General features: G+C 38.0%; 1 protein-coding gene across 6 annotated transcripts; it reads left to right on the top strand.

Moving 5' to 3' along the window:
- Positions 1 to 27,300: 27,300 nt before the first annotated feature.
- CEP135 (centrosomal protein 135) lies at positions 27,301 to 103,809 on the top strand. 6 transcript variants are annotated; one of them, XM_036854027.1, is made up of 27 exons: positions 27,301 to 27,528; positions 29,287 to 29,443; positions 29,587 to 29,689; positions 31,336 to 31,526; positions 32,754 to 32,921; positions 35,065 to 35,206; positions 37,104 to 37,188; positions 47,108 to 47,236; positions 49,152 to 49,367; positions 52,300 to 52,365; positions 54,895 to 55,033; positions 57,732 to 57,955; positions 62,125 to 62,277; positions 63,166 to 63,318; positions 68,337 to 68,414; positions 75,123 to 75,274; positions 81,567 to 81,682; positions 81,757 to 81,911; positions 82,340 to 82,395; positions 84,543 to 84,711; positions 85,560 to 85,670; positions 85,956 to 86,141; positions 91,800 to 92,009; positions 93,142 to 93,344; positions 94,262 to 94,366; positions 96,667 to 96,777; positions 102,082 to 103,809. In XM_036854027.1, exons 4-26 carry the CDS (start codon positions 31,490 to 31,492, stop codon positions 96,764 to 96,766), a joined length of 3,153 nt encoding a protein of 1,050 aa, XP_036709922.1. In that variant the 5' UTR covers positions 27,301 to 27,528; positions 29,287 to 29,443; positions 29,587 to 29,689; positions 31,336 to 31,489; the 3' UTR covers positions 96,767 to 96,777; positions 102,082 to 103,809. The 6 variants fall into 6 exon arrangements, with proteins under 6 accessions (XP_036709922.1, XP_036709916.1, XP_036709917.1 ...); XM_036854021.1 differs by lacking the exon at positions 29,587 to 29,689; XM_036854022.1 differs by lacking the exons at positions 29,587 to 29,689; positions 47,108 to 47,236.
- Positions 103,810 to 104,189: the final 380 nt, after the last annotated feature.

Below are 104,189 nucleotides of genomic sequence, written 5' to 3'. Positions count from 1 at the left end.
GGTCTAAATGGATAAAGTAGAAAGCATGCAAGAACAGATGGGCAATGTAAGCAGAGAGATGGAAATCCAAAGAACCAAAAGAAAATGCTATAGATAAACCTCTATAACAGAAATGAAGAAGGCCTTTGATAGGCTTAGTGGCAGACTGGACACAGCTGAGAAAAGAATCTCTGATCTTAAGGATATCACAATAGATACCTCCAAAACTGAAAAGCAAAGAGAACAAAGATTTTTTTAAAAAAACAAACAAACAATGTCCAAGGACTATGGGACAAAGGGTATAACGTGCATGTAATGGGAATGCCAGAAGGACAAGAAAGAAAGGAACAGAAGAAATCTTTGAAACAATCATGACTGAGAATTAACCCCAAATCAATGTTTGACACCAAATCACAGATCCAGGAAGCTCAGAGAACTACAAGCAGGATGAATGCCAGAAAAACTATACCTATGCATATCATTTTCAAGCTACAGAAAAATCAAACATAAAGATTAAAAAACTCCTGAAAGAAGCCAGAGGGGAAATAAACATCTTAGCTATAGAGGAACAAAGATAATTACATCCCACTTCTCAGAAACCATGCAAGCAAGAAGAAAGTGGAGTGAAATACTTAAAGTGTTGAGAGAAAAAACCAACCTAGAATTCTGTAACCTGTGAAATTATTCTTCAAAAGTGAAGGAGAGAGAAAGACTTTTTCAGATAAACAAAAATTGAGGGAATTTGCTGCCAGTAGAACTGCCTTGCAAGAAATGTTAAAAGAACTTCTTTAGAGAGAAGGAAAATGACACAGTTCAGAAACTCAGATCTGCATGAAGAAAGGAAGGGCATCAGAGAAGGAATAAGTGAAGGGAAAATTAAAACTTATTTTTCTTATTCTTAATTGATCTAACATAACAGTTTGTTCAAAATAGCAACAATGTATTCAATTATTTATGCATATATAAATATGCTTATGTATAAGTGAAATGAATGATAACAGTGATAAAAAAGGATGAGAGGGAGGAATTAGGATTATTTTATTACTATAAGCTACTCTTACTATCCATGACACATTGTAGGGTTATTTGAAAGACTTGGATTAGTTGTATATTGCAAACTCTAGGGCAAACAATAAAAAAAAAAGGTTTAAAAGAAGTATAACTGATATGCTAAGAAAGGAGAGAAAATGGAATCATATAAAATGCTCAGTTAAAACTACAAAAGACAGAAAAAGAAAGAATGACAAAGCTAGGAACAAAGAACAAGGGCAACAAATAGAAAACAGTAACATATATGGGTAGCTATTAATCCAACTATATCAAAAATCATTTTGAAAGTCAATGGTCTAAGTGCACCAATTGAAAGACAGAGATTGTCAGAGTGGATCAAAAAATAAGACCCAACCGTATGTTGTCTACAAGAAATCTACTTTAAATATAAAGACATATACAAAATAAAAGCAAATGAATGGGAAAAAATATACCATGCTAACACTAATCAAAAGAAAGCAGGGGTTGATATATTAATTTCCGACAGAGCAGACTGCAGAGTAAGGAAAGTTGTCAGGGATAAAGAAGGGCATTACATAATGATAAAGAGGCCAATTCTCCAGCAAGACCTAATAATCCTTAATGTGTATATGCCTAACAACAGAGCATTGAAATATGTGAGGCGAATACTAATAGAATTGCAAGGAGAAATAAATGAATCCACTATTATAGTTGGAGATTTCAGTATACCTTTATCAGAAATGGACAGATCCAACAGGCAGAAAATCAGTAAGGACATAACTGAACTCAACAGTACCATCAATCAAATGGAGATAATGGACATCAATAGACAACTTCATCCACAAGAGCAGAGTACACATTCTTCTCCTGATCATATGGAACATTCACCAAGATAGACCACATTCTGGACCATAAAAAATGGTTCAGAATAAATTTAAAGAATAGAAATTATCTAATGTCTGCTTTCAGATCACAGTGGAATTAAACTAGAAACCAAAAACAGAAAGATAACAGGAAAATCCCAAAATATTTGGAGATAAAAGACTCAGTGCAATTCCAGTCAAAGTTACAACTGTTTTGGTTTGGTTGGTTTTCGTGGGACCCGACAAGCTGTTTCTAAAATGTATATGGAAAAAAAATAAATAAAAAAATAAAAAAATTTAAAAAAAAATAAATAAATAAAATGTATATGGAGAAACAAAAGACTAATAGCCAAAACACTCCTGAAGAATGAGGTAGAAGGAATTTCCTTATCAAGAGTTATAATTAAAGCAGCATTGTATTGGTGCAAAGATAAATAAATAAATAAACAAGTGGAACAAAACCAGGAGTCCAGAAACAGACCCATACAAATAGAAACCCTTGCTTTATTACAGATGTGGCACGGCAAATCAGTGGGGGAAAGATAGACTTGGAATAAATAGTGCTGGAACAGGTTGTCCATAAGAGAAAAGGTAAAAATCGAGCCCTTATCTCACACCATGTACAAAATGAATTCCACATGGATTGGATTCCTAATTGTGAAATGTAAAACTATAGAACTTAAGAGAGTATCTTTTTACCTCAGGAATGGGAAGGATTTTGTTAAACAAGATGCAAAAATGCAAATCATAAAGGAAAAAAGTTGATAGATTTGACTATGTCCAAATTAGGAACTTGTGTTCATCTTTCATGAAAATGAAACAACAGACCACAAACTGAGAAATGATAACTGCAACACATATGACAATCAGCATCCAAAACTTATAAGGTACTCCTAAAAATCAGTTTAAAACAAAAAAGACAAACCAGGGAATTCCATGTCAGTCTACTGGTTAGGACTCCGAGCTTCCACTGCAGGGGGGAAGGGTTCCATCCCTGGTCGGGGAACTAAGATCCTGCAAGCCACACGGTGCAGCCAAAATAGAAAAAGACAAACCAATAGGTAAAAAGGACAAAAAAAAAAAAAGTACAGGCATTTCACAGAAGAAAGTGACAGTACGACTAATAAGCACATGAAGTGTTCACTTGACATCAGGGAAATGTTTTCCCTGATTGAATTTAAATTAAATTTAAAAGGATGTGAGGTCAACAGAACACAAATGCTTCTGGAGGAAGCATAAGTTGGTATAATCACTTAAACAATTTAACACTGTCTAGTAAAGTTAAAGATGAGTGTAACCTATGACTCAGCAATTCCACCCCTAAGTCTGTGCTCCAACGCAGTCAATCTGAATCCAAACTACACGTTAGAATCACCTGGTGTGCTTGTGTAATACGGATGCCTGGGACATTAAATTTCAGCTGAGCCAGGGTGGAGGGCAGGCATCTATAGTTTTTCAAAGCTCCCCAGTGATTCTGGTACTCAGTGTGGATTGAGAATCACTGCCATAAAGAGACTCGTGTACTTAGGCATTAGCACAAAGTCTTAACAAAGACCCTATCAGTACAGTTTGTAATAGCAAAAAATTGCAACTATCCCAAATGTCCATTAACAGTAGATGGATAAATTAAGGTATATTCATTATATGCCAATACAGTAGTGAAAATTAGTGAATTTTATCTACATACAACAGTGCAGATAAATGCCAGAAAAATAATGTCAGGTAAAAAAAATCACAGAGTACATACTGTATGATTCTATTATTATAAAAGTTCAAAACCCAAAATTAAACTATATGTTGTTTAGAGTTGCAAATGTGGTAAAACTGAAGAAAAGCAAGGAAATGATCATAAAATCCTGGAGAGTGATTAGGGAGCAAGAAGGGAAGTTTATGGTACCTGGCAGGGACAGGATTTTAAAGGCATATTGTCATGTTCTTTTACTTAACTGGGTAGTGGCTACATGGATTTCATTGTACCATGACACTTTATACCTTACATATACCTTATAAATCTTATTTTATTTTAGTTCAACATTTAATTTAAAAACATAAAATCAAACTCACATATATGTGTGTATATATCTTATTGATATATAATAAAACTTGAACATTTATAGATGGTGATCTGGAGCAAAAGAAGATCGAGTGACTTGCTCAAGGTCTAAGCCAAATATTAACAGAGCTGATATTCCACACAACAATAACCTTCCTCTCAAAGTGCTGGCCTTTCTTTTACCCTGTTGATAGCAGGAATGATACAAATATAAATATACTTACATCTAAGGACCAAACACTGTCTGATATCTCCATTAACAGGCAAAGGTTAATTTTACCTGAGGTGGTATGGCAGGTAAAAGAAAGAAAAGGCAGTGGATGACTCCCATCAGCTATAGTTTTCTGGATCTTAAAGATCTATACTATTGTATGCTAGATGGGATAGGGAAGGAGAAACATAGAACTTTTAAACAAACTACAGAAAATGATAACTTAGAGCAGGGATCCCCAACGCCCAGGCTGTGGACCGGTACCAGCCCGCGGCCTGTTAGGAACCAGGCCGCACAGCAGGAGGTGAGCGGCGGGCCAGCAAGTGAAGCTTCATCTGCCGCTCCCCATCGCTCAAATGACTGCCTGAACCATCACTAGCATTACCACCTGCACCATCCCCCCACACCCCAGTCCATGGAAGAATTGTTTTCCACGAAACTGGTCCCTGGTGCCAAAAATGTTGGAGACCGCTGACTTAGAGAATATAAATAAATGAAAAAGTGCTGAGAAAGTAAAAATGGCTATGCCAGGAAGGTTAAATATGCAATATTAGAGTGGTGTCAAAGAAGTAAGATTATTTTCTCATAACTGTCTGCTTTGGGATCCTCTACATTGGCACTTCTCAAATGTTAATGTACATAGGGAACAACCAGGAATCTTGTTGAAATGTAGTTTCTGATCCAGCAGGTTTTGTGTGGTCCAAGATTCTGCATTTCTAGCAAGATCCCAGGTAATATCAATGCTGCTGGTCTATAGTCCACAGTTTGTGTTGCAAAGCTTAACAGTGATGTAGAGTTACATCATTCATACCTCTGAACAAATCAGGATAATTTGGTTTTTTTCTCCTTTGGGAGATAGCTGACATTTATGCTTGTGGGGTTTTTTTGTTTGTTTGTTTGTTTTTATTTATTTATTTATGGCTGTGTTGGGTCTTTGTTTCTGTGCGAGGGCTTTCTCTAGTTGCAGCAAGTGGGGGCCACTCTTCATCGCGGTGCGTGGGCCTCTCACTATCGCGGCCTGTCTTGTTGCGGAGCACAGGCTCCAGACGCGCAGGCTCAGCAATTGTGGCTCACGGGCCTAGTCGCTCCGCAGCATGTGGGATCCTCCCAGACCAGGGCTCGAACCCGTGTCCCCTGCATTGGCAGGCAGATTCTCAACCACTGCGCCACCAGGGAAGCCCTGTATGCTTGTGGTTTTTAAAGAGTTCTCAGTTTGTAATATTTGGTGGCACCATGATACCGTGGTATAATGCTCACTTAATCCCTGACTGAGTATATAGTACTAAATGCATTTAGGAGTAATTCATATTTTCAAAAGAGGATGGGGGGAGCATTCAAAAGACAGTGGGGTAGATGGAAACGGGGAGAGGTATATATGAAAAAAGACAGAGAAAGCAGGTGCTAACAATGGAAAATACAGCAAGCAGACAAAGCAACATCGATCTATGAGCAAATCACTTGCCCAGCAATCTTGAGAAAGCAGCTTCTGTGAGATTAGCATCTCAATCAATTTCACTTGCAACATGGTGAGTCCTTCAAGAAGTTCCAGCCTAGTTAGCTAGAGGAGAAGGCAGTGGAAAAGAAATTAAGAAATTGAAGGAATGTGCTCTAATCTGAATTTTATACTTGTCTCCATTTAATTTTAAACAGTTAGCCTTTCCGAATCGCCTTTAAATTACATTACCCTGTAATACTCTCATAAGAGCCTATTCTTTTACTTCATGGCACTTACCATAATATGAAATATGTTTGTCTTTCTACTTCTTCAGTGTCTTATCTCCCCTACTTAGCCTGCAGTCTTTATGACTAGAATCAAGACTGTTCTGTTTACCAGTATCTATCTAGCACATGTAAGTACTTAATAAATGTTGAATTTAAAAAGTAAAAAGTGGGACTTCCCTGGTGGTCCAGTGGCTAAGACTCCGAGCTCCCAATGCAGGGGGCCCGGGTTTGATCTCTGATCAGGGAACTAGATCTCGCATACCGCAACTATGCCACAACTAAAAAAAGAGCCGGCACACCACAACTAAAAAGATCCCACAGGCCGCAAGGAAGATCCCGCATGCGGCAACGAAGATCCCATGTGCCACAACTAAGACCCCATGCAGCCAAATAAAAAATATTTTTAAAATAATAAATAAATAAATAAATAAAAATAAAAAGTAAAAAGTGAACAGGGAGACCTGAATCGTTAATGCATGGAAGGAGGAAACCTCCTCCATGAGGTTTCTTTACACGCGTATTTCTTTACAATTCTCTTCCATGTCTACAGCACGACCATATTCTTGAAAGTAAGTTGCATTAGGGCAGAGGCTCTGCCTGCTTTGTTCAGTGCTTGATCCCAGCGCTTAATGTGCCACCTTGCTTTAAGTGCTCGGTAACTAGATGTGGAAGATAATGTTCATTCTAGGTGCTGAGTGAAGGAACTGTTATAAGGAAATTGAGCCACAAGATAAAGCAAAAAGAAAAACTGCTCTACTCCCTGTTTTTATACAGAGTCTTGCACAGTGATATAAATTCAACAAAGACTTGATGAATTAAATTCATGGAGGACCTAAATAAACAATGTCTTCTGTAGATTTCCGATATGCTCTTTTTGGGAGGAGGGTTTTCTAGATCTACTGTCATTTCCTCTGATAGACACTGTGGGCTGTGGCATCCGCCTACTCTTCCTTGCTAACAGAGCTCTGCTTTTTACAGAGTAGGAACATGCCAGACAAAAGTGAAAAATCAAGGTTGGCATAAACCCTTGGATCTCAACCTGCTGCATATTACAGTTGTTGGGGAAATGTTTAAAAATACTGATATCTGCACCCCACCCCGGCCAAATAAATAAGAATCTTTGAAGGGGGGGCCCAAGTTTTTACAAACCTCCCGGGTGATTATAATGGGCAGCATGTTTGCTCTGGTCTAAGCCCGCCATGACAATCCAGCTCTCCTTTGCCTGTAGTTAATTTAGGAATATGCATCCGTGCGACCCAGTTCTGGTCAGTGAGATGTAAGAGAAAAATCTGCTAAGGGGTCCTAGAAAAGATTTTCCACCCTGATACAAGAGGAAGTTCATAAGATATGCAGGGTCTTAATCCTCTATGTCTTCTTCCTTCTTGGTATGTTGTGATATGAAGAGATCATGAGGTAGGATCATGAAGGTAGGGGGATTACCTGAGCCATCAAAGAAAATGTAAATCATGGAATGATACATGTCAAAAAATAATATGTATGTAAACAGTAGAGAGAGTAGGTACAATTATTTGAAATTTTAGGGTATTGAATTTAATTTCTTTAATGATTATCCAAATGTTACTATTAATCATTAGAGGTTTCTATTTAATTTTCATTGCACAATCATGATCCTTTTAGCTTTGTAGATGATTTAAATAGTAGTATTGCAAACAGGTCTGAGAGTTCTTTGGAAGAAATTTTATGTTGTTTTATTAGAATTTAATATTTCTTTCATTTGCTATAGTTTAAAAGAGCCCTTTATCTTTGGATATTTTTCTGGACCAACAGCTCTTATTTTACTCCCCCAGACTTTGCCAAGCTGTAACTAAGCCAATATCGATTCTCTGCAACTACTTTGAGGTCAGGTTGACCAGTCAATATTGTAGCACTTAGGGAAAGAGAACTTTCTAAAAGGATTTCTAAGGAGTGGAATAATACAACATTTAATCCAAAACACCACATGCTTTTCTAAGACAGTCTGTAGGCCCTAAATTTAATTTGAAAAAACAAAAAATCTTGAAGTGGTTTGTATTAAAATTTACTCATTAAAATTTTACTTACTTTTTTTAAGCCAAGTTTACTTTAAATTAACTACAGCTATAAATGTACTATATCTAACTTGTGCTCATAAAAAGTCATTTCCATATTTGTTTATTCAGGAGGAGTAATCTGCTGTAAGATTGCTCAAACCATAACATTTATCACAGTGAACAGTTCTCTAAGTAGAAGAGAGAGGAGGAACAGTTAATGAGAGTGTAATAGATGAATACTTTAACCTTTACTGATGTAGCCTGAAATTATGCACCTCTCCCTAGGGCATCACCTTAAGAATTGTGATTTCTCTTCTTATTCTCAGGGTCCCTTGTCTTTAAAATAATTTCCTGCCTCTTAGCCTTGTCTTTGGACCACAGATTTTTTTTTTTCTGCCTGAAAAATTATAGTATTGCTGTTCATCAGGGGGTATAAAATTTATCAAAATAATCTAGAAATGAATTGAACTGTTTCTCCTTCTATCTCCTTCTCTATATCATAGTAGAATCATTCTGGATCCTGGTAAGACTATCCATCACAGTCTCCATGCTCTACAAAGATTAGGCAGATGACTATATTAGCTGGACCAATCAGACTCTCTTTCTCTGCCAGGAATCTGAATCTTGGGCAGAGTGACGCTGAGTGGAATGAAGGCACTTAGAGTTAAATCATTCCAATGGTCACACCAAAAGAGACCACCCATAAATGTCTTCTATAAAGATCTCCAAAGTTGCCCTGGTTTCTATTGCTCCCAAAATCAAGTGGTTCTGTTTTCCTCTGATTCTGTGAATCACCCAATATTCTTCCCATATTGCAGTCAGGGAGTGGTAGGGAGCCCTTATGTTAGCTGAAGTTAGTTTCTGTAGCTTGCAACCAAAGATCCCCAATGAATGCAGACTGAAACATGTATGTACACAAAATCAAACGAACTATATAAGACAATAAATGATAGATGCCAAATGAACGATACAGACAGTAAGTGTTGTAATAGCTCAGAGGAGTTAGATATATCTGTGGTCTGATAAAGTCAAGAAAGACTTTATAAAGGAATTGGGATATGCATCACTGAGTTACTGCCACCCACCCATTGGGCAGCACCCATGAAGATAAATAGCAGTGTAACACTGAGCTAAGAGCTCAGGCTCTGAAGTCAGAGAGAACTGGGCTCAAACACTCCTCTCTCTGGCTGTATGATCTTGTTCAAGTAAGTCAGCCTTTGTGCCTCAGTATCCCTATTTGTAAAATGGAAAGAGAAGTACTCCTCTCATAGGTTCATTGTAAGGATTAAACCAGATAATGTTTGTAAAATGTTTAGCACAGTACTAATAAGCATTCAATTTTAAAAAGAAACAAATCAATCATGCACTTCTTTGCAATGGTTGAGAAATCAGACTCATCTCTCCAGGGTGATTGGATGAAATGAGCAACATCCTTGGGTCAAAAAAATGACAACACCTAACAGGGATCCACTCCTCACCCCAACCCAACCCCCCAACACACACACACACACACACACGCACGCACGCACGCGCACGCACGTTCTCAGGACAGAGGGAGTCTCATCAAGGCTTTTGTCTGTGAAGCCATTACCCACAAAGTCTTTAGTAACTTGCTAATGTTATTTCATTAGCCTTTTGCAAACCTGTGAGACAAAGCACAGAAGAAAGTTTCTAGCTTCAACCAGACTTCCAAGAAATTGGTTTCGAATTCCCCCAAATGACATGGGAAAGAAGCTCATTCACGGATTCTGGAAACTAGATATGAACTGGGTCCTGTTTCTTACCCAGACCGCCAAAGTTACGTCCTTTTTAATTTAAAAAAGAATTATATTACTACCTTTTAAAACACTGATGAATCCAATTGATCAGTCGCCACAGTTCATTTTACTTGAGCACATTAGATAGCAGAGTATGTATTGGCTATACTTTATAACACATCAAAAATAAAATAAACCATGAAGCTCTGGACATTACTGCTATGGTATCAGGTATTCACACAAAAACCCAAAAGCCTTGATGAATTGCCTTGTCATCATCCAAACTCCTCATTCTATTACTCAGTATAAGGTTCCTTAAGTATAATGGGAAGCATTTAAAAGAAAACTGTAAATGAAGCCTCATAATTTAATTGCTGTTCTATTTTAATCAGATGTAATCCTATGAAGAAAGCCCAGAAAGTAACTAAACTAGCATCTTAACAAGTTTACATAACAGCAAATTTTTAAGACATTTCATTTACTTATATTATTTGATAATTCATTATTCAATCATTTATTCATTCATCAAACACTTACTAATGGCCTGTGGGGCTACAGAGACAAGATCAAAAAGCACATAGTGTAATGGTAGAGATGGGCAAGTAAAAATATCCAACCCAAATGCTTACAGTCATTATCTTTAGAGAAAAGAGTAAAATGGGGGACCAGAACAGGGAAAATATTAGAAGTTTCTTGTGACTTTCGATTTGTAATCTCCTATATGGTTTGAATTCCTCTACAAGCATATACTAGTTGATAAATTTGAAACATGGTAAAATGAAATGTTAATAAGGTTAATATCTTAGACATCATCAACATAATTGCTCTCTTTTGCTTTTCCTAGCACATATTTTTCTAGCTGGCCCAAGACATCAACCAGTCTCAGAAGGAGACAAAGAGATCTGTTACAGAATGAGAACACTGATTGCTTACTGGGCTCCAGGCACTGCTCTAAGCAATTTACATGTAATGCAAGGAGAAAGAATTAATACTCAGCTTCTGGCCTTCAAAATAAGATTGTGCAGCCAAACAATAGTCCAAAAGCCAGGCTATTGTATTGGGAGGGGATTTTCTAAATTCTTTTATTCACCTTCAGACCCCATCCATTAGGTACTAAGCCTGGATGCCTTGGCTCAGAGAGTTCTCACCTAGGGTAGAGAAGACACCCCCTTAGAGAGGGTCTAATTACTCTGTGGTGGAAGGAAAGTGTGATACAGAGGAAGGGGAAGGGGAGCCAGTCCTCTTCAGCCCCAGGGTTGTGGGAAGGAAAGAGCAAGAGAGGAACAGAGTGGTCAGACACGCATCCTGGCATGTAGTATTAGCTGGGGAAGACGTCAAAGGCGGAAGGGGGCGCTTATCTCCACTCCCCATTTGAGACTCGGAGAAGAGGCCTCATTCAAGCCTGCTTCATATCAACCCTAGTGGGACCAGCATGACCAGGCAGAGGGAGGTCATGAGGTTTAACTTCAGAGTTAGCTATACTCTCTTCATGGCGACCCTGTGACCAAGACTCTCCAAGAATCTGGCTGGGGACTCATAGTGCCAGTGAGGTGGGTGAGGGCCTGCGAGATGGGCTGGGACGAGTCACAGCCAGAAGTCAGAGGAATAAGTTGTGTTGGGAGGAGCCCCAGGGAGGCAGAGAGAGAGCACCACTAGGGAGAGAAAGAGAGGCCCATGCCTCACACCAGCCACAGGCAGCTGCAATGCCGGCGACGGTAAGAGCAACCAGGTAGACAAGGGTAGAAGAGGTTCCCAAGGCCCACAGTCTGCCCTCAGCTACAAGGTGAGGCAACTCCACACCTCCCCATATGCATACACCCAGTTCACGTCTTGGAGCCCAAAGGGTGAGAAACCTGACAGACTGAGCTTTTATTTTCCTAGACATACTAACAACCCCCTTTAAAGAGAGTGTTTAAATTACTGGGTCAGATCTAAACATTAATTGTTTTTACTCCTTACCAGCAGGTGGGGACTGGGGAAGAAGGCTGGATCAGTTAACAAAGGGACCACAGTTTCTCCAAACTTCCGAGATGTGGTGTGAGTTAAATACACAATCCTGCTAAGTCAGTCTAAAAATCAATTACAATTCAGGGTATTAAATGCTATGAAAAGAAGCTGCTATGGGAGCTCTATGCAGCAGAAGTAATTAATGTATTAGATCAGACCCATAGAGCATCCCACCCAGGATTTGGTCCTCCCAGGGAAACCAGCGCACATGTGCTGAGGGGCCGAGCAAGGGAGCATGGTTGATTTTGGCTCGGCATTTCATTAACTGGAAACTTAAGGGTATTCCTTAAAATATCACCAGTTTGGCATCCAGTGATTTCTACAACTCTCCTTGAACATTTTTATACATCTGCACCATTTCTTGGAGGCTTTAAATCTCTGTTTAGAGGCTATTTCGGAAAGTTCTGTTCGTCATCACCCAATTTTGGTGAGTTAGGAAGAGTGAGGCAAGGCAGGTTCTCTGTGTATCAGCATCTTCCTCTTCAGATGGTTTTTCCCCTACTTTGAGAAAAAAGGAAGCCACCATGTTTATTTATGTTTGAGGTTTAGATAGTAAGCATAGTTTGCTCAGAATGGCTCAAAACATAAGTTTTATTTCCTCACATCCAGTTCTTCCTCTTGCCCCTGGATAATAACTCAGGCAGAACCCATGACTTTTTTGGTGTCTCTGAAGAAGAAGAAGTCCTTGGTTAGTAATTAAAATACCTACAGCAGTTCCCTGTCATAAGCAGAACACTAAACGTGGCTCGGTGGTCAATGTTCTCACCCTTTGCCAACTTGGGTCCGCTGCTGGCAGAGAAACAAAGGGAAGTGGCCCCTTGTTTTCCTCTTTTCCCATTCCCACTTCAATTCCTCCTCTACCCAAATTGCTACAGGAGGGAGAGGAGGGAAGAGGCAGGAAAGTTGTTACTTGACCAGTGTTTCTGTGCTCCAACGTCTGCTCTCAGGTGTTTAAACCTGACTCTTTCTTTGTTGTTGCAGATGCTTTGGAGACCCTCCTCCCCGCTCTGTGGGTTTCTCACCTACAGCTCATTTGCCAAGAGTCAGTGCATCTCAATTCCCAGTGGGCTCTTACTCCTTCTCTGCCTCCCGAACTGGCACCAGCCCCAGCTTCCCTCAGCAGAAGACTCCTCGTCTTCCTGCCGGCCTTCCTAGACAGGACCTTCTTCTGTTAGGGTTTAGTTGCAGACCAGAGAAACCCCTCTAGATTGTTTCAGTGGAAATGGACTTACAACCAGGTTTGCAGGAGGCTTACAAAATTGTTTGGAAGGGATAGAGGAACAGGCTCTAGGCAAAGCTTCTAGAAACAGCTCCCACTCCCAAGATCACATCTCCTTTGTGGTCAGGAAAGCTTCCACCAATGCTGCCGGCAGCTCCTGAAGCTACCTGCTCCACCACCCATCCCAGCCAAGTGGATGCCTCCCGTCCCGCACTCTCCTTCCTTCATCCCATTCCTAATGTGTCTCACATGAGTGCAGATGATGGTGGAACTTCAGCTGCAGGCAATCCAGGAAAAACAACACCCAGCTTTCCAGCCTCTCAGACAGGAAGGCATGCCAGGAGCCTGGAGTTGATGCCAAGGGACCCAATTCACAGGATCTGGTACAGGAACAAAGATCTCTCACATGAGGCTCATACCTGATTGTGGAAAAGATACGACAAAGTCTAAGAGGGTGCCCTTAACTCAGGATTCTCTCCTTTGTTCAGGGGACACGAATTAAGTGGTCTCTTTAAGTGCTCTCTCTCTTGATTTGAGATGAAGAGAGAAGTCCTCCAAAAATTCCTGGATCACTTATAACATTTGGTCACACTTGTTAATAGAACCCTAATTTGGTATGAGAATAGGTCATAACGGATTCAGGCCTTCTTGCCAGTGACTGCTCTAGGAGTGGACCTGGAACCCAGTTCTGGCCAATTAAGGGAACTTTACCAGTGGATTCTGGGAGACGTTTCTCTTTGATGAGAAAAAGGCCTGTGAGGAAAAACCTTTTATTTTCTTGTCATGAAATCTCTGCTCCCCGCCCTCGCTTCTTGTTTTGGGTGCTGATGCATGTGGACCTGTTACTTAGACTTGTGGCAGCCATCCTGTGACCATGGGGCAAAAGGTCTGAGGATGAAAGTCACCCACTGAGGAGAGAGAGTGGAAGCATGGGAAGTGGTCAGGTCCTTGATGGCGCCATTGAACGACAAACCAGAACAGGACTCGCTTTTGTCAGGTATTTTGTCAAGTGAGACCACGAAATGCTTTTATTACTCAACCAGTTCTTAGTCAGGCATTCTGATACTTGCAGCCAAGTGCATGTTGACTGACACTCAGGATGAATCACTGGAACCCATGATAAGTGAGAGAGAGAGATTTGGAGCCCAAGTCAGCAAGTGAGTATTTTCATGTTTCTGCACAGTTAGGACTTTCTGAGTAAGATTTACCAGAACCCGGGTTAAAGAACAAGGCTTGGAAGTTTAATTATGACTATGACAGAATAGATAGTGAGAAAACTCTGGAAAGAGTTACCTCCCTGGAGGTATGTGTTTACATTTCAAATGGGGGCAAAACCTGGAACTAAGGAGACCTCCCAGGAGATGTAAACCAGGAGAGGCTTCACTTGTCTTCCCCCCCACCCCAGATATCTATTTATATTCCAGAAGGTCAGAGCCCAGGACCTTTCCCTTATCTTCCCAAGGAAAATTAGTGTTAACTAGGCAGCAAAGCTTTCTCTCCCTTTCTCAAGAGAGGAAGGAAGAGAGCTATTCCTCTCATACATAAACTCTCAGATTCTTATTTGCGGGGGTAGTTCCTCTCCTGCAGTACAGAACCCGGTACATATAGGGCAGCATCTGACTCTCTTCACCTCACCCTGGGGGGTTGGGCAAGGATAGTTATTGATGTAAGTAATAAAAACTGACCTCTGAGCCAGAAACCTCATATTTGCCTTCAGGATAATATACATAAATATAGATATTAAAAACCAGTCAGCTGTAGAAAGAGGCTCGGGCATGGTTCTTCACTGGAGAATGTGACTCAGTTGCTAAAAAGACTAATGTGATACTAGACGGTATTAGGATACGTTGAAAGTACTGTGCAGATATCGCAAGGGAAACAAATATATCCCAAGCTTCAGTCCTAATCTGATGCAACAATTTCTGGGTATAAATCTCAATAAGAAAACTGAGAAACTACAGTGTTTCTACTCCAGAGGAAGTAGCCAGATAAGTGATGGGCTTGGAGACCCTATCATGTGAACAAAGGTGGAAGGATCTGAGTATTCTGAAAGGTCATCCCATGTATGAGGGAAAAGGTTCACTTTCTTTTGATTGCTCAGAACAAATGACTCACACACAAGGAGAGGCAGATTTTGGCATCATATAAAGAAGAATTTTTCTAACAAAGATTTCAGCAATAAAATGAGCTGCTTTGAAAAGTAGTGAGTCCTCTTGTCATTGTCAGGTGGCAGCTGGGATGGCCATCTGTTGGAGGGGTTGAGGAAGAAATCTGTGTTTGATGTGGGAGGTTGGTCTAATTGACATTTTAGGACCCTGACAACTCTATGTCTCCACCAAGTTTAATTGATCATCATCTGAATATTCTCCTTTTAGCCGTTGTCCTATACCATTCCCTTCCTTGATAGTCTGCCAAATTCAGAGTTGTTTTAACTTCCAGAGTTAAAGTCAAGGCTCTATCACTTAACTTTGTGACTCTTGGTAAATTACTTAATCTCATCTGTAAAATGGGGATACCAATACTTCCTACTTCATAGGGTTAGTATGGTGATTAAATGAAATAGTACCGTAAAGCATGCACAGCACTTAAAATAGAACCTAACAAGCACTCAGTACCCAATGGTTGTTATTAGTTTTTTAGCATCTTCACTTATTGTCTTTCTCCACCTTTCACTTGGCTACCTACTCATCCTTCAAGTCTCTGTTGGTTTTAATGTATATGTCTCTTATTTTCAGTGAGTTTGAGTCTCTTGTCACATGATAAAGAGCTATTTGAGCAATTACATTTTCATACCTTTTTCATTTAAAAATTAATTTCCTGATATATTCTATCATGTGTTAGTCATTTTACTAGCAATTTGTAGGAGCTTTTTATATATTAGGTCTATGATAATAGTTGTAACATTTTCCCCAGCTTATCCTTTGTCTTTTGGCCATAGAACTCTTGAAGGTTCCTTTGAAGGTTAGAGCATGTAGAAGGTTTTTAATATATATATTAGTGTTTATTAATCTTTTTATTCATGCAGAGCCCCTGCTCTTATCTCTATGCTTACTGACTCCAAAAGGTGATTAAAGGTGTAGTTCCTTGCATTAAAATTATGAAATGAACATTCTGATGTCTTTGTAGACACACAAAATAAACTACTCCATCATCAAGATGCTTCAGCACTGTGCTTTTAAAAGGGACTCGCCCTTTCTTGCCAATAATTTTCCAGTGTCTCTGCTGCTAAAGAATAGCTTTTCATAGCACCTGATTATTTTGTAGCCAACTCACTACAGAGGCTCCACTGCAAGGCTCCAGACAGACTGGAACTATCATAACCATTATCCTTATCTGCCGGTAAATAATGAACTTGCCAGCCAAACTATACACCTCTGGCAATAGGGAAATTGAGTCCCTGCTGTTTAAATAAAAGGACCTGAATTCGTTGACGGTAATGTCGATATTTCAGCCCCATCTTTAGGCCAGTCACTGAAAGGAGGCAGCTCTGCTATACTGGACTTGTATCAGAAGGCCTGGTTCATTCAGTTCAGTTCTGTTCAATTCAATTCAGTTCATACATCCTGATCTTTTGTTAAGTGCCAGACACTCTGCCTGGGTTATAGGCACAAAGAAGAACACATTAGTCTTCTGTGTACTGTCAGGAGCTCACAGTCTAAAAGGGGAAACAGGATAATCTGTGACTACAGTAGAGTGAGTTAGCAACATCCAGATACACAGAATACGTTTTGAATATACAGAGCAGAAACCTGAAAAAGGAACCTCAAGTTATCTCTCAGTTTCTCCTAGATGTTATCTGCATACACCCAGCTGTTTCCTGGTGAATTTTCTTTACTCACAACACTTTAAACACCAAATGAGAGGATTTTTTCCTCCTGACACCCAAATACGTGGTGTCTTTTCCAAAACCACTTCTCCAACTCTCTTGGACACCAACTGGTCCAGAATTCAATTCATTTCCTTTTCTAAAAATATTTATTTATTTTTTATTTTCCTTATTTTTTTGGCTGACTCAGGTCTTAGTTGCGGCATGCGGGATCTTCATTGAGGCATACAGGATCTCCCATTACGGCACGTGGTCTCTTCACCGTGGCCCTTGGGCTGTGGCTTCTCCCTAGTTGTAGCGTGTGGGTTTTCTCTTCTCTAGTTGTGGCACGCGGGCTCCAGGGCACACAAGCTCAATAGTTGTGCCGTGCAGGCTTAGTTGCCCCGCAGCATGTGGGATCTTAGTTCCCCGACCAGGGATTGAACCCGTGTCCCCTGTATTGGAAGGCAGATGCTTTACCACTGGACCACCAGGGAAGTCTCCAGAATTCAATTCATTTCTGACACTAACTACTTACTACTGTGTTAGTAGAGACCCCAGAGGTTAAGGGCTCAGTCCCACAAGACTGTCCCTATTTCAGATGCCAGTCACAAGTCCCAGGCCTCCCATATTTCTGACTGACCAGCTATACATTGGATGTTCCCATAACCCCCTCTCAGGTTAGATAATTTACTAGAACAGAACCCAGGAAGACACTTTACTTACTATTACCAGTTTATTAAAAAGGATACAATTCAGGAACAGCCAAATGGAAGAGATGCCCAGGGCAAGGAAGCGGAGAAGGGACACAGAGCTTCCGTGTCCTCTCCAGGTACTCCACCTTCCAAGCACCTGATGTGTTTACCCACCTGGAAGCTTTCTGATTCCCGTAGCTTAGGGTTTTTACAGAGTTCCGGTAGGTAGGCATGATTGTTTAAGTCATTGGCCATTGGTGATTAACTCAAGCTCCAGTCCCTCTGTCCTCTTTAGAGATTGTGGGTGGGGCTGAAAATTCCAAGCTTCTAATCAAGGCTTGGTCTTTCTGGTGACCAGCCCCATCCTGAAGCTATCCAGGGCCCTGTTGAGAGTCATCACATTAGAACAAAAGATGTACCTCTCCCCCTTGTCACTGAGGAAGTTCCAAGGACTTTAGATGCTCTGTTCCAGGACTGAGGAAAAAGACTAAAAACATCTTTCTTTCTTTTTTTTTTTTTTTAATTTTATTTATTTATTTATTTATTTATTTATTTTATTTTTGGCTGTGTTGGGTCTTCGTTTCTGTGCGAGGACTTTCTCTGGTTGTGGCGAGCGGGGGCTACTCTGCATCGCGGTGCGCGGGCCTCTCACTATCGCGGCCTCTCTTGTTGCGGAGCACAGGCTCCAGACGCGCAGACTCAGTAGTTGTGGCTCATGGGCCCAGTTGCTCCGCGGCATGTGGGATCTTCCCAGACCAGGGCTCGAACCCGTGTCCCCTGCATTGGCAGGCAGATTCTCAACCACTGCGCCACCAGGGAAGCCCCCCATATTTCTTATAATGCCACCCCAAGACACTTTGCAATATCACCTCAAGCCCCTTATCTTACAGGCCACCCCTTGTCCCCTTCCTGCCCCAGCACACTTCAAGATGGCCTCCTGATTATGTACCCAAGGGTCTGCACGACAGCACATTCTTCAGTCTCTGAAACTCAAAACCTTGACATTTACCTGGATTCCTTCCACTCCTTCTCTTCTAGAGGCTAGCCCCTCACTATGCCCTGCCCATTCTTCCTTTGTAGTAGTTCTCACATTTCCCTCAGGACTTTATCCCATCGTTAAAATAATCTCTTGTCCTAGATAATATTGCTTTCTGCACCATTCACCATTCCACCCTTCTACTACCCAAATTAACCTTCCCCAAACTAATTTCATCGTGCAATTTTCCAGTTTAAAAGATGTTCCGGGGGCTTCCTTGGTGGCGCAGTGGTTGAGAATCTACCTGCCGATGCAGGGGACACGGGTTCGAGTCCTGGTCTGGGATGATCCCACATGCCGCGGAGCAACTAGGCCCGTGAGCCACAACTACTGAGCCTGCGCGTCTGGAGCCTGTGCTCCGCAACAAGAGAGGCCGCAACAGTGAGAGGCCTGCGCACCGCGATGAAGAGTGGCCCCCACTTGCCGCAACTAGAGAAAGCCCTCACACAGAAACGAAGACCCAACACAGCCAAAAATAAATAAATAAATAAAAATTAAAAAAAAAAAAAAAAAAAGATGTTCCGCAGTTCTCCATTATATATTGGATAAAATTCAAGCTCTGAAATCTAACATTTGGTGACTGTTTTAGTCATTTGATATCACTTTTTATTTTATTCAGTGCTCATTTTCATGTTTTTTTACATTTTTTAAATTTTATTTTATTTTATTTTTTATACAGCAGGCTCTTATTAGTCATCCATTTTATACACATCAGTGTATACATGTCAATCCCAATCTCCCAATTCATCCCACCACCACCACCACCCCCCGATATCACTTTTCGTTTCCAGTGTTGTCATCTATGCCACTCTGCTCGTCCTTGTCCCCATCAGTTTGCTGCCTTTGTTATTCCTGAAGCAATCGTCTTCCCCATAAGTACCTTTCTCATCATGTTATCTCCTCTCCTCCTTTCCTCCCCTCTCCAAATCTCTCTCTCCCGCTCTTCTTTTTTTAATACTCAAGATCTTTATTGATTCAACTATAACAGCAACCACTGGTGAGAATTTAATTTTTTCCCTAGTTTCCAAACACCTGCTGGTTCGGAAGGACAGTTACAAAAACAAGACACAAAAGACCGATCATGGAGGAGTCACACAGGACCTGCCTGGTGCCTTCTGCTATCCGTCCACAACAGAGAGATGAATGGGACGGGTAGGGGAACTTCCAGATCAACAGAGATGAAGAGAAGACCAAGGAAAGTACTGGCAGTCTCTGCTTTTCCTTTCAGAATGGATGGAACTGAGCCAGTCGTGGCACTAAGACAGGAAAGGGTGTTTAAAAATATATAAAATACTTAAAAGATGCTTTAAATGGGCGCCTGCAAATGAGAGTGTCCTCTAGGCTCTGCAGGACACCTTTCGGGTTGATCCCTGGGGAAGCAGAGGGTCTCCTCACCCAGGTGGGAAGAGATGGGCCCCATCTTCAGGTGAAGGAGAGGCTCTGGCTCCCAGTCCTCGGTGACTTGGATATAGACAATGGGTGCAGGTTGGCTCACCACCCTGCTTGCCCCGTATCTCGACAGCGTCCCTCCCCAGCTCTCCTGGTTTCCTGTAAAATTACCCTTGGTCTGGGCTAGCGGTTTCGCTTTGTTTTGTTTTGTTTTAACATTAAGATAGAGAGTAAGCGGGTACATTGGAGCAAGAATGGATATTCTGTGCTAGATTCATGGGATTCTCTAAGTTTGAAGTGTCCAGGGATTTTGGTTTCAAGCACTGGCAAGTGCTCCCTTTGGAAATTTCAGTGTGGCCAAATGACGATCGAGCATTTCAGCCCCTCTCTGCCAGCCTCCCACTCTTAGAAAGATGGCAGGGTGAGAGTTTTTGTTTTGTTTTGTTTTTTAATTGAAATATGGTTGATTTACAGTATTGTGTTAGTTTCAGGTGTACAGCAAAGTGATACAGTTATACATATATATACATCTATATTTTTTGATTCTTTTCCATTATAGTTTATTACAAGATATTTAATATAGTTCCCTGTGCTATACAGTAAATCCTTGTTGTTTACTTTATATATGGTAGTGTGCATTTATTAATCCTATACCCCCAATTAATCCCCACACCCTCCCCTTTGGTGACCATAAGTTTTCTATGTCTGTGAGTCTGTTTCTGTTTTGTAAATATGTTCATTTGTATCTTTTTTTTTAGATGCTGCATATAAGCGATATCATACAATATTTGTCTTTCTCCGTCTGACTTACTTCACTCAGTATGACAATCTCTAGGTCCATCCGTGTGGCTGCAAATGGCATTATTTCATTCTTTTTAATGGCTGAGTAATATTCCATTGTATATATGTACCACATCTTCTTTATCCATTCATTTGTCAATGGACATTTAGGTTGCTTCCATGTCTTTGCTATTGTAAACAGTGCTAGCAGGCTGCATTCTAATGGAAATGTTGGAACTGAGACAGTAAATTCTGAGAGTCCCAAAAAGCTGGTAACCCAAACAGTTAAAATAAATAAATAAATAAAAGACCATCTATTTTGACTCCATCTCAAAATCAGAAGGAAAAACAAAATTTATTTAAAGGTGCTTTAAAGATGAGCTCCTGACTTGTGGAAGAAGTACTTTTTTTTTTTTTGAATAAGCTGCCTCAGCAGCAATGCTTCTTATTCAAGTATATTCTAAAGCAAGCAAGGCTATAGATAAGAATATGGTAGGAAGAGGCAGAGCATAAATCTAAACAGAAATTTGCATCTTGAAGATGTCTGAAATCTCTAAAAATTTGGTTGGTCACGGGTGCCAGAAATACAGTAAACATTCACTAAGAATGAAACATTCACTAAGAATGTGTGTTGAACTGACAAGCCTCATATAAGTTTCTCCTGAGGGTGAAGACAGGACTGGTTCTCTTCAAGAACACATTTCCATCAGGAAGCCCAGGACAAGGGGACCCCATAGAGTTAACCTGCACACTGGATTTAAAGGAGCAGTCAAGCACAGACAGACATTTCTAATTCCCAGATGTTCCCTACTTTATTGAGAAGTGGCTTCTTGGATGGGAGAGCCTGCTCAAGTCTGTTTAAGCTAGTGTGGTTGGAGGGATTAAGTACCCCGCATTGATTCTTGTGGGGACCTGACTTCCAGATACTATCATCTATTTCACCCTGAATCTGAACTGTGAACTTTTCTTCAGCCCAGTAACCTAATATCTAATTCACATTTGCTCCCTTTGCTTGACAAATCCTTACTCCAATTAAATCAGCTTTAGTGGCTCAGCTAGAAGGATCCAATTCCCTTTCTTTGTCAATTCCTTCTAAGGGAGACATCAAATAATTGAGTCTCAGAGACACCAAGCCAAGGACTAGCAAATAAACATCTTCGGGCTGCTGGCAGTCAGGCAGAAGTACCAACATATCTCTCAGTGTATCGTCTGGTTTAAACCTACCCCTGTCGACCTGGTTTCATCCTCTATTGGGAATGTGATGGTTTTAAGATATATCCACAAATTGTTTGACACTGCTCCATTCAGTAGGTGGGGTATAATTCCCCTCCTCTTGAGTATAGGCTGGCTTAGTGGCTTGCTACCATGTAATACATGATGATGTGATGATGTGATGATGATGATGATGGAAGAAGTGACTGTGGGTGCTTTCGGAGACTGTCATAAAAGGCAGTGCAGATTCCTCCTTGACCTCTCTCTCTCTGGGATCACTCACTTGGGGGCAAGTCAGCTGCCATGGTGTAAGGACACTCCTGCTGCCCTACAGAGAGACCCACATGGGAAGAAACTAAGCCATGCTGTCAACAGCCACAAAGAGAGGGCTTGGAAGTGGTCTGTTCCTCTTCTCTATACATCTAAGTTCTAATTGTTTCAAGGTTCGACTCCAAGTTCCATCTGATCAATGAAATTTTGGTTGTTCTTTTCCTCAAAGGATTTTTTTTCTTTTATGAGTTCCTGAGACACTTATTCTGTGCCATCAACTGGTAGTTAAACATATATGTATTAGTGTGCTAAGACTGCAGTAACAAAGTAGCACAAATTGGGGGGCTCAAACAACAGAAATTTATTGTCTGGAGGCTAGAAATCTGAGATAAATGTGTTGGCAGGGCTGGTTCCTTCTGAGGGCTGTGAGGAAGGATCTGCTTCATGCTGCTCTCCTAACTTGTGGTGGTTTGTTGGCAATATTCGGCATTCCTTGTAGACAACATTCTCCTTGTCTTCATGTTGTCTTTTCTCTGTATGTGTCTCTTTCTCTTTACATAGTGTGTTCTTTTTATAAGGACAACAGGCCTATTGGATTAGGGGCCCATCCTATACCAATATGAATTCATCTTAATCAATTATATCTGCAATGACCCAATTTCCAAATAAGGTCACATTCTGAGGGGGTTAGGACTTCAATATATAAATTTTGGGGAGGACAAAATTCAACCCATAACAATATAAAAAGTTCTAACACACAGCACTCGTTTAAATTCAGCAAAATGCTCTCAGCCAAGAACTATAAAAATAGGAAGAAAGGAAAAACACAATTTGAATCATCTAGGCAGCTTTACCCACTATTTTATTTTATGCTCCCCAGGGGAAATTGAGATGCAAGATGAGATTCTGCTGTTCACTCAGTCAGGTGCAATTTCGTTTTGCTTCTTGGAAACTCAGCATCTAGTCACTCTGAATGTGACCTAGTGTTTAAAAATACGTATTTGATAATATGTGATATTTGCCCTATAGTCTGGCTTTATAATCTCACTTCCAATGAGATGCTATCTCCTATTTTGCTGGGCTGCTCTATTTCACTATACAGCAATGACAGAATAATGCTTTTACACTTCACTGAATTCGTTCCCTTTTACCTGGACAGCCCTCTCCATCCCTCTCCCACCTCAGCCATAACTAAACAAATAAGCAAAGATGGAAAGTTCTCAGCTTTTAAGTGAAACAGAAAGGGAGGGAGCGAGGGAGGAAGAAAGGAAGGAAACAAAAGATGAAAAACCTTACGCAAGTGTGAGGCTCTGTAGGATACATGACATGGTCTTTTGTCTTTCTGCTCACCCAGACTAAATAAAAATGTCAAAAACTAGAGGAGTGTGGTGGGTTGAATGGTAGCCCCCCCAAGAGATATGTCTACATCCTAATCCCCATAACCAGCAAATGTTACCTTATTTGGAAAAAGGATTTTAGCAGATGTGAAAAGTTAAGGACCTTGAGATGAAGAGATCATCTGGATTATCTGGGTGGGCCCTAAATCCGATGATAAGCGCCTTTATAAAAGACACACACGGACTTCTGGCCTCCAGAACCGTGAGAGGTTACATTTCTGTCGTGGTAAGCCACCCAGTTTGTGATCACTTATAATGGCAGCCGAGGAAACTAATACAGGGAGTAAAAGTAGGGGAGGGATCAGATGGACTTAATAGAATCAATATCAAAGCCCAGAGCCTAGGAAATCCCTGCCTCCCACAGCCCCACACACTGAGCAAGCAAGTGCCAAGGAGCTTCCGGGAGACAGGCTAGTCTGTGCGTGTATATCACTGTGTCTAGGAGCTTTCTCAGTTGTCTTTCTCATTACTACCTGGAGAGCACCCCACATTGATAGCAGCCAGCAAATAGCTTGCTGATGGCCGGCATGAATAATTCCTGTCTGTACCCACAGAGTTTGCTCAGCCTGCAACTGATCCATCCTGCTGGGGGACCTGTAATGAAGTAATGAAGGTGAGGGGGCAAAGCATCTACTCCTGATGAAGGTGGAACTACATGGAACTAGCTCCAGATTGCCTACAGAGCAAGACAGCAGGAAACTACCAAGAACAACTCTGCTGCTGTTAGCCCCATCAGGGCTACCTGATACTACCAGTTCCTGGGCCTTTAGGGTTTCTGCAGAGTAGTTAGCTTACTTCTTAGCTTTTACCACTGCTGTTTGGGATTCAGATTTTTCAAGGCTGAGAAGTCTGTTTTCTGCTGTCCAACTGCTTGCCAGTCCCCAAATTTTACTGATCTTGTCTCCTCCACTATTCTCTTGGTTCTAAAACCTTTTAAAAAGTACTTTTGGACTTCCCTGGTGGCACAGTGGTTAAGAATCCACCTGCCAATGCAGGGGACAAGGGTTCGAGCCCTGGTCCAGGAAGATCCCACATGCCACGGAGCAACTAAGCCCATGCGCCACAACTACTGAGCCTGCGCTCTAGAGCCCAAGAGCCACAATGACTGAGCCCATGTGCCACAACTACTGAAGCCCATGTGCCTAGAGCCCATGCTCCACAAGATAAACCACTGCAATGAGAAGCCTGCACACCACAACGAAGAGTAGCCCACACTCGCTGCAACTAGAGAAAGCCAGCGCGCAGCAACAAAGACCCAACGCAGCCAATAAATAAATAAATAAATAAATAAATAAATAAATAAATAAATAAATAAATAAATAAATAAAAAAAAAAGAATCCGCCTGCCAATGCAGGGGACACAGGTTCGAGCCCTGGTCCAGGAATATCCCACATGCTGCGGAGCAACTGAGCCCATGCGCCACAACTGCTGAGCCCGTGTGCAACAACTACTGAAGCCCACGCACCTAGAGCCCGTGCTCCGACCGCAATGAGAAGCTCGCACACCGCAACGAAGAGTAGCCCCTGCTCACTGCAACTAGAGAAAGCCCATGCGCAGCAACAAAGACCCAACACAGCCAAAAATAAATTAATTAATTAATGAAAGTACCTTTACTGTCATTTTAAAAGGATGAAGGAGGGAGGGAGGGCAAGAGGAAGTCTGAAGCTAATGTGTACATTTAATCTGCCATCTTTAATTAGAAGGATGCAAAATTTTTATCTGAAGATTTGTACCTTGATTCAGTTCTGGAAAATGCTTAGCGATTATCTCTTCAAACATTGCTTCTTTGCTGAATTAGTTTTTCTCTTACTACTGTAACAAGTCACCATAAACATAGCAGCTTAAGACAATACAAATTGATTATCTCATAGTTCTGTAGGTCAGAAGTCTAGGTAGGCCCTGCTGCCAAAATCAAGGTATCAGTAGCCTGGGCTTTTATCTCAAGGTAAGAGAATAAAGGAGGAAATCTGCTTCCACATTCACTTAGGTTATTGGCAGGAATTCCGTTCCCTGTTCCTGGAGGGCTGATGTTCATGATTCTCTGCGGGCTCTTAGCCTCCCTCAGCTGTCCCAGGATCCCCGCATTCCTCATCACACTGCACCCTCCATCTTCAAACCCCCAACAGCCGTCAAGTCCTGCTCACACTTGTCTGTTTTTAAGGGTTTGTGCAAAGGCATTGGGCCCACCTGGAATATCCAGGACAATCTCCCGGGTTTAAGGCCTTTAACGACCTTAATTATATCTGCAAAATCCCTCTTGCCATGTAATATAACATATTCATAGGTTCCAGAAATTTGGGTGTGGACACCTTTGCGGGGGGCGTCTGCCTTTCATAGCTCTGGGGCCTTCTTTGAGTCTCTCAAGCTATTATTTGTATTTCTTAATTGCTTTCTAAATATATTTCTTTGCACTAGGTTCTAGGTAAATTTTCTAATTCTTTTCACTATAGCTAATCTACAGTTCATCCCACGTAATGTAAAAAAAAATTTGATGACTGTATTTTTAATTTCCAATTTTTCTGATTGACTCCCTTTCATATGCATCTGTTCTTGTTTCATTTAACAATTCTTGTTCTTTCTAATGGCTGTTATTCCTTCCGTCTATCTAGACCAGTGGTTCTCAACCAGGAGTGATTTATCCTCCCAAGGGACAGCTGGCAATGTCAGGAGAGATTTTTGGTTGTCACAACTTGGGGGATGCCACTGGCATCTAGTGGGTAGAAGCCAAGAATGTTATTAAACATTCTACAATACACAGGACAAGCCCTCTAAAACAAAGAATTATTCAGCCCCAAATGTCAAAAGTGCCAAGGTCAAGAAACTTCGATCTAGATCACCTTACACATATTCATTTTAAAGGCTTCATCAGACTCTTTCATTTCATCTAGAGAGAATTCATGTTTTGATGTTTTATTTTGTTGGCTATCCTTGTTAGCATTAGATTTCTTCATTGTTTTTGGTTTGTAAGTGCACTTTCAGTGAAAGGTTATTTTTTTTTCTCTCTGCATCTGGCTTTCCCTCCCCCCAATTATCAGTTTTGAGGGTGGCCCCAACAGGATTGCCCCACAATTCATAAAACAACTTATTAAAGCACGTGGGAAAACAGACAAGGCACACACAACGAAAACGGATAAAGCAATATATGAATGGATACAAAGTATTCACAACCCACAGAGCAGTTAGGTGATATCCAAAGATTAGGTACATTTTCAGAATGTAGAGTCCTACTTGGGAGAGTAGAAAATAGAAAGGAGGAAATGAGCTCCTCTCTGATCATCTAGAAGTTTTCACGCGAGAAATGGAATTCTAGGATTTGACCATGTGTTTTCTATATATGAGCAGGCTCTCTATAACCAGTTGATTTAAATGTAATTCCATTCACAAATGATTACTGCGGTCGGTGCCAGAGAAATTAGCTGAGTAAAATAATCTTGACTCAAGGAATTCAAAATTGGAGGAGGCAGGGAGAGACATATAAACAAATAATTACATTTTGACGGGATGAGTTATAACTCATGGGATCAAAACATAGTGATATTATACTCATCATAATGGGATGAATATAAGGGTCTACACATCGGGGACATGGGTGTGGGTGGTTCTCAGGGAAAGTTGCACAGACAACTGGCTATTTAAGCTGGAGTTTACGTGGAGTAGGCGTCCCCCTAGCGGGTGAAGGCTAATCCTCAGCAGGGACCAGGGCTGGGCAGGGTTTTAACCCCGCGCCCAGAAGGTTAAGGCACCCGACGGATAGGATGACACCGTCTCTGGCGCCCGCTGAGGTTCGGGGCTTTCCGGCCGCTAGGGGGCGCCGCAGCGTCGCGCCGTGCGGGCCGTTGCGTTTCCGGGCCGGGCCTCGCGCCGCCATCGCTGTGGGGCGCGACCCCGCCGCGCGCGGCAAAACGACTGCCGCTCCCGTTACCGGGGCAACCGCGGCGCCTCCTCCGCGCCGGCCCCGATAGTCTCTCCGCGCCATTTTCAAACTGTCCTGGAGACGGAACCGGTGTCTGGGGCGGAAGGAGCCAGCAAGGGAGGCGAGGCGCGAGGGAGAATGCGACCGCAGGCGGAGGGAGCAGCGGCCGGGGCTGCGGGTGAGCGCGGCGCGGGGCGGGAGGGCCGGGCTGGGCGGTGCCTCCGCCTCCCGGGCGGTCCCGGCGGGCCGGGCCGGGGCGCTGCCGGGAGGGAGGCCGCGCGGCCTCGGGAGGAAGTGGGGCCCGGGCGGGCGGGCGGACGGGGCGCGGAGACTCCCCGCCGCCCCACTGCCGACACCCCTTCCCTTCAACACCCGACTGCGGAGCTGCGGCCCGGAGGTCGCCGTGGGGCCGCGGGAGCCCCCTGATTCCTCCTACCCCTCTCGCCGCGAGCGTCTGTGCGGCCCCCGCGGCCCCGCCTCCTACTGACTGATGGGTTGATTTAAAAGTTAAAATGCTCTTTTCGTATGAGAATCATACAGGCTCTTTGTAAAAACAAAAGCGTAGGACGAGAGTCGTTTATTAACCATTGTCCGGCACCTTAGTTAACATCCCCTCTTGCTTCCACTCTCTGAAATGAGTGAGGATTCCCGAGATAAACTCAGTTAAGGTTGGTCTTGGGGTTTGTTTTGTTTTGTTTTTTTGGGCCCTGTGCATATGTACGCACAGGATATTTTTGTAAAAATAAGATGTACTGGCTTTCAGACGTCAACCCCCCAGAGTTAAGCAAGTGGCTGGTTCTAAACACGTATGCGTGGAGGACCTCCAAACCTTACCTTTTATGCTGTTTTGCTAGAAATTTTCAGTATAGCCACAGTGTTTGGATAATGGAGATGGGGGTGGTGGTGGAGGACAGCAGCCTATGGGTGGGGAAAGCCTAATACGTGTTTTTTGTCCTTGTTGGGAGGATTTTAATCTTTTTCATCTGTCCTGTGTGTTGATGATTTTTTGATTCATATTCATATTCTCCCTCTCTCTCAGAAGGATGTGAGGAAGTATTATTTCTGGGTAACCAAAGTGGGTACCAGACAAAATGGAGAAATGTTTGAATGTTGAGGCCCTACTAGTTCTTGGTTTGACAGGTGCATTTCTGATGTCTCCAGGACTTTTTCTAGAACACCCTGCATCAGTCAGGTCCCTCTTGTGGAAGGAACCTAGAAAGAACCTAGTATGGAATGGGGACACCATTCAAAGAAAAGGCTAGCAAGAGTGTGGAGAAGGAAGGATTTGTAGAAAGGAGTAATCAAGGAGAGGTACTAATTTAGGAGTGATTTGGTAAGTTGAGGCAGCGTAGTACAGAAACCAGAGTGCTGGATCAGGACTCAGGGGACCTGAATACCCACTTACTTCGTGGCCTTGTGGTTTGGGAAGATAGTTACTCTCTTTTTATTTATTTATTATTTATTTATTGGCTGCCTTGGGTCATCATTGCTGCACGTGGGCTTTCTCTAGTTGCGGAGAGCAGGGGCTGCTCTTCGTTGTGGTGCGTGGGCTTCTCTTGTTGCAGAGCACGGGCTCTAGGTGCACGGGCTCAGTAGTTGTGGCACAGGGGTTTAGTTGCTCCGCGGCATGTGGGATCTTCCTGGACCAGGGCTCGAACCCATGTGCCCTGCATTGGCAGGCAGATTCTTAACGACTGCACCACCAGGGAAGTCCCTGTTTTAACTTTTCTGTATAGGTTTATGAGGAGATGTTTATTTTAATGCAGCAACGTGAATATCATAAACATCGGATTTAAATCAATCTAAATATTCCAGAAGACTGCCTACCTGAAAAGAAACAAAAAATAATTGCTTCATATTAAAAGATTCTTTTCTTCTTAACGTGAAACAATAATAATAGCTGATAATAGAATGATGTTTCGTTCTTTTCTTTTAGGATTTTAATTTTTGGAAATGAATAAAACTAGTTTGGAAGACAAGATGACTACAGCTGCAGAAAGAAAATATATTAATATTAGGAAAAGATTGGATCAGTTGGGATACCGCCAGACTCTGACAGTGGAGTGTTTACCTTTGGTAGAAAAACTTTTCAGGTAAAGATGAAAATACAGTTCTAAACCTGTGTGATCCTTAATCCCATTTATCTAGTTTCTGATTGAACTTTATCCTTCAGTAGAGAAATGGGTAGATTTTTTAAAAGTCCTTAAGTCATCTGAAGTTTCTCTGTTCTTCTTAGATTCTACTCTGCTGTCATCGATTCAGGGCCTCCACATTGCAAAACTCTAGGGTCACCATTCACACTATACTATTCATAGTGAATGTTTCTGCAGGTTTTGTCTGTGAGTAAAAGTACAATTTTTAATGTGATTTTCTGATCTGGTTAGGAGTTCTGTAACTGCTTTATTCACTGGTCTTTATTTTTTTATTGAAATATAGTTGACTTATTATGTTAGTCACTGGTCTCTAATTACTATTACATTTATAATGTTTCTCTAATGTGGTTGACCATGACTTTAGCTGTTACTAGTTACTTTAACTGAAAGAGTCTTTGTGATTTTTGTTCTTTTCCGCATGAATTCTATTACTGTGGTTTGAGACTAGAGCAGGGAAGTGGCCTAGGAAGCTTTTGCAGTAGGACTATAAGTGATGATGATGGAAAGGAGAGAATGGATGAAAGATACTTTATGGTCTTTAGCATGGCCTGCAGAATCCTTCATGATCTAGTACTAGATCGACAATTCGGAGTTATAGGGTAGAAGTATATTTAACTTTTCAGGAAACTGACAAACTTTTTCCACAGTGATTTTATACTTATACACCTTCATCTCCCATGTATTAACCACCTGAAGCTCCTAAACATGTGTTCACTTTCTCCCTTGGTCTCTCCATATGCTATTCTATCTGCCTGTAAAGTCCCTTTCTCCTCTCCCTCCTGCCTTGCCCTTATGTTCAGTTAGCCATATGGCCTGCAGGACTCTGTCACATCTGCTGCATGTTATTAGCTATTATCATTGTTGGAAACTTGTTTTATCTTCCCGATAGAATGCAAACTCCATGAGACTAGAGACTGACTTTATAACTGGCATACCTAGAACAGGCTGAACACATTGTTGGCACTGAAATATTTGTTGAGGTTATCACATAGTATTATAACTTTTGACAAATTGTTAGTAGAATATAAGATCCGTGGTAGTGGGTTCTTTACCGTGTTCCCTGCTCAGTAAATGTTGATGGAGTGAATATTCCACTGGTCTGTGTTCTTAGAGGTCGGGAACTGACTCATTATTTGTTGTGTCCCTGACACAGCATATAGCAGGCATTCAGTAAATGTTTGTTGAATGAACAAATAAGTTTCACAGATTCCACAGGATCAGGTGACTAATTAGACATGGCGGGGTGAGTTAGAGGGGAGATTGAAAGATGATTCTGCCTGTGTGTATATGTTTCATAACTTTTAATTAATCCTGTTTTGGGACTTCACTTGTGGCTCAGTGGTTAAGAATCTGCCTGCCAATGCAGAGGACACAGGTTCGATCCCTGGTCCGGGAAGATCCCACATGCCGCGGAATGACTGAGCCCGTGAGCCACAACTACTGAGCCTGCACTCTAGAGCCCGTGGGCCATAACTACTGAGCCTGCATGCCACAACTACTGAAGCCCACGCGCCTATAGCCCGTGCACCACAACAAAGAGTAGCCCCTGCTCGCCGCAACTAGTGAAAGCCTGCGCACAGCAACTAAGACCCAATGCAGCCAAAAATAAAACAAATTTATATTTTAAAAAAATCTTTAATCCTGTTTTGAGAAATTTTTGAGTACTTCCTGGTACCTTGAAAGACTCCTAGTGTTTGTTTTTGTTTGTTTGTTTTTAGATTTGAGCTCACTTAACATTAACATTTATTTTGTCTTTTTACAAATATGTTTTTAGTTATTAAAAGTTAATGGAATGTTTCCTTGTATTTACATTTTCTGTTCTTGAATATTAGTGATCTAGTTCATACAACAGAAAGTCTTCGGAAATCAAAATTATCTGCTGTGAAAGCTGAAAAAGAAAGTGCCAATTTTGATTTTGTATTGGAACCTTATAAACTTGAAAATGCAAGATTGAGTAAGGAAAATAATGAATTATACCTGGAATTAATGAAACTGAGAGAACAATCAGGCCAACACATTAAAGGTAAAATTTTGTGATTTTTAAAATGCAATATTTTTGCCCTTTTCATTTTATATGTAAGAAAGCCTAGTCTACCTTTAAAACTGTTGATTAGAAAATGTGATAGTCATCTTATTGACACCTCTTGAAATATTGTAGGGTGTATTGAAGAGTTTCCACGAAGGAAAATAAATTTGCATTCCATAACTATTCATTTTTTACCTTATGTGGAGTAAATTTTTAGAATTAAAATTGCTGTAGAGGGCCCTCCCTGGTGGCACAGTGGTTAAGAATCCACCTGCCAATGCAGGGGACATGGGTTCGAGCCCTGGTCCGGGAAGATCCCACATGCCGCGGAGCAACTAAGCCCGTGCACCACAACTAATGAGCCTGTGCTCTAGAGCCCAATGCAGGGGACATGGGTTCGAGCCCTGGTCCGGGAAGATCCCACATGCCGCGGAGCAACTAAGCCCGTGAACCACAACTAATGAGCCTGTGCTCTAGAGCCCATGAACCACAACTACTGAGCCTGTGCTCTAGAGCTCATGAGCCACAACTACTGAAGCCCACGTGCCATAACTGCTGAAGCCTGTGTGCCTAGAGCCCATGCTGTGCAACAAGAGAAGCCCGCACACCGCAAGGAAGAGTAGCCCCTGCTCGCTGCAACTGGAGAAAAGCCCGCACGCAGCAACAAAGACCCAACGCAGCCATAAATAAATAAATAAATAAAAATTTTTTTTTTTTAATTGCTGTAGAAAATATTAAATGCTGGTGCTGAAGAAATGTTCTTGAAATAACTTTTGTTTTTCTCTTACTGAGAGAAAGCCATGTGTCTGACGTTCTGATTCTTTAACATACCGTCTTTGACCTGGAAGGTAGAATTAGAATGATTTCAAAGGTACTGGGCAAGGGGTAATTATACGGCTAACTTATTATAAAATCTTCTTATATTCAGTAGGAAGCCCTGTCTGATACCTGGCATGAATTCATAATCCTTTAGCTTCATATTCAGTTTACTGGATCAAAAGCCATGATTTATATTAGGCTCATACCACAGAAGAAAAATATAATTCCTTTTTGTGCTTAATGACTTATTTGCAGTTTGTTAATAGTGGTAGAAAAGGTATAGCCTTTCTAACAAAGCATACGTGAGAATCAGGTGGAGCCTTTCAAATTACTATGACTTTTTGTATTTTGTGAAATGGAAGAATTTCTAGATTGTAAAATACTCTGAATCTTTTTCATTTTAAGAGTTGAAAACCACATTGAAAAAGTGTGCACGTGAAACATCTGATCTGAAATTTCTAAATAATCAATATGTTCATAAACTCAAACTTTTGGAGAAAGAGAGCAAAGCTAAGAATGAAAAAATTCAACAACTTCAAGAAAAGAATTTGCAAGCTGTAGTACAAACTCCAGGTGCGTCTGTTCCCTCTCAAAACAAATTGTACGCAGGTAATATTTTAAAGATGTTAGAACTGTTGACTGAAATGGGACTTTGGATTTTCATGCTTAGGCTTTAGTATTTGAAAAAAGATGTACTTGGCTAGTCACAAAAACTTCTAAATTTATTTCTGAAGATCCAGCTTATATTCTATACATGTGCTTAGAAATTTATATAATAATAACTTCTTAGATACAAGTAGTCTGGCTTCAGTGCCCAGAGTTTTATTTCCTTAATCATTAATTTAAATTCTTTTTTCTATTATTTTTATCATTATTATTATTTCAGTTATAAAAGTAATTCATACTCATTAAAGAATTTGGAAATGATGGGGTATATGCAGAGTTGGTGGTTGTCTGGGCATAAAGTCGGTGGAAGAATCTCCAGTATAGTAACCAGATCATTGAGATGTCTAACCCATGGGATTAAGATTATGGAAGTAAGTGAGGTGTAGGAAAGGGCTGAATTATGAGACTAGGTAGAAACTGAAGTAATTTGGTCAGAATGAAGATTACCATCAGAAGAGAGTTGAAGATCTGGACACTGGCACAGTTCTAACCAGTGACAAAGTCCAGGCGTAATCATGTTATTGTGTGCCTATAGCTGAGTGAAGAGGAGACTCATGAGAGTTGAGGAATTGGGAACCGAGGGGTCAGGGTGGGGGAGGAATCAGTGGGACTTGAAATGGCAAGAAATGAGATGGAGAGGGAGGACCGTGAGCCAAAGGCAGAAAAGATGGAGGAATGTGGGAGAAGATCTCAGAAGTACCTGGAAGATTAAGAAAACGAAAAAGAGGATAGATTTTTCTGAGGAAAGAGTGGGACAGATTCAAAAAAGATTTAGGAGGTGTAATCTCTAAAATTTAGTGACTGAATGTGATAGACTTGGGAAGTAGAGGAATTCCTAAATTTCTGTTTGAAGGGAATGAGTGGATAGATGATGGTACTATTTCTTAAGATAGAGAATGTGGAAAGCAGAACAGGAGTCCACCCTCCACAAAGGGTGTGTTGAGTATGTTATACCTACAGGACATTCACACTGAGATTTCTAGTATGCGGTGGGATATGTAGATCTGTTCTCAGAAGTATGATCGCAAATGGAGATTCACATTTGGGAATCATTGGAATATCATGAGAATTGAAACTCTGAATGTGGTAGGAATTATCTAGTAAGATTATGTAGACTGGTAAGAGAGGAGAACCAAAGACAGACCCTAGGAAAATTAGCATTTAAGGCACAGGTGGAAGAAGAGGGTCTTTGAAAGAAACTGAGGAGCAACCAAGGAGGAAAACCAGGAGATAAGGGAAGAAGAAAATGGTTTACTTGTTCAGGTGTGTATACAAGCAGGTCATTTAAATACTTTTGACCCAGTTTCTTCATCCTCAAAACAAGAGATTAGGAGTATAAAAAATTTGTTAGGATTCTAATGAGGACAAAGTTAAGGGTTACGTTTGTTCTTTGTGAGGGTCAATTAGTTTTTCAAGTACATGTCTAATCTTCACCAGATACTGGAAAAGGTAAATTATCCATGTGGTTTGGACCAAGGCAGGATATATCTAACCATAAAAATAAATTACTCCTGCTAGTTTTAAGGATAATTGAGACAATTTACTAATTAAGAAATTATACTAATTCAGGGTATACATTCTGCTATATACTAATTTTGCTTCTTAAAGTTTCAGTTATCTTCTCCTTTGGCATTGCTTAATAAGCATGTTTATTTTAGTTATCACTGCCTTAAGCTCCTCATTTGACAGTTTCCTGCTGGTGATGATTTCTTGAGCTCATAGTAGCGAATACCACAAGGCACACTCAACTTTTAATCTTGCCAAAGTCTGGTCCTCATCTCCTGGAGGAAGAAATTAAATCTGGGCATATGTACCAAGCATGCAGAAAATAAAGCTTGTTTTATAACCATATCTTGTTGAGGTTTTCAGGAATGTGTTGTTTAAAGATCAGGTGGGTATTTATATATAAGGGAGAAAACATTTTATCAGTATGCAATATGAGCTAGAGACACACTTTGTAACTAAAAGGCTAACCTTCTGAAATATTTAATTCTAAGACAGTGTTTTGTTTTGTTTTAAATTTTTTGAAATACGCATTTGCTTTTTTTAGGTGGCAAGAAAAGAAGTATTGCTTTCAGGCGCCAGCGTATGCAAATTGACGAACCAGTCCCTCCCTCTGAAGTCAGTTCTTACCCAGTTCCTCAGCCAGATGACCCGTACATTGCAGACCTCCTGCAAGTGGCTGATAACAGGTGCATTAAATAATTCTTTGTTGGCTTTAGTTAATTGATCACTTGGTTCGCCTTCAGTTTCTTTACAGTAGGGCTTCTGTCTTCTTAACTAGCGTATCTCTGGTGCCTAGCACAGAACTTTTGCACAAGCACTCAGTAAATGCTTTCTGAGTGTATTCTGAATATAGAAGGTTTTTACTTGTTTTGAAACTTCTGATTTCAGAGAGATCATATATCTGATGTTTCTGTCCATATTTGATTTAAAACAATTTAGTGCCATCTAGAGCCTATTTCAGTAGAGTTGCTTTGACATTTAGTTTCATCACCCAGTAAATCTTTTACAGACTCTTTATTCAGATTTTTGTCAAATACCAGTAGACATGAGTAGAGTTGTAACTGGCTTTGAAATTCTGCTTCATGATTCTCTAGCTCTATATGTTGATATTTCCTTAAATTGGAATCAGATATAAATTCTGTTTTAATTAAAACTTCATTAAGCTCTCTGGAAAAGGCACTATGTAACTGTTCTGGGGATGTAATGATGAATAAGGTGGTGTTGCAGCTTTTGAGAAGCTTATAACCCAGTATAATAAAGATGAGACAAGGGAAATACACAAAATGCCGTTAAGAAAATTATAAGAGGTACAGAGGAGTGAGAGAGCACTAGTGACAGCCTCTGTGGTCATAGCTGCAGAAACAGTTTAAAATACGGAACACAATAGTGGAAATGGTTAGTGCAGTTAGCTTTTTACTTTGTAGATTATGCAGAGAATATGGGGGAGTTTTCTACTTTATTAATCTCAATATAGCACAAAAAAAAAGACATTGATTGAGGGACTAATTAGGATCTTTTAGCTCAGTTCTTCTCACACAGTATTATGTACCTGTATTTATATAGTTATCTGACCTTACCCATGAAATATCTTGTGTTTTGTTTTTCTGCTACAGTTATAATCTAGGATTTAGACAGTGTGTTAGTATTATGCAAGAAGTTTTTGGGGGCTACATGTGTTAGCATTTTCTGTCTTTTTCTTTCACCTTAACATTCTTCTTCATTCTTCTTTTCTATCAAACCATCATAGGTAGCATTAGTCTCTTGATTATCTTGTTTGTTTTAATTTGCACGTGCACATTTACCTGTATTCAGAGTCGTTCGTGCATATGTAAGTGTGGGTGCATACATACTCCTCTCCTACACCTAGATTAGTAGGAAATGTTGGTTCCAGTAATGGCAGGGACAAGCAGTGTTTAGCCTTACTCACCCTACTCCATGGAAAATCTCTCGTAAAAGCAGACCTGGCTTCAGACTTTATTTTTCCAGTATGAAAGTGGTTGTGTCATATTTATGTTAATGCGTGGCAAAGCTTGATGTAAAACAAATACATTTGAGCAGTTGCAGAATTCAGATAATTTAGACAAATCTTGTTTCTCTTAGAATTAACGAGTTCCAGAAAGGAGTAGGTTTTTTGCTGTAGTTACTTGGAAAATGGTAGTATTTCTCAATATTTTTCTTTTTTCTAGGATTGCAGGATAGTTCATTAGAAAATACAGGGTCATGTAGGGTCCCTTATTTCACTTTATAATATTGTAAATTTTGGAGTAGACGCTTAGTTCCCTGAACCTGAGAATTAGCAACAGTACCTGGAAGAGTTGTCCTGAGGATCAAAATGCAGTAGTAGGCATAATGTATCTGAGTTTCAAATTATTTACCACTCAATTTTTTATCTATTCTTGGAAAATTAAATCTACAAGACGATGTACTCTACGCTGTGGCTTTGGAACCCTTTGGCACAGCACCTCCTACTTCACTGAGAAACAAAAAGTAGAGGGTTTTTAAGAGAAGGCATCTAGTTTCACTTCTTGTTGTTTTGTATTTCTTAACAAAAGTATATTGGCATTAGTTATAAATGTGTTTCAGAATTCAAGAACTTCAGCAAGAAGTCTACCAGTTACAAGAAAAGTTAGCAGTGATGGAAAGTGGACTGAGAGATTATAACAAGCAGGTAGGATTTTTATTTACTTGCATAGTAGGTGTGACTGTAAGTGAAATTAAGTTATATTTGATATTACTGATACTGAGTTTTTAATACAGCTCTCCTTTTTCATAAATTTGTTAATATTTAGAATTAATAGATGGAATGGCTTAGATGGCTTCAGGACATTCAGTCCATTCCCTTCATTATGCATGGAGGTGAATAGTAGCTTTTTGTTTTGCTTTGATTTTTTAAGGTGAATCATCTGTCTCCCCAGATATAACCATATTAACTGTTTCCATCTCAGGAGGTATTTTATTAAAGTGTGTTATGCTTTGTAATGGTATTTTAAATAATTTTTTAATCTTACTATAGATTTTGTCATTTTGAATATAAGGCTCTTTGAAAGTTACTTTTCTGTGTTGCCGTATTTGTTGCATGCTTTTGCTACAAGCACTAGTACCCCATAACACAGTTTTCTGAGGGCACAGGGGAATTAATAGATGCAGAGTTAGATTATAACTTTAACAAGCTTTGTTCTTTCCTACTTTCTGTTGGTGTCTTGGCTAAATTCTGACTTGGATAATTATAGGCTTTCTTTCTTAACATGCTTACTGAAGTTTAAATTGGGTAACATGTTTTTCATTTTCTGCACATGACTATGTTTTTTTGGAGTGAAGAAATCTGCACATACAAATATAGATGTAACTTATGTGTTGGTGTAACTGTTAAGTTTATAAAGTACTTTGAAGATTACTTGGATAAAATGGAGTGAAAAGGAATTATGTCAACCAAAAAGCTTACTTCATGGAGAGGTGTGGAAGATATCAAATATGCACATGAGATGAATTGTATTGATATTTTTCAATTTATATTCAGGCATTCTTTCATCATATTTTTTTCCAAGTACTTTATGAACATAAACTGACCAATCTTTACTATCTCTGTATGAGGTGGCTGGGGTGTTTGGAAAAAATAACCTGACCGTTCTGATTGAAACCACCAATTTATTGTGGTTATCAATCTTGATTGAGTCCACTCTGTTGCCTATCAGTTGTTGTTTTTTTTCCAGATTTTACTGTTCTCTTCAAGCTCTTTCCCTGGCCTATTAAGACCCTCCTTCTCAGGATATCACCTTTTTTTCAATTTCCTATCTCTACCCCTTTAAAATGAGCAATATTCACACTCAGGCTCTTCTTAAGACTTAGTGGTTAGGGTGGTGTTCTTCCTGTTTAAGGTTTAGTCTTTCTGCCTGTGCACTTGGCCCCATTTCCTCTCTTCTCCTTAGGATATTGCTTTAATCAATTATTCTTTAACAAGCTTACATGGCCGCTTTACAATTATAAATTTTTTAGTCTTCTTAACAGTCCTGTGAGGAGGCACTAGTGTCATCACTAATATCCCTTTAAAAATCTCTTTTAACTACTTTTCCCTCTTGCTAATTAATGTCTTCCCCCTCATGTGTCCTTCTCTAAAGAGTATTGTATTCTTCTTTCTCTGCTTCTTCACCTCCTGTTCACTCCGTAACGTTTTTCAGTCTGGCTTCTGTCCCACACTTTATAAATTGATCTAGTAATTGATACCACTGACATTAATTGCTACCTCCAGAAGGATACTTTAAGTCTTCATTTTCGTGATGCACTCTGTAGTATTTGACATCATTCATAATTTTTCTTTGAAACTCATCCATGGCTTCATTTTCTTTTGGTTTTCCTTTTCCTGCTTTTTTTTTTTAACCTCTTATAATATCTTCTTTGCTTTTTTCCTTTGCCTGCTCCCTAAAATATCACTGTTTCTCAAGATTCTGTCTTTGACTCCTTCTCCTCTCCCTCTGTTTTTTCTCCAATAGTCTCATCTACTCTCTTAGTTTATTACCTGAATACTGATGACTCCCCAGTGTCTCAGGCTCAAACCTCTCTGCTGAGGACCAGACCCATATACCCAACTTGACACTGGGCATTTCCACTTGGATGAATGCTCTCTGTACACATATGCCTAGTGCTGAACTTGCCAACTTCTGTCTCAAATCTCTTTTTCCTCCTATATTCTCTACTTTGGTTGGAAGCATCAGCATTTGCCCAAGCCAACATTCTGTAGTCTTTCTAGATCTCATTCTCCTCCTGTCACACACCACTCACCATGCTCTGTCAGTTCTGAGTGCTTCTTTTTTTTTTTTTTTTTTTTTAAATAAATTTATTTAATTTTTAAATTTTTGACTGCGTTGGGTCTTCACTGCTGTGCACAGGCTTTCTCTAGTTGAGGCAAGCGGGGGCTTCTCTTTGTTGCAGTGTGTGGGCTCTAGGCGCGCGGGCTTCAGTAGTTGTGGCACATCGGCTCAGTAGTTGTAGCTCGCGGGCTCAGTTGCTCCACGGCATGTGGGATCCTCCCGGACCAGGGCTCAAACCCATGTCCCCTGCATTGGCAGGCGGATTCCTAACCACTGCGCCACCAGGGAAGTCCCCTGAGTGCTTCTTAAACTTACTACTTCTGCTCTGCCCTGTCCCACTGGCCCTAATCATCTCTCATCTATTCCTACAAGAGGTCTTCCTGCCTCTGGTCTTACTCTTATCAAATTCATCCTTTAGTCCAGAGTAATATTTCTGCCAGCGAAGTATTCAGTGCTTATCGTAATTAGTTCCTGCCTAATTCTTCAGACTCATCTCCAGCTATTAGTTTCCTCGCACATTACAATCCAGTCATACTGAGTCATTTCTGCTCCCTCAAACATATCATGTTGCTTTATGCTTCTTTGTCACTGCCTGGAACATCCCTCCTTTCTCCTCTGCCTAGCATCATTTATAACATTTTTGGACTTGTTTATTTGATAAGGCCTTCATTAATTTCGATAGACATGACTATATTATGGAGTCTAAATCACTTTATTCCCTTGACTACTTTGGTACCATATACCTATTTCTATTTTTCTACCATTGAACAACATATTAAAGCAATTATTCGTTAGCTTGCTTGCTTTTCCTGTAAAGCTGTGTGTTCCTGAAAGTAAGGGACTGTGTTTTATTCATCTTTGTATACTTAGAACTAAGCTCAATAATTGTTTGTTAAATTGAATACTTGGCTGTTGTTTTCAAATTTTTTGGAAAAGAAAACCAAAGATTGAAAGTGTGTGGGTTTTTCCAGATTCTTATTTTTTTTTTTTTAATATTTGAATTTTATTTTATTTATTTTTTTATACAGCAGGTTCTTATTAGTCATCAATTTTATACACATCAGTGTATACATGTCAATTCCAATCGCCCAATTCATCACACCACCATCCCCACCCCCCCGCGGCTTTCCCCCATTGGTGTCCATACGTTTTCTCTCTACATCTGTGTCTCAAATTCTGCCCTGAAAACCGGTTCATCTGTACCATTTTTCTAGGTTCCACACACATGCGTTAATATACGATATTTGTTTTTCTCTTTCTGACTTCACTCTGTATGACAGTCTCTAGATCCATCCACATCTCAACAAATGACCCAATTTCGTTCCTTTTTATGACTGAGTAATATTCCATTGTATATATGTACCACAACTTCTTTATCCATTCGTCTGTCGATGGGCATTTAGCTTGCTTCCATGACCTGGCTATTGTAAATAGTGCTACAATGAACATTGGGGTGCATGTGTCTTTTTGAATTACGGTTTCCTCTGGCTATATGCCCAGTAGTGGGATTGCTGGGTCATATGGTAGTTCTATTTTTAGTTTTTTAAGGAACCTCCATATTGTTCTCCATAGTGGCTGTATCAATTTACATTCCCACCAACAGTGCAAGAGGGTTCCCTTTTCTCCACACCGTCTCCAGCATTTGTTGCTTGTAGATTTTCTGATGATGCCCATTCTAACTGGTGTGAGGTGATACCTCATTGTAGTTTTGATTTGCATTTCTCTAATGATTAGTGATGTTGAGCAGCTTTTCATGTGCTTCTTGGCCATCTGTATGTCTTCTTTGGAGAAATGTCTATTTAGGTCTTCTGCCCATTTTTGGATTGGGTTGTTTGTTTCTTTAATATTGAGCTGCATGAGCTGTTTATATATTTTGGAGATTAATCCTTTGTCTGTTGATTCATTTGCAAATATTTTCTCCCATTTTGAGGGTTGTCTTTTCATCTTGTTTATGGTTTCCTTTGCTGTGCAAAAGCTTTGAAGTTTCATTAGGTCCCATTTGTTTATTTTTGTTTTTATTTCCATTACTCTAGGAGGTGGATCAAAAAAGATCTTGCTGTGATTTATGTCAAAGAGTGTTCTTCCTATGTTTTCCTCTAAGAGTTTTATAGTGTCCGGTCTTACGTTTAGGTCTTTAATCCATTTTGAGTTTATTTTTGTGTATGGTGTTAGGGAGTGGTCTAATTTCATTCTTTTACATGTAGCTGTCCAGTTTTCCGAGCACCACTTATTGAAGAGACTGTCTTTTCTCCATTGTATATCTTTGCCTCCTTTGTCATAGATTAGTTGACCATAGGTGCGTGGGTTTACCTCTGGGCTTTCTATCTTGTTCCATTGATCTATGTTTCTGTTTTTGTGTCAGTACCATATTGTCTTGATTACTGTAGCTTTGTAGTGTAGTCTGAAGTCAAGGAGTCTGATTCTTCCAGCTCCGTTTTTTTCCCTCAAGACTGCTTTGGCTATTCGGGGTCTTTTGTGTCTCAATACAAATTTTAAGATTGTCCTAGTTCTGTAAAAAATGCCATTGATAATTTGATAGGGATTGCATTGAATCTGTAGATTGCTTTGGGTAGTATATAGTCATTTTCACAATATTGATTCTTCCAATCCAAAAACATGGTATATCTCTCCATCTGTTGGTATTATCTTTAATTTCTTTCATCAGTGTCTTATAGTTTTCTGCATACAGGTCTTTTGTCTCCGTAGGTAGGTTTATTCCTAGGTATTTTATTCTTTTTGTTGCAGTGGTAAATGGGAGTGTTTCCTTAATTTCTCTTTCAGATTTTTCATCATTAGTGTATAGGAATGCAAGAGATTTCTGTGCATTAATTTTGTATCCTGCAACTTTACCAAATTCACTGATCAGCTCTAGTAGTTTTCTGGTGGCATCTTTAGGCTTCTCTATGTATAGTATCATGTCATCTGCAAACAGTGACAGTTTTACTTCTTCTTTTCCGATTTGTATTCCTTTTATTTCTTTTTCTTCTCTGATTGCCATGGCTAGGACTTACTTCCAAAACTATGTTGAATAATAGTGGTGAGAGTGGACATCCTTGTCTTGTTCCTGATCTTAGAGGAAATGCTTTCAGTTTTTCACCATTGAGAATGATGTTTGCTGTGGGTTTGTCGTATATGGCCTTTATTATGTTGAGGTAGGTTCCCTCTATGCCCACTTTCTGGAGAGTTTTTATCATAAATGGGTGTTGAATTTTGTCAAAAGCTTTTTCTGCATCTTTTGAGTTGATCATATGGTTTTTATTCTTCAATTTGTAAATACGGTGTATCACATTGATTGATTTGCATATATTGAAGAATCCTTGCATCCCTGGGATAAATCCCACTTGATCATGGTGTATGATCCTTTTTTTGTTTTTTTAAATGTGTTGATTTATTTATTTATTTATTTATTTATTTATTTATGGCTGTGCTGGGTCTTTGTTTCTGTGCAAGGGCTTTCTCTAGTTGTGGCAAGTGGGGGCCACTCTTAACTGCGGTGCACGGGCCTCTCACCATCGCGGCCTCTCTTGTTGCGGAGCACAGGCTCCAGATGCGCAGGTTCAGTAATTGTGGCTCACGGGCCCAGTCACTCTGCGGCATGTGGGATCTTCCCAGACCAGGGCTCGAGCCCGTGTCCCCTGCATTGGCAGGCAGATTCTCAACCACTGCGCCACCAGGGAAGCCCTGTATGATCCTTTTAATGTGTTGTTGGATTCTGTTTGCTAGTATTTTGATGAGGATTTTTGCGTCTATTTTCATCAGTGATATTGGTCTGTAATTTTCTTTTTTTTTTGTATCTTTGTCTGGTTTTGGTATCAGGGTGATGGTGGCCTCATAGAATGAGTTTGGGAGTGTTCCTTCCTCTGCAATTTTTTGGAAGAGTTTGAGAAGGATGGGTGTTAGCTCTTCTCTAAATGTTTGATAGAATTCACCTGTGAAGCCATCTGGTCCTGGACTTTAGTTTGTTGGAAGACTTTTAATCACAGTTTCAATTTCATTACTTGTGATTGGTCTGTTCATATTTTCTGTTTCTTCCTGGTTCAGTCTTGGAAGGTTATACCTTTCTAAGAATTTGTCCATTTCTTCCAGGTTGTCCAGTTTATTGGCATAGAGTTGCTTGCAGTAGTCTCTTAGGATGCTTTGTATTTCTGCGGTGTCTGTTGTAACTTCTCCTTTTTCATTTCTACTTTTATTGATTTGAGTCCTCTCCCTCTTTTTCTTGATGAGTCTGGCTAAAGGTTTATCAATTTTGTTTATCTTCTCAAAGAACCAGCTTTTAGTTTTACTGATCTTTACTATTGTTTACTTTGTTTCTGTTTCATTTATTTCTGCTCTGATCTTTATGATTTCTTTCCTTCTGCTAACTTTGGGTTTTGTGTATTCTTCTTTCTCTAGTTCCTTTAGGTGTAAGGTTAGTTTGTTTATTTGAGATTTTTCTTGTTCTTTGAGGTAGGCTTGTATAGCTATAAACTTCCCTGTTAGAACTGCTTTTGCTGCATCCCATAGGTTTTGGATCGTCGTGTTTTCATTGTCATTTGTGTCTAGGTATTTTTTGATTGCCTCTTTGATTTCTTCAGTGATCTCTTGGTTATTTAGTAACGTATTGTTTAGCCTCCATATGTTTGTGTTTTTTACGTTTTTTCCCCTGTAATTCATTTCTAATCTCATAGCTTTGTGGACAGAAAAGATGGTTGATATGATTTCAATTTTCTTAAATTTACTGAGGCTTGATTTGTGACCCAAGATGGGATCTATCCTGGAGAATGTTCTATACGCACTTGAGAAGAAAGTGTAATCTGCTGTTCTTTGGATGGAATGTCCTATAAATATCAATTAAATCTGTCTGATCTATTGTGTCATTTAAAGCTTCTGCTTCCTTATTTATTTTCATTTTCAATGATCTGTTCATTGGTGTAAGTGAGGTGTTAAGGTCCCCCACTATTATTTTGTTACTGTTGATTTCCTCTTTTATAGCTGTTAGTAGTTGCCTTATGTATCGAGGTGCTCGTATGTTGGGTGCATATATATTTATAATTGTTCTATCTTCTTCTTGGATTGATCCCTTGATCATTATGTAGTGTCCTCCCTTGTCTCTTGTGACATTCTTTATTTTAAAGTCTGTTTTATCAGATATGAGTATTGCTACTCCAACTTTCTTTTGATTTCCATTTGCATGAAATATCTTTTTCCATCCCCTCGCTTTCAGTCTGTATGTGTCCCTAGGTCTGAAGTGGGTCTCTTGTAGACAGCATATATATGGGTCTTGTTTTTGTATCCATTCAGCAAGCCTGTGTCTTTTGGTTGGAGCATTTAATCCATTCACGTTTAAGGTAATTATCGATATGTATGTTCCTATGACCATTTTCTTAATTGTTTTGGGTTTGTTTTTGTAGGTCCTTTTCTTCTCTTGTGTTTCCCACTTAGAGAAGTTCGTTTAGCTTTTGTTGTAGAGCTGGTTTGGTGGTGCTGAATTCTCTTAGCTTTTGTGTGTCTGTAAAGCTTTTGATTTCTCCATTGAATCTGAATGAGATCCTTGCCGGGTAGAGTAATCTTGGTTGTAGGTTCTTCCCTTTCATCACTTTAAGTATATCATGCCACTCCCGTCTGGCTTGTAGAGTTTCTGCTGAGAAATAAGCTGTTAACCTTATGGGAGTTCCCTTGTATGTTATTTGTCATTTTTCCCTTGCTGCTTTCAATAATTTTTCTTTGTCTTTAATTTTTGCCAGTTTGATTACTGTGTGTCTCGGCGTGTTTCTCCTTGGGTTTATCCTATGTGGGACTCGCTGTACGTCCTGGACTTGGGTGGCCTTTCCCACGTTAGGGAGGTTTTCGACTATAATCTCTTCAAATATTTTCTCGGGTCCTTTCTCTCTCTCTTCTCCCTCTGGGACCCCTATAATGCGAATATTGTTGCGTTTAATTTTGTCCCAGAGGTCTCTTAGGCTGTCTTCATTTCTTTTCATTCTTTTTTCTTTATTCCGTTCCACAACAATGAATTCTACCATTCTGTCTTCCAGGTCACTTATCCGTTCTTCTGCCTCAGTTATTCTGCTATTGATTTCTTCTAGTGTAGTTCTCATTTCAGTTATTGTATTGTTCATCTCTGTTTGCTTCTTCTTTAATTCTTCTAGGTCTTTGTTAAACATTTCTTGCATCTTCTTGATCTTTGCCTCCATTCTTTTTCCAAGGTCCTCGATCATCTTCACTATCATTATTCTGAATTCTTTTTCTGGAAGGTTGCCTATCTCCACTTCATTTAGTTGTTTTTCTGGGGTTTTATCTTGTTCCTTCATCTGGTACATAGCCCTCTGCCTTTTCATCTTGTCTATCTTTCTGTGAATGTGGTTTTTGATCCACAGCCTGCAGGATTGTAGTTCTTGCTTCTGCTGTCTGCCCTCTGGTGGATGAGGCTATATAAGAGGCTTTTGTAGGTTTCCTGATGGGAGGGACTAGTGGTGGGTAGAGCTGACTGTTGCTCTGGTGGGCAGAGCTCAGTAAAAGTTTAATCTGCTTGACTGCTGATGGGTGGGGCTGGGTTCCCTCCCTGTTGGTTGTTTGGCCTGAGGCAACGCAACACTGGAGCCTAGGTAGGCTCTTAGGTGGGGCTAATGACAGACTCTGGGAGGGCTCACGCCAAGGAGTACTTTCCAGAACTTCTGCTGCCAGTGTCCTTGTCCCCACGGTGAGCCCCAGCCACCCCCCACCTCTGCAGGAGACCCTCCAACACTAGCAGGTAGGTCTGGTTCAGTCTCCCCTGGGGTCACTGCTCCTTCCCCTGGGTCCCGATACGCACACCACTTTGTGTGTGCCCTCCAAGAGTGGAGTCTCTGTTTCCCCCAGTCCTGTCGAAGTCCTGCAGTCAAATCCCACTAGCCTTCAAAGTCTGGAAGTCTAGGAATTCCTCCTCCCGTTGCCAGACCCCCAGGTTGGGAAGCCTGACGTGGGGCTCAGAACCTTCACTCCAGTGGGTGGACTTCTGTGGTATAAGTGTTCTCCTGTCTGTGAGTCACCCACCCAGCAATTATGCGATTTGATTTTACTGTGATTGCGCCCCTCCTACCATCTCATTGTGGCTTCTCCTTTGTCTTTGGATGTGCGGTATCTTTTCTGGTGACTTCCAGTGTCTTCCTGTCGATGATTGTCCAGCAGCTAGTTGTGATTCTGGTGTTCTCACAAGAGGGAGTGAGAGCACGTCATTCTACTCCGCCATCTTGGTTCAGGTTCCGGTTTTTCCAGATTCTTGTATGTGAATTCGTGGTTGGTAGTGATGTTTTTAATCATAGTCTGTTGTTTTCTAAATAATAGATAATTAATTAAATTCACTCCAGCCTCATATCCCTTTTAATATTGAGTTTCAGTAGCAAATCACTTTCCTTTGTGTTTTACATTCATTTGTTTATCCCACATTTATTCCACCAGGCAGTGAAGTAGTTCAGACTCAGTTCCAGTAGTTAGTAGTTTCTTTTTATATAAACATTGCCTACTCTTAGAGGAGGAAAAAACAAAACAAAAAAATTAAATTAGGAAGAATCTCTTCAATAAAAATACTTATGAAACCTATGTTGACAATTCTTAGGTTGATATTTTCTGTGTATATTTTTGCTCTGCATAAATTCATTTCATAATCCCATTTATGTGTGGGTATATATATGAGTGTTAATCTTTTGTATATATTGTGGGACCTAAGAAAAATGGAAGTATATCCAAATAAATGTTTATCCAGTGTTAATCATTTCAGTTTAAAACCCGAGTTTTTAAAATGATAGCATGACTTTATGTCTTCAGATTGAACTAAGAGAACGAGAGATAGAACGACTGTCGGTTGCATTGGATGGGGGTCGCTCCCCTGATATCCTTTCTCTGGAGACTAGAAATAAAGCCAACGAAAAGCTTATTGCTCATTTAAATATTCAGGTAATGACTTTTATAATTATTTCACTGAGCATATAAAATCATAAGTGTTTATAATGGTCTGTTGGTTTGTGAAAGTGACAGGGTTGTTTGCTTGGCTATTATTTACAGTGGAAAAAATTTGATAGAGTCAAAGTATCCAAAATTGGGTGCAGCTATTGAAAAAGCATGTTTTTAAAGAATATTTAATGAGGTAGGAATATATACACCATAATGACAAATATTTAAAAGAAGAGAATAAACCATAGGTAAAATGTTACCTTCAATTTGCTTTAAAAAAAAAAGTGTGTGTATAAAATTGATGACTAATAAGAACTTGCTGTATAAAAAAATTTTTAATTTTTAAACACTTGGTGAACACAGAAAAATAATGTGTGTATGCATTCAGAGAGAAAACACTAGAAGAGAATACATCAAAATACACTAACAAAGTTTATCTTTGTGTGATGGGATAGTCTTCTTTATGATTTTCTCCATTTTCAAAATTTTTATGACAGTATTTCTTTTATAATATAAAAAAGATGATTTTTTAAAATAAATATAAAAATTAAACATATAGTTTTCACTTACCTATGTAGTGGTTTCCCTTGTCATGCATTTGACCTAAGAGTGAAAGAACAAGAGACTTCTATGAAGCATGACAAATGACCTTTAGAAATTTATTTATTTGTTTTTTAATTGAAGTATAGTTGAGTTACAATGTGTGTTAGTTTCTGGTATACAGCAAAGTGATTCAGTTATACATATTATATATGTATTCTTTTTCATATTCTTTTCCATTATGTTTTATTACATGATATTGAATATAGTTCCCTGTGCTATACAGTAGGACCTTGTTCTTTATTTTATATGTGGTAGTTTGTATCTGCTAATTCCAAACTCCTGATTTATCCGTCCTCCATCCCCTTACCCCTTTGGTAACCATAAGTTTGTTTTCTATGTCTATGAGTCTGTTTCTGTTTAGTAAATAAGTTCATTTGTATTATTTTTTTTTATTCCACATATAAGTAATATCATATGGTATTTGTCTTTCTGACTTACTTCATTTAGTATGATAATCTCTAGGTCCATCCATGTGTCTGTAAATGGCATTATTTCATTCTTTTTTATGGCTAGGCAATATTCCATTGTGTGTGTGTGTGTATATATATACATACCACAACTTCTTTATCCATTCGTCTGATGGACATTTAGGTTGTTTCCATGACCTTCAGAAATTTAGATGTCACTGCTGCCTAGACTGCAGTCAGAATAGAGTAAGCCCCAAATATCAGCAGTAGCTCTCGAGCAGTGCTGTTCAATAGAAATAGGATATGAGCCACATATGTAATTTAAAATTTCCTAGTAGCCTGATTAAAAAAGTAAAAAGAAAACAGATGAGATTAATTTTAATAATGTATCTACCTAAATATATCTAAAATATTACCATTTCAATATGTAATCAATGTTGTCAAATATCATTGCAACATTTTACTTTTTTTTGTACTAAGTCTTTGGGATCCTGTTTGTATTTTATATTTATAGCACATCTCTGTTTGGACTAGCCACATTTTAAGTGCTCAGTAGCCATGTGTGGATGCTAGTGGCTACTATATTGGACAGCACTCTAGACTAATATTATCATCGTAGTGATAATCTTGTCATATTTTTAAAACTCTGTATTGGGAAAAAGTTCACACAGATTTCTTACTTATCCTTTCCTTCCATGCTTGAAAATTGAAGACAGTGGATATATATTTTTACTAAACCACACATTGTCAGTTTTGCAAATCAAAACAGTATAAGTTTGCAAATGTAAAATAGCTGGGGTTTTAACTTTTGGTTTTTTAAAAAATATAGTATTTTGAAATATTTTGGAAGTTCAGTATTTTAATAATTTTCCAATTTATATACCTTATGAATTACAAATTCAATTTAGGTTGACTTTCTTCAGCAAGCTAATAAAGACCTGGAAAAGCATATACAAGAGCTTATGGAAACCAAGGAAACAGTAACTACTGAAGTTGTTAATTTAAGTAACAAAAATGAAAAACTCTGCCAGGAATTAACTGAAATTGACCAGTTAGCACAGCAGTTGGAAAGACATAAAGAAGAAGTGCTTGAGACTGCCGACAAAGAACTTGAGGAAGCAAAGGTGTGTCTATGTTGTGGAGATGCTCATTAATTCTTCTGGAGTATGGTGAGCTTGAGACCTTTTGATGTCCTATTCGGGCCTTTTGGTTTGTTTTTTTGATTCACGTTTTTCTAAGGTGTTGTTTACATCCCCTAAATTCTTGCCCTTTTTCTAGTTGTTTGTCTTTCTGAAGCACATCTCTTCTTAGGACAGCTCTCCAGACTCTATCCTCTTTTCCTACAAGATTTTCACCTCTGTCCTTTTATCTCTGCATTGTGAGCAGGCTTCTGAAGTTTGTCCTCTAAGTCACTTTGTGCTCATGAACCTTTAAAGGTATTTTTCGAAACTGTGTATGTCCTTGCACATTTTTAAGTTGATAGCTAACATTTTTCATCTTCAAGTTTAAATAGATGCAAAGGATGTAATTTCTAATCAATTCTAAGTATTGATCTCTTAAAACTGTCATATCATTCTTTTAAATATAGCCAGTATAATCCAAATGACCGTTCTTGAAATCCTCACAAAATTTTATCCTATTTTAACATATTTTATGCTTGAATATCTTTTTATAATAACTCATATCAAATGTCTCTGCAATTAAAAAAATACATGAATTGAAATTTTTTATTTTAAAAAATGTCCTGCGACTGTAAGGTTCAGAGTGTTAGTATTTAGTATTTTCCTCTAAATAGTGTTATCATTATAATTATTAGTAATCAGTGGATCAAAGTGACAACTATAGTACAAATGTTGATAAATACTTATTAAATAAAAAAGTAAAATTTTATTGGAAATACATCTCTTAGTAAGATATAATGGGAGAAAACAGTGTCTTAATCAAAGGCTTCGGCCAGCTCCAACATTTCAGGTTATCTTTTTGTCTGGGCTTCAGAAGTTTTTTATAAGTAGAGATAGAATTACATTAGATGCATGCCCTTCTTTTGAAAATTGGGGAAAAGGCAGTTGTGGAAGGGGAGGTGGGAAAGAAGAACTCACATGATACCTAGAGCACAAGCAAGTTCTCAGGTAGATAATTTTTAAGAAGGACTGTATGTGCAAATTAAGCATCCAGATATTGATTCCTTAAAACTATATATACATATATATATAATATATATTGTAAATAATATATCATTTATATATATATATATATATATATGATAGTTTTACATAATACTTGGATAGTCTTTATGTTATCCCAGGAATGAGTATAACCTCGTTTGAAGATCACTACTTTACATCAGTTGAATAATATGAGTTAATTTTATAGTGTCACCTCCACTAATTAGGGGAATAGAAGGAAACTACCTCAACATAATAAAGGCCATATTATGAAAAGCCCACAGCTAACATCATACCCAGTGACAAAAGACTGAAAACTTTTCCTCTAAGGTTAGGAGCAAGGGAAGAATGCCCATTCTCACTACTTCTATTCAAATAGTACTGGCAGTCCTAACCAGAGGAATTAGGCAAGAAAAAGAAATAAAAGGCATCCAAATTAAAAGAAAGAAGTAAAATTATGTTTCCAGATGAGATGATCTTATGTGTAGAAAACCCTAAAGATTCCATTAAAAAGGAAAAAAAAACCAAACAACTAATAAATTCAGCAAACTTGCAGGATACAAAATCATTGCATAAAAACCTGGTGCAATTCTATATGCTAGTAATTAAAATACAAAAAGGAAATTAAGAAAATAATCCCATTTACAATAGCATCAAAAAAGAATAAAGGGGGCTTCCCTGATGGTGCAGTGGTTGAGAATCTGCCTGCCAATGCAGGCGACATGGGTTCGAGCCCTGGTCTGGGAAAATCCCACATGCTGCAGAGCGACTAGGCCCATGAGCCACAACTACTGAGCCTGCGTGTCTGGAGCCTGTGCTCCGCAACAAGAGAGGCCGCGATAGTGAGAGGCCCGTGCACCGCGATGAAGAGTGGACCCCACTTGCCTCAACTGGAGAGAGCCCTTGCACAGAAACGAAGACCCAACACAGCCAAAAATAAATAAATTAATTAAAAAAAAAAAAAGAATAAAGTATTTAGGGATAAACTTAATCAAGGAGGGAAAAGACTTGTACCCTGACAGCTATAAAACACTGCTGAAAGAAATTAAGACAGAAATAAATGGAAAGATATCCTGTGTTCATGGATTGGAAGACTGTATACTGCTCGAATGTTCGTACTACCCAAAACAATGTGCAGATTCAGTGTAATACCTCTCCAAATCCCAATGGCATTTTTTACAGAAATAGGAAAAAAATCCTAAAATTCATGTGGAATCTTAAGGGACCCAGAATAGTCAAGACAGTCTTGAAAATGAAGAACATAATTATTGCGGTTTTAATTTTGCTTTTGTGGCTTTAGTTTCATTGCAGCACTCCTGTATCTCATTCCTCTCCTTTTCCACTTCCTTTTGCATATTCTGTGCTGTGCATACAACATATTGAACACAGCTTCACGTGTCCCATTGGCAGTAATCAAGAATGACAACTTGGCTCAATAAAAGATTCCTATTAGGTTATAATATTTTAACCTTGGCATTCAGCACTCTCAGAGGATCCTGTATAGAGGATCCAGGTTGGTAGTAGCAGGTGGTGAGAAAGCAAAGATAGGAAAGTCAGGAAATGACAGGGCCACAAGATGAATCCTAAAAATCAAGGGTCAAGGAAAGTCCTACAAGTATACAGATAGAAAAAGATTTTCAAGTAGCCCTCTCGTTTCACATGTTACAGATAGGTCCCTGTAAGCATTCAGGATACCAAGAAATTAAAGAGAAACCTAAACTTTGCCTCCTCCTCATTGAAACTGAGGGTTAGGGCTGGCTAACACCTCAGATCTCACTGGTGAGAGGGAACATGAACTGCTCGAAAAATGGCTTGGTCTCATTTGCACTGTGACTTAGTGATAAGTATTCTTGACTTTTAGGTATTTACCTAATAGGCTTTTTATTCCTAGAAAGAGATTAAGCAAAAGCTATCTGAAATGCGGAATCTTGAAGAAACAATGGGAAAACTTCAACTGGTAAGTAGGTGTTTATTGCAGGGGTCCCCAACCCTCGGGCCGTGGACCGGTGCTGGTTCGTGGCCTGTTAGGAACTGGACCGCGCAGCAGGCGGTGAGCGGCGGGCGAGCAGAGCTTCATCTGCTGCTCCCCGTCACGCGCATTACCGCCTGAGCCATTCCCCCCCTCCCATCCGTGGAAAAATGGTCCTCCACGAAACCGGTCCCTGGTGCCAAAAAGGTTGGGGACTGCTGTTATGTTGAATTGCCAGCGTTTTCATCAAGAAAATTTTTATGTTTTATTTTACTTTTTTTTTACTAAGATATAATTAACCTTTCATGATATTCACTCTTTTAAATGAACAATTCAGCGGTTTTGGTATAGGCACAAAGTAGTGCAACCATAGTTTGTCCAAGTTATGGAAGACCTTCTAAACCGTGGCAGGATGTTTGGATTTTATTCTAGTGGACAATAGAAAGCTATCTAAAGTGTAAGCAGAATAAGATAAAGGCATCGGAGATTAAAATGAATGAACTAGTTTCTTAGAAAATGTGAGAAAGTAATTTAAGGTATTAAAATGATCTTCATCTCTCAGGGGTCTCATTGCTACTCTGCTCCCGCAGTTTTGTATCCACTCCCTGAGGGGCTGTCTGGTCAGTCTTTAACTTGCCATTGGCAAGGCTGGCGTGGGCAAAAGAGTGAGGAGGAAGATAGGAGGTGCAGTGGTGTTTTTCATTACTGTCTAATTCCAGAACATTTTATCACTCCAGAAAAAAACTTCATATCCATTAGCAGCCACTCCTCATTTTCCTCTGCTCAGCCTCTGACAACCACTGGTCTGCTTTCTGTTTCTGTAGATTTGCCTATTCTGGATATTCTGTATAAAAGGAATTATATAATATGTGACCTTTTGTGTTTGGCTTTCACTTAGCACAATGTTTTCAAGGTTCAAGCATGTCATAGCATGTATCATTACTTCTTTTTGTGGCTAAGTAATATTCCATTGTATATATATATTTAGTTTCATTTATATTTTTATAATTCTTTAATATCATACATAATAGGTAGCAAGTTACACTCAAATTTGGAAAACCTGTTAGGAATTTTATATTCTTTAAATGACTTCATGACTTGTCAGTTTACTAATATTTAAACTAAAAATTGATAGTTACTTCGTAAAATTTTGTTGACTTTTATTAAAAGCACTCAATCGTCTTTTAATAATTTTGTTTGGTATTACAAACCATTTTACTAGTCATATTGTTTGTTCTGGTGGTCTTCAAATGAGAAAACTAGGAATCATCCCAGCATAAACCTAGATGTAACATATAGTCTTAGAGCCTAGAACTGGCAGAAAGAATGTCTTGCTTACAGGTAGAAACTTCTAGGTGGTCATCCAAAAGATTGTTAAGAATTTTTTTTAATAGCCTGTTAAATTGGATGAGTTTCCACTAATATTGCAAAGACTAATACTAATTTCCAAGTTTTCTTATTACTTATACTCTTTTTACAGTCAAGCTGTAATGTTCTGGTGGCAGTCATAAGGCAAATTAAAAAACAAAGCCATTTGTGATATGCTGGCACATAGTAGGTGTTCAAATACTTGTTGATTTTTATATGCTCACTATTAACAGTGCATCACAATGGCTTCCTATTTTATTCAACTGCAGGTATTCAGTTCAGCTCAATATTGAATAATTGAATTAGCTAAACCTGCTAAATGTTCTCTACTCTTGAGTTTCATAGATATTTTTAAATTCTCCAGTGAGGTCAATAAATGTAAAGTAAATGTTTTGGTGATGTTTTCACTACAGTGTAAGCTCCGTGAGGACAGGGATTTTTGCTGTTTGTTCACTGCTGTTTGTATGCACACTGTATACAGTTATATGTGATTCATAATGCTTGTCTCAGAACTCTGACCTAGTTTCAGTATTGTTGCCTGACAGCAAGATGTTGCTGTACTTTCTGACCTTCTTATTTTTTCCATTGGTACTACATTTTATGTATTTTTAAGGTAAATACTAATGATATTATTAGCTAACAGTTATTAAGTACTTGCCATGTGCCGGATACTGTATAGAGTGCTTCACATTCATAGAGTCATCCATTCATAGATGAATCCTCAGTGTCCAGGTACTGGTCTTATCCTCATTGCACAGATGAGGCTGAGAGAGAAACCTTTGTACTTACGGATACCTATGGTAGTCTTAGAGCACTGTCTTCTGCTTTCCTTTAAACATAAAAAAAACTTAAAAATTTTTTATTGCACAAGTACATACTCATTTTTTAAAAAGACAATATGCTAAACAAATTAAAAGAAAATAAAATCCAATAGTCTACTACTTTAGAAGGAGCATTGTTGAATTGGGGTTTTATTGTTGCTTTTAGCCACAATTGATAATTAACTTTCATTGAAACCATATATATTTGACTGACTAAAAGTGTGTATGTGAATTACTCTTAAATAAATGTGCTTACAAATATCTATTTTAAGTGCTATAGTATCTATAAAGTTGCTAGAAATCTTAATTATAGTGTTAAAATTTTCAGGAATTAAACTTATGTCATAAAGAAAAGGAGAGACTGAGTGATGAACTCCTTATAAAATCAGACCTGGAAACTGTTGTTCATCAGCTTGAACAAGAAAAGCAAAGACTTAACAAAAAAATTGAAAGTTTTGCAGTTACAGGTAAAATATAAAATGTTGATAACTTAAAAAGTGATTGTGATTTCCTCTTAATGTATTATTTTTAGTAGTAGATGATCTTTCATTCATTCATTCAATAAATATTTGTTGAGTGCTTGCTGTGTATCAGAAACCAGAGTAGGCACTGAGATACAGTAGAAAACCTCTCTGTCTCAAGGACCTTACAGGGGCCTTTTACATTCTGACTAGTTGGTACAGGGAACCCCGGTTGAATATTTGTTAATGTACATATATCCTTCTTTGAGGCATGCAATAATAGAATTAATTAAGACTACGTGGAAGACCATTCTGAAATAGTGGAAAATTGAAGTATAGAATCTTTTTAAGTAAATGCAGTTTTATCATCTTCAAGTACACACACACACACTTGAAATAGGCTTTCTGCCAGGTACCCCATCCTAAATGAGTTGGTTTAAGGAACTTGTAAGAATTCATTCATTTGTTCATTCATTCATTTGACAAGTGTTTATGAACCGGTTTTGGTGCCAGGGTACATAATGGTAAACAAGACACACAAGGCCCCTGCTCTTGTGGCGGCTTTAATCTAGTTAGGGAGACAAACTAGTAGCACATAAGTGAAGAAGTTAGTTTTAGGTGATAAGGGTTTTCAAATACAACGGGAGGGTATGCTAGAGATCGACTGATCCAAGGGCTTAGTGACAGGACACCAGCCATATGAAGATCTGGGGCAATTTTCCAGGCAGAGGGGATGGCAAGTGTGGAAGCCTGGTGCCATCAAACTCCATGTAGTGAAAGAAAGCCAGTGTGCTATTTTAAGAAGAAGCTATATCCTAGGCTCTTCAGCATTCGTGTGGATTATCTGTCTGACCTTCTCTACTTACCAGCTGTATGACTTGAGCATGTTACTTAACATTGCTTCAGTTTCCATATCTATGTGGTTAATGATGGCACCTAACCCAAAAGGTTGTTGTGAGGATTAAATGGGTTAAATATATTATTAAAGTGCTTAGACCTACATATAAAAGTTTGCAATTTACTTCCTTTCATGCTAGCTCTATCCTGCCATTTCAGTGTAATTTTTCAGATACCTGAAACTCCCTCGTTTCTTTGTGTTTTGAATACATCCCCCTGCCCAAAACCTAGCCATGGATCAACCAAAACACTTACACACGAGCAGCTAAGCACTCCTTGCGTGTGCACCCGATAGTATTGATGGCACCGTAAATTATATGGTCCCAAACCACAGCACCCACCCCCTCAGTGATGTATGGAACTCTTACTCTATATTTCTTACTGCTTAGTTGCCCAGTCTCTGCAGGGAACATTTTCAAATGTTTTTCATTCTCAGTAAACCCATTCTAAGAGGATGATCTTAACCTTTGGTTTCCCCTAAGAAAATGGAAGCCGTCAGGGAGGCATTCCGTCGGTTTCCTGTCCCCAGGTCTTGAACCTATCCGTCTTTATCTTCCCTCCTGTTACATGTACCTCTTATGAAAGGCCACTGCCTCCATCTGTTCTCTAGATCCCATTCTCTCTAATTTTAAAACGCTTTCATATTAATTATCTCCTTTCCTAACTTTAGCCTTTGTACTATTTTTTCCCATTGGTATTCAAACGTGCTTACCCTTCTCCCATTCTGAAAGCAAAAATTGTACCCATTCCTATCTAGCCACTCTTTCCTTCTCATCATAGCTTTAACATCTTAAAAAGTCATCTTTACTTTTCTGCTTGATCACCAACTACCCTTTAGCACCTCAGTCCGCTCCAGTTGGCTCTGTCCTCACATCACCAATAAAACAGCTCTTGTTAAGGTCACCACTCACCTCCATTATGGTAAATGCAGTGGACACTTTCCATTCATCAATTTATTTGACTTAGCATTTAACACATTTGCCTGTTCCTTCCACTCTCATACTTTCTTACCTCTCTGGTCACTCCTCAGAATGAATTCCCCTATTCATCCTCCAGATTGCATTGCATGCTGTTCTTCTGTAGCTCTTGTCCTACTACAACTAGAATAATTATTTGACTTTGGCTATGTTTTTCATACTTGTATCCTTACCTCCTGCTGGGCATATAGTAAATACTCAATAATTATCTGTGGAATGAATGAAAGAAAAGATGGGAAGTGAATCAGAAAATGTCTTGAAAATCATTTCATGCTTTAGAGTTGTAAAGAATATCAGTTAAATTGAACTATATGAAATTGCCAGTATTAGGCTACTTTTGACTCCTGAAAAGGTGGTTTCTATGGTAAAAGTTAATAATTGTGTTTATTTGAAGAAAGACTAGTTGTTTTGACCTCTTTGTGTATATACTATATTAAATTCAAGCTTAATGTTAAAATTGCCCACATTATGATCAATTGTTGACAGGTAAATTTTCTTTTAGTGCATTTTCAGGTCATCATAATGTACCATGTGGTGATTTACTGCTTCAGTACTACTGTGTAGTACTAAATAGTACCTATCCTTGTATATGGTAAAAGCAGAGGACTTTGACTTATTGGATTTTATTTAAACTTTTAATTTTTGCTTTTGTTATTTTTCTCTTTTCCTTTCAGCATTTACCTCTTTGATATCTGGCAGTTATAGGTGATATACGAAAAAGCTAATGATTTTTAGTAACCTACATTGTAAAAGTTATTGATATAATTTATTTGGCTGATTATACATTTTATATGCAACATTGTTTTAACATTTTATACTTTAATTTGCAGAAAAAGAACTTACTTTGGAAGTTGAGAGGATGAGGCTAGAACATGGAATAAAACGACGAGACAAGTCACCTTCTCGTTTAGATACATTTCTGAAAGGTATAGAAGATGAACGAGATTTTTATAAGAAAGAGCTAGAAAGACTCCAACATTTAATACAGCGAAGATCTTGCTCTCGAAGTCATTCTACATGTGAAAAAATTCCAGTATTTAAGACACTAGAAAAGGTAATATCTCTTTATGAGAGTAATTGATAAGGCAAGAAAGTGTCTTTATGAGCAAAGTTTTATGGTTTATTATTGTATTAAATGTAACGTTATTCTACTTGCTTTTAAGAAGTCTTTCTTAATTTTGATTTTTGTTTTCCTCCATGACCTGTACTTTAGGAACACTGAATTAATTAGGAAAACTACTTAAGAACAAAGCAAAGCATACTGACTCCTGGAAATTAAGGAAAGATTGAATAGCTCATTATATATATGGGAGGAGTGCGGGGGCATCTGAGCTTCCAGAAACTGGAACCAGGAACTCGTGCTATTGGACATTTCCACTCTTTCTATCCTTTTCTTTCTGTATCAGATGCATTTTGTCTCTTGAAGCAGAGTGGCTTTGTTTATATGGCTTCATGCCATTCGCAGCCTTGGACCAGTCAGAAAGCCAGGCCACATTGTACAGACCAGTCATCTTCCATGATAACTATGCAACAGGGGAAGGTACAAAACGTCCGTGAGTGCTGGACAGATCATCCCATTTGTCCACTACAATCACATTTACAACTCGGTGGTCTAAAGACATATATTACTTAAGTTAACCATGATTTATAAGAGATTAAAAGCAGGTATCTCTATTTTAGGTCTTAATTATTTTCAACATTTTATGAATATCATTTGGGTTCTTTAGATTTTTCTTTATTTTAAGCTTTGGAGCTATAGGAGTCCTGGAGGCTTATGTGACCCTAACGTTGTCTACACACTAGGTAAAATTAGGGGAAGTTGGGAGTAAAATCATTAAAACTCAGAACATTTGATTTCAGACTTGGCTCTATTAACCAATTATGTCATCTTTTTCCTGAAGATCTCTGTCCATTGTCAAATGGTTTTGAGTCATTTTCTGATTAGACTGTTTTTTAACCTCATTGGCTAGTGACTGAATTTGATTTACAAAGTTTAGTTTAAACACTATGCTATGTTGTCTGTTACAAGCACAATGAATTGGTGGAAAATACAGTGTAAGTTAATTTATGTGTACTGAGTTGTCTTTCAAGCTCCATATATACCTAGGGATCAGGAAAAATCACTGAATTGATCGCCTTCATTGTGTCAGACAATCTTCTACAAGATGGTTGATGAGTTTAATCAAGTATTTATTAAATAGAACTGAGTAGATAAGTACCTCAACGCTTTTAAATATTTGATTTGTTTGCTTGGTGTGAATTCATAATTGAAAGACAAATTGAGATATACTGGTAAGGTACTGGTGAAATTAGGAGAGACTTTCCCCCCCTTCAACTTATTTACTTCTTGAAATGTTCTAATGTTACCTGACATAGATAAAGAATTTACTTTCTAAAGTTTAGAAAGTTGGGACATTGATAGCATTTTAAAGTCCCAGTAATAAATTGCAGGCATGGTAGGGAATAATGGGTGATGTACATGAGTGAAATGGATGGAGTATAAGACAGTTGTGAGTGCTGGGAACTAGAGTAAATTCCCACCTAAAATTTGGTATTTTAAACGTGTTTAGAAACACTTGTTGGCAGACAACAAAGACCTCTCTAAAGCTGAATTAGGTCCAGGCTGTGAGTTTTCAACCCCTGCTTTATGGCAAATTGTTAGGCAGAGTTTCTTGGGATTGCAGCAACTCAGAAAAATATTGACATTTTTAATATCAATGATTTTTGTCAACAGTACACCCATTGATTCTCTGTTGTCTGTGTAGGGACGGTACTGTCCTCTTTCACCTTGTACTCACTAGGGTTCCAAATGTGGGTTTTGAGTATAGTGTAGCGGAAAGTGCTTTGGAGTTGGAAACCTGATAGAAGTTTCAACTCTGCACACTGGCTTTATGACCTTAGACAAGTTACCTAACTTCACGTTTCCTCATTTGCAAAGTGAGGAAAGTAACTACAGCCTCTTGTGAAGGTTACGTGAGATAATTTGTAGAAGGGTTCAGCATAACACCTAGTTCCTAGTAAATGTTTCAGTTCCTTATTATTTGCTGGTTCAAAGCACATCAGGTCTAGGTAGAAAATTAGGTTCGGTTCAGTAGACATATACTGAGAATGTACTATGAATGAGACACCCAGAATATGAGATAAAGAAGACCTGTTTCCTATCCTCACAGTCTTTAGCATTGTGTGTGCATGCGTGTGTGTGTGTGTTAGGAACAGTGGAGTAGTAAAAGGGAATTATTAACACAAATATAAATACCTACATACAAGATATATTTGGAAAAGTAGGGAATTCATTCATTTTACTGGGTACCATGCTAGGTGCTGAAGATGTGGTAAGACCAGATACCTACTGTGTCCCTGATAGAGCTTACACTTTAGTGGCAAAGACACATTAAACACCCAATCATGTAAATAACTTTATAATCTCATGTATAGTAAGTGTTAATGAGGAAAGAATACAGGAAAGATTCAGAATGCTATGAGAGTACATTGAGGGAGATCTGAATTAGGTTGGAGAATCTTGAAGGACTCCTTAGAGAAAGTGACGTTTAAGCTGAGACCTAGACAGTAATGAAAATAGACTGTCAAATCCTTATTCATTGAGCTCTCCTTTTCTAAAACATAGGCAGCCCATCTCCTTTTTGTAAGATATTTTTATTTAGATACTGTTAAGTTACAGATTTTCTTTTATCGTTATTTAAATCTTGATTAAGTCCTCACCCTAATTGCTTTTGTCCTATAATACATTTTGTCCTTTAAGGTGTCCAGATAGCTAATCTCATCCATTATGCCTTGATTTTGCTTGTTTAACCAAGAGGATAACTTATTTCCAAGTGGCAGGTGAAGGGAACTTCACAGATATCTACCATTTACCAAGTCTACATTGGTCATGGTATGTGCACAGTAGATATTGAATAACATAGATCAGGATGCTTCCCAGTGTACCAAATTATCAGATTATCACTATCTGGAGCTTCTGCATTTAGTACTTGAACATTAATATACCACAGATCCCAAGTCTACATTTACCATATTTATTTTCTACAATAGCTATGAAGATAGTGGATTTTTTTGAATTGTACTGGAATAATAGGCATAATCTTGTTTTAGAAATGTTGGAAGTAGTTGCTTATTCAGTGAACGTCCCTAATGTACACCGTCTGGTAGAAATATTTATATTGGGACTTTCCTGGTGGTCCAGTGGTAAAGAATCGGCCTTCCAATGCAGGGGACGTGGGTTCGATCCCTGGTCGGGGGAACTAAGATCCCACATGCCGCAGGGCAACTAAGCCTGCACGCGCCACAACTACTGAGCTCGCCCGCCTCAACTAGAGAGCCCGCGTGCCGCAAACTACAGAGCCCACGCTCCCTGGAGCCTGCACGCCACAACTTCAGAAGAGAAAACCCACACTCCACAACTGTAGAGAATCCCGCGTGCCGCAGCGAAGGGCCTGCATGCCGCAACTAAGACCCGATGCAGCCAAAAATAAATAAAATAAATAAATAAATAATAAAAGAAATCTTAAAAAAAGAGAAATATTTATATTTATCTGATTGCAAAAATAGACCTCACATAGGTTTGAAGCTGGGATAGTTGGGGGTTGGTGTGCTAGGGAAATTGATCTTAGATTCAGTCACAGAAGACACTGAGGAATGTGCTAGGCTGTACAGTTACTTGTACTGGATGAGCAGCTATACACATACCCTCTTAATTCCTCCCCTGGAGTGGGTTATAAACTAGGGATTCCCAACAATCAGTATGAATCAGAATCACCTGGAGGGCTTGATGAACCAGTTACTGGGCCCTGTCTCCAAAGTTTCTGATTGAGTAGGTCTGGGGTGGGTCCCAAAACTTGCATGCCTAACAAGTTCCCAGATGCTACATGCTTCTGGTCTCGGGATTATTCTTTAGTTACCACCAGTATAAACAACTCAGGGAGAATGACAGTTGAAACATCTCATGGAATCTGATCAAGTAGTATCAGTGGCAACTGGGTCCCTTGCTGGGAACTTGAAGGCCAGAAAATTTGCCCCAGTACTGCCAGCACTCTCTCTCCTTCTCTCCTTATAGATTAAATATTGTGTTCCTTAATTACATTAAAGAAGTTGTGTTCTTTTTGTCTGTTAGCATCTTTCAGTCAGTCTCATCATCAGCATCCTTGTGGCAACCAAATGGTGATAATTATAACAAATGATAACTTCTGTTTTTGAATTATGTTTCAGGGTGATTACAACTCAGAAATTCATCTGATCACAAGAGAAAGAGATGAACTTCAGCATATGCTAGAAAGATTTGAAAAACATATGGAGGATATACAGTCCAATGTTAAATTATTGACAGCAGAAAGAGATAAACTAAGTGTCTTATATAATGAAGTAAGATATTGATTATAATTAAGCCAACAGATTATATAGCACCAGTTAACTGTAATGGTACCAGTATATATCCTTTAAATTACTGTAATATATGGACCTTAGTGATTTTCCTTCACAGTTAGAATTAATAAGTAATAGTTTCTGCTATCATCCTTTTCCCAAAGCAGAGCTTTCTATTGCTTTTTCATATTTATTCTTCCTCTTTTCTAGCTTATCTACGGGTCAGGTCAGTTAGGGATAATTCCCTATTTCTAAAACTACTGAATGAGTCTCAGCCTGACTCTGAGCCAAGTGTATCCTTGGGATTCAGACATGTTGGGATATGTCTATGAAACAGTGGGTAGCACTCACTAATTGGATATTAAGGACTTAGCCTCTAGGGATGGGGGGAGATTCAGTACAGTTTGGGCTAATTATAAAGCCTCAGTTGTCAGAGGGCAAGGTGAGTCTGAGCAAAGCATGGTGTTTATCACCAAAATTTGTTCCCATACCAATCTCCCATGAAATCCTACTGCTATTTTGAGAGGGAGAGAAGGACATACAGGTTAAGAGGCCAAGTTGAAAAAGCCGTTTTCACTTCTGGTGCTTTTTTGGGATTCTGCAGTACAAATTGGGCTTTTCCCACTGTTGGCTTAGATTTCTGCTTTCTTGGGACTGCTTAGTTAATTACTAGTTGTTCATCTGCTATTTGGTTTCCCAAATTTTGTGGCTGGCACTTCCCTCAATCTCCTTGTCCTTTGTTTTTATTGTTACTATTATTACATTAATCCTTTTACTCTCATTTTGGTGGCATTTGGGAAGAGAGCAAAAGTAGCATATGTTTAGTTTGCCTTTTTTTAACTGGGAGCATATCCAATGTTTTTTAATTTATATCTTTAATACATTAAGGCGCAGGAAGAATTATCTGCACTCAGACAAGAATCTACCCAAACCACAGTCTCCCATAATACTGTTAGTCTTATGGAAAAGGAAAAAGAACTTGCATTATCTGACTTAAGAAGGATTATGGCAGAAAAAGAAGCTTTAAAAGAAAAATTAAAAGTACGTATTGACTTAATTGACTTATTTTTAAAAGATAATTTATTGAGAAAAGGGGAGGTCTTTTTATGTTTTCCTGTGACATGACTATTTTGAATCTAGATCAGGGATTGGCAAACAATGGCACATGAGCCAAATCCAGAATGCTGTGTTTTTGTATTGCCCGTGTGCTAAGAATGGTTTTTACATTTTAAAATCATTGAAAAAATATCAAAAGAAAAATATTTCATGACACATGAAAATTATGAAACTCAGATTTCATTGTTGATAATACTCATTAATTGGAATACTCATTGGAATACTCATTCGTTTATGTGTTTTGTGTAGCTTTTTTTGTGCTGCAGTGGCAGAGTTGAGTAACTGCAACAAAAACTGTATGGTCCACAAAGCCTAAAATATTTATTATCTGGTTCTTTATAGAAAAGAACCAACCTCTGATCTCAATAGGAAGTCCTTCATGTGGAGGGGCATTATCTTTTTTTTGTAAAACAACTTCATTGAGATATTCACTTTACCATATAATTCACCCATTTAAAGTGTACAATTCTTTGGTTTTAGTATATTCACAGCCTCGTTCAACCATCACCACAGTCAATTTTAGAGCATTTTCATTACCTCAAAAAGAAACCCTGTACCCAATAGCAGCCACTCTTAATTTCCCCCAGCCTCCTCAGGCCTAGACAACCACTAATCTACTTTCTATCTCTAGATTTACCTACTCTGGACATTTCATATAAATTGAATCATTCAGTATGTGTTTCTTTATGTCTGGCTTCCGTAGCTTAGCATAATGTTTTCAAGGTTCATCCATTATGTAGTATGTATCAATACTTTATTCCTTTTTATTGTGGAATAATATTCCATTTTATGGATAGAAAATATTTTATCATTGGGGTGGTTTCTACTTTTTGGCTGTTATGAATAATGGTGCTATGAACATTTGTATACAACTTTTTGTGTGGATACACAAAAAGTTGTATACAAATGTTGTATACACTGTGTTTTCATTTATCTTGGACATATACCAGGATTCATATGATAACTATAACTAACCATTTGAGCAACTGCCAAGCTGTTTTCCAAAGTGGCTTTACCATTTATATTCCCACCAACAGTGTATAAGAGTTCTAATTTCTCTACATCCTCATCAATACTTGTTATTATCTATCTTTTTTATTATCATCATGCTGGTGGGTGTGAAGTAGTATCCATTGTGGTTTTCATTTGCATTTCTCTGTTAGCTAATGTGCTTATTTTCAGTGCTTGTTCGGTCACTTGTATATCTTCTTTAGTGTCTGTTCAGATCCTTTGCCCATTTTTAAATGGGGTTGTCTCATTATTATTGAATTGTAAGAATACATTATATCAATATATTCTCAATACAATCCCCTTATCAGATATATGATTTGCAAATACTTTCCCCCATTCAGTGGGTTGTCTTTTCATTTTCTTAGTATTGTCCTTTGAAGCACAGATAGTTTTTAATTTTGATGAAGTCCAATTTATCTATTTTTTCTTTTATTGCTTGTGCTTTTGGTATAATATCTAGGGGCAATATTTTATATTTCATAATCTCCCCCAAACTTCTAATATACATAAAGCACTTAATACTGCTCAGTACATTATAAGAACTCAATATTAACTATTACTGTTACTATTACAGAGTCCATAGTTTACTTCCAATAAATATTATTGAATTAATGCTTAGAAATTAGTCGCTAAGATTAAGAATAAAAACATTTAAGTATTATAAGGGTAGTCTTTATTTATTTTTTTAAATTTTATTTATGTATTTATTTATTTATTATTATTATTGTTAATTTTTGGCTGTGTTGGGTCTTCGTTTCTGTGCAAGGGCTTCCCCTAGTTGCGGCAAGTGGGGGCCACTCTTCATCGCGCTGCGCGGGCCTCTCACTATCGTGGCCTCTCTTGTTGCAGAGCACAGGCTCCAGACGCGCAGGCTCAGTAGTTGTGGCTCACGGGCCCAGTTGCTCCGCAGCATGTGGGATCTTCCCAGACCAGGGCTCGAACCCGTGTCCCCTGCATTGGCAGGCAGATTCTCAACCACTGCGCCACCAGGGAAGCCCAAGGGTAGTCTTTATGTCATAAATTTTCAGTTAAAGTTTTACCCCTACAAAATACCTTTAATTGGGATCCTTTGGAATATTGCCTTCCAGAATTTTTTATAAAAATAATTGTTAAAATTACCAAATGGAAAACTTCTGTGCAATATGGCAACTTTTAGTACAAGCTACTGGTTTAGCCCTTTCCATATCATTGAAATGACTAAGGAAGGTAAAAACAGGATTAAAAAAATGCACTTGTGCCAAAAACTCAGAAAAAGTGACATTTATATTACCAGAATCTTTCTGGATTACAAGAGTCAGGATTTATGAGTTTACAATAGGTCTTTTACATAAAAACTGAACTAATCCTCTCAGTCTTTAAGTCTTCTCTAGTAGTTTCCTGTTGTTCCACTATCTATCTACCCAGTTGTTGAACCTAGGCACTGAGTCCTCTTTCCCTGAAAGCTCCTATCTCTCATTTAATCACAAAGTCCTATTGATGCTACCTCTTAAATAATAGTTAACATTTATTAAGCCCTTTCCATGTGGGAAGCTCTGTTCAGAGTGCTTTTTACAAGAGCTATCTCAATAAATCTTCACAATTGCCTTTTTAGTCGGGTAATGCTTACAGATGCGGTCTCTGAGTTACAGTGAGTTTAAATAATTTGCCCAACCAACAGACATATGAAAAGATGCTCAACATCGCTAATCATCAGAGAAATGAAATTCAAAACCGCAATGAGATATCACCTTATACCTGTCAGAATGGCTATCGTCAAAAAAACCACAAATAGCAAATGTTGGCAAGGATGTGGAGAAAAGGGAACCCTTGTATACTGTTGGTGGGAATGTAAATTGGCGCAGCCACTGTGGAAAACAGTATGCTGGTTCCTCAGAAACCTAAAAATGCAACTACTGTATGATCCAGCAATTCCACTCCTGGGCATATATCTGAAGAAAATGAAAACACTAATTCGAAAAGGTATATGTTCATAGCAGCATTATTTATAGTTGCCAAGATATGGACGCAACTTAAGTGTCCATCAACAAATGAACGGATAAAGAAGATGTGGTGTGTATATATATATATATATATATACACATACATACATACATACATACACACACACACACTGGAGTACCCACTCAGCCATAAAAAAGAATTAAATTTTGGCATTTGCAACAACATGGGTGGACTTGGAGGGTATTATGCTTAGGTAAGTCAGAGGAAGACAAATACTGTATGTTATCACTTATATATAGAATCTAAATAAAACAAACTAGTGAATATAACAAAAAAGAATCAGACTCACAGATATAGAGAATAAACTAGTGGTTACCACTGGGGAGAGGGAAGGGGAGAGGAGCAAAATGGGGTAGGAGATTAAGAGGTACAAACGACTATGTATAAAATAAATAAGCTACAAGGATATATTGTACAGTACAGCACAGGGGATATAGCCAATATTTTACAAAAACTATAAATGAAGTATAATCTTTAAAAATTGTGAATCACTATGTTGTACACCTAAGACATACAATATTGTGAATCAACTATACCTTAATAAAAAAAAAAACAGTAATAATAATTTGTCCAAGATCACCTGCTAATGGAGTCACAAAGAATCTGGCTCCTCAGCTCACATTGGTTTCTCTTCAGTCAGCCTACTTGTTTCTGTTCCCCTGCTACCATCCTATTCTGGCCATTATTCTCTCTCAACTGCACTAGTGTATTAGCAGCCTCTCAAATCTGTATTTCACACTGAAGTCAGAGTCATCTTTCAAAGATATAAATCCGATCCCATCACTTCCTGTTTAAAATCCATTAACTGTTTTCAGGGACTTTGATGATTGGCCCTTGCCTACTTCAAGGTCTAGCTTCTTTTCCCCAAACTCATCCCCCCCATTCCTCACCCCTCAGTTTCTCAACACCAGGTTTAATGGACTTTTTCTTGCCCCCACCTTTCTAAGGAGAAGATCCTTCACCCCTTCCAGTCCCCTCACCTGGCTAATTCCTGTTCATCCTTTATAGCCAAGTTAAACATCATTTCCTCACAAAGGAAATGAACCCTAGATCCTAGACTCCCTTTCAATATGTCGCCATAAAGTTCCTTTTCCTAGCAGAATATTCATAATTTTATTTTAATATCTTGTTTAAGGTTTGTCTTTAATAGACTATAATGTCTATGACATCAGAGACTTTATCCATTTTACTGTATTCCTAATACCTTACTTGATGCTGGGTATATAGTATGTACTCAATACCGGTTGAATGATTTAATAAACAAAAAAATGCATACAGCACAGTGACCTTTTCAGTGAAATATATAATCCAAACATCAGATGTCTTTACTTATTTTTAATGAATAACATGGATGGAAGTAAGAATTTGCACGAAAAATTCTCACAGAACACCAACGTATCACTTGTCCTAGACTTAGCATCAGCAAAAGTTGGATAAGGTAATATAACCAAAAATAACAACACTCGTGTTTACACTGTTGACCAGCTCATTGTTGAAACTCTGATCTCTTGCATGGCCCTGTAGTAGTCTGCTTTCTGTGTCTTTCTGATCCCATCTGTTCTTCCTTTATACTCTGTTCCTCTTACATCTCCTCTAATGAGGACATTCTCCTGAGCTTACTTAACCTGCTGGGTTTTTCCCTTTATAGTTGTGCTAATGGATTGATCTGTATAAATCTTTATAAATGAACCCATACCAATCTGTGTCTTCTGTTATAGTCATACATGGAGGTAAAGCATAAAAGATGAGAACCTCTTGTGTTTTTGTTTTCAACCAAAAGCATTGTTTTTGTAAAATTTCCAATGATTTTCTTTCTAAAACATTTCTGTTATAAAAAGATAAAATAGTACTGTAGACTTGCATTGCTTACTCTGGTAATTTTGTTTTATTATCTGATGTGAATGAACATCTTCTATAAAATTCTCTTACAGCATCTCCATGAAATGAGTATTTTTGAAAAATCAGAATTAGAGAAAACTGTTGAACATTTGACATGTGTTAATCACCAGGTAATTTATCAAACTGAATTCGGGGTATATTTTGTTGTATGAATGACTATTTTAATTATAGTTTTAATGTGCTATATGTTTTTAAAATTACAAAATAATATGTTAGAGAAACTGTATAACAGTGACTAGGAGTATGTACTCTGAAGATTGACTACTTGGATTCAAATCCATCTTTGTCACCTATTACCTGTAGGCAAGTTTCTTAAACTTTTCATCCCTTAATTTCTTTATTTGTAAGATAGAAATGGTGCTAATACTTACTTCTTAGAGTTTTTGTGAAAATTAAATGAGTTAATACATATCAAGAACTTAGTATAGTTACTGGAATATCGTAAGCACTCAGTAAGTGTTAGCTATGATTATTGTTGTTTTGCTCTTGTTTAAAATATCATGTAATACAGACTTAGAGTAAAAAGTGAAAATCATTTTCATTCCTTATTGCTCTCACTAGAGATAGGGCTTTTAACAAATTGGTATGTGTTCTGATAGTCTTTTTATCTTTCTGTGTTTTGTTTTGACTAGTTTCCTTTTCCCTGTCTTCACTGTTTTTATTTGTCTACTAATTCTATCATCTATTTCTATCAGCTTTGGGCCAGTTGATTTTTTTTCCTCTTCCTCATAGGTTGTATTTTCCTGTTTCTTTGCATGCCTGGTAACTTTAGATTGGATGTCAGACATTGTGAATTTTATTTTCTTGGTTGCTGGAGAGCTTGTATTCCTAGAAACACTCTTGAAGTTCGTTCTGGGATACACTTAAGTCAGATGGAAGTAGCTTGTTACTTTTTGGTTTTGCTTTTAAGCTTAATTAGGTGGGACTAGAATAGCATTTAGTTTCAGACTAATTTTGTTTTACTACTGAAACCAAATCTTTTTGCGTACGCTTACTACCTGTTGCCTCATGAATTATGAGGTTTTCAAATGACTGATGGGAAAAGAAGCTATTCCTGGCCCTGCATGAGCCCTCAGTACTGTTCCCTCTAATTCTTTGATGGTTCTTTCCCTGGCCTTGGGTAGCTCTCTGTGAGCTGAGCTCTACTCAGCTGAAGATTCAAGGGGCACCCTTTATAGATCTCTGGTGCTCTTACTCTGTGCAGTTCTCCTGCAGTATCCGCCCTGCGAATTCTAACTGCTTTGGCCTCCCTTGACTCTCAGTCCTATATTCTGAACTTAGGGGAATCACCAGGTCCAGCTGGTTTCTTTCCCTGTGCCACAGCCTGGAAATTCTTCAGGCAATAAACTGGAACAATTATAAGGCTCATCTCACTTGTTTCATCTCTCAGGGGTCACTATCCATCATTGCCTAATGCCCAGTGTCTTGAAAACCGTTGTTCCATATACTTTGCCCAAATTTTTAGTTATTTCAGGTAGAAGGGTCCCTGTCACTCTAGCCTGCCCAGAATCTGAAAGCAAGAATTAATGAACTGGAAAATATATCTGAAGTACTAGAAGTCATTGGAAAGAGACTAGGAGATAGAAAATATAAAATAAGTTAAAGCCTTAGAGAATAAAGTGAGAAGGTCCTACATTTATTTAGTCAAAATTCTAGGAGAATATAATAAAATACGGGAGAGGCTGTATTTGAAGACATAATAACTGATACTTCTCTAGGTATGATAGAAAACACAGGAATCCTCTGATTCAGGATGTACAGTGAACTCCAGTAGCATGACAAATCCCAAGCAAGATAGTTAAAAAGAAAATCCATACCATTTTTATAGCAATAAATAATACAAGATACCTGTGCATAATTTTGCGTGATCTTAATAGAAAACATTTTGCATCCTTACTGAAAGACATTAAGGAAGACCTAAATAAGTGGAGAGATGTATCCAATTTATTAAAAAGGTGACAGATATTATGTTTATAAAAAAATGTACATTCTCCCCAAATTCATCTGTAGAGTTGATGTAGTTTCAGCTGAAATCCCAAGAAGATGGGTGGGTGGGTGGATGTGTGTGAGAGTGAACACTAACAATAGATTTTAAAATTTACGTGGAAGCAAAGAGCCAAGAATCACAAAGAAATTTTAAAGAAGAACGTAGTGTGGAACTTGTCTTACTAGATATGAAGGCTTTAGAGTCATTAATTAAGATAGGGTGGTAGTGCTCAGGGATTAAGAGAGTGATAAAACCCAGTAGAGAGCAAACCCACAAATTATGGAAATTTGATATTTAGAGGACTCAGATGAATGGGGTAAGAGAGGATTATTCAGTAATTTATTGTTTCTGGGACAATTGACTGTTCATATATATGTATATAAAAAAGGAATTGGGGACTTCCCTAGTGGTCCAGTGGGTAAGACTCTTCACTCCCAATAAAGAGGGCCCAGGTTCGATCCCTGGTCAGGGAACTAGATCACACATGCATGCCGTAACTAAGAGTCTGCATGCTGCAACTAAAAGATCCCACATGTCGCAACGAAGATCTCACGTGCTGCAACTAAGACCCGGCGCAGTCTAGATGGATGGATGGATGGATGGATGGATGGATGGATGGATGGATGGATGGATGGATAGATGGGTGGATGGATAGATGGATAGATAGATAGATACATAGATACATAGATACATAGATAGATACATAGATAGATTTTTTTTTAAATAAAAAATAAAATAAAAGAGGAATTGGATCCTACCTAAAATATACCAGACCCAAAAATCAGTTCAAGGTTACTTGCAGCCTTGAATGTTCAAGAAATAGCTACAAATTTTAGAAGAAAATTCAAGAGAAAAATCTTTTTTACCTTGGCAAAATAATAATAATAGCAATCATTTATATAGCATTTACTGTGTGTCAGGTACCTTTCTCAACATTTTATGTATATTCATGTATATAATTTTAATTCTCACAACAACCATAAGAAGTAAATGCTAATATTATCCTTATTTCACAGATAAGGAAACAGAGGGGAAGCTTGCCCAAGATCACACAGCTAGCAGGTGTCTGGTGCCAGTGTTTGCTCCTAAACAAGACACAAATAAGTTTATTCCTTTAAAGAAAACATAGATAAATAGGACCACATTGACAAGAACATCTTTGTTTATCAAATAGCCATAAATTGAAAAGACAAGCCGCTAATGCAGAGAACAACTTACCATACATTTAACCTAAAAAAACCTCAACAGAAGATGTGAATTGACACTTCATGGCAGAAGAAATTATAAATGGTTAATAAATATAAAAGATGTTCTACCTCAGTAATAGGGGAAATACCAATTACAACCACAGCAAAATCATTTCACATCCATCAGGTCATCAGAAATTAACAAGTTATAGCTAGTATTATTAGTGAGTTTGTGAAGCTTCTGGGAGTGCAATCTGGTGGTACCTCTTTGGAGAATAATTTGGCATTGTTCTAGGTTAGCAAAGGCATACTCTATTAGCCCGCAAATCCATTTCTAGATATGAACCCTGGATCAAAATCAATAAACTATGGCCCCTAGACCAAATCTGGTCTCCTGTCTGTTTTTGTAATAAAGTTTTTATTGGAACACAGCCATGCTTATTTGTTAATACATTGCTTATGGCTGTTTCTTTGTTACAGTAGAGTAGTGGCAAAGGACCATATGGCTCACAAAACCTAAAATGTTTACTCTCTGACAGAAAAAAGAAAACAATCTGGATGTCAGTTGTGAGGAAAATAAACAGTGGTAAGTCATACAATGGCGTGTTACAGAGCAACAAAAATGAATGAATAATAGCTACAAACATCAACATGCATGAATCTTGCAAATATGATGTTGAAGAAAACATGCAGTATGATTCTGCTTATGTAATGTTCAAAAACATGGTAACCTAAACTGTAAATTGTTTGGAGATTCATACAAATGTGATGTGCTAAGGAAAAGCAAGAAATGAGAAACAGAAGACTCAGGATAGTGGATACTGTGGGCAGGAGTTAGGGGATGTCACTGGAGATTGCTCACAGTAGTTTCAAAGGTTCAGGTAATATTTTTTAAGCCAGGTGATGGGTACACAAATGTTCCTGTTTTTAATCTTTATACCACACATGTACTCTTGTTTGAACAAGAATTCTGGAAGATTTTTAGTGCAAAAAAATTTTTCCTTTCCCACCTCCGTATCCCACAAATTACCATCCACAGCTCTCTTTCCTGGTGTTTACCTCCCTGTTTCTAAATAATGTGCTTGTGCTATTTAGTCTTTATTGATTTAAGGTTATTTAGTGAGTCTCCGTGATGGTAGATGATGGATTAGCACTCCCCTCTTCTTCCCCCATTACATAGTTTAATTACATATTTTGCTCACTTAAGTAGTTATTGTTTATATTACCAGGACTTCTCGTGGTTTACGGCTCAGCCAAGTGGGACAGTACTACTCTTACCTTTTTTCTTGTAGACCATTTTCCTGGAGTTAATAATTGCTTTTGTTTTGTTTTGTTTCATTTTGTTTTTTCTGTTTTTCATTGCTAATTTTTATCAAGAACTCCATCTCTGCCACATGCCTTTCAATATTTTTTGAGTTTTCAAACTTACCAGTTCTGGTCTTTTTCCCCCGAATACCTCCCTTCTTGAGCTTTCTATCTTGCTTCATTATGGACTATGTCTCTCCATAGCTGTCCTCATAAGACTTTCCCTGTCCCCCTCTCCTGTGTTGAACCTCATGTTTTCTTCTTTTCTTGGTTTGTTCCTTCATTATGGTATAGCATCTTCTCCAGCAGTTTCCTGAAAAAGAATACATGGGAGGAAATTTTTTTGGTACTCTGCTTGTCTGAAAATGTCTTTATTCAACTTTCATAATTTATGATTTGGCTTAGGCATATGGCAGTCTACATTGGAAAATTATTTTCACTAAAAATTTTGAATACTGTTCTCCATTGGTCTTTCAACTTTCTTTGAGATGTCTGATGCTATTCTTTTCTGAGTCCTCTGTACATGACATGTTTTTATTTCTGAAAGGATTTCTCTTTATCTTATGTTTTCAATTTCTTTGGTAATTTACTCTACTCTTCTGTTTTCTCTCTCTGGAGCTTTATTTGTTGGTTTTAGACTTCCTAAAGAGATCTAATATTCTTATCTTTTCTCCTTTATTTTCTCTTTGACTTTTTGTTCTGCTTTCTGGGAGATTGCCTCAACTTTGTCTTTTAGCCCTTCTATTGATTTTTTTAATATATTTGATTTCCAAGAAAACTTTCTAGAAAGAGATAACTGGGGTATGAGTGTCCCAGTATATAGACTTTCAGCCAATCTCCTTGTTCAGTTCTCCCCGTGACCCCACCCCACAGCTTCATGCCTCCACGTGTTGAGCTTCTTCAGGGTAAGTCAACTGGCTGCGCTCATTGGTATTCCCTCCTGTGGCCATTTTAGGTCAGTGATTCTCTACTGGGGTCAGTTCTGCCTCCTAAGAGATATTTGGCAATATCTGGAGAATTTTTGTCTGTCGCAATTAGGGGAAAAAGTACTTCTTGTATCTGGTAAGCAGAGGGCAGGGATGCTGCTAAACGTCCTACAGTGCACAGGACAGCCCTCACAACGAAGAATTATCTGGCCTCAAAGGTCATTAGTTCCTAGGTTCAGACCCTGCTTTAGATTGTATATATCTTTCTTCCACTCTGAACCACTCTCTGCTCTTTGTCTTCCACAAGTTTTTGAAGTCACGTGTTCACCCTTGTTTTCTCTCTTGTTCTCTCTGTATTATGAGAATATAACCTTCTTATTTCTTTACTGTCATTTTAGCACTGTTTCCAGAAGAAGGGATGTTAAAAATGTGTGTGGTCAGTCTACAGTTTCAACTGGAAGACTTAAATTTATCACTAATGTTTCTTGGTTTTGAATTTTGTATATAGATCATTATTGCATCTAGAATTTATTTTTGTACGTAAAATAAAATAGAATCTAGCTAATTTTTGTCTCCAGTGAGTGGCTATCCCAGCTCTATTTTTAAAGAGTTTATTCTTTTCCCACTTTCTTAAAATGCTGCCTTTCCTAAACTTACATTTGTGATGTATCTGCTTGTCCATATGTGAAATCCATACTATCTTAATTATAGTAGCTTTTTCATTTATTTTGATATCTCATAAAGCAAGTCTAGCTGCAGTCTTCCTCCCGCCCCCCATTCTTACTGTTTTTTCTTAACTTTCTTTTTTCCTAAATAAATTTTAGAATGAAATCTGAGTCACCCATCTAATTTTAAAAAGGTTGTGTCAGGATTCTTACTGAAATTTTATTGAATTTACAATTATTTCAGGAAATTTTAATCCGTTTCCAATATTGTGTTCCCATTCAGAAACATGGTGTGTCTTCACGTTAAGTCAGGTTGTGTTTTATGCTCTTCAGGAAAATGTTACAGGTTCCTCATATAAATCTTGTCCATTTTGTGTTTGGGTTACGGTATTTTCTGCTCTGATTTTTCTTCAGTTCAGTCCTAGCTACTTTTCTTTTTAGAAATTTCTCAAAATTTTGGTCTGCTAGTGATTTCCCCTCATTGCTGTTATGGATACATTCTTTTCTTCCTTTCTTGCCTTTCTTTTTTGGTATCTTTTCTTTGATTTCAATGATATTGAAGAGGAGAGAGAGAAAAATGTGTTTGCCTATTCTGACGTCTAGAACCTAAAGTGTACACATGACTTTTAAAGTATTTTTAAATAAATCTAATTTATTTCCTTAGTTTTCTTCCAGAAATATTATGAAAGAGTGCTTAAGGAAAAGAAACTGAGACACATACCTATTAATTTTTAAACTTTAATTATAGCTTGAAAATGAAAAATGTGAATTAAAGTCTAAAATGTTAAAAATGAAAGAAACAATAGAGGCTTTAGAGAAAAAAGTAAAACTCCAAACTCAAAAACTTAGCCATGTGGCTGGTGACTCATCTCATCAGAAAACAGAGATGAACTCACTTAGGTAAGTTTATTGAAAGTTTCATTTCTCTTCCGGGAACAAGCTTGTTGCTATATAAGGTTCATAATGGTGGCATTTTGGACTAGGCCTTTGAAAAGCAGTAGTTCTCAAAGTTGGCTTTGCAGCAGAATCACTTGGGGAGCTTTTGTAAAGTATGGATTTAGGGACTGATCTCTGGAGGTTCCTGTTCACTGAGTGAATCTGGGTAAGTTTTGAGTATCTGTACTTTTAAAGACTTTCATAGCTTGATATGATTGCAGGCAAATTTTTGTACCTACCTCCTTCTAAAATCTCCCTAACAGATACAGGCGTACTTTGTTTTATTGTGCTTCAGTTTATTGTGCTTTGCAGATGTCGTGTTTTTTACAAATTGAAGGTTTTTGGCAATCCTGCATCAAGCAAGTTTATTGGTGCCGTATTTCCAACAGCATTTGCTCACTTCGTGTTTCTGTGTCACATTTTGGTAATTCTTGCAATATTTCAAACTTTTTCATAATTATTATATTTGTTATGATCTGTGATCAGTGAGCTTTGTCTATTACTACAACTCACTGAAGGCTCAGATGATGGTTAGTATTTTTTTTTTTAATTTATTTATTATTTTTATTTTTGACTGCATTGGGTCTTCGTTTCTGTGCGAGGGCTTTCTCCAGTTGCAGCAAGCGGGGGCCACTTTTCATCGTGGCGCGCGGGCCTCTCACTATCGCGGCCTCTCTTGTTGCGGAGCACAGGCTCCAGACGCTCAGGCTCAGTAGTTGTGGCTCACGAGCCCAGTTGCTCCGCGGCATGTGGGATCTTCCCAGACCAGGGCTCGAACCCGTGTCCCCTGCATTGGCAGGCAGATTCTCAACCACTGCGCCACCAGGGAAGCCCCGATGGTTAGTATTTTTTAGAAATAAGGTTTTTTAATTTAAGGTATGTGCATCGTTTTTTTCAGACATAATGCTATTGCACACCTAATAGACTACCGTATAGTACAGACATAACTTTTATTTTTACTTACTTATTTTTTTAATGGCTTTGAATTTTTAATTTAATTTTTTTTATTGAAGTATAGTTGTTTACAATGCTGTGTTTCTGCTGTACAGCAAAGTGATTCACTTATACATATGTGCATATATATATATATATATATTTATACATATACACACATATATACTTTTTCATATTCTTTCCGTTATGATTTATAACAAGATATTGATTATAGTTCTCTGTGCTATACAGTAAGACCTTGTTGTTTATTTTATATATAGTAGTTTGTATCTGCTAATCCCAAACTCCTAATTTACCCCTTCCCCCTTCCCCCTTCCCCTTTGTTAACCATAAGTTTGTTTTTTATGTTTGTGAGTATTAAACATAATTTTATATGCCCTGGGAAACCAAAAAATCCACATGATTCACTTTATTGCCATATTTTCTTTGGTGGTCTGGAACCAAACCCACAATATCTCCAAGGTATGCTTGTACTTCAGATTGTTTGTACTCCTTAGTGTAGAATTGCTGGAAATTACAGAGTTTTTTGCTACCTATGTCATTGTTCTTCTCGTTCTTCTTTCAAAGAAATGTAAAATCAGAATATTTATATACAGAGTCTAAAAGGTGATGTGTCTGAAAAATGGTAAAAAAAAGTCAGTATGGCCCAAGTAGGGTGTATCTACAGGTTGAAGTCAGGTAATAAAGAACTTGGTATGATAACCAAGAGTGTCTGGATTTTATCTTACAAACATGGAGAACAAACAGATTTTTAACCAAGGGAGTGACTTCCTACCATTCCTCTTAGGAAGTGAACTCTCACAAAAATAGGGAAGGTGAATTTGGAGTCTTAAGAGACTGATGGCAGACAATGGAGACAATGTGTCTGGAGTGAAACAGTGACAATGAACTTGGAGAACAGTGGCCAGATTTAGGAAACATTTGTTACACAAAATCAAAACAAACTATGTAATAAGACCAAGAGCTGGCTGTTTGTCTGTTTAATTAAGGAATACTGTTTAGGAAGAACTAAGGTAGAAGCTTCTTTTTCCGTTTTGGTTTTTTTTTTTCCTTGCAAGGCACTACATACATCCTATGAAGGAGAGCTACCTGAATGGAATGGCCTCTCCCCCTCTGGTTCATGTCTATGTTCAGCTCCAAAGTACAAATACCATGGTATATTTCTGTCACCCAGAATTACTAGTCTACCCTTTTCCGTTCTGTGTCCAGATGAATGGAGCTGCATTTAGTCCATTTTGCTTTTTCCTTCAAACTATAGCTATAACTCCCCTTTCCTTCCCTCACAGGATGCCCTTTCCAGTCTTATAAGACAGAGCTTTCAGTGCCCTCCCTTGGATCCCCTACCGTGCGGCTCCTTTGGCGTTTTCTCTGCTATACTAGTACCCTTTTCTCTTACCCAGTCTGCTACTTCCCTCACCTAGGGATAATCCAGTCACTGTGTTATAGGAATGGGTTGTGGAGAATTTTCTTTTTACCTTGTTATAGGAATGGGTTGTGGAGAATTTTCTCTTTACCTTTGTTTGTAAACAGAGATAGGTAATAACAGGGGGATTGCAGGATTCCATAACTTTTTTTTGCTCTGACAAATATCAGACTTGTCTCTGAGGAAGGTGTGTCAGTCACATTCTCCATATCAGTATACATTGGTAAACATTAGAACTATGAGTTCAAGCTGTCAAGTTCACATCCAAAGCTGAACCCAATACAAACATAATACCAAGCACTGTATGGAAATAAAAGTCTCCTTGTCCAAACCTCATGCAACTTTTGATATGTTTAATAGAGATCTTGCTGTCCCTTTAATCACATCAAGTTCTGTTTCCCTTAACATGAAGACATTTAAGAAGCTGATACTCACATAGATAAAGCATATATTCCTTTTCATCCACCTGGTGGGCCCATTTTCTCTTTCCCTCCCTGAGTTAGGCATTTTTCATTAAATTTCAGTGCCACCAAACAGTCTTTTCTATATCAAGCACAGTCTCTAATTGTCCAAATAGAGGATCTTTGGTCTAGTCTCTTGGTGCAGCAGCAGAGGACAATAGCCTTAATCCTTACCACTGCTAGCTATGAGGCTCTAAACATTTAGATTCCTGCAGCTGAAAATACCGTCAGACTGTTTTCATTTCACCTTAGTCTTTAGTTACTCTGTGTACCTTCTTTAAAACTAGAGGGTTATGTATTTATCCAGGATCAAATAAATGCATTAGCGGATTTTCCTGGAAAGAGCCCATAAGCTCTAGTTAGAGTTATTATTATGGCAATAAGTATCAGCTTTTATAGTAGAGTGTGTATGTATATTCAGAAAACCAAATATAACTGGTCTCCTTCGAGAAGTATTTATTTGTTAAGGGAATTGAGAACCATTTTAGATAAGGCTCATAGATTCCTTAGGATGCCTAAGAATTATCTTCTGGGCATGCCTAACATTTTTTTCTACCAAGACAAGAAGAGGAGCCAGGGCCCTAAGTAAGGACAGCTGAGCTCATGGGACTGGACTTAGAAGGGCCAAGGGACCTAGGACCACCAGATATAAATCATCATCCTTTTGCAGAAATGTGAAAGAAAAGCCAGTCCTGATCCCTTTTCCCCTCTCTCAGTTATCAAGAGATGATACTTTCTCAGTTAGTGGTGGGTCATAACCATAGAGTCTTGGAGACATCCGAAATAAAACAGGGATACCAAAAAAAAAAACAGCGATACTGGGCTTCCCTGGTGGCGCAGTGGTTAAGAATCCGCCTGCCAATGCAGGAGACACAGGTTCGAACCCTGGTCCAGGAGGATCCCACATGCCGCAGAGCAGCTAAGCCCGTGTGCCACAACTACTGAGCCTGCGCTCTAGAGCCCACGAGCCACAACTACTGAAGCCCGTGTGCCTAAAGCCCATGCTCCGCAACAAGAGAAGCCACTGCAATGAGAAGCCTGCACACCGCAACGAAGAGTAGCCCGCTCTCCACAACTAGAGAAAGCCCATGGGCAGCAACAAAGACCCAACGCAGCCAAAAATAAATAAATAAATAAATAAATTTTAAAAAACAGGGATACCATATCAATCTCTCTTTCTTCTAAGAGGCCATTAAAATTCCAAACCTACGCCTCTTAGATGGAGCTTCAGCTCCATTTTACAACTTGAACACTTCTTATGAATAAAGGACCCTTTATGATGCTGTCTTTGTTTAAAATATAGTCCATCATGAAGAGAAGTAATTACTTTTGCCCCCTAAGATGAAAACATGTATACATCCATGTACTGTAATAAAACTGAGGAATTTGAGGCTCAGAGAGATGGTCTTATCCAGCCACATGGCTGGTAAGTAGAGAGCTAGAATTTTGATTCTAAGTTTTATTGCTTCGCTCTCTGGTGGGAAGTCATCACTTCCCTTTGCTTTTTGCTTATAGCACTTTCGAAGCTAAGAAATTAGCTCATCCTAGCAACTTAGTGCTCAACAGTTTCTCAGATTTTCCTTTCCAAACACCATGATGACAAATAATATGATAGTCACTCAACTATTCTTTCCTATGAACTTTATACCTCAGTTCTTTTGTTAAGAAGACCTTTATCTTAGCAGCAATCCTTCTGTCAGAAAGTTACCACCGAGGTCTGTGTGGAATCTCTATTATTCCCTTGCCTGTCTACACTAGAATATGAAAAGGCAAAGCTATTTTTAAGACTCAGTAAGGGCCTCCTTTATATGTATAATCAATCAAGATGTTATCCTGCCTTCATTTATCAACCCTACTTTCATTAGGAATTAACCCTGCTAATGAACTTAGATGTAAAAAAATCTTTACATTTCTACCTAGGGTTTCAAGCACTGCCAACTACTGGGTGTCCTTCATTAGGAACTCTAGGAGCCATTCCATTTTTGAAAGGATTCTTCATAGCTTACTGGCAGACATTTTCCCTTCCACATAGAAGATGTCCTGTGCTCTTCGTAGTAGTCAATGTGATGTAGTAGAAAAACATGGATATCAGGGTAGACTAAACTGGATTTATATGTTTTCTTTGCCTTAATAGCTTTGCCATCTTGAACACGTTATTAGTTATTTGTTTCTATAATATCGAGATAATGGTTCTAATTGTGGAACTGTCCTAGGAATAAATGAGCTAATGTCTGTAAATTATCAGTACAGTGAATATTAGCTTTCTTTTTTCTCCACTCCGTGTAGTTATATCCCTCAGAGTAATAGCTGTAGCGTTTACAAGCAGCTTGAATACAGTGAGTCACCTGGACCTCACAGATGATTTTATGAAGTAAAATTGCTTGAACCAAGAATCTTTCTGACTTGGTTTTATTTGGTTGTGCAATTCTAAAGAAGTCAGCCTCACCTTGACTTCCCTCCCTGCCTCTGGGTCATCATTCACTTGCTATTAGAGCAGTCAGGGTCATGTCTTTTGTGTTTCAGAATATCTCAGTGTTGCATGTAAAACTTCTTCATTTCTGTGGGAGATGTCCCATCTTACTAGTGGTTTCAGAATCCAACCTCCTCCCTATTAGGCAATTCTAAGCTAAGCCACCTTTAGTATCTTCTACTATCTCATCTTCAAACAAACCCTAAAAGGAACCTGTGGAAGTCCCCAGTAAATAGCCCAACGTGAGAGCCATGTTTTTCCAGCAAGACCAGGCTAAGAATTCCTAGGCCAGGACTAAAAGCTTCCAAAGACCCTAGATGACATGAGAGCAAATTCTTGTTACTTCTGAAAAAAAATTAATCTTACTGATCAGTAAAGGATTCGTCTGAAATTGTCTTTATTTTTGCTGTATGTCCTTTTTTTTTGCTCCCTGAAACCAGTCTTTAGTCTTAAATTCTCATTGCACTACAGTAAATACCTATTTCCCTGTTTACTATGACCTCCAGTTGACTACCTATCAAAAAAAGTCAGAATGTGAAGCAGAATTAAAAGCTTGCTGGTCAGGATGGTCAGGATCTTGAAGTGCTAGGCCATTCTGTAAAAACAAGACTTTTCCTTTGCCTTGACTATTGGAAATAGATTTTAAGAGAAAGAGGGTTGATATTAGGAAACTGAGAAAAGCTTTAAAACTACTAGGAAGCCTCTAGAAAAATGTATACAATTAATTTGATTTTTACACCATATTATTTTGAGGAAGATGGAACAGTTTTGAAGAAAGGAATAATATATATAGTATAATGCCCTTGATTATACTGGAAGAGCTTTAAAATAAGGAATAAAAGAAACTTTAAAAATAAGAAAAATATTTGTTAAGATCTTTCATTAAAAAAAAAGTTATTTCTACCAGAGGTAAAGAATACCATTTGTTTTTGTCCACTGACTCTTTAGGCTAGTAAATGAGCAGCTACAGCGGTCACTTGAGGACTCTCAGCACCAACTTTCCATGAAAAGAAGTGAACTTGAATCAGCACAAGCACAAGTTAAAATACTGGAGGAAAAAATAGGTAAGTATTCTTAAATTTTGTTTTTGCTAATCCTAATTTACTTTGTCTAACAAACATTTCTTTTTCATTTATAGGTAAACTACACTTCAAGATGACTTCACAGAATGAAGAGGCTCATGTAATGAAAAAGACCATTGGTGTTATTGATAAAGAAAAAGACATTCTTCAGGAGACTGTAGATGAGAAGACAGAAAAGATTGCAAACTTGCATGAAAACCTAGCTAATAAAGTATGTGACTGTTAAGTAATGTTATCCAGCATCGGAACAGAAAAGCTTATTTTATTCTCTGTTTTAGATATGCAGTTCTTACTGCCTGTGTACAAGTTCCTAAGACCCAAGGCCGTATCTTCTAATGTGTTTAAATTTCATTTTATACCAATAATTTGAATCTTTAAAAGTTCTATTGCTAGAATACAGTTTTATCATATATGATTATAGCAAACTCAAGGAACAATTCACATTCTTAGAGTGGGTAGAAATATGCCAATATATGAAATATAATTGGTACATGGAAATATGTTTACTTGGAGGTTTCTTTTGTAACATAATTTATATAATTGGATTTAAGCTATATAAAAGTGACATTGTATCAATTCAAATGAAGACATTTCTATATGAATGGTTTAGAATCTTACATATTTTTATAATTTCTATAGGAAAAAGCTATTTCTCAGATGAAGATAACAGTCTCAGAGTATGAATCTTCTATGAAGTAAGTAATCAATGGAACGGCATCCAGCTTTTTTAGAAATTTTCAGTGAATACAGCTTTATCTATTTGAATAGCAATCTGGCAACAGGAAAATTTCTTTTTCAGTTTTCCTATTTTTACCAGTATCAGTTATTTTCTCAGTTTCCTGCATGGAAATGTTATCCTCTTTAACTTTCTCCCTTCCTCTGTCATCCACATCTAAACAATTATGTCTTATTAATTATTCTTTTACATACCTACTTGCTCCTTATTTCTACTGTAATTACCCTGTGCAGGCCCTAATCATTAAAACTCAGATTACCCTAGTAGCCAGTGTTGAATTTATTCCACATCTAAACCTTTTTGAACATTGTTACAAGACTTTACATTTTATGTCTGGTCTCTCTACTTCAAGACAAAAGTCACTAATTGTATTTATTTTATACACCCTTACATATTATATTATAGTGGGGACTTAAACATTAAATAAGTGCCAGTTGAATCGTTTATGTTCTGCTCCTAACACTTGAAAGTCTTCTGTTTTTACTTGACTTTTAGAATAATAAATTTATTTTATGACTTTATTTGCACATAATGATTGGTAGAGATCTAAAATATCTGCTTCACCTAATCAGTATCTTAATGAAGTAGTTGTAATTTCTTTTTTTAAATTTTATTGCAGTATGGTTGATTTATAATGTGTTAATTTCTGCTATACAGCAAAGTGATTCAGTTATATATATATATTCTTTATCATATTCTTTTCCATTATGTTTTTTTTTGGTTTTTTTGGCTGCATTGGGTCTTCATTGCTGCGCGTGGGGTTTCTCTAGTTGCGGTGAGCGGGAGCTACTCTTCGTTGCGGTGCACAGGCTTCTCATTGTGGTGGCTTCTGTTGTTGCAGAGCACAGGCTCTAGGTGCGTGGGCTTCAGTAGTTGCAGTGCGTGGGCTCTAGGGCATGCGGGCTTCAGTAGTTGTGGCTCGCGGGCTCTAGAGCGCAGGCTCAGTAGTTGTGGGGCACGAGCATAGTTGTTCCGAGGCATGTGGGATCTTCCCGGACCAGGGGTCAAACCTGTGTCCCCTGCATTGGCAGGCAGATTCTTAACCACTGCACCACCAGGGAAGTTTCCCATTATGGTTTATTATAGGATACTGAATATAGTTCCCTGTGTTATATAGCAGGACTTGTTTATCCATTCTGTAATACTAGTTTGCATCTGCTAATCCCAAACTCCCAATCCTTCCCTCCTCCAGCCCCCTCCCCATTGGCAACCACAGTCTATGTCTGTGAGTCTGTTTCTGTTTCTTCGATATGTTCATTTGTGTCATATTTTTTTAGATTCCACATATAAGTGGTACCATATGGTATTTGTCTTTCTCTTTCTGACTTATTCGTTTAGTATGATAATCTCTGGGTCCCTCCATGTTGCTGCAAATGGCTTTATTTCATTCTTTTTAATGGCTGAGTAGTCTTCCATTGTATATATGTACCACATCTTCTTTACAGATTTCACTGTCAGTGGACATTTAGGTTGCTTCCATGTCTTGGCTATTGTAAGTAGTGCTGCTATGAACATAGGGGTGTGTGTATCTTTTTAAATTATAGTTTTGTCTGGGTATAGGCCCAGGTGTGGGTTTGCTGGATCATATGGTAACTCTCTTTTTAGCTTTTTAAGGAACCTCCATACTGTTCTCCATAGTGGCTGTATCAATTTACATTCCCACCAACAGTGTAGGAGGTTCCCTTTTCTCCACACCCTTTCCAACATTTATTATTTGTAGACTTTTTAATGTTGACCATTTTGACTGGTGTGAGGTGGTACCTTATTGTAGCTTTGATTTTCATTTCTCTAATAATTAGCAATGTTGAGCATCTTTTCATGTGCCTATTGGCCATCTGCATTTCTTCTTTGGAGAAATGCCCATTTAGATCTTCTGTCCAGTTTTTGCTTGGGTTGTTTGTTTTTTTGTTATTGAGTTGTATGAGCTGTTGGTATACACCCTTGTTGGTTGCATCATTTACAAATATTTTCTCCCAGTCCATAGGTTGAGTAGTTGTAATTTCTTGCATTCCTAGTATACTTAAATCAGAGTACAACAGTTTTCTTGTAAATGAACTAAATTTTCCAAAAAGCTTTCTTTATTATTGCTAACCACCCATGTAACAGCCACCTAAAGGAAACACTGATTAATCGGGACCGTGAGATAAGCAGCCTCCGGCGCCAACTTGATGCAGCTCACAAGGAACTTGATGAAGTAGGAAGATCTAAAGAAATGTCTTTTAAGGAAAACCGAAGATTACAGGATGATCTGGCTACAGTGGCAAGAGAAAACCAGGTATGAGCACAATGCATAAACTTTGATAGTTTTATAGTATACAGTTATACAATATATTCATTGTTTGCTAAATTTTAAAGCTCTAAATATGCTTTCTAAATTTTAATTATATAAATATCAACAACAAAAGAAATAATTCTTTAAGGAGAATAGTGTTTATAAGGGTATTTTAAAATGTGGTTTAGAATGCTGTGGTATATTACAGGGTGTCTAATGGGTACAACTGTAGTCCCCTCACCATTGTGGTCTTTGTTGCAAGGAATCCTGAAGCTGGGAGCATGGTGTTCTCTATGGCAGAAATTGGTGTTACCCTACTGGGTGAGGACCTCAGCATCACCCCCAGGGCAAAGTTGCTGTGTTTTAAAGACCCATGATAGATTTTAATTATTCATACTTACTTCCAGTGGCTTAGAGATATGCCTGTAAGTTAATTAATGAATAGTTTAGAATGGCAAATACTAAAAGGTATTGGTTTTGTTTGTGCTGGTTTATTAAAGGATTACACCAAGAAAACCAATGATTTTCTTATTTTAAATATTTTAAAAAATTATTCATTATAGAGCATATTGCTGATATATTTTTTTTTAAATGTCAACCCCTGAGCCTAGCTAGCCCTTAGTTTAAATACCAGATATGTGGTCACATATATTGTGGGAGATATATGGTAATATTTGGTTAAAAAGTCAAGATCAGTCAAGAAAAACATGTGAAAATAACAGTCAGGAACAGTTTTCCTTTTTTCCTACTCTCACTTATTCCCCAAATTCAGAAAGAGCTATTTGAACATGAATAGAACTCATTAGGTGCTACATTGATTTTAGATTTGTCTTCAATTTTCTGATTTATAGCAAATTTCATTGGAATTAGAAGCAGCAGTGCAAGAAAAAGAAGAAATGAAGAGTAGAGTTCATAATTACATAACTGAAGTGTCACGATGGGAGAGCTTAATGGCTGCTAAGGTGAAAAAACATTGTTTAGGTTGGACTTCAGACTGATTTTTTTTTTAACTTTTTCATGTTTCTTTATTCTGTCTCCTCTATTAGATATTAACATATGAAAGTGGAGATCTTGCCTACTGTCTTTGTATATTTTCTTACAGATCTTACTTAGTATAGTGTCTGCACAGATAGCTTATGCTTCCTAAATTAAAACAAAAATCCCAATGTGTGTATATGTTTATGACATGGGTATTCCAGTGAGTAATGATGACTAATTTAGAAACAATTTGATTGTGGTTAAACCAGGAAAGAGAAAATCAAGATTTGTTAGATAGATTTCAGATGCTTCATGACCGTGCTGAAGACTGGGAGGTCAAAGCCCATCAAGCTGAGGGAGAAAGCAGCTCAGTTCGACTGGAACTTCTTTCTATTGACACAGAGAGGAGACACCTTCGAGAAAGAGTGGAGCTACTAGAAAAAGAAATTCAGGAGGTAATATATTCATTGGTCTCGCACAGACAGAATTTAGTAAAACAGAAAACATTCAAAGGCACTTTATTGAAGTGAGGTTTAAGCATTGGTAAAAATCAAGTTCAATGGTAATCTGTTATTAATTCTGGTAATTTGCTTAGGAGAGCCCCATTACTTTTATATTGTAAGTAAAATATACATAATATATTGTATGCATAATATACAAATATACATATACATAATATAAAATTTACCATTTTAACCATTTTTAAGTATACAGTGGCAATTAGTACATGCATATTGTTGTGCAACTATCACCACCATCCTTCTCCAGAAGTTTTTCATCTTCCCCAGTTAAAACTCTGTACCCATTAAATACTAACTCCCCATTCTCCCCTCCCCCAGCCACTGACAACCACCATTCTACTTTCTCTCTCTATGAATTTGACTACTCCATGTCCCTCTTATAAGTGGAGTCATACAATATTTGTCTTTTTGTGACTGAATTATTTTACTTAGGCCTAAGGTTCACTTAAATCTCAAGGTTCACCCATGTTGTAGCATGTGTCAGAATTTCATTCCTTTTTAAGGCTGAATAATATCCCATTGTATGCATATACCACAGTCTAAACATTCATCTGTCAATGAACATTTGGTTTGTTTCCTTCTCTGGCTATTGAAAATAATGCTGCTATGAACATGGATGTACAATATCTATTCGAGTCTTTATTTTCAGTTCTTTAGGATATACCCAGACATGGAATTACTGGATCATATTGTAATTTTATGTTTAATTTTTTGAATAACTACCATACAGTTTTTCACAGGGGCTGCACCATTTTACATTCCCACCTGCAATGTTAGGGTTCCAGTTTCTCCACATCTTCACCAGCACTTGTTATTTTCTGGGGTTTTTTGTTTTGTTTTTCTGTTTTAATAATGTCCATCCCAGTGGGAGTGAAGTGGTATTTCATTTTGGTTTTGACTTGTATTTTCTTAATGATTAGTGATGTTGAGCATATTTTGTGTGTTTATTGGCCATTTGTGTATTTTCTTTGGAGAAATATCTATTCAAATCCTTTGCCTAGTTTTTAATCAGGTTGTTTTCTGTTGTTGTTGAGTTGTAGGAATTGTTTGTATATTCTGGATTTCAATCCCTTATTAGATATGTGATTTGTGAATATTTTCTCCCATCTCATGGCTTACCTTGTCACTCAGTTTTATCCTTTGATGCACAGGAGTTTTAAATTTTGATGAAGTCCAATTTATCTATTTTTTTCTTCTTGCCTGTATTTTTGGTGTCATATCTAAGAAATCGTTGCTAAATCCAACATAATGCAGCTTTTCCCCTGTTTTTTCTATGCGTTTTATAGTTTTAGCTCTTATGTTGAGGTCTTTGATCCATTTTGAGTTAATTTTTATACATGATATAAGGTAAGGTTCCAACTTCATTCTTTTGCATGTGGATTTAAATAAGCTTTTGTCATAAAGACAGTCTAATAAAAGTCTCTTAATAAAATTTTGAGTTTAGTTAAAATATAGGGACCCTAAATAAGTTAGATTGATAAGGAACAGTTGGCTATTAGTTCTACTTTTGTTTTGTTTTGTTGGTATAGTATTGTAGTCGGTCTTTATTTTTTAGAAGAAAGTATTGATTATCTGTAGTGCGTAGAATTATGCACCCCCTCCCCCCCAAAATATATTTAGGTCCTAGCTCCCAGTACCTGTGAATGTGACCTTATTTGGAAATAGCATCTTTGCAGATTTAATCAAGTTAAAATGAGGTGGGCTTCCCTGGTGGTGCAGTGGTTGAGAATCCGCCTGCCAGTGCAGGGGACACGGGTTCAAGCCCTGGTCTGGGACGATCCCACATGCCGTGGAGCAACTAAGCCCGTGCGCACAACTACTGAGCCTGCACTCTAGAGCCCGCGATCCACAGCTACTGAAACCTGTGCGCCTAGAGCCCATGCTCCGCAACAAGAGAAGCCACCGCAATGAGAAGCCTGCGCGCCGTAACAAAGAGTAGCCCCCGCTCACCGCAACTGGAGAAAAGCCCGCGCACAGCAACGAAGACCCAACGCAGCCAAAAATAAATAAATAAATACTTTTTAAAAGGTTAAAATGAGGTGATACTGGGTAGGATGGACCCTAATCTGATAACTGGTGTCCTTGTAAAATAAGGGAGATTCAGACACAGAAGACACAGGGGAGAATGCCACATGAGGATAGAGGCAGAGATTGAAATGATGTGTCTACCAAGGCAAGGAACCCCAAGGATTGCCAGCAATCACTTGAGCTGGGAGAGAGGTGTGGAACAGGTTCTCCCTCAGAACCTCCAGAAGGAACCGATCCTGCTGACATCTGGATTTCAGACTTGTGGCCTCCAGAACTGAGAGGGAATACATTTCTGTTGTTTTAAGCTATCTAGTTTATGGTAATTTGTTATGGCAACGTTAAGAAACTAGTACAGATTTTGGTACCAGGAAGTGGGATGCTTTTGTAACAAACCTAAAAAGGGTCTTTGGAATTGGATACAGGCTGGAAGAGTAATGGGTACAGGCTGGAAGAGTTTTGTAATGGGTACAGGCTAGAAGAGTTTTGTAATGCGTACAGGCTGGAACAGTTTTGAGGTGCCTGATTGAAAAGTCTAGATTACCTTGAAAAGTTTGTAGGTAGAAAGATGGACATTAAAGGCAATTCTGGTGAGAACTCAGAAAAAAGGAGGAAAGCTGTAGAGAAAACTTCTATTATTTACAAAATACATAAATCGTCATGAATGGAATTTGTCCAGAAATAATAATGTTTCTTCTAGTGAGGTCTCAGATGGAATTGAGGAACATGTTATTGGACACTGGAGAAAAGGTAATTCTTACTATAAAATGGCAGAGGACTTGGCTGAATTATGGTGTACTCTTAGGAAAGTAGAACTTATAAGTTATGAACTTGGATGTTTAGCTGAGGAAATTTCCAAGCAGAGTATGAAAGGTGCAGCCTGGTTTCTCCTGGCTGCTTATAGTAAGATGTGAAGGAAAGAGGTAAATTGAAGAAGAAATTGCTAAGCAAAAAAAGAGCCGGGACTTGATGATTTGGAAAAGTCTTAGCCTATCCAGATAGCATGTTCCGGAGGCCGAGAGCGTGTTCAGGGCCGAGAGTGTGGCTAGGCAAAGAGAGTAGGTGAGTGACTCATAGATCCAACCAATCACCTCAGCAGAAACACTGCCACCTTGGGCTGAAAGAGACAGAAACAGGATAAAAGGAAAGAAGGCTAAACTTCTTGGATCCTACTAGCAGAAAACAGGCCACTAGAGTTATGGACATATGTTCTCCTTCAAGAAAAGGGAAGAATGAAGGTGGCTCAGAGGTCAGCAGGGCTGCCAAGGGCAGCTCAAAAGCTGGTGGACCTGCTACGCTACCATGGGCCCAGGGGACTGGGCTATTTCTTCCTTGATTCCAGAAGGCAGCGCCACTGCCACTGTGAGCCAAGAGATGGGGCTATACCTGAGGGCTGAGAAGGTGGGGCTGCCCTAGCAGGTCCAGAGGACAGAGTATCAAGACACAGATAATTATTTTTAGGCCTTGAAATCTAATGGAATTTGCCCTACTTGGCTGCAAGCTTACTTTGGACTAGTAACTCCTTTATTCCTTCTATTTTCTCCCTTTCAGAATAGGACCATTTTATGCCTGTTCCACCATTTTATTTCAGAGGGAGGTAACTTGTTTTCTAGTATCACAGGTCCTTGGAAGGAGAGGAATTTTGCCCCAGGAAGGACCATACCCAGAGTCTTACCCATTCTGATTTAGATAAGATTTTGGACTTAGAGTTGATGCTAGAATGTTGGAATAGAATGAATATATTTTGCACATGGGAAGGACATGAATTTGGGGGAGCCAGAGAGGTGATAGAATTATGGCCCCCCCGAAATATATTGAAATGCTAACCACCAGAACCTGTGAATGTGACCTTTTTGAAAATAGGACCTTTGCAGGTGTAATCAATTTAAGATGAGGTCACACTGGACTAGGGCAGGCCATAACCCAATGTTTGGTATCCTTATGAGATAAGAGAAATCTGGACACAGAAGACACAAGGAGAATGTCAAGTGAAGATGAAGGCAGAGATTGGAGTTATGTGTCTACAAGGCAAGGAACACCAAGGATTGCCAGCAATCACCAGAAGTTTGGAGAGAGGCATGGAACAGATTCTCCCTCAGAACCTCCAGAAGAAGCCAACTCTGCCAGCATCTAAATTTCAGACTTGTAACCTCCAGAATTGTGAGGGAATAAATTTCTGTTGTTTTAAGCCACCCAGCAATTTGCAATAATTTGTTACAGCAGTCGTAGGAAACGAATACACTATTTCTGTAAGTTTTTCTGTTAAGAGTATAATAACTAAAGGAATGTTTTTCAACCTTCAAAATAGTTCTCAGGAGAAACTATTCTTTAGTTCTTTTGTTCTTTGTCATTGTTCATGTTCTTATGTGATATATAAAATTAACTTACATATTTATATTTCTTTGGGGGAATTTTGATTAATTAATTCATTAATATTTGGAAAATCCAAGTACTTTTCTACAATTGTTGAAATTTATTAAATCTTCAAAGCAGTGTATTAGATTTTTAATGTTGATTCATTTTAGTAAAACTTGTTTAATAATTTAATTTTCAAATGTGGAATTCTTCCTAAATTCTAGAAGTAGAGTTTATATCTGTTTGTATTTATCACTCACATTTTAAATTGTGAAAAATTTTAAATGTGCATTACTCGGGGCTTCCCTGGTGGCGCGGTGGTTAAGAATCTGCCTGCCAGTGCAGGGGACATGGGTTTGAGCCCTGGTCCAGGAAGATCCCACATGCTACGGAGCAACAAAGCCCGTGCACCACAACTACTGAGCCTGCGCTCCAGAGCCTGTGAGCCACAACTACTGAAGCCTGTGTGCCACAACTACTGAAGCCCGTACGCCTAGAACCCATGCTCCGCAACAAGAGAAGCCACTGCAATGAGAAGCCCGCGCACCGCAACAAGGAGTAGCCCCCTCTCGCCGCAACTAGAGAAAGCCCACGTGCAGCAATGAAGACCCAACGCAACCAAAAATAAATTAATTAATTAATTCTTTTTTTTTAATGTGTATTACTTTAGGAAAGAAGTGTTTATCAGTATTTCAAATTTTGCTCATTATTTCAGTTATTAAAATCTTATAAAGTAGTATACTATTATTAGGTTAAATTAAATTTAAATATGACTTTAGGTATATAGTTTTAAAGCAAACTCCATTTTTGAAATTCAGAATTTAAAGGCAATTGAGGAGTGATAAGTATATATGTTACTTTAAAAAGCATTATTATAACAAAGAGTTTATAAAGGAAAAATTTAATATGACTTCAAAGATCTCTCATGTTCACAACCCTAAAGCAGTAATTTTCATCTTTGCATCTTCCAAATATATACATGAGGTACTTAGTTACCATGATTAATAATTAAACACAGTATTTTTTTTTAAGCATTAAATAGGCCATCTTTAAATAGCAGACAACTTCCTGAGAGTATCTTAAAATTGCAAAATTTTTAAAATTGCAAAAATTGGCTTTTATAGTTTTATAAAGTGACGTTGTAGCTACACAGATTCAAACCTTTAAAATTACTGGGTTACTTTAACTTTGTACCTGTTTTCTTATTTTCAGCACATAAATGCACATCATGCTTATGAATCTCAGATCTCATCGATGGCAAAAGCCATATCTAGATTAGAAGAAGAGCTGAGACACCAAGAAGATGAGAAAGCAGCAGTATTAAATGATGTGTCATCTCTCAGAGAACTTTGCATTAAGCTTGATTCAGGCAAAGATATTATGACCCAGCAATTGAATTCCAAAAACCTTGAATTTGAGAGGGTAAGAACTTAAAAGATAATATTGTAGCATATTGTTTTTTTTATATATAAATTTATTTATTTACTTATTTTTGGCTGTATTGGGTCTTCATTGCTGCACGCGGGCTTTTCTCTAGTTGGGGCGAGCAGGAGCTACTCTTCGTTGTGGTGCATGGGCTTCTCATTGCAGTGGCTTCTCTTGTTGCAGAGCACGGGCTCTAGGCGCATAGGCTTAAGTAACTGTGGCACGTGGGCTTCAGTAGTTGTGGCTCACAGGCTCTAGAGCACAGGCTCAGTAGTCTTGGCACATGGGCTTAGTTGCTCCACGGCATGTGGGATCTTCCCGGACCAGGGCTCAAACCCGTGTCCCCTACATTGGCAGGCGGATTCGTAACCACTGCGCCACCAGGAAGTCACAGTAGCGTATTGTTTTATTCAGCCCTACTCTAATTTGACTACTACATTCTTTGTCGAGGTTTCTTTGGCAAACATGATGATAAAATTAGGTGCTGTTTTGAAGCAAATGGGTATTTAGGAGAATACAAGTCTTCTAATTATAGAATAGGAACATATCCCAATACATTCTTTCTCTGTTTAAAAATAAGACTTATATGAAGAATTGAGCAGTTCATTCCTTTCTAAGTGGAATATTTTTCCTGATAAAAATCTTACTTAATTTTAAAAGTCGAGTTAACTGGAACGTCCCATTCCCAAACTGAAGCATTACTTTAAACAACCCAGTGTGTGTTTTTAAACATGGGTGTTTCCAGTTTTCACTCATTTAGTAGTAACTTTATTTTCAGGTACTGAGAAGCTTCAAGACTGGTTTGACTATGTAATCAGAATATACATATTTAATAAACCAGAAGGGCCTCCTTACTGATAGGGTGGCCACATTTTAGGATTTTATGTTAATTACCCTCTCTTGACAAGATAACACGAAAGAAAACTATTTGAGGGTTGGGATAGGTCTTTGCTAAAAAATAGCAAAGATTATTTTGAAAATAAGATGTTTTTCTTATATGTGAAAAGTATTACAGAATCTTTAATCAGTACCCAAAATGAAGCAACTGATGTGTGTATAGCCCTGCAGATAATTTTTCAGAGTAAGTCTAAAATTATACTGAAGTAATCTTGCTTTGTTTTTCTTGTAGGTTGCAGTGGAATTAGAAAACGTAAAATCAGAATCAGAGCTGTTAAAAAAACAACTGTCAAGTGAGAGACATACAATTAAAAACCTTGAATCATTGTTGGCTACAAATAGAGATAAAGAATTTCATTCCCATTTAACCTCCCACGAGAAGGATACAGAAATTCAGCTGCTTAAAGAGAAGTTAACCCTTTCAGAAAGCAAAGTGTAAGCGTCATGAATCAACTTATGTGAGGAAAATAGCTTGTCACAAATAATTTTTCAATATGAATAATTTTTTATAGATTTGTAGCATAAAACAAATGATAGAAAAATAGTGGAGGAACCAAAAAATTTTTTTTCGAAATGTTGGGGGAGTGGGGGATGGGAGTGCAAAGCAAAGTATTTGATTACATGGCCGCTGCTTTGGGAAACTCAGGGGGTTTAGCTCAGAAGAAACATCATGTTTGGGGGTGTAATTTGTATATGTTCTCCACAGAGGTGGTATCCGTGGAAGTGAACGAGTGGACTTTAGAAAAATACCTAAATTTGAGGAATGAAGAGAGAAGTCAGCGAAGGGGAGAGCATTTCAGAATGGGGAGAGTTGGCTGTGTTTCATGCTGTGGATTAGGAAAAAGGACTTTGAAAAGACCATGAAATTTGACCCTCATAAGGATATTGATTACCTTTTAGGAGATTGATGATGGAGAAGTTTGGACATATTTTTGGAAGAAGGGAGGAAACACAGTGTAGATAGTATGAGTGGAATAATTAACTTTTAAAAGGTATTAGAAATATATCTCTTTCTGAGGTAGGAGTCAAGAAAGAGCCAATAAAGATACTTTACTTTTTGATGTTACAATTCATGTCTTCTCACATTTGTATCTCCAGCATTGCTGCAGTGCCTAGCACATACTAGAAGCTCAGTAAATGTTCGTTAAATAAATGAGGTGAATGAAAAAGAAAACTTTGTGATAGAAGCTCCAGACGTTTATGGAATTATTGTTGAAAACTCTTCTCTTTTTTTCATCCTTATATGTCACCTCCATTTGTATTTATTAATAACAAAAACAAAAATCCATAGCACTTGATGCTATAAAACAGAATATTTATTATTTATTTGATTTTCTAAATTTGTTTTTAAGAAATAGTCAAAGCCGGGAAAACACCATGCTTCGGGCCAAAATGGCACAATTACAAACAGATCTTGATGTTCTGAAAAGGCAGATTTCAACTGAAAGATATGAACGGTAAGAATATATTTTTAGCGTTGAACAGCGTTTTTATTTATTCCCTATTCTATTACAAAAGGATTTAATATGGCTTACAAATAGCAAACTTTTCTTAGCATTAATATGTAAAATAAATTTCGTTGGTAATTCTTCCTAAAAAGGCAACAAGTGTTGCAGAAGATAATATCCCCACAGTAAAGTAGCAAGTATTGTATAAATGTTTGCTGTAGCATTCCTCAGGGCAAAATTAGGGCATTGTTTCAAAGGATATAGTTAGGGAATCAGCAAGCTAGTAAGGATTCTACAAGAGCCCAAAACATTATGGTCCAATAGGAAATTCCAAATACAAATCGTCGTAAAAGCGATGATGCTGATGATCTTAAGGGCATTTAACAAATATATTGCCAGATACTATGTATGTATCTGATTAATCCTATTAACTATCTATTATTGTGCCTATATTATTATTAGAAACTAAGGTCACGCAAATAGTAAATAGCAGAGCCAAGACTAAAATCCAAACAGGTTTGTCTAATTTTAAAGCCTGTGCTCTTAATCTTTTCAGTATATTCCCTACAGCTTAGGAATTTTCATAGTCACTTATATTTCAGTTCATTTGCTTTATTATGTTGAAAATTTTAATCTCCAAGTGTTACAAACAGGAATGAGACCTGCTTTAACAGTGAAAATCCAAGTCTAATTTGTGAATCAATTTGTCAATTTACTTTTCTTCCATTTTTCTTTCCTACTGTATTAATACCATAGGCATCAGCATTCCTAAGATTTCATTCTCAAATAGTGGTCAGATTGTTTATTTAGGTCAATATTTTGAGTTCTCTAATCTTATTCTTAACCATTTGCTTCAAAACTTTTAAGTGATGTGCAATTTGGATTATAGATGGAATTTGCTAGGAAATCAATATTTGTGATTTCAAAGAGAAATGAAGCCTGAGGTTGCATCAGTGTCATGAAAGCAGTGTTGTTAATTTCTTGTAATTTAGAAGATCTATTTTCTGAAATAGATCTATATGTGTAATGATTTCTATATGTGTAATGATTTTCATTTATTAATGACAACTGAAATTCTCTTCAATTCAAGGGTCCTAAATCAAGCTCTCTGTTGCCTAGGGTTATAGACTCCCTTAATTCTTCTCCTTTTTCCTTGCCCCTGGTCCCCAAAGAAACCTTGATCCACATGACCATGTCTTTCCTTCTCTTTACCATGCAACTAGATCATGCATTTTTAAAGGGGCAGTATTGTCACTGCAGGGAACAATATGGATTCTTGGGGAAGAGGGAATGGCAAAGAAACCTTAGGTATTACAGTGATTTATGGCCCTCCGAAGGGCCACAGTATATTAACAGTGTATCTGTGTATTAAAATCTGATGTATTAAAATTGGACGGAGGGGGAATAATTTGGGGGGGGGCATCTAAAAAAGTTTTTTTAGGGGATTATAATGAAAAAAGTTTGTGAAGCACCCATCTAGGTAGAAATCCTAGGTACTGAAGAGCTCAAGTCAGAAAGTCTGGGCCAGGGACTGTGAATAGCCCACAGTAGAGGTGGCAACACAGTCATCATGCTTTGTGGGGCAAACCCAGACATAGCAGAAAGTAGATTATTTTACTTCTAACATTTGGGCGTTTTGAGACAGGAAGAAGGAAGAGGACTAGATTTATGTGCAAGAAGAGGTGGGAAAGGTAGGGGCAGAGAGGGGAACCAACCAACTTTGAAAATCTATATTCAGAGGGGCTTTGAACAATCTCTTAAAGTACATATTCCTTTAATTGAAATCTTTTATCCTCAACTTAAAAATGATATAAAGACATAGGATTTATTTGTTTGTTTGCTTGTTTGTTTATGGCTTCATTGGGTCTTCGTTGCTGCGTGGGCTTTCTCTAGTTGCGGTGGCGAGCAGGGGCTACTCTTCATTGAGGTGTGCAGGCTTCTCAATGCAGTGGCTTCTCTTGTTGCGGAGCATGGGCTCTAGGCGCGCAGGCTTCAGTAGTTGTGGCACGTGGGCTCAGTAGTTGTAGCTCACGAGCTCTAGAACGCCGGCTCAGTAGTTGTGGCACATGGACTTAGTTGCTCCACGGCATGTGGGATCTTCCTGGACCAGGGCTCAAACCTGTGTCGCCTGCATTGGCAGGTGGATTCTTAACCACTGTGCCACCAGGGAAGTCCCTACAAAGGATTTAAATTTAGTAGAAATAGTAATTAATCAATTGAGTAGAAATTACTTAACTAATAACAATAACAGGACCTTTTATTTGTTTACCACTTTTTGGTATAATCTCTTATTTTGTCTTTATTGACAGAGAACGAGCAATCCAAGAGATGCGTCGGCATGGTCTTCGCACACCACCCCTTAGTTCTACTCTGAAGTCTCCTTTACATTCTCCTGAACATATAAACTGATTATCAGAAAGGTATGCGTGTAACACCAAGTACAAGCAAAACTTATCTCTGGTTATAAAAATTACAAGAGTTGTTTTCTGTGTGGGGGGAGAGGAGATTGCCTATAAAGGTGGTAGGGAACTTTCAGAGGTAGTGGAATGTACTGTATCATGGTGGTGATGGTTACATGGGTGTATACAATTGTAAAAATTTGTTGAACTGAACGTTTACAGTCCATGTATTTTATTGTACATAAATTATACCTTAATTAAAAAAGAGAAGACATCTGGGGACTTCCCTGGTGGTCCAGTGGTAAAGAATCTGCCTTCCAATGCAGGGGACGTGGGTTTGATCCCTGATCGGGGAACTAAGATCCCACATGCTGTGGGGCAACTAAGCCCGTGCACCACAACTACTGAGCTCGCGCTCCTCAGTGAGAGCCTGGGTGCCACAAACTACAGAGCCCACGCGCTCTGGAGCCTGCGCACCACAACTAGAGAGAGAAAACTCACGCACCACAACTAGAGAGAAACCCACGTGCCGCTACAACTAGAGAGAAAACCTGCACGCCACAACCAGAGAGAAGCCCACGTGCCGCTACAACTAGAGAGAAAACCTGCACGCCACAACTAGAGAGAAGCCCATGCGCCACTACAACTAGAGAGAGAAAACCCACGCACCACAACTAGAGAGAAGCCCACGCACTGCAAGGAAGAGCCTGCACGCCACAACGAAAGATCCCGCATGCCTCAATGAAGATCCCACACGCCGCAACTAAGACCCAATGCAGATTAAAAAAGAGAGAGAGAGAAGACATCCACAACAAAAATTAAATGACAATATGAGATATCACAGGGTAATATTTGATGAAGTGCCAAACTCAAGGCACAAATAACAGATAGTGAAAGTATGGACAAAGACATAGAAAATATTACTTAATATTGAAAGCTAGATATTTTTAAATAAATTATAATATACATACAGAAAAGTGCTATATCATAGGTTATGCAGCTCAATGAATTTTTACAAACTGAACACACCTATGCAACCTGCACCCGGATCAAGAAACAAAATATGACCTCTCTTGGGTGTCCTTCTGGTCATAAGCCTTACTCTAAAAGTAACTGTCTCGGTTATTAAAAGCATAGATTTCTTTTGTCTGTTTCTGGACATTTTATAAATGAAATCATATATTTCTGGCTTTTTTTCTCAATAGTACCTTTGTGACATTCATCCATACTGCTGTGTACTTGTAGATGGTTCAGTCTTGTTGCTGTAGACTATTCCATTATGTGAACATACCACAGTCCATTTACTCTTTCTGTTTTTGATGGGCATTTGATAATTTCCAGTTTGGGCTATTACAGATGGAATTATGATGAACATTCTAGTACCTTATGTTGGCGAACAGATGTGTGCATTTCTTTTGGGTATACACTTAGGAGTGAGATTGTCAGGTCACTGGACATGCATGTGTTTGAGCTTGAGTAGCTATGGTAAGTCAGTTTTCCAAAATGATTGTAAAGAGCTAGGACACATTTGGCTGAGGCAGGATCAAAGTGATGTGCTCATTCATTGGAGATGGGAGTGAATGGGAAAGAAGTATGTCAGACCCAGGGTTTGAAAAGTAGATGACTGAAAAATGCAGGCTTATTGACAGAAATAGTAAAGTCAGTCCTTTTAAAAATTATTCATTTTTTGGCCTCTCTCAATAGAATTTTATAGGAGATAATTAAGCATTTCCTTGGTGACTTCAGAATCCTCCTAAGAGTATTAGCTATGTTCTATTCTTTAATATACTGATGCCCCAGGGTTTATTGGTATTTGTAGGGCCTATGTTTAAATGATTCCTGATTGCTGTGCTTTTGCTCTTGTGTTTGTTTATTTGATTAAAACATTTGTTTTCCTCTTTCATTTTGAGGACCACTTCCTAGTGCTGGCAGCAGTCACTGTGTCCTCACAACTTCTAAGCTGCTGCATTAATTTGAATGTGATTAGATGGAGGTTCTGCTTCTCATTATAAAGCCTCTTGGCAGTTGTGACACAAGCATTTTTTTCATGCTTGATTCACAGCTGCATTTTAGATCAAGGGTTGGTAAACTAGGCCCTATAGGCCAAATCCACACCACTGCCTATTTTTGTAAATTAAGCTTTATTAAGCCACCCCCATTTGTTTACATATTGTCTCAGACTGCTTTTCTGCAGTGGCAGAATTAGCTAGTTGTGACAGAGACCCTGTGGTCCACAAATCTGAAATATTTATTTACTAACTGGCCTTTCACATCACATAGCCCCTGGAAAACTTATCTGTATACTCATGAGATAATAAGAGTGAAAAAGCAAGTAATTCCTTAGTTTATGAAAAGAGGCTTGACTCCCAGGGATCCCCAAACTATACTTTAAGAACCACTGATCTAGAACATAGTGGTTTCCAGCAATCTCTAAAGCTGTAATGAATTAGAAAACTTTTTTAAATTATGATAAAATATATATAACATGAACTTTGCCTACTTTTTTTTTTTAAGATTTTTTTGATGTGGACCATTTTTAAAGTCTTTACTGAATTTGTTACAATATTGCTTCTATTTCATGTTTTGTTTTGTTTTGTTTTCTGACCAGGAGGCGTGTGGGATCTTATTTCCCTGACCAGGGATGGAACCCACACCCCCTGCATTGGAAGGCGAAGTCTTAACCACTGGACCACCAGGGAAGTCCCTGAACTTTGCCTTCTTAACTATTTTGTAAAGTGTACAACTCAGTGGCATTAAATTCACAATGTTGTACAACCATCACCACTATTTCCAGAATTTTTTATCACCCAAACAGAAACTCTGTATCTATTAAGCAATAACTCTCCAGTCCCCTGTCTTCACTTCCCTGCCCCTGATAACCTCTAATCTACTTTCTATCTCTATAAATTAGCCTACTCTAGGTTTTCATATAAGTGAATTTATACAATATTTGTCTTTTTGCACCTAGCTTATTTCATTTAGAATAATGTCTTCAGGGTTCATCTGTGTTGTAGCATGTATCAGAACTTCATTCCTTTTCATTCCTGAATGATATTCCTTTGTGTTTATACCACATTTTGTTCTTTTGTTCATCAGTTGATGGACACCTGGGTTGTTTTCATCTCTTAGCTATTGTGAATAATAGTGCTATGAACATTGGTGTACAAGTATCTCTTTTACTCTGTTTTAATATCTTTTGGGAGTACCTAGAGTTGCTGGGTCATAAGGTAATTCTGTGTTTAACTTTTTGAATACCTGCCAAACTTTTTCCACATGACTGTACCATTTAACATTCTCAACCAGCAGTCTAAGAGTTCCAGTTTTCCAAGTCCTTGTCAACACTTGTTATTTTCCATTTTTTATTATAGCCATTCTAGTAGATGTATATTAGAAAATGTCTAGAACTGTTAACAAATTCCCAGAGTATCCTAATGATGTTGTTAATTGGTAACACATTTCCATTCATATTTTCTAACGTTGTCACCAAAACTAATTTTATGGGATTTCCCCATGAGTACCCAGAAATGAATATGAAATACTCATATCAAGCCATATTTACAGTGTCTCTAATAGTTAACATATATAATCCAGTTTTGCTTTTACTGTTTTGATTATTGCATCTAAAAAATGCTCACTGAGACAACATAAAATACAAAAGTATAAAGAAGATAACCAAAATCACTTTTCTTTACATTTTTTTTATTGGAGTAAAACATACATAAGGTCAAATTTATCATTTTAACCATTTTTAAGTGTACATTTCTCTGGCAGTTAGTACATTCACACTCTTGTGCAAAAATCATCTCCACCATCAATCTCCAGAACTTTTTCATCTTCCCCAGCTAAAACTCTGTACCCATTAAACACTAACTCCCCATTCTCCCCTTCCCCTAACCTCTGGCAATCACCATGACAATTTCTGTCTCTATGAATTTGACTATTCTTTGTACCTTAAGTAAGTGGAATCATGCAGTGTTTGTGTTTTCGTGACTGACTTATTTCATTTACTATGTTTTCAAGTTTTATCCATGAGGGAGGGAGTATGTGTCAGAATTCCCTTCCTTTTTGAGGCTGAATATTATTCCATTCTATGTATATAACACACTTTGTTTATCCATTCATCACTTGGGTTGCTTCCACCTTTTGTCTATTGTGAAAATGCTGCTGTGAACATGGATGTACAAATCAAAATCACTTTTAATCCTACAACCCAGAGAAAATAGCTATTAGCCATTTGGTATACTCCCTTCTTTTTTAAAAAAAAAAAAGGTTTATTTATTTATTTTTTTAACTTTATTTATTTATTTATTTTGGCCGTGACATGCGGCATGCGGGATCTTTGCAGGATCTTAGTTCCCCAACAAGGGGTCAAACCCGTGACCCCTGCATTGGGAGGGGAGCACGGAGTCTCAACCACTGGACCACCAGGGAAGCCCCTACTCCTTTCTTATGTTTAATTTATAATAAATATACACACAAGCATAGACATACATGTATAATTCTAATAGAAATCATACTCAAAATAGTTTTCATCAGTTTTTTTGTTTTGTTCTGTTCTGTGAGGGGTTTTCCCCTTAATATAGTTGCATGCATTTATTCTTATCATTAAAAGCATTTTCAAAAATGCCATTTTAAAATAGTGATTTAACAGTTCGTCACATGGATATTTCATGAATTATTTAATCATGCTCCTCTTATGGAACATATATTGATAGTTTGTTTCCAACTTTTTTTTCTTATAAACAATGTTTTACATCAGTATTTGACAACCTGTCTGATAATTTCTTCTTAAGTATGTCTTCCTCGGTATAGAAAAAAATAATTACTTTCTCAGTGTTTCCATTGTGTGATTTTTTATATTTTAATGTCTGTGTTTTTTAATTGGGAGGGTGGTTAGATAGCACATAAGGTCAGAATACTTGGAAAAATATTTGACTATCCCTAACATGCTATTTTAAGACTCAGACAACATAATTTACAGTACTTGTTTGCAATTTTATGAAACCTATACATCATAGTATCCCTTCTTTTGAGCGATTTTTCTCAGTTAACATTCTATGTTACCCCTTCTTTTCACTGTGTATCATTCTTTTAGTACTCATATACTTTGATGTGCTTTTGTATAATAGTTTAAAGGGAATATCTTTTCCCTTTAAATATAGAACAATACTTCTTGACTATTAACTATAATTTGATTGTGGGCAAAGGTTTTATTAGAGATTATAATTTCAGTTAAAACATTACTGAAATGCAGTTTTTCGTGAAAGTACTGAGTAATTTTATCATTTTTTGCTTAATCCACCTTTCCCCTCCCCCCTTTTTCAGAATGATGGCTTTCAGTGAGTTGGCTATATGGATTTTTTTAAAGGACAAACAGTAATGAAATATTTGAAGCACTTGTTCCTGAAAATTATGAACATTGACGCAAATTCTACCTCTGTCAACTTTTATTTAAATCAGTGAACATTTATGTAAAAATTTGGTTTAAAAGAGCTATATCCATGTGTATATTTTCATATATATGACAGAACAGAATATGTATGAATAGTGCTAATGTTATATCTGTATTTTTATTATTCCTGACTTAAATTACTTCTCAAAATGTGTTTATACTATGAATTAATATGATGTAGTACTCACATTATCCTTTAATAATCTTTTTCTTAATGAGCCATGATAAATGTATGTAAATATTCTAGTTTCCATGCCTGTGTTTATAACCCATATCTTTAATACATTCACAAGGGATGATCAACTTTGATGCTATGCTGTCATGTTTAACTTTTTTCTTCTAAATGTAAAATTAATTATGCACCAATATGCCATCTATCATTGAGGGGACTATATTCAGGTCTATTCTTATAATAGCAAAGGTCTTGATAAAATAATGGTTGCCCTATATAATTTGATATTGCCAACTAGAAGAACTGTGATAGAAAAGATACATTCATATATTGTATACAATATTATACTATTTTGGCTATCACATGGACTCTTCACATACTATAAATGCTATCAAAATTAAACTAAAAGCTGTATTTAGAATTTTGTAAAACGACAGAACAGAAATTTGGGATATTTTTCAGTAAATAAAATTTCTCACTGTACTAATCTAAAATTTTGAATACAAAAATATCAATATATGGGGTAAATACAGTAAAACATTTTGTTAAAATTCCACTATACATTCAGTAATATCCAGTTTTTTGCTTCTAAACCTGTGTGGTGTAATTTATCAGTCTTCCAGAATAGTATGTAAACACTGACCTGTTGTGGCATATTAAATAGAAAACAGCTTTTTACAATGAATTTTCAAAGTTGTAACTTTAAAGGATTTAGATATATACAGATATTAATAAAAGAACAAAAGTACAAAAAAAAAAAGAACAAAAGTACAAAATAGATTGTCATAAAAAAACTAATTGTGTTTAAACCATACACATTTGAAGAAAATCCTGTTCTTAATAGATTTCATTATGATCGAAAAAGAAGAACTTAAAAACTAGCATTGGAAAATGGAAGACCAATTATTTATGATACATTTTATTTCCTCCTGTGGTTTAATAAAGTGGAGGTTGTGTGTGAGTGTTTGTGTGTACCTGGGGGTGGGCAGTGCTCTTTTTCTAAAACTAATATTCCTTATATGTTCTCATTATGCCCTTTGCAGTAATTAAGTGTGTATTTGGTGTGATGTGGCTTACTTTTTCACCATCTATGTAATTTTATGTATTCTATCTCCTGTGTGTGAATTCGTGTATTACAGCAAAATACAATAGAAATGGGACTATTTACAATGTCATATGGAAAATCTTTTAATAAATATATGTAAATAAAATTTAAAAATTTGTCCCCACCTTTTCCCCAAAGCAACAGCAAGGCATATTTTGTTAGATGTTTTATTTTTAATGTTTCTATAATTAAAAAATGTATAGTTTGCCATAATTGTTATTTTCATAACCATGATACAATTTTTTAAAGTAGTTTTATCTTGAAATACTGAATGTTCTGACCTTTTATAGATGTTTTTAATTTGTTCTAAATAATTTTAAATTATGGAGCTTGACATAGATTTTCCAATAAACTTTCCAGTCAGTTTATTTTCTTTCTTACAAATAATTTTGTATAATGGTAGCAATATTCTTAATTCTAAAGTTAAGTATAATTTATTCAAATCAAATTTTATCATGGTGGGATATGGAGAAGTCTCTGAACTCAGATTCCAGGTACTTTCTTTTTTTTTTTTTTTTTAACATCTTTATTGGAGTATAATTGCTTTACAATGTTGTGTTAGTTTCTGCTGTATAACAAAGTGAATCAGCTATATGTATACATATATCCCCATATCCCCTCCCACTTGCATCTCCCTCCTACCCTCCCTATCCCACTCCTCTGGGTGGTCACAAAGCATGGAGCTGATCTCCCGGTGCTATGCA

The sequence above is a fragment of the Balaenoptera musculus genome, chromosome 5 (assembly GCF_009873245.2).
Source record: "Balaenoptera musculus isolate JJ_BM4_2016_0621 chromosome 5, mBalMus1.pri.v3, whole genome shotgun sequence".
Taxonomy (NCBI): Eukaryota; Metazoa; Chordata; class Mammalia; order Artiodactyla; family Balaenopteridae; genus Balaenoptera; species Balaenoptera musculus.
This window is presented reverse-complemented; position numbering and strand designations above follow the sequence as displayed.

What these genes read in the sequence shown, in the direction of transcription:
- CEP135 (XM_036854021.1), top strand. Translation starts at nt 29,304, where the DNA reads ATGAATAAAACTAGTTTGGAAGACAAGATGACTACAGCTGCAGAAAGA. An exon ending in TTGCTCATTTAAATATTCAG is followed by an intron (nt 47,237 to 49,151) that starts GTAATGACTTTT and finishes AATTCAATTTAG; the next exon opens with GTTGACTTTCTTCAGCAAGC. An exon ending in TCAACTGAAAGATATGAACG is followed by an intron (nt 94,367 to 96,666) that starts GTAAGAATATAT and finishes CTTTATTGACAG; the next exon opens with AGAACGAGCAATCCAAGAGA.